We start from the raw sequence: 144,179 nt of genomic DNA, 5'->3' as shown, positions 1-144,179 counted from the left end.
GGCCCAGGCCAGCCTAGATGGGGGGGGGGGGGCGACTCTGTTTGCACGTGTCCACAGAAAGGGCTCTGAGTGCCACCTCTGGCACCCGTGCCATAGGTTCGCCACCACTGGTATAGGCTGCCCCAGCTCTGCCAAATGCCCTGCTGAAGGGAAACTGGTCCTTGCAGGGCCAGAAAAGGTCAAGTTAACCATTTTTCGTCCTCGATGGGTGTCCTGACATATTGTCCTTTTCTTATTCCCAGTTCTGATATGGGTGAATGGTAAGCATTATTTTTGCATGGAATGCACTGAAATGGTACAATGAGCTGAGTTAACTGATACGCTGGGAGATCTGCCCCTAGGAAGCCTTTGACTTCTCTCCACTACTTAGTCCCCAAAGGGAGGTGGTTCATTTCAGCATAGAGTAGGAGCCACTGAGTTTGCCCCTATTTTTATAGGCCTCCTTTTTATCTGCATAGTCCCATGGTGGTTTTCATTTCTTGGTCATCGATTTAATTCATTGATACTCCATCTTTCTCAGCATTAGGGGCCCAAAGTGGCTTACCTTATTCTCCTCTTCTCCATTTTATCCTCACAACAATCCTATGAGGTAGGTTAGGCTGAGAGAATGAAACTGGCGCAAGGTTACTCAGCAAGCCTCCATGGCATGAGTGGGGATTTGAACATGAGTTTTCCAGTTATTAGTCTGCCACTCTTAACCACTACACTGCACTGGTTATGTAAATTAGAATGGAATGGCATCCAGGAATTGGCATATTTAACATATATGATGCATAGTTTGGAAGAAGCAGCAGCAGAGCTGGAAAAAGAGCCATTGCTGAAATAGTAGAGGCTGGAAAATTAGGATGGATGGGAATAATTTATTGAGAAGCTTACTGTTCTAGGTTCACAGTAAGGGAACAATACAAATGTCAATAACTCACTGATCTCCATCCCACTTAATCTTTCTTCTGTTGGTGGAAGGAGCTGATTTCTTAGTGCACTTCTCTCTGCTTATTTGCAAATGGTGTGTCTCTCACTCAGCTTCCCATCGCACACATTTAATGTGCAACATGTGCTCTATTCACAACTTTACATGCCAACAGCAGCTGCTTGCCAAGGGGAGGTAACAGCACCCTGCCACGGTAACTAAACAAACCTTTGTACACAGTGGAGTTCTTATGATGTCAGCTCAGCAAACAAGACAATGCTTTTAGCATGGGGATGGGTGGCCTCATAAATTCATGATTAAGGTATGTGAGTTCAGCCAGGGTCATTCTACCCTCAGCCTTGCTTTCACAACAGTTTGATCTCTTACTGAAAAGAAGAGGTGCTCTTGTAAATCCTCCATCCTAGTATGCACCTTTATGTTCACCCATCCCTCCTTGCTAGGAGCACACAGGCCAGATCCTGTACTCACACTGAGTGCAACGTAAATTTCTCCAGATGGATGTTTTTCTCTTTCATTCCTTATTTCTGCGCTAGCAGGTGCACAGCCTAAATGCTCTAAGCCATTGCTCAACTACCAAAAACATTCCTGAATTGCCATTTGTGTTCTCATTGGCTCTTGCAGTCTCCTACATGTAAGAATGCTAATGTAAAGAATGGGAAATGAAATTGTTCACTGTGCCTTTTGTGCAGGTGCACATGGGACTACACAGGCACAGACCAGCCATCAGAGAACCATTTTTAAGCTTTCTAGAAGATTCCTTAATCTAGGTGTGTTCCCCCTCCCCTCTGTCTCCTGCCAGTGTTTCCCACCCAAACCTGCACATGATGGAGGTGAGGAGAGCACTCACCCCTCATTTCTCTCTTTGCCACTATGAAGAGAGTCAAAGAGGATTGGTGTGAGAATCTTTTCCAGAATCCCCGAGCTAACTCTTCAGTTACAGAGATCATCCTCTTCAGGCATAGAGCACATTCTTCTCCTATGGATAAGGAAGGCAGAAAATTAGATATCATAGGCAGGAAGAAGAAGAGTTTGGATTTATACCCACCCCCCTTCTCTCCTTTAAGGAGACTTAAGGGGCTTACAAACTCCTTTCCCTTCCTTTCCCCACAACAGACCCCTTGTGAGGTAGGTGGGGCTGAGAGTGTTCTGAACAAACTGTGACTAGCCCAAGATCACCCAACTGGAATGTAGGAATGGAGAAACAAATCTAATTCACTAGATAAGACGATGGCATTCATGTGGAGGAGTGGGGAATCAAACCTGATTCTCCAGATTAGAGTCCACCTTGTCTTAACCACTACACCACACAGTATCTGCACATCCAGGGCACTAGGCCTCAAGATGTTCAATTTCACTGTGGTCATGGGATGTTACCAAATGATCCTGTTGGACAAAATGACACAAACTATGGTGTTTCTCCCAGAGGACAAAAGGCTCCTACTAAAGTTTTACTCACTGACGGTCACAAGCTAGGATAACAGCAGCTTAATGCAGCCAACCATGTCACTGATTGTTGTGGTAGGGTCATGTCTCGGCATAGTCCTGAGAAGGCACTCTTAGTTTAGGTTGTCAGCACTTCTAATGGACACAAGATCTAAAATTTAAGATCCCTCATTTGAGGGGAAAGATCTTTTCAGTGTCCAAACAGATGCTGTCCTTGACAGGATTCATAAAAACAAGCCAACAGTGAGGTCGCTTAGGCCACTCCTTTTAAACAGAGGCATTTCTCAAGGCACTACTCATACCATTACCAGCCAGGAAAGCTATATAGACATCATGATTATAGTTATCAGGCCTCCCAGTTTCAATAGCAGCAGTTTAGATCTGCCCATGGGCAGCAAATGAGAGCCAGCATGGCTAAGATGTCGAACTAAGGCCTTGGAAACAGGTTCAAATCCTCAGGTTCAAACAAGCAGGTTCAAACAAAAAAAAGGGCTCCATGCGAATCGTGTACAGCCCACTGCACTCTGATTGGCTGGAAGGCTCCATGTCACTCCCAATGGCGGGAAAACAAACCTACATTCAACCCATGAACCTCCCCACCAACAAAATTTTATTTTCTCTGCTTCAGTGAGCCCAAGGCAAAGCAGCATCTTCTCAAACACTATCCAGATGAGTAGCATCAACAATGAAACTAGCTTACACCAAAGTGGATGTGGAATGTCATTTCTAGTATTTCCGTTAGGTGACATCTGCAAAGCTGAGACCTAGGCCACCCCCTTGACATTCTTCAAGCACTGATCCATTGACAGACTTCAGAAATGAGGTGGCTGTGAGAGAACCAGTGATGGAGTAATTTTTTCACTGATCAGCCCATGCCCACCTCCTTGGTAAGTGAGCTTGTTACTTTCCCATATAGGACTGCACAGAAGCCACAACAATTACAACAAGGTTGCACTTACCTGTAACTGTTCTCAAGTGGCCTTGTCTACGACGTCAGTAAACTCATAAGAACATAAGAACATAAGAACAAGCCAGCTGGATCAGACCAGAGTCCATCTAGTCCAGCTCTCTGCTACTCGCAGTGGCCCACCAGGTGCCTTTGGGAGCTCACATGCAGGATGTGAAAGCAATGGCCTTCTGCGGCTGTTGCTCCCGAGCACCTGGTCTGTTAAGGCATTTGCAATCTCAGATCAAAGAGGATCAAGATTGGTAGCCATAAATCGACTTCTCCTCCATAAATCTGTCCAAGCCCCTTTTAAAGCTATCCAGGTTATCTCACACTTCCCTTTTTCCTTTCTCTGCTGTGAGCCGTCCTCCTCTATTTTGACTTCCACATAATGGCAAAGGGAGATCTGACTTCCATGGAGGTAAAAAAACCCAACGCAACCTAATCAAAGGAAATGGAAATGCATTTTAAACCACCACCCCACCCCCTGTATTTCATAAGACACATCTGCAGCCTCTATTAGTGAAATCCGATGCCCTGAGGAATACATTCAGCTGGGACATGGCAGATGATCTAACAAGGGGCCAGTGGAAAGACACAGGCACGATGGAAATGAAACTGCATTTCTCTGAAGAGATATTTGGCCTGGACAATAAGACCATGATGAAGAGTCTGTGCTGAGCCCAACAAGCAAGCCAGGACTGAATTGAAGCCAGGGGTCTGGAAGGTTTGGCCTTAGAACCAATTTCCAGTGCCAGCATGCATTGAAAAGTTCAACTGACAAATATGTGTAACCTCTTTCTGTGGGTTCTGTGGGGCAGTACTTGGAAGGAGTTGCAAAGAACTAAATTTAAAACAAAACAGTTTACTTCTCTTAACAAATAACACTCTTAAAACATTTAATATTTACACTTTACAGTTTTGTTAAGTTTGCATTTTCAAGTCCTAATATTTACAGTCTACTGATATTGCCAAGTCCAATTCTTCTTTGCTGGTGGTTGGTTTTTGAAGACTTCAGAGGCTTGGTGAACGGGATTCAAGATGATGAAGGTTCCCAGAAAACTCTCACCATTTACATACACAAAAACCCTGAAACAATAAATTCTAACATTTACAATATAGCAAAAAAATAAACTCCCTTCCCACTAGTTCCCAACAACATTGCAAGCCAAGATGAGTTATAAGAGAAAAATTGAGGATTATTTTAATAATAACAACATGAGGCAGGTGTGGCAGGGGATTCAACAAATTACCAATCATAAACCAACCAATGACATTTCTGTAGATGGGGATTCTTCTCTGGCTGAGGAGCTAAATCACTTTTTTGCCCGCTTTGAAACAGGTCTATCAGAAGGAGATGACACACAGCCACTAGGTGATTGCAGCTCACACCTCACTGTGGAGGAACATGAGGTGAGGCAAGTTTTGAGGGCTGTGAATCCAAGGAAGGCTGCTGGACCGGATGGTATTCCCGGTCGGGTGTTAAAGGAATGCGCTAACCAACTGGCTGGTGTTTTTACTGGGATCTTTAATTGATCTTTATCCCAGTCCACCATCCCATCTTGTTTGAAAGCTTCCACCATTGTTCCACTACCAAAGAGATTTCCTGCTGACAATCTTCAGGATTATAGACCAGTGGCACTCACCCCCATCATCATGAAGTGTTTTGAAAAACTGGTCCATAGGCATATTAGTTCTTGCCTTCCAGATACATTTGATAAACATCAGTTCGCATATCGGACTAATAGATCTATGGAGGACGCCATTGCCATTAGCCTCCACACTGCTTTGACGCATCTGGAACATCAGGGGAATTATGTGCGAATGCTCTTTGCGGACTTTAGTTCCGCATTTAATACAATCTCGCCACAAAGACTGGTGACGAAACTTGTGGATCTTGGACTCTCACATTCAATCTGTTTGTGGATTTTTGTCTGGACGTTCCCAGAGGGTTAGACTGGGAAATCGGGTTTCCTCAGTTCTTACTCTAAATATGGGAACGCCACAGGGCTGTGTGTTGAGTCCTTTATTGTTCACCCTTTATACATATGACTGTACTCCTGTCTATCATAGTAACACCATTATCAAATTTGCTGATGACACAACGGTGGTGGGGCTCATCTCTGGAGGGGATGAGTCTGCCTATCGGAATGAAGTGGACCGACTGCTCTCATGGTGCAGGGAAAATAACTTGGTTCTTAATACTAACAAGACAAAGGAGCTCATAGTGGACTATAGAAGGAATAGCTCAGAAATTCAGCCCTTGACTATAAATGGAGATCAAGTGGAGCGGGTGGCTAGTTTTAAATTTCTGGGTGTTATGATTAAAGAGGACTTGACCTGGGGCGTACAGACTGCTGCGGTGGTTAAGAAAGCCCAGCAAAGACTGTACTTTCTGAGACTTTTAAGGAAGCAACAACTAGATGGAAAACTTCTGGTGTCCTTTTACCGCTGTGCTATAGAGAGTGTCCTAACCTACTGCATCTGTGTATGGTTCTCCAATTGCACAGTGGCGAATAGGAAGGCGCTCCAAAGGGTGATCACTACTGCACAAAGGATTATCGGCTGCCCTCTTCCCTCCTTGGAAGAAATCTATAATTCCCGAAGCCTAAATAAAGCCCAAAATATTCTGAGGGACCCGTCTCATCCAGCACACTCTTTTTAAACTGTTACCATCTGGCAGACGATACAGGGCCCTCAGAACTAGGACAAAGAGGCTTAGAGACAGCTTCTACTCTAGAGCTGTGGCTATGCTAAACTCCGCTGCTTCATATTGATGTATTTGGGGCTGTGTAGGGATGGGTGGAGGAAGGGGAAAGTGAGGATGATGTATGAGTCTGAAATTGTGTGCATCGAGGAATGCTGCTGTAAATTTCGTTGTGCATGCACAATGACAATAAAATGCTTATGCTTATGCTTATGCTTATGCAGTTACCTTAAACAAGGTGTTAAGGGCTTAATAAAATCAATCAAGGTCCCAGCCTGGTAGCCTTGCTTCTTCCAACCTCATGAGTTCTGCAGCATTCTGCTTCTTTTCAGACTCCACCCTTTCTGGGTCATCCCATTCTTACACAGGGGTTACATATGCACATTGTCTTTTCTTATCACCGAGGAAAACTTCACACATCTGATATTAGAATATGGTCCAGAAATGGGAAACAGGTTGTTTTTAGCTTGCCCATGAATTGCTGCCAGAGTGCCAGTGTGGGACTGATCTCATCTTTGTAGGCAACCTTGGACAACCTAGAGCTGCAAAATGTTGTTGATAGGCATGACTTAACAAGAGCAACACTAACATTAATGTACAGAATACCATACATCATAGGTACATCTGTTTTTGGATCACAGCCTTTAGGCTACATCACATATTCCATGGTTCCTCTGTGCAGTTCTGTGTAGGTTCCTCTGGGAACTGGAGGAAACATGAACCGCCTGTGAACACAGTTATATTACACATGGGAAGTACTCCATGTACATGCACTGGGGCTGCAGTTGGCTGTGTATGTACTCAAGTAAACAAGATCATCTGTGTGATATGCAGCATAATTTGTTTCACAATAATTTCTGCATAAGAGTGCTTGTGTGCAGAACTTTAGTAACATATGAAAGAGACCCTCTGACAGGAATCTTATATTTAGGATCTGATCGTCCCGAAATTATGGAAACCTCTGTTTTGGCCATTTTGGAGATGCTTTTCTACCTCCAGTTACCAAAATGTGTTAGTCCACCATGACCAGTTGAAGTTTAGTCTGTGGGAGCTAATGATGCAGAAGTCCTTTGGGTAGCTGGGAATTTCTCCAGTCTTTTGGATATGGGCAATACTTATCAGAATTTAGAAACCTGCCATTCTCTGGCTAGTGGAAGGGATCAGCAAAACAAGATGGAGTCAATTTGCAGTCTGGATTTGGGAGGCATTAGAAATGGTCAGTGAGAGGTGTCAGTTGGCTGAGTTGCTTTCTTTGGGGGCCTGGTGCAGGATTAGCAGCTGTGCTGCCTGCTCCACTGTGCTCAGCCTGTAACATTTGTAAATAAAGGCACCTTAGGTTTCCAGTGTATTTTCAGCCCTGGAGCATTACCCACTTAGACTGTCTCACCACACAGGGAAGCGGGACAAGAAAGTACATTATTTTAAAGACACTCAGGGAAACAGAAGCTTTGTAGCAGTGCTGCTTCCTTCCAATCACCCAACTCCTTCCCTAATCCACAAAATACCACATGAGAGAGGGTGCGTTGGTTTCCTGTTTCTCTGTGTATCTGCCACAGTTTTCCCAATTCTTTTCCCACAACAGGGACTCTGCTACTCCTTAGTTTTTTCCCCCTGACATGATGTTTTTGGCCTTGCTTTCCAGGTCTGTGGTTCAGAGCGGTAAGTGCAGAACTGCACGCAAAGCTTTGCTCATGACTAAGGTGACCAGCTGTCCCGCTTTTGGCGGGACACTCACGCTTTTCCGCAATGTGTCCCACGTCCCGTGGGGTTTTAAAATTGTCCCAATTAGGCAATGCGCTCCTGCGGCCGCGTGCGCCTCCTGCGCGGCCGCACTGCCTTCTGGGGCGCTTCCCTGTTTCCCGGCCTGTGACAGGGCGGGAAACCGGGGAGCACCGCAAAAGGCAATGTGCTCCTGCAGCCGCGTGCGCGCTCCCACGCTGCCACACTGCCTTCTGGGGCGCTTTCCTGTTTCCTGACCGGGGAGCGCCACAAAAGGCAGTGGGGAGCGCCGCAAAAGGCAGTGCGCTCCTGCGGCCGCGTCTGCGTCTCCTGCGCTGCCGCACTGCCTTCTGGGGCGCTTCCCTGTTTCCTGACCGGGGAGCGCTGCAAAAGGCAGTGTGCTCCTGCGGCTGCGCGAGTGCGCACATGCGCGTGCCCCCCGCGTTACAGGAGTAAAAATCTGATCACCTTACTCATGACCTGAGTTTGAAAGTCAGTTTCAGGTAGCCGTCTCAGTAAACTGAGTACCCAGCTTATTGGGGTAAAGTGTAGATGGCTGGAGAAGACAATGGCAAACCACCCCATAAGCATAGTCTGCCTAGTAAATGTCATACTTGCATAGGAAACTTCCTTTACCTTTTTAAAAAGTCACCTAAGCACTGTTTCTCTTCTTTGACTTTGTTCCTATATTAATCATTCCCATATTCTGTAAAGCATGTGCCTTGCTCATATTGCTTTCAGCCTCCGTTGGCACACACAGGGAAAAATTATTCCCCCATTCAATTCTTGCCTCATGTCTCGAGTAAGTGAGTAAATTTTTAGAGCTGTCACACTTAATAATGTGGCCCTAGTCGGCTGCTTTCCCCCTTCTGTGCTCACTTGAGCTGGGTTTCAGTTCAGCTGTTGCCATGGCATTCTGAGTGGTCACGGCAACAGCCACGCTCTGCTCCCGGATTTGCTACCATCTTCACAGCCACCTATAGTCTTGGTTCTCTTTCAGCATATAGAAAGAAGGGAGGAGGGAGGCAAACCTGCCTTGTTCACACGGAAACTGTTCCAGTGCTGTCATTCAAAAGCCGCTTGCTTTCCAAGTAGGGGGATTAATTTGGCTAGATACAGGAGAATCTGGCATGCAGGCTGACGCTAAAGGGAGGGGGAAAGAGGGGTTGCAATACGCTGAACACTCACTGGCTAGCCTGGTTGCTAGGTGCTGGAGGCGATGGGCGTCAGAGATTCCACAGTGTTCACTGACTGGGCCCATGTGCAGCCAGTTGGCCAGGTTGCTAAGCAGTTTTCACAGGATCTGATGAAAAAGCAGTTCTTTGTGCTGTATCAGCTACTTTTCATGCTTCTCTCCTTGTTGCATTGTATAGGGGTAGGGGGAAAGTATGGAGGGAGGGAAGAAGGGGGGGTGGGGGAACCACTTTTTCCTTTCAGTTTGGAATCCAGATTCTTGGGCAAACAGCCAGCAAATGCTCCTTGCTGGGGACTATAAATATAACCTGTTGTTAGGGTTTCCAGATTAACACTGGAGAAACACATGGGAGCTTTAGTCTGCTCAACTGAGCTGTTTGGGAAACTGGATAAGGGGCATCTATTGTGTTCTGTGGATTTGTGTTGTTTTGAAATTGGGGCATTTTCTTGGGAAAAGGGATATTGGTAGTGTGCCCACCTTTGGAAAATGGAAATTGGGACACCCTAATTTCTGTATTTATCTTATGCAAATGTATGCCCATTTTAAAGAGCATGGTACCCATTTTGTAACCAGATGCTTTAGAAGAAACATTTTTTCTCTTTTCTTTTTAGGTGGTCCCAGTGCCAGGACTGTTTCTTGACCCAATCAAGTGGGCAAATGCTGCAACAAGGCAGGCAGTTGCTGGCACAGTTTGTCTGGACAACTTAACTGACAAGAGGAAGCAAGGGAAAAGAAGGGAACAGTGGCTGGTTGTCCAAGCTGAGCAGATGAGTGCTGTTGTCTTTGTTGAAGGATAAGAGAAGAAGCTTTTTGGTTTGTCTGGGCCAGGGGTAGGGAACCTTTAACACTCAAAGAGCCATTTGGACCCGTTTTCCATGGGAAAAGAAAACACTTGGAGCCGCAAATAATTTTTGACATTTAAAATAAAGATAACACTATATATATAGGGTTTTTTTTACCTTTTACTCTGCTCATTCTGAGAAGCGCATGGATGCGCCCGCCCTGCTGCCTGCAGGGCGGGCAAGGATGAAGCCGGCGGCTCGGCTCGTGGAGCCACAGTGCAAGGACAGAAGAGCCGCATGCGGCTCTCGAGCCGCAGGTTCCCTACCCCTGGTCTGGGCAAAACGAGAAGCCCCGCTACCTGTGCCATATCCTAAAGATTCCCAATCTTGTACCTTCTTTATGTTCATGAATCGCATCTTGATATGTTGTTTGACCAACCATGATCTAGGAGACAAATCACAACAAGAACGTGCTTATTTCTCTTCCTCACATACAAGTATATCACTTGTTCAAGTCTCTAGGAGATGTTGCTGCTGCTTAGGATTTAACATCAAGGGCCTGAGAGCTGGTTCTGAAAAAGTCAGCTACTCACACAAGTGACCTACTTGTTGGAGTAAGGCGAACCAAAGTCACACAAAAACCATACATACAACTGTGTACAAACAAGTGGGCCCTTCCATCACAGTATTTGTTGCTCCGGACTGCCAAGTGGTAAATCATGTGTGCCAGTATTTTCCATTTCATTCACATGCAACTATTTAAAATAAAGTTTGATTCATTAGCTCCTTGCCTAATATGTTTTGCTAGTATATTAGTCACTTTATGGCAACTTTGTGGGTTTTTTTCTCCCCGCACCCCCTACAAAACTCTGTGCCCTTTGACTTGGGTCAGGAGTATGAAAAATATCTACCAAGTAAAAATAGGGTCATACTCCCTTGCAGAAGCAAGCACAGACTCTTACTCTTGATTGTGTTGTAAGTCTTTTTCTCCATACTGACTTCCTCTGCTAACCGCTTAGTCCAACTCGGATCTCCTTTCCCCATTTTAGTTTCTACTTTGATCACTTTAGCCTGAGGAAGAAATTAATATAACACAAATGGTCAGTTTTAAGCTCTCTTTTACATCAGCAAACAAATTGGCCCAATTAAGGAAGTTGGTTTTGCTTTCTCTATTTATTCTCAAGGGATGCTAAACAAAACTTAAAATTTCCTGAGCATCATTCCTGACTTCTTTTGCATAGGCTAATAAAATTTAATCTGTGATCAGCATGTCTGTTTCATTGGAATTAACAACATAAGAAACTGAAACATTGCTATAATGGTATGGTGTGTATCAATGAAGTTCTTATCCATCCTTTGCATCAAACTGTTTCTGCAGTGGCTGCTCTATGAGGCTCCCATTCTACAAAACAACAAGCATTACAGATATTCAGCTTGTAGTAACAAATATTACAGTGGAGGGGCTGGTACTTACCCAGCACTATGGCTGTGCTCTTTATGGTTTCCCTAATTGGGCATGAGTGTGTTACACTGTTATGCCATTGTGCAGACAGAATTATGGTAAACTGCTAGTATATTTACAAGGGCGTAAGGTTGCTGAGGCAACACACAGGGTACAGTGTCAAGTTTCCCATTTGGAGTCTATGTGCCAAGGGGAAATACTTGAAAATGTTCTGAACAAAGCAGGAATACAAATATGCTACAACAATATATATTCTCTTCCTTGAATGTCTAAGCAAAGGGCTGTTTCTCTAGGGTTATTTTCTACATGTGTTTGACATGAGACCAGAGAGACTTGGGACCCATGCCATGCACCCCATCACCTAACACAAGAGTGGCATTGCTGGTGTTTTTATATTACTCCACAGAGTATCAATTGGCTGCAGGATTAAATGATCACCTGTTCTGTACCATGATTTTGAAAGGCAGAAGGATACTAGATTGTTAGGGTTGATTTTTTTCCTCATTCTCTATGATTTCTATGGGATTTTTTTTTTACAGTTTCATCATGGTTGTCACTAGTGTAACATCATCTCTATTTGATGTATGTATAAATGTTGATAAAGTTCTTCCCCCTCCAAACTGGACTATTTAAAAAGAATAATCCTATCATAAATGTAATTTGCACAGTTCCACACTGAATGCTGAGAATGTAAAAAGGCTTATTGTCGTAAAATTTTGACTCTTGGCGAAGGAACTCTTTTCATGGAACTTATCTTGAATAAATAAGATAATTTGAAGCAGTAATTATGATCAGCATCAATTCAAGAGGAGCAATTTAGGAGAAGGAGAAGACTTGCTGAATGAGACCAAAAGTCTACCTGGTCAAGCATCCTGTTTTCAACCACTGGCCAATTGGATGCTTGCAGAACACACAAAAGCTACCCAAATGCACACATACAAATGGTTCAAGAGCTATGCAAGATTCACGTGTATGAGTTCTGCTGCTGAGCTTGTGTATATTTCCCAGTCTGCATTATGTTTGAAGCAGTTAAAGAATTTTAGAGAATCACTTGCTAGTTAGCGAATTAAATGTTAAAAATCAGTGTAGAGGCAAAACTTCAATACAAGTATCTTCTTGAGAGATTGAAGAGTATGTGAGATAATTTAAATATTGTTTCATTGCTTTGTACACTACAGTGTATCCTAAAAAACAAACTTTGACCTTCATTGATTCAAACTGGCGTCCATCAACTAATCAGCTAATCTGCATATTAAACATATTAAACTAATTTGCATGTTAAACCATTAAAGCTTTGATACCAGGCAAACCAATAGTCAGATGGGGGGCATTTCTGCTGGGAGCAGCTACAGTGTGCTACCAGTCACAATCTTGATATCATGTATAGCCCAGTGTCATGGAGGAGAGCAAGAAGAAGAAGAGTTGGATTTATATCCCCCCTTTCTCTCCTGTAAGGAGACTCAAAGGGGCTTACAATGTCCTTTCCCTCCCCCCAATAACAAACACCCTAAAGTGGGTGGGGCTGAGAGAGCTCGAAGAACTGTGACTAGCCCAAGGTCATCCAACTGGCATGCGTTGGAGTGCACAAGCAAATCTCTTTCACCAGATAAGTCTCCACAGCTCAAGTGGCAGAGTGGGGACTCAAATCCAGTTCTCCAGATTTGAGTGCACCTGCACTGAACCACTACACCACGCTGGCTGGTAAAATGGATACCAGTTTCAAGGGTTTGATATCAAGAGGGTCTGCCTGACACATGACATCATTCCTTCCCCTCCCAAATTAAGAATGCAGAGCTTCAGACAATGCCCCTCCTGGTTCACAACCAAGATGATTAGGGCAGGCATCCCCAACACGGATCCTGAGGGCAGCATGCCACTCAGACACTTTTCCTGGTGTTGGCCAAGTGCTTTAAAAAGTGGGCTGGGCTAAGTGGGTCTTTTGCCCAGTAGGGATTCTGATTACTTCTTTACACAGTGAGTAATTACATCCTCTGGAAGTGAACTGCACATTTTATTGATGGCTACAGACACTGTCATCTTTAAAAGTGGACTAGACAGATTCAAGAAGGATAGGTCGATCAGTGGCTACAAGCCATGATGACCAAAAGGAACCTACACATTGACAGACAGCATCTGATTCCCTGTGCCAGAAGGCAATATTAGGGAAAGTCCTTAGCCTCTATGCCTTGTTCTTGGACCTCCAGAGGAACTGGTTGGCCACTGTGTGAGGCAGCATGCTGGATTAGATGGACCACTGGTTTGATTCAGCAAGGCTGTTCTTATTCCTTTAAATGTTTTCAGAAAAAATATGAGAGAGGGAGTTATTAGGGAGCTGGGTTAGCTCTGAAAGAATTAGGTTTGCCATTATTCCATCACGTCCTACAGTTTGATCCTGTATATGTTTATCTAGAAGTTCCACAGTCTTCAGAGCACAGTCTTCAAAGCACATTCGTGGTCATGTTAGTCTGTTCCAGCATAAATAAAAGTGAGTCTTATGGTACTTTAAAGACTAACTAATTTATTGTAGGAGAAGCTTTCATGGACTAGAGCCCACTTCATCAGATATATGAAGTGCCCTCAGTTGGCAGACTCAAGGACATAGAGGGGAAAAATTTATAAACAGTGGGGACCAGAAGGCAATTAAACACTAGATGTACAGACTGTGATATCTCACGGATTCGTATACAGGATTACAGCCTTGGTCTACTGCATAAAGTTGAGCAGGTGAAAATTATCCATGGCTGTTTGGGAGAGAGGAGGTGTGTGTGTGTGTGTCTTTGTGATGGCATGTAAGGTCTAGTCAACAATTCTTTCCACAGATTCAAAAACTTGGTTGTTTTACTAGTGGAATTGTGTGTACAGGCAGACATTTTGGCCTGTGCCCAGTCATAGCTGTTCCTTTTGGATTCATTTGTGTCCCACTTTTCTTCAAAGCTTGGTGGCACTCTGTCAACTGGGACTGAAATTTAGCTTCTTTCCCTAACCAACCGCTTTGTTTGTTATTATGGTGGAAACAACAGGCAGTTGGTTAGAACAGCATGATGTGATTCTGTTCTAACATACAACAGAACAGAATATACATACAAAAAAGTATGTTTTGATGTATGGCCTTAATAGCATTTGGGGAGCTGTGGCCTATGATTGTTGTAAAATCACAACATCCTCCTTCATCCTTAACAATTGTCAGCTTGGAGCAGTAGTCAGTTGTCATAGCTCACCTGAATGTCAAACTGTGGACCAATATGTGAATTTCAGCCTGCCTTTCTACTGCCTTGGCTAGCCACGCACTGCTACCTACCAGCCTCTGCAGTTCTCTTGCATAGACACCATCTATTCAAGAGCATAAATACTTCCTGCAGCAAAGAGCAGCATCAGATGCTTTATCTCAATGTTTTCTGTTTGCCTTTTTGTCCCTTTATCTTCCAGTCTTCTTGACTTAGTTTTCCCACAGTCCCCTGATGATTTCAAAAAAGCAACTTTCTGTTACTGCATTTGTATGAAGTTTTTTCCCCTCAAACCAACTTTTCATTTTTCTCACAGGAGCTGCTACTTTCTATGCCAGAATTATATGTCAAACCCTTCCCACTCAGCAACAAAATTGTCATCAACATGAAAACAATAAGGTTTCTCTGCAGTAGCAATAGCACCTATCATATAGATTTTCTCCTCTAGGCCTTAGGATCTTCAGACATTACAGCTACTCAACTATCCTGTTTGCAAACCATAGAGGCTATTGTTGATTTGTAGTGACCCTATAAATTATGCTCCTGACCTTGATGGCCTAGGCTAGCCCAACCTAATCAGATCTTAGAAGCTAAGCAGGGTTAGCCCTGGTTAGTACTTGAATGGGAGCCCACCAAGGAAGTCCAAGGTTACTCTGCAGTCAGACAATGGCAAGCAACCACTGAACATGTAACCTTGAAAACCCTACTGGGTTGCCATACGTCAGCTCCAACTTGACTGCCCTTTTCACAACCATCTATACACGGCTTCATAGGGGGAAGGATAAAGCCATCTCATCTGTGACACCAAACATTTCAGGGTCATTTTTGACAGCACCCCCAGAAGGAGACATTAGGGCAGCCTAGAGCTTTTTGTGTTTGCTAGGCCTCTCTCTCTCTCTCTCTCTCTCTCTCATGTACTGTTTACCCTGCACACTTCAAGTCTGACAATTTCTTATTAAGCTGATTTCAATTCAGTATCGTTGCAGCAAGCTCTTAATTACTTGCACTTTCATTTGTGCCCACGGATGGGAATGGGGATGTCAGGATGGGCCTTTATTTGCATATATTGATTAGAACTAACCAAAGCTCTATTGTCTCTGCCCATCATGTTTAGGAAATGTTAATTCTCTGCCTGCCGAGGCTGCTGCCCAGATTTTGATAAAGGAACAGCAGCTGCTTCAGTGAGAGGGGGTTCTTACCAGTGGACAGAGAGGTAGACGTCTTTCTTCTGAGGAAGAATGGATTGAATGCCACATGCTCTCAGTTTAGGAAAAGGACCATGTTCTTCTCATTCTAAATATCTTTCAGTGTCCTAAGGTGTCTATTTATTGAGATTTATATACCACCCCTCCCTATACAGACTGTATCATTTCTGAACCTAGTTATCCATAGGGTTGATGTGAGGTGAGGCCAGAGGTATCAGAGTGAGACCTCAAGGTTGAATAGCTGGGCCATGTGCTGCAGTCAGGGCTTCAGCCTCCCACCCCCCAATGACATTGAGAGGGCATTGGACTGAATGATGAACTAGAACACAAAGGAGAACAGCACCGATGGTACTGACCCATTTTGTCATCTGTTGGCTGTTCTAAGGATTCCAATCTCTTTGTGGCAGCTTTTGAGGATGACTTCTTTCCCGAAGGGGCTCAAGAAGCTCTTGTTGAAGGACCAGCTAAGGATACTGAAGGTCCCTCAGAAACTGAGGAATCCCAAAGTCTCTTAGAAGATCAACTGACCTTCACCAGGGGGGGTGGTGGTGGTGGTGGTGGTGGTGGTCTAGTGCCAAAGACTTTTCATAACATGAAGCCCTGATTGTATGAGCCCAAGGAGGAAGAAAAACACATGTCTTGCATGAAGCAGGAATATGGCCTTCTCCTAAACAGAGGAGGCATTCCAAATGCTTATCATTCTTGGCCATTATGGCCTCACAAGTAGAACATTTTTTTAAAAGGCCCCTCACAGCTCCATGCTACTGAAGAAGAGTGATAGAAGAGCTAATGAAGACAGCTACGCCAATCAAAAACTCAGGGAGAAGGTAAGGAATATCCTCAAATTGCTGTGGCAAAAATAAAACTGTGGGGAAGGCTCCTTCCTCCCAGGTGGTACTGCCCACGGGGACAGAGGGGTCAAATAACCCCGAGTGCACCAGCACCCCCCCCCCGCAAAATCACCCCATTCCCCTCCTCCCCCACTCTGACTGGGGGAGTCATTTAACCCCCCGTCCCCGTGGGCGGTACGCGGTGCCCATCCAAGGGGCCTCCTTCCTTTCCCAGACCCTTGGGGGTGGGGCTCGGAGGCAGAGACGGCTTAGATGGTCACCACAGTGGCAGGCTGCCTGCCACATTGTCTTACCCACCGCCTCCCTGCAGGCCGTCTTCTGCAGGAGGGCGGCTCTGACAGGCACCGCAGCAGAAGGCTGGGCCAGAAGCTGGCCTGCTGCAGGGGTGCCTGTCTGAGCCGCCCTGGCCCCCAATCGGGACGGGGGGTGCCTGGAGCAGGGGTTGTCCCTGGGCACCTTTTCCCCCCAATATGCCTCTGCGCCCTCCTACTTTACCCCCTAACCTTGGGAGAACAGGGGTGCTTGTTGTTCAGCTTGCTGGCCAGGTGCTGCTGCTTGTGAATGCTACTCCAAAATAAATCTGTCCTCAACTGGGACTTGATCCTGGATAAAGGGACCAACCTGATATACATCACAGAGACATGGCTGGGTGAGCTGGGGGGCCCAGCACTTACCCAGCTCTGCCCCTTGGGTGCAGTTTAAGCTGGTGGGATGGGGTGGGAGAGCAGCTGTGGTCCGTAGAGATTCCATCACCCTCACCAGACAAACCGTCTGCCTTGTGGCTGGTGGAGAGAGTTTGTTCTTGATGCTCGGCCACAGTCAAGTTGGGACTGCTATTGGTGTACCGCTCACTGTGCTGCCCCGCTGCCTGAACTGGCAGAGGCAATCTTGGAAATGGTGTTGGAGACTCCCAGTACAGTGGTTCTTGAGGATTTCAACCTCCATTTTGAGGATACTTCTAATGGTTCAGTTTTGCTGATCTTGGGCTAGTTCCTGTAATTTCAGCTTAACCTAGCCCAGGGGTAGGGAACCTGCGGCTCTCCAGATGTTCAGGAACTACAATTCCCATCAGCCCCTACCAGCATGGCCAATTGGCCATGCTGACAGAGGCTGATGGGAATTGTAGTTCCTGAACATCTGGAGAGCCGCAGGTTCCCTACCCCTGACCTAGCCCATGGCAACATTGGGACTACCGGTGTTTAAGTTTGTTTCTGGCTCAACACACTCAGATGCACATGTTATCAACCTAATATTTGTGACAGGGTAGGTCGAAGGTGATCCGTTAGTTGAGGAACTCAAGATCTGTCCCTTGTTATTGCCTGGTGAAGTCTGGACTTCAGATGTCACTGCCCCACTGTAGGGGTGGGGGACCAATTAAGATGATCCATTCTGAAGGCAGATGGAATCACAAGGATTTCTGAGACCTCTGGGAAATTTTCCTGCCAAACAGCTGTGACAGAAAGTTCTTCCTAATGTTTAGGTGGAATCTCTTTTCCTGCACCTTGAATCCATTACTCTGTGTCCTTGTCTCTGAGGCAGCAGAAAACAAGCTTGCTTCCTCTTCGACATGGCATTCCTTCAAATGTTTAAACATAGCTATCATGTCCCCCATTAATCTTCACTTCTTCACACTAAACATCCCCAGCTCCCTAAACCTCTTCGTTAGGCATGGGTTCCAAACCTTTTACCATTTTGGTTGCTTTCCTCGAGACACATTCCAGCTTGTCAATATCCTTCTTAAATTGCGGTGCCCAGAACAGAACACAGTACTCTAGGTGAGGTCTGACCAATGTAGAGTAGATTGGTACAATTATCTCTGCTGACATTCATTTTGTTAGTTTCGGCCCAGCTCTCTAATCTATCCCGATCATTTGAAACCCTGCCCCTGTCCTCCAGGGTATTAGCTACCCCATCTAATTTGGTATCATGTGCATACATTTGCTTAACTTTATATGATCATTCAGTGTATGGATAGTGTAGTTCTAAATAGATACTACATGTTATTTCTCATCTTGTCAGTGATTATAGTTGGTGGATGTTTCTTAAAGGAAGTTTATAATACTTAAGGTTTGATATCTTCATTGTGATTTCTAAGCCAGTTCTTCCTCAAGTCACAGGATCCTGTAAGAGAAACATCTGTGTCTCTCCCCCACCCCTTGACTAATTAACACTGCCCTATAAAAGGCATCTTCATTTCTAGAAGCTTGAACTGTGCCATGGTCCTGGACTCACAGTTTGGATTCTGCAGTATATCATCTGTGCAAAGCTCTTGACTGGAAGTCTGATTTTGGTTCTAATGAAAAAAATAGCATTAGTTGTTTCAAATGTAGGAACTTTTTTCTTAATTCTTATTTATCTGAAAAAATGTATATGTTGCCTCTCCAAAGACCTGCTTGAAGCAGTTTGCAACTAAGGTGGTAAAGCCATTAAAACAAATGACTAAAAACAGGCTGCTGTTGTTATGCTTGACTTGTTTTAATGAATCTGGGGACCAGAGAAGAAAAGTAGTCTCAGATTCCTATTTGCAACTGACACAACTATAGCAGGGCAGGGGCGTGCAATTGTATTTCATGCAACAGCAAGCCCCTTTGCATCTCATTCTAATTTAAGGCTTTGAAACCTCCATCATCCACAGCAATGATGGTATTCAAACTTCATGCCTTTTGTTGGTGATACTATAAGGGGAAATATTCCAGTCCTGCAATTCCCAGTTCAATAACAAAATATTATTTAATTTTAATTTATTTAATTTTAAATCCTGCCATGCTCTATGGAAATTGTCTGCCCTTCAGTATCCTCAAAAAGTTTCTAATCTATGCTCAGGCTTCAGTTTCATACACATTTATTTAAACATAATCAATCAGTGAAGAACCAGATGATGGATCAACTCCATCTATAATTGTTTGACAACCCTTATTATTTACACTGTCATTCTTCTGCTATTACAGAAGCCTTTCTTGCCTTTTTGAAGCATTTTATTATTTAATCAAAACTGAAATTTCTTGCCAAGTGTTCCATGTTGACAAAACTGCCAAGAAAGACCAGAATCTTTTCACAAATAAAAGACCTTGAATAACTCCTGATCAGATGTTTACTAACACATGGCAGAAGCACAGGAAGGGAGAGAGATGGGATAAAATGGCATTTGCTGAATAACTAATAAAAAAGAAAAATTTCTATTACATTGTATCTATGGCATTTTATTGTGTGCGTGTGTGTGTGTGTGTTTCTTAAAAGGTAATATAAAAAAGTACTGGGGCCAGAGGGAATTTTATGGTTTCAAGTAACTTCCCATGTGATGTTGAATGGCTTAGCATGCAAATGTTTTTGATTTCTGCTCTAACAATGGCCCCTTCCCCACTTACCGTTTGCTGCGCGCTACTCTCCCCAAATAGTGTGGGGTCCTGCGGCGCTCCCCACGAGTCCGGGCGGCAACAACGCAGCTGCCCCGACTCTGCTGCTCTCGCGTCCCCTCAGCGCAAATGGTAAGTGGGGAAAGGGCCAATATGAGCAGGAAGGAAAACTTCACTATCAGTCCCATATCAGAAACTTAACCCAAATGGACAGGTGAAGCAATAGCATCCTTTCACATATGTGTAGTGATCAGGGGTAGAGATTATTCCAAATTCTAAAGTCCAAAATTAAAATAAATGATTGAAACAATTTATTCAATTGGACAGACTACCTTCTGCATGAATTATTTAAATAGTTACTTCGACTTTTCTTCCCATGCATAATTTGTTTGTTTTTGTATACCAGATATAATGCAGTTTGGAGGTATCTTCCCTTCAGGTTCTGACTCAATATACTCTTCTCTTCAGTTCACCTGCAAGTGCAGCAAAGTATAACTGTGTCTAATGCACAATAGAGATTTAATTTTGTTAAAAGACTAGCTGATGTCAAGCACAGATACTGGCTTTTTTCTTGCTTTACTTGTAAAACTGACCTAGTCACATCAAGCTAGTTAAGGGATGCTCTATGCCCCAGACCTATTAAACAGGGTACATAAATTTATATCCCAGTATATACCGGTAACGAGCAGACCACATCTTCTTAACAGGATTAAGGGTGGTCAGTTGAACTATGCCTAAGGTTGACAGGCTCAAGGACAGAAAACAGATCAAATGCTACTGGATGCAATAGTTAACTCAGGACTTGAAAGTCCCAGGTTCAAATTCCCACTGTCCCCTGAAACTCATTTGCTGACCTTGGGCCAGTTCCTGTAATTTCAGCTTAATCTAGCCCATCAGATTTTGTGAGGATCAAATGGGGGGGGGGGGGTACTGCATACACATAAGAAATGTCAGCCTGTGTACATTTTGTTAACATGTGAATGATATGTGAAGCCATTCGCCTGTATAGACTAGGGAAGCAGAAATTAGTTTAATCTTTTTAAACGGAATTTATGCCATCAGCTGTATACTCAAGTAAAAGAGAATCCACACCAACTGAAACACCCAATTGCATTTATGATATACATTGTTTAATAATGTCAACCATACGATTTTTATCCTGCCTGTCTTCCAAAGCATACACGACTCCCCCATCCTATCCTCACAACAAACCTTGGAGGTAGGTCAGGCTAAGAACCTGGTCCAAGGTCACCAAGTTCATTTCACAGCTGAAAGCAGGCCACACAAGCTCTAGTCCAACACTACAACTGAGCTGAAGTTACATCTGAAGGGTTTTATTAACTCAGTAAGATTTTTTAAACAATTGGTTATGTTCTTTGGTTTATTGTAATGCCCTTTGGTTATGTGCAATAAATGTTATCAAGTACTACCACAGCACTGCATTGGTAATGCCTACTTACACTTGCACTCAGTGAGAAGTGAGCAAACCAGACTGGGAAAACAATACACATGAAAACCTGAACACATAGGTCCTTTCCAGTGAGTTTTGTTGAAGACCCATCCATGCAATGTTTAACAAAAAGTATCACATAACTGTTATGAATAAATACCCCATGGACACTGCAGAAAGTGCTGACTAACCATAAAAGAAAAAAAAGTCCAAACTGTATTTTGTAACAAGAATTTAGCCCCAAATCACAGCAGATACTCTTCAGAAGCAACTCAACTGCTGTTCCAGAGTCAAGATCCTTTCGTATTTCATAATCTACCATACTGCAGGGTCCAACATTATATTGTTACTACAGGCAGCTGTGAGAAAGATGCATATCTAGAACTTTGTTCACAACACCAACATTTGATATTTGTTCCATGCATTATGTAGTGCAGCCTCAACTGAGGGGAAACCCTTATGTGGCTGACAGTGTTTGTGATGACTTCTTGAGCATAGAGGGAACCTATATTTGCTTCAAGGGTGGTGATAGGTCTAAGATTAGCAGGGATGTACACCTGCACCAACATTTGGAACTGCAGCTCAAAAATACCAGAATCTTCAAGTAGTTGTACTTCCATTAAAGTCACATGGCTGTTTCCAATTAAAATCAAAGAAAATCTCTGATAAAAGGTGCCCCATACCCCCTTGAAGTGTTTTGCAAACACTAAAGAACTGTCTGGCAAGAACACAGCAACAGCCACCGTTGTCAGACAGCTGTGTGCAGACGTGGCAATGACTTCAATCTGGGCATTTAGAAAGCATTGGGCATGGCAGTGGAACAGAATATAGCAGCAGTTGGAAGAAGGGACAGGGGAGAAGCTGAAGCCTGACATGTCCTGTTTTATAAGTAGAGATTGTAGAGTATGCTGCTTAATCCAACGCAGAGAATCCTAGCAATATATGTCAGTCCTAAATCTTATCAAATATTTATATAGACTAAGGGGTAGAGCAGCAATCAAATATACACAAAGGGAGAACTGTTTCAGTGTGCAGAGCATTAAACAGCAAGCAGTTAAAGGAGAGCAAGGAAATTATAAAGCAAATATGCCCACCTTTCAACTAGAAAAGACCAGTCTAAGTAGGGCTGTCTGTGGCTGCTTCAGGATTCCACCGTGTAGAGAGGAACACAAGGATAGCCTTGCTATCACCCCAGGCAATACTAATTATGGGACAATGTCACCAGTATTTGCTTTACTCTCCTGTCCTGGGCAGCCTAGCCTGCATTGTATTGGTACCAATGAGATTCCAGGTATCTGGAATTATGCTAAATATTCAGAATTACAAAAATTTGATTAAGATACATTCAAAATTTCCAATTAATTGTTGAGTTCAGAATATTTCCAGAGCTCTAAAATTCAGTGTGGTTTTTCTGAAGACCAGCACTGTTGGAATTACAGCTGTGAGATACAACAATGACACTATGTGCCTCAGCAGGAGAAGACAAAGGAGAACAAGGTGCAAGGGGGACAGTTTGTTCACTACGTGTTTCACAATTTGGTTCACCAGGCAATCTTCTATAGAAATGTCTCAGTTCTAACCTTGAACAACCATCCCCTAAAACACAGCAGTAGTAACTGAAATAAGAATTCACCTAGAATTTTGCATTTCATCCTCTGGGCGACCCAGCTTGCCAACTGGGACTTTAATACAACAATGGCTTTGGTACTAAAAAATACTGTTTTAGAAATTCAACAGTTTTTTGGCAGTTGAAGTAACATATTTTTCTTGAAATTGACCCTGAATAAAATAATTTCATAGTTTTTAAGCAGACCACACATTTTTGTCACCACACCATACCGACAATGATGCATTTCTGGATTTATTAGAAACAGCTGTCCATACATCCTTTTAAAACATTACATGTAAATGTGCTTTATTGCAATCTTTTATTGCATTTTTATTCTAAAGCAAAGTAGGCCAGAATGCTTAGTGTCTGGGATTCCAAAGCTCAACCATCTATTTTAAAAAACAGAAACATACAGTAAGATCATAGCACATATGGTGACAAGTACAATGTTGCATTACTCATCTAGAAACAAACTACAATATGACTAACATAACTGTTTGTCTCATGAAGCAGTTTCTTTTTAAAAGTTAAACTACATGAATCTGACTACACCATGAAATGACAGAACAGGTTTTACATACCAACAAGACTACCAAAGTTACATGCTGGAATTCATATTAAAAGAACAAAACAATCCCATTGCTTCTTGAGAAGCAAATCTTTGACAAATAGCATCCCTTAAAAGGAAAACCAAAATGGATTTCAAGAATGTGAAGTACATGTGTGGGATGTACAAAGGAGTGCACAGTCTTGGCATGCCTCAATATAAATGAGGCAGCCCACTCATTCTTACATGGATACAAATATTATATATATATAAAAATGAGTCCAGACACAGTGATTAATTCTACTCCTCTCCTTTGCACGTTACTTCTATTGGGGGGGAGGGGGGTTCACTTGTTGGAAAAAACTGCACCTACTGTATCTCAAAGAAAAATTGGCTTCTCAAAAAAAGTAACAACTTAGTTTAAAATAAACTAACACTTTATAATGGAAAAATATGTAAAAAGCTAAAAAAGAATTTTAAAAGCACATCAAGTGATGAACCCCTCATTTTTGAGCAAGATGAGTGTTGGGGGGAACAATCCTAGCTTTTAAACTGTAGGGCATGTAGAACAAGTGCAAATTGTGAATTTGGACTTTCAGGGGGCAGTGCCACTTATGGCTAATGCATATACATGTGCATGTGAATTATTTTTTCATAGATCTATATACATACAGTACATATACACACATACACACACAGAAAGGTTGCAGAGCAGTACAATCTCCAGGTGCTGTAAACTGGCAAAACTTACAAAATTATTAACAGATTCAGTCTAATTTCTTCATGGTCAGTCACCCGAACACCTAACACTCTGCACTTCAAAAGACAACACACAGATTTATTTGCACAGCTGGCTGGCATAAGGGAGGGCTCAACTTCATGGAAAGCAAGAGACCTATAATGAAGTGGGATAGAGGGCACAGAAACCCCTGAAAAAAATGTTTTGATAGCTCTTTCCTTATGGGTACTGCAAACTACTGCTTGCCTTTTCTTTTCATGCTTCTTTAAAAGTGACGTGAGGTGCTGATTGAGGAAAGTGCAATGCTGCCATGGATATAGGCATGACATGATATCAAGCAGTGTGAAATACCAGAGTGTACTTCAAACAAGAGCCTCTACTATACACGATGTTCACTGAATCAGTGAGACTAGTTCTCTGATCAACCCCAGAGATACATCTGTGCCATTCACTGCATAAAACTCTTCAAGTTAAATTCCAAGCGAACAGAAATATCTGCTCTACCTCTGAAGGATGGTGACAACTAGAAAGTCTGCATTAAAACTATGGAGCCAGCCCAGGATGCCAGTGCTTTAAACATTTTACTGTCTAAAAAAATTAGACCAATTAGACCAAAAATTAGACCACATGCTTTTTAGAACAAAATAGGCACAAATGTTTTCTAAGAGTTTCCTCCCTTCTAATTTTTTCTGCCTGCAGATCAGATTTTCAAAACTCTGGCTGTCTTTTGTCTGTTAGTATTCAGCCAAAGCCTATTCCTACCAAAGTCATTAGCACAGTGCTACTTCCCAAACCTTTTTTTTGCTGAGCTTCACTAGGACTTTTCTGTCTTTGACGAAGTGGGTCTAAAAAGGACATTTGCTTGTACATTTCTTTCAAGTTAGAAAGGGACATTCTGTATGTAAACTTCAAGGTAGCTTTGCATGACACAACTGCCACAGTGTATTGTATATACTGCCTTCCCACCTATACCAAACATTCCTTCTAGTGGCTTGTGACAACATGGGAAACAAACCATAGGGTAAGATCTAATCCACTTGGCAAACAGATACACATAAAACTGCCTCTCATGGTGGTATGCTCCATACAGTAGCTGAATTGTGTCATAGGGCTCATACCGTACCAATTCAAAGTTTCTAGAAGTCACTCTAGCACAGGGGTCTGCAACTTGCGGCTCTCCAGATGTTCATGGACTACAAATCCCATCAGCCCCTGCCAACATGGCCAATTGGCCATGCTGGCAGGGGCTGATGGGAATTGTAGACCATGAACATCTGGAGAGCCGCAAGTTGCAGACCCCTGCAAGATACCCGTACTGCCCCCCCCCCAATTGAGTATACCCACCCCACCATGACATGAATAAATGGGGTGGCTGCTGCTACTTCCTTGCCATCAGCTGCTTCCTCCTACCTGGTGTACCATGGGATAACAGCAAGTAGAGAATGTATGCGACTGAGGCCAGGAGGCAGTGGCTGGCTTGGCCAAGATATTTTAACCTGACTGCAGTAGTACAGTCAATAACAAAGGGGTAGAGCAGAAAGCACTGCCCCAGATGCAATAGCAACAGATGCATGGTGACAAGAATTGATTTGCTTGTATGGTGTTTATGGCCCCAGGTTGCTGCCCATTTGGACAAGACAGGGAGAATCGTCCCTGTTGCTTTGGTAACAGAAAGTGCTCTCAACTCATGGTAAGACGGATGACTCATTTGAGGCTGTGATGGGAGGTGGGGAACACCTAAATGTCTCCAAGACTCTTGAGTAGGAAGGTCCAAAAGGGGAGAGTAAGTGGGGAGGTGGTGACAGCCAGGAGCAGCAGCAGCAGCAACAGCAGCAGGGAACTCCATCTGGCAGTGAGAACTCAGCCAATATAATGCTCCCCCAGGGTACAAGTCACTAATGTCCACATTTTAAATTTTAATTTTGCCTCCTACCCGAAACATGCCTTAGAACATGTTTTAGCAATATTATTTTTTCCAAATGAAGAGATTCAGGAAATCAAAATTGAAAATCTTTTTGCTTAAACTGAAAATGTCTCCATGAGCAAGCAGCAACTAACCCCCGCCCCCCCATCCATGGATGTTTAGCCTACTGAAATTTCACTAGCCATAGTGAAGATATTTATAAATTCATTTTAACAAAAAATTGGTACAATAAAAATCAAAATTAGAATATTTAAAAGAATCTTGCAAACAGACTATAGTGTGTTCTCAAAACTGCACTGTAACTTCCTTTCACAAAAAAGTTCTGCTTTATGTATGCATACGTATGATACTAACACTTCTGATTTTTATTCTCCATTAGTGTGCACATTCAAACAGAACAAAAATTGTTCAAGTAACAAAAAGGGCTTTTGTAGATATGGAAATATGATAGCAAAACAGGAAACTTACTAGCCACAACATTACGTCACTGGACATATTGTCATGGTTTCTGTACAGAGAACAAGTGACAGTATAATCGCAGAACCAAGACACCCTTGACATAGCACTGAATGAGGCCAACATTGCTTCCACAGTCTGCCTGCCCTTAAAGAAAGCCAATTCATCGTTCCAGTTTCTTTACCTGGGGCATGTGTATGTTGGCATTTGTGGGTGCTCTCATGTATGCCCAGTTATTTTAAAACTTCAATGAAAAAATATTGGATTGACTGGAATGATTCTGCAATGCTAATTCTTTGTAGCTGGATTTGGTTGGGGGAGGGGGAGTTGTAAATTTAAGTTTGGTAAGGAAGCCAATATTTTAAGCCACCGTCTTGAGGTCTGCATGATAAGCATGACATACATACCAGCTTTTCTCTTCTCTAACAGCAGTCTCTCAGCGCTTGGCCAATCCCCTTTTAAAGTTCTCAGAAGCGGTTTCTGATTCAGTGGAAGAAGCTGCTGTTAGGCAGAAGAGAAGCTCTATCATGTACATAGGCAATGGTTCCTCTCTACAATAGCTCACTGGCTCATAGGATTAAATGATAAGGGAACCCACTGATGCATATTTATTCTTGTTCTGCTGAGCAGTAGGTTCAGATTCTGCTTTGTACAACATGGGTGCGGAGGGGAAACATGCTGTGCCTTCAATCACAGTATTAAACTGATCTTCCTGAAACTTCTTTAACATGTATATTTGTTCTTAAGGAGTGTGATTGGCAAGAAACTATTCAGCAGAAGTACTGGCAGTTCAATTACTTTTCATTCTTGGCTAATCTGTTGTGCATCACAAATATTATTGTAACTCCAGAAAGAGATGAAGTTTCCTACTTCTGAGGAAATAAAATACTGAATTATCCCTAGTCCCTGCAAATACACTTCAGATAAACTGAATATTAGAAAACACTATTTCTCCTCACCCTGTGTACTGCTTAACACTGTGCAAAAAAAAAGTCTATGTAAGTGGGTCACTGAGATCAATACCAATCCAACTGCTATCAAGTAAAAAAAGCATATTCTACTGAAACAAGCCTATTACATTGGCCTTTTCTTAAAAAGGCCGCATAAAACTTTTCTGCACTTAGGCCAAACACATTCAAATACTTAACTTCTGCCATTTTTCTCTTATGCCTTTGTTTGAGCTCATAAACAGAACAGACTATGCTACTGAACAAAGGTAAGAATTAGGAATGCTGCCACCTGATGTCAGTTACATTTCACTCATGCAACAATGACTATGGGCCAAAGCAGAAGAAAAGTTGATGGATGCTGGATGAGGAATGTTATAGAACATACTTGCTACATATTTCAGCTGGCTTCCAATCATTTATTTTGCTGGTCATGGGTTTTTTTTTAAGTCTAAGGTGAAGGCAAATGAAAACCAGATAGGCAACACCAGCAGCCAGTACACATTTATGTGATCAAAACCAAAGAGGCAAGCTAAAGGATATCAGATATCTAGGCGTAGTTTACATGTAGTCCTGATCAAAATGTGTTAGAACATGTAGAATTTAATGGGAACTGCAAAATGACTTTTTGGGATAGATTGATGTAACAGAAGATCACTATATTAATAGAAGAAATGTAAAAACAAGCATGTGGTCAAACCAAAAATAGAATCCAGAAACTTTACATGAGTTAACACAGATTAATGCTGCAGGTTGTCTCTAATATTGTTCCTATATTGTCAATTACTTCATTTAATGGATTGGTTCCAATTCCCCTAGCAAAATTCAAGATTTATCATAGATGGCAAAATCCCACCAAAGTCTCTTCTGAGAGTCGGGAAATAATCTGTAACCTAGGCTGGATTGTATGTCGAGGAGTGTTTGGCAACATGTAGGTACTTAGTTAGAATGTGCAAGCAAGAAGGGACAGAATTTCTCTCTGAAGACTAGAGGAATCCAGAGCTATGCTTTAAAAAAAAGTATATTGCTGGTGATGGGGAAGGGGTGGAGGTTGAAGGGCAACATTAAGTCATTATTATCTCACCAATTTAAAATGACTACAGGGAAGCTGGGGGGGAGGGGAGAGAGGCAACCATCATTCCATTTTTAGAAGATGATGTTTCAGCTGGTTAGCCAGCACTTAGCTTAAGCGGCAGTAGATTAGTGCAAAACAGAAGTGCTTTTGGGACACATCAAGCAATCTAGTTTGGCCTCTCTGGCTGCTGATTAGTGCTCAAGATTTATCATTTTCCTGTTCAGCAATTTCATATTCTGCATAATACTTCAATGCTTCTTTATAGTGCATTCTGCTTCGTGTAAACATGATAGTCTAACAGTCAGGGGGTTCAAGGTGGCACTGAAGTTGGGGTGCAGCCAGAAAAGATCCAGATGTCCCAACTCCTTGGCATGCACTTCAAATACTACACAGAGAAAGGAAAGACCTCATGCTGAATCTATTTTTCCTTGCTGCCTAACAAGAGTGCTAGCTCAAGTATAATGTTTAGAAATGGCAATAAAGAATCAAGGGCATAACGCAGTGACAAAAAAGTCAAATACATAATTTTAGGAGCACATAAGTTCTCACAGTCTTGAATATCCAGTTCTCTCTATTTGCTACAATTTCTTACTGATGCTATGTATAATCCAGATGAATCTGACCTGGCAGAACATTAAGAAAAGCTGTTGGTGTACTGATAGATTCTACCATTCCATATCTTGTAAAGTTTCACTGAATTCAGCTGCCCAATTATCTGCTTTTATGATAGGCTCACAATGAATTCTAAGGGCAAGTACACAACCAGTGCAATGGAATTAACAATGTAGGATGAAATCCAAATGTGTCACTAGCTTTGTAGCTTGTATCAATAGAATGTAGACTACACCCCTAATTTTTGGTTTAGCAAGCCATTGAGAAAAAACCCATTGCACTTTTTTCCCAAAAAAACAAATGTTTTCAAATAGAATATTTCATTGTTTAGCATCTCACAAACATGCCAAATGCCAGCTTCATTCTGGTTTACATTCCAAAGCTTAGTGTCTTTTAAAAACAAATTATCTGACATCCTTGGAAGAAAGAAAACGTGTTTTTAAAAAAGTAACAAAGGGAAAATGGTGCAGTTATGTCAGGTCAGGTTAGAGTTTTGAGAAGTACATAAAGTTTTAGCTTTTATTGTTTTTCCTCTTCAAGTTTTGGCAAGTGTGCAGTTGCAAAATGCAATCTTTCCCCATACGTGCTCAGTCCAGCAATGAGCGGGTTTTGGTGGCTTCAATTTGGTTTCTTTAATATGAAGACCTGTAGTGCTGTTGAAACCAAAACTTTGTTATTGTTGGTAAAATATAAAGCAATATTTCTTTGATGATTTTTCTTTTAAATAAGAACCTGAAACTCTCCCCGTAATTCCTTTGGTCTCCTTTCACCAAAATCCCATGCTACATCAAGATAAGCCCTCATTTGAAAGTTTGTCTAACTTGCAGCAAAGCTGCTAAAATTAATAGGGAGGGGGAAAAAAGCTTCTGTAGCAGAGACTATTCCCCCATTTTCCTGGAGCTTAAGACTGAAAGACATTAGCAATACCTCAGAACATCAAAATCCAAGTAGACGTTCCGCTGACGATGCCTGGCAAAATGTCCCTCTCCATGGTTTTGTCCTAGGTTTTTGTATGGGCATTTTTAGAGAGTTTACTTGTTCCCTGGAGGAATACAAGAGAGTCTTCATATATAAAAACACAGCTGATCTTCAGGTAGCACCAGGGCACCTATCCCAAAGCTGATACTTTGTTGCTGCGAAGTCTCCAATTCACATTCATCAAATCACTTCTTGTGCAAAACAAGCAGTCTAAGGAGAAAGAATGCCCTCTGGGTTCTAATAAAAATTGTAAAAAATAAATCCAAGATAACCAACATTTCTCCCTCCTAGTTTATCTACAGAGTGAGGGCATCTGTGCATAGACAGGGGAAGTGAGCCTGACATTGAGGGAGTCGTTGTGTTGGACGAGGGAGGTATGCTGGTAATGAAGGACTAATTCTTTAAGGGAGCTATATAGATTGTATGGTTCTGCAAACCCATAACCTCTTGGAGTGCTGTAGATCACACAGTGTTTAACTTCCCCATCAGCTCTGTAAAGGAAAGAATAAAACATTTAACATAATGATCAACTTCTTAGAAGATGATAAGCAATGCAATATTGAAGAATCATGCAATATTGAAGCATCATGGGATTGAGGGGATAGCATGGGATTGAGGGGATTGAGGATGGCAGGATAACCACTGTCCCCTTATGGCTTAACCCTTTTAATATCAGTGGGAAAATAGCAAGCATATTGGCAATTTAGGAATTCCTTCATCCTCCCTACATGTCAGTCTATTTTTTATTATCTCCACATTCGCTTCAATTCCCACAACATGCACATTAGTACATCTTTGGAAGAAACCAATGCAACAGAATTAACCAAGCCATGCAACTCAATCCTGTATATTCTTATTCTGAAATAAGGTTCATTAAGTTTAACAGGGTTTACGCCTGTGACTTCACATAGGTTTAATCTTCAAGGAAATTCAGATAATCACAACTTACACCACAGAACAGGCATAACAGCCTTTCTTGCTACTTTCACGAATTAAGAATGATCCATCAGGTTTCCCACCAAGCAAATCTTCTGCTTGAACACGATTCATATCTCCAACAAACCAAGTTTTTTCATCGTAATGTGGCAGATTTTCATCTTCCTCATTTGTAAAATATGTACTAGAAGGAAACAAACATTATTTTCTTAATGCAAGAACATATCTGTACTAAACAATGGAAGAGGCCTTTATGCAATGGCAGCATGTTAACACTGCCACTGTTAAGAACCAGCACAGCATAGTGGTTAAAGTTCCGGACTGGACTTTAGTCAAGTCATTACTGCTTAATATAACCTACCTCACATGATTTATGTGAGGATAAAATGGAGGAGTGAAGAACAGTGTGACTATGAGCTCCTTGGAGGAAAGACAAGAAAAAAAATGACATACATAGAAAATAATTTAATTTAAGATACAGATCAAGGCTTGGAGTGATTATTAGCAGTTCTGTGGTACTGTTGTTTAAATGTTATCTAGTGTATCATACACAACATTGATTACAACTATTTATATACTTTTTCTGATACTAATTCCTTCAATGCAACACTATTACTGTGACAGATAGATAATTATCCTGAATAATTCAGCAAAATGTTCCCACCCCTGCCTATATTATTTGGACAGGCATGTAGAAATTAATTTTATGACATGGTCATCAGATAAAGAGAAGTAAACATGTTCATTCTGGAACAACAGACATATACATTAATGCAGAATTATAGGTTCTTGGGTTGCAATTTCTCCATGCAGTTTGGGCATTTATAGTGTTAAAACAATCATAACCGTTGTAGGACACTTACTCATCAATATTTTCATTTTTGATTCCCAGCCAGTCATTTATTCGCTTCTGCCTCACTCCTTTGTGATTAAGCCAGCTGCCAATTGGATACAACATATGTAATTAATTAGTGCTAGGAAAAAAGTTGCTCAAATATCCACAAAATACCTGAGCTAAAAAAGGAACATGCCTAAGGGCACATCTTCTCCAAGCATGCTGCCTGGCATTCTAATCTTACTGGTCAACCTTGAAATAGAAAAAGATGCACAGCTTCCATACACATTGCCTCCCCCTCCCTCATCAACATGTGGGCACAGCAAGAGGAGTTGCATATTGTCATCCTCCTGATCAGCAATACTTCAGTTGCATTTTAGCAGGCAGGTAGTTGTAGCACTGCTTTAGAAAGGCAATATGCCCCATAAAGGTCTTGTTTAATTATTTGCACTGAATCTGATCATCAGACAGCATGGACTTAGGATAGGATATTGTTCACTTCAAAGATAAAGGGGATATTTTGCTGGAGTCAGAACTGCACTAGACCAAGCATGCTCTATATCACATTAATAAGCCATGCAGTTATTATATGATTGCTGAAAAGGCTAGCCATCCATTGAAGTCCTTCCACATCAAGGGGCTACGCTTCCCCTCCATTAATATACTTGCAGTCAATATAGAAGTTAAAGTTGCAGTTAAAGAAGAGCTCATTTACAGTGCAGAAATATAATGTTGGCTTCTTAGCTAACTATTAACATCTCAGCCCATGCCTACTTACACAAGGTACTGATCTCTGATTTTGCGCAGTTGGATAAGATCAGGTTTGATACTGTTCATTTTCTTATCAATTTCCCGGTTGTCTAAGGCTTGCTTCTTCAAATCTTGTTCCAATCGCAGCTTGCTATCGTGAATCTCACCCAGACGTGATTTCAATTTTTCATAATTCATCATAATACTGTAAGAAATATTTCAACTTTACATACTTCACACAAGAATATCAGGCTATTGTAAGAAAGGGCACAGTGTTCACATATTCTAATACTACACAACTAGTGCAACAGGCACTGCGGTAAACACAGGACACTCCCTGTTCAGAAGACTTTCAACCTAAAACCATATGTGAGCTTCTTACTTCTCCACTTCAACACTAAACCATGAGTGCAAAATAATCACCATGGAAAACAAGTATATGATACAGCACAAGAGAATTCAGCAGCAAACAGAGCATCAGGGATAGTCCAGACTACCCAGATATTGCAGCTGCAATATAGATGGGTCATGTGGACTTTGGTAACAGTGTTCCTTCATTAAGCAGATATGATCACATAATGCTGCACTTCTAATTAGGCTGCCAGGGAAGCCTCCTTCCTTTGAATAATGAATAGCTAGTGGAAGTATACTTCACTGGACATCTAACTAAATCTACCAAAAGTGGGAAGAATGAATTTGTTCTACTTTCTCTCATCAAAATTGAACCTCTGCAATCTCAAATCTAGCAGTGAGAATCAGTGTGCAAACACTACACAAGGTTATACAAGAAGGGACTTTCATATTTTAGCTGTGATCTTTCTAAGAAAAATACCTGCTAGGTGACTTCTACAGTAATCGATGGCACACTTTTAAGCACCCCATTAATGGCACCTCTGTAAGCCCACTGCCACTAACTGTATTTAGAATTACAATGTACAGTAAACTTTCACACTAGTGTTTGAGATATTTTCCTTTTTGAGATGGAGCCTTCTGGAGCTCTTCAGCCTGCTTGAGACTGTATTATCCTACACAATGTAGCACCTCATGTTACATCCTTTAAACTAGTAAATAACTGCTGTATTCAGAATCTGATAAGGAGATGAACTGCTAACTTCATTCAAAAGAATATCAGAAAATGTGCAGTCAGGTTTCTTTGTGTGATTCATAAATTGAATAGAAACATAAGAACATAAGAAAGAGCCTGCTGGATCAGACCAGAGTCCATCTAGTCCAGCACTCTGCCCACCAGGTGCCTTTGGGAGCTTTAAAACTTTACTTTCATTGCAATAGCCTTGATTATTCACTATTGATACAATTGATTACCACTAAATATTATTTGAAAAAATATTATTTTGGAGCTAGATGGCAGCAGGTATAATTACAGAGGTGTCCAGTAATGATACAGGAACAGAACGGTCAACAAGTATGAAATCTGGGCAGACCTTACCGTTCAATTTCTTTTTCATTCCCTTCTCTTCGAAATCTTTCAATGTATTCTTTACTATACCGCTCTTGGGTGTGATACTGCTCTTCAAATATTTTAATTGTTTCATTAAAAGCTTCTATTGCTGTTCTCTTCATCTGGATTTCCTGCACAGAAAAATCAATTTCAGACACCACTATTAATCACTGGAAGCACAAAACGTCTGAACAGCATGCTGCGTTTTATCCCAAATTCCCTTTCAGCTTGAGATTCTGATTCTAGATTGTAAAATTGGAGCTACAACATTATGCCTACAACAGCCAGAGGGCTAACTAGGTTTGCTTTTCTCTCAAGGCAGCCATTTAAGTACATTGAGTGTGCAGAATTGAGTGGAGTTAGTCCCAGTCATCACAATTATATACAGTGCATGTTTTGCCTTTATGCGCCAGCAGGTATCTTTAACAATATCACTAAAAGCAGTTAGATGTGCGGAACAACTTATTCTGAAGTGCAAGGCTTAAGGTTTAAGTGCTAGCATCCAAAACTGCACATTCAGATTGATATCTGAAATCCATAACGATGCCATCCAACAAAAAGTCTGCTCAAACTATATATCTGGTGACAGAAACATGACTCCCAGTCTTACGTTGACTTCCAATGTACAAACTGGCGGCACAATTTGATAAATGATTGGCAGGCAAGTCCTGTGATTAAACCCTTTTCCCAGCTGTTTTTCTTCTGTGCCTCTCCCAGCTTCTTACACTGAAGAAACCAGGTTTCCAGTAAAATATAGCAAATAAAATAGTGGACACAGAAAGGAATTCTCTGCTATGTTTTTATGACATCATCTTCCTTTGTATGTTGAAAGCAAGCAGGTCTGGTGCCAGATGCCCAATTCTGGTCTTTATGACCTTGGGAACAAAATATAATACCAACTGACCTGTGAGGTTCTGGTATATTCTTCATATAACCTGTCATATTCTTTACTTTTCTCTTGATATTGAGTGTGGTATTCCTGCAGCTTTTTGCCCACGGCATCAATATTATCTTCTTTTACCAACTGGTCCTGCATATGTCAAAAGAAGAAAACAGGAAAACTTTTCAACAATAACAAAGATACTGAGCAGCCTGAAAAACTACCATCATGAAACAGTACATATTAAGCTAACCTTCTTAGAATGAACAACAAATCCTCCCTACCTGTATACTTATTCGTTTCCTCTGGGAACATCCATCTGCCAACACAATTTTTATCCAACTTTGAACACTGACTACAATTACTCAGAAAACATACATAAATATTTGAGAATCACATTTGAATCTTTGTGTAAACTAGCATCTACAACTGGATGCCCAACATTAACCTCAATATCAGTATCAGCAAGATTTCTTTTACAGAGTATGTTAACCTGTCAATCCTATAATGCTTCTCCTAAGAAAATATTTGTATTCCATAGACGCTACAGATAATGCACATATTTTTAAACTTAGTCTAACTTGTTCCAACAAGTTAAACAGACTAGAAAACTGATAGTCAATATTTTTTGCCTAAATGTACCACATCCCACATCAACTTCTGAAAATGTGCTGGCAAATGGGAGAACATTGGACTTCAGGACAGAGAACTAGCTCTGAACGTTGAGAAAAATGGTTTGATGTGCTACTGTTGGGCATGCATGCCAGGAGTTACCTATCTTATGTCTAGAAGACTGTACAAAAAGTAGGTTTTCAGTAAATTGTTGGCACCCCCCCCCCCCACCCCACTGTGTAAAGATCCTTCTTTATACTGCAGTTACACATTTTCTGCATTGCACAGAATCATGAAACTGGTGTTTTAGTGATAAGAATAATGTTAAGGGGTAAAGAAGTTTATGGTTCTCTGAGCAGTTGTCTTCTTGAAAGCATTTCACTTCAGACAAGAAGATATTCATATACAATCGCTAGAACAAGACATTGTTTAAAAATCTATAAAAGGACTTGCATTTAATAATTGAATGGGGTTCTCACCTGCTGGTATCTGGACACAGGATACATCAGCTTCACATCCAGCTTAGGGTTATACTGAGCAAGAGACTCATGGCGATAGTGGTTAATCAGCTCCACAACAGAACTAAATGTCAGTGGATCAGAAAAACCATATTTTCCATCCCGATGATAAACTTTTATCAATTTATTGTTGCCACCCTTTCTGCAAGGGAGAGGTAGAATAGACTACATTAATCATACGTGCAACTGTGTATACAACAAATATAAAACACGTTAACTACACTAAAACTCCAAAGTGCTGCACAATTAGTCTGTACTATCGAGAAGCTATATTGTTTTTTGTATTTTCAATCAGACTATACTCTACGTGTAGTTTCCTCATTACTCTAGGTACATTAATCTGACTAGAAGTTCTTTCACGAAGAGTAAGAATGACTCTTTTCTGATGGTATCTATCATCTTTTAGCACATTCGTGTCATCCAGTTACCTTGACATTCCTCACGTTTCCTCAGAATCTCATGCTAAATAATAATGAAATTGTCTTCTAATCCCAAGATCACATTGCATATTGCATTTATGACACAGAAGAACAAACTTATTGCATTTCCAGATTTAATTGCACAAGAATATACTTTGCTTGCAGAACCAACACTTCTAGAAAGAACACACATTGGGAAAATTTTCCACACTTTTTAAAATCTATGGGTCTTGCACTTTTAAGTACAGAACAAGTGAGAACAAATAAGGGACTGTGCAAGCCATAAATTATCTCCGGATCTCTTTCAAGTAGAGGTGTATGGATGAAGTATTGTCTAAACAAGTATCTTGAACATCCAATTTGAAGATCAAACATTTTTTGCATGAACTGCTGTGTAACTGCAACAGTATCAGTTTTCTCAATGGTACATGATAGAAAAACCTATTTATATAAAGCCTGTTTTATATAATGATCTAATACTTTCAACATGCATTCATATGCTGTGCAACCAAGACACAGACTCAAGGATGGAGATGGAATGACAGTTCTTAACGACTAGAGTTATCAAGAACAGGGAGCATATTTAGCCCCTATACCAATGGGTTTTCCTTTTACTTTCTCGTGTATATGAATGTTGCAATTTATCCCTAAAGCACTGCAATTGCAGAAAGCGTTGTGCTATTAAAAACATTATCAACTATCCCTGAGACTTCATGACACCGTTGGCAAGGCAGCTCCAACACTGTAGGGGAGGGTCATTGTGCTTGATACTGTCTCCTACTTCCCATGAGGAGCTGGTTTTAAACTGACAAGGTGCAAGCAAAACATATTCCCTTTCCTCGTCTGGAACCCTGCCAGAATGGATAGCAACTTGCTTTACACAGAGAAAGCCAATTATTCTCAGAATTGGTTTGTTTTGATGCAGAACATTGGCCCCTTCTGCACATGCAGAATAATACACTTTCAATCCACTTCCAATGCACTTTGCAGCTGGATTTTAGTGTGCGGAATAACAAAATCCACTTGCAAACAATTATGAAAGTAGATTGGAAGTGCAATGCTAATGCTCACTCTTAATATGGCATGTCAAGGCCAAGTCAGAAACTCTTAGCAAGTTCTAGCACTACAGAGACCTCACCTGTGGCTTGTGTGAATACGATCATTCAAATCTACAACAATACCTACAACTAGCAAATGCTACCCCTAATTGGGGCAGGACCAAAAAGGGAAATTCCTAATTATTTACCGCAATGTCAGAGTATAGTCTCCCTGCTTCTTTGTTGATGCATCTCGCACAAGGAATGTTCCATCTGGCATATCTCGTAGTTTATCATTTACTTCTTCCCTGTAACAATAAAAAGTTGTAAAGCAGATGACGTAATGACAAAACATACCCTCATTCACAACAGCACTATTAATTCCTAAGATGTATAATAGACCATTCCATCTTGCTTTTAAAATAACTGTATTTTCTCTTTAAACTGTATCTCTGAAACACATAAATTGTGGTGAAGTTTCAGTGTTTCCTGAGATAGGTTTGAACTTTCTAAATATGGCTGCTTGAAGTTTACATTTCAAATAGACTTTTTTCTAAACTGTGTCTAAACTGTGATGAGCAGTTGTTGTGAGGGAGGAGGCTGGCACTCCAAGCTTTATAGCTTTTAGAGGCTCTGCTTGAGATCCCATGTGTGATACACAGAGACCACAAAGAAGAGGGATCTGTTCCAATCTTTTTGTTTTGCGCACAAAACATTCCTTCAGTTTAGGTTCGTGTTGATCTCAGTTATCTGGATTATAATCCTGCAAGTTAGCAAAACTTTAGCAAATTATTTCTATTGGACAATTACTGAAGAAGCATCTGAGGTGGAATGAAAAGTACAAGTACTTTCCAAACACAAATTTACGTTTGTAGTGCACGTATGATCGTATGATCATTATAGGAACGTATGATCATTAACACACACAAACAGTGGAAGAGAATGATTTGGAATGCAAATATTCAATTCACGTTACAAACTGAATCAAGAACAAGCTATTTAGACTGGTTTTTGCATCACTGAGTTAACTAGCCACAAATATTAGTCTACTTTAAATCATGGCTGAAACTAATTTTCCAGTTTTGTGATTCATGTATTTTCTGGGGTGAAAAGTGTACTAATTGCTGTGTGAACAATTAAAATATAATTATTTGTGACTGAGCCTTTATCTAGTTCCACAATCCAAACTGTCAACTACAGAAATTTTTATCTGTTTAGAAACAAGAAACCAGTTATGATATTAAAGACTGGTGTTTGGATCTCTGCACAGTTGCAGACATTTATATTTTTTCCCAGAAGGAATGCCTGCTAATCACTGGACAGGAGTAGCTTCCCATGCTCGGTTCAAAGAGTAAATATTCATAATTTGCACAACAAATATAATAGATGGCTTAATTTTTGTATCTGTAATGCTTGATTTCAAAATATCGTTTATTAGTTATGGGTCACTCACGCTTTAACTAAATGCATTTGTGAGAGGTTCATGGATTTAATTTTAAGAGATTATTCCCAGAGACTTCAAGAGAAGAGAGAGAAGAGTTTTGGATTTATACCCTACGTTTCTCTCCTGTAAGGAGACTCAAGGTGGCTTACAAACTCCTTTCCCTTCCCACAATAGACACCTGGTGAGGTAGGTGGGGCTGAGAGAGTTCTGGAGAACTGTGACTAACCCAAGATCACCCAGCAGGAATGTAAGAGTGCAGAAACACATCTGGTTCAACAGATAAGCCTCAGCCACTCAGGTGAAGGAGTGGGGAATCAAACCAGGTTCTCCAGATTAGAATTCACCAGCTCTTAACCATTACACCACACTGGCTCTCAACATGATTGCATACCAGATCATTAGACACACTTTAAAAGTAAAAAATCTGATTTAGTATAAAAATTAACTTTTATCCACTCCTTTTATTTTATTGAAATCTAACTAATTTTGTCTTTACCATTTAGTAACAATCAGAGCATTTCATGGTTCTGAAAGGTTTTTTGCTCAAAGTATAACGAAAATATGCATGTAAGTAAGATACAGGAGTTACATGTTACTTGCTAAATAAATATTATTTACCTTGAAATGTCTCCCCAATACCATTCTGCATCCTGAAGTGAAGAACTACAATTGTCCTTTATGCTGTTTGTATTTACTGGAGTCACTGGTTTGGAGGGCTTTGGAGGAAGAGCTGGAAGAGAAATTTTGCTTGTTAACGTTTCGAAGTTTCACAATAAAAGTGGCAAAGTAAAATTTAGGAAACCAACCAAGTAACTTCACATTAAGTTTAAACAATGCATACTATGCTTAAGACATCAGTCTGAGTGGAGGAGAAATCTTAAGGCATATTTTATTTCTCTAGCAAGTATTAAGATTATTCATAAAACCTAGACTCATAAATATCTAGTTGTGTCAAGAGATTAGAGTTCAAGTAAGCTATAATATGCTATAAAGAATGCAGCTATTATGTATGGAGGTAGGTGCTAAATCTTTCTACACTTCATTAGTGCTAGTTCACAGCCCTGCACCACCTTCAGGGTGTCCAGAAGCTTCTGCTCACTGTTCGAACAATAAGAAAGCTTCTGCCAGCCTCCACCATTTACTTATCCCAATGCCTTTCTGGCAGTGCCTGAATTCCTTCTCTCTTCTTTCCATAGCCTGAATAAGTTCACCACTGCATCTTAATAGATGCTTGTGGAAGAATCAGAACAGGGTTCTCTGGATTCAGAATTTAGTGCCGTACTAGGGACTCTGCAAAGCAGTTCTAAACCAGCCAGCAAGAAATCCAGCATAATAAAGGGTGTTGTCTTCCTCTTATGGCTGAATAAGTATACTGGGGGTCTCTACATTTGTAGCTTGCACCTTTGAGAATTAAGGGAGGGGCACAGTTCAATGGTAGAACATATGCTCTGTATGCAAAACAAGAGTCTCAAGTTCAACATGTTGCTTCTCGAGTAGAAAAAGTGAAAACAGGTAAAAACTGAAAAGAACTGCCAGACAAAGTATACAGTACTGGCTTAGATAAACCAGTATCCTGTGTAACTTTGTGAAGGGCAGTTATATATATTCAAAAGCAGGAAAATTAAATATTGGAAAAGATCGGTTATATGGATATACCCAAGTAACAGACTGAGGAGAATGAATTGGAAGCCCAATGATACAGGTCCTGGGGAATAAGGGTCTCACAACTTTGGGTCCTAGTTCCTTCCCACTGCTGTTGCTAGCAATGCAATACAGCACCAGGATTTCTTTCAACAGGCAATATCACCAAAGAAGAAATCAGAATGCAGCAAACTATCATGCCAGGCACAATACCATAACAGTCTTTACAAAGAGGCTAGGATTGCCAAAGGATTATGAAGACCCTTCTGATACTTTGATTGAACAAAGGTTGAGAAAGAGAACAAGTAAAATAATTTCCCTTGTATCCAATACCGCAGGTGTCAGAAGCCAGTTCATTCACACTTTTGTTTCTAGCATACATGACAGATTAATCAGCTGTGAAAAGTTTATGTGCTTCCAACACATCTACAACATTAAAAGTTCAAATGATGCACCAACTAAAAATAAAGTGGAAATAAGAAATGATCTATTATTTATGGAAATAATTGATGATGAAAAAATAGATATACAATATAGAAATATGTATAAAACGTTGATTAGAGCAATAAAAGCAGTGAAAGCGTTTGGATGGAAAGATAAGAAAAAATGGATGATTCAGAAATGGTTGGAATATATATGGGAACAAGTGACATTAGACATTTTTGAAATATTATCAAAGAATAAAACATGGCAAGAAAAACAGAATGAAATAATGAAGATATGGACAAGTTATGAGAATTGGATGAAGGAGATGTCACACCAATCTTTAAAGAAAGGATCTAGGGGGGACCTGGGAAATTACAGGCCAGTCAGTTTGACACCTGTTCCTGGTAAATTAGTAAAATCTATCATTAAAGATAAAATTATAAAACATGTAGAAAAGCAAGACCTGCTGAGAAAGAGTCAGCATGGCTTTTGCAGAGGCAAATCCAGTCTTACAAACTTACTAGAGTTCTTTGAGGGTGTAAACAGGCATGTGGACAGGGGTGAACCGGTGGACATTGTCTACTTGGATTTCCAAAAGGCTTTTGACAAGAAAACTCAGCAATGAAGGAATAAGAGGGGAAGTCCTCCTATGGATTAAAAACTGGTTGAGAAATAGGAAACAAAGAGTGGGTGTAAATGGGAAATTCTCACAATGGAGAGATGTCGGGAGTGGTGTCCCCCAAGGATCCGTTTTGGGACCAGTGCTCTTTAACCTATTCATAAATGACCTGGAAGTAGGGGTGGGTAGCGCAGGCCAAGTTTGCAGATGATACCAAATTATGTAGGGTGGTGAGAACCACAAAGGATTGCGAAGAGCTCCAAGCGGACCTTGATAAATTAGGTGAGTGGGCTCAGAAATGGCAAATGCAGTTCAATGTAACAAAATGTAAAGTGATGCACATAGGGGCAAAAAATCCAAACTTCACATACACGCTACAGGGGTCAGTGCTATCAGTCACAGACCAGGAAAAGGGATTTAGGCGTCTTAGTGGACAGTTCCATGGGAATGTCAACTCAATGCATGGCAGCTGTAAAAAAAGGCAAACTCTATGCTGGGGATCATTAGGAAAGGAATTGATAATAAAACTGCAAAGATTGTCATGCCCCTATATAGCAGTGGTGCAGCATCAGACTTGGAGTAATTGTGTCCCGCTCTGGTCAGCCGTGATCTCAAAAAAGGATATTGAGGGAGATAGAAAAAAGTGCAGAGAAGGGCAACAAGGATGATTGAGGGACTGGAGCACCTTCCCTATGAGGAGAGGCTGCAGCGCTTGGGACCTCCTTTTAGTTTGGAGGAGGCGGCTGAGGGGGGGATATGATTGAAAGCTACAAAATTATGCATGGGTAGAGTTGCCGGACAGAGAGACATTTTTCTCTCTTTCACAATACTAGAACCAGGGGCATACATTGAAAATGCTGGGGAAGAATTAGAACTAATAAAAGGAAACACTTCTTCACGCAACATGTGATTGGTGTTTGGAATATGCTGCCACAGGAGGTGGTGATGGCCACTAACCTGGATAGCTTTAAAGGGGCTTGGACAGATTTATGGAGGAGAAGTCGATTTATGGCTACCAATCTTGATCCTCCTTGATCTGAGATTGCAAATGCCTTAACATACCAGGTGCTCGGGAGCAACAGCCGCAGAAGGCCATTGCGTTCACATCCTACATGTGAGAGCTCCCAAAGGCACCTGGTGGGCCACTGCGAGTAGCAGAGAGCTGGACTAGATGGACTTTGGTCTGATCCAGCTGGCTTGTTCTTATGTTCTTATGTTTTTATGAGATGGGAGTCAAAGAAGACATATGGATAAGAAGACAACAATGAATGAACTTACTGCGGTTTGGTTAAAGAAAAGTCAAACATAATATTAGGGGAGGGTGGGAGGAAAAAAAGGGAAAATATATTGTTTGGAAATTATATCAGAAAGATGTAAATAGAACGATTATTTCAACCTATACAATAAAAATATTTTTAAAAAATGATGCACCAACTTAAGTTTCAAATGCTCCTGTTTAATACCTCAATACAGCAGTTAACTGTTCTCCTAACCAGCAAATGCTGGATCAAGCCAATTTAAAAGATCCTGAACTTCAACCTAGACATTCACACATTGGGCTGCTGATCAAACATCAGATTCAGGTAGCAACATTCATTCTGTGGTAGAGCAGTTAGATTTCAGGATATAGGGTTTTTGGAGGGTCTGTTCAAAATACACAGGTGCAATGATACTCAGGGCCAATGTCAACACACCAATCAAAACAACTAGAATATTACATGCTTTTGGAATGCAGATTATATTAAATCAGAACTGAATGTGTAAAATAGAAGTCCCTCCACCAAAAGTCGGTTCTGGGAATGGGCCATCTATTAAATGTATCTACGACACTGGGTAGGCAAATGAATTATGCAGCCTGTTGCCAGTCATCACACTCCCTTTACTTACAATACAACCGAGTATCCCATTAGCCCTGTTCTCATTGCTCAGAAAATTCAAAAACCCACTTTTTAGCAGTGTGTATGGTGCCATATCAATTGATTAAAAAAAAACAGAAGTGACATAGGGTGGCTCTAATTTTACCACAGAGTTTCCTAGAGCTACCCATGTCACTTCTGTTTTTTTTTAGCAGTGTTGTAGCACTGTGATTGGCATTATGCCCTCCATAGCTACACCCACATTTCTTTCCCCAGTTGCCAAGAAACTCTACATTGAGCTGAGGGTAGGGAGATCAGAACATAGCTGGCTGAAAGCAGCATACTCTGAATTTTAACAACAATTTTTGAAATTGACTTTTTAAATGTCTGAAAAGGAGACAGATTTTTTGAGCAACTACAACATGCTTGTACATCCAGATGAGGACAGTTTCATAAAAGAGTGAATAATCCAAGATCCCATCTGGACCCAAACGTGTCCAAGTTCCTATTTATAGTATACAGAATATTATGTTATATATTATACATACTATACCAAAACCTAATCAAGCCTATGCTTACAAAAGTACATTCCCCCTAAATCAACAAACTACGCTTCTGTAACTGCCCCAGCAAGCCATGATGCATGGTATTTTCAAGGAGGAAAAATTCACATGTATAGCTCAAGGAAACTACTCCAGCAATCACATGTCCTGGATATATGCTGGAAAAGTATTATAGTCTCTGTGAAGTAACATGAACTGTTAATGTCAAGTAACAAAAATTGACAGTAAGTCTACACCCAGATTTTCATCTATAAAGCAAAAATATGGATGGGACGGAAGAACTTCACATGAAGGGTAGGGAAGCATAAACCTGTGACATGGTCCCAATTTCTTAACCATGACTGAGAGACCTGGATTTCTCATTTATAATAGATCAAAACCAAAAATTACTATGGATATAACCTAGTGAGAGCATCCTTTAAACTGTGTTTCTATGACCATGAGGTCAACATTTATGCAGAGTTGATTTCAATGAGCTTAGACTGTAGTAAAAGTGAGTTATAAAAACAGTATTTTTTTAAAAAAATCTTTCTAATTTGAGGAGAGAAGAACATCCTGATGGCTTGGGTACTCTTCATTCCCATACTTGGAGGCAGGACATTAGGTCATTCTTTCTGCCCCTGAGGAGAGAAATACCTTCCTTCTTCAGTTCTTTTCCTGCCTCCTCTGCAAGTACAAGCTTTCAGAGAAGCTCCAAGTGCATTCTGTTTTTTCTTCTATGGAAGGGGTCTGATGAGTTTTTCTTCTATCAGCAGGGGCTGGTGGGAATTGTAGTCCATGAACATCTGGAGAGCCGCAGGTTGCAGACCCCTATTCTATGGCATTGCTAGGTCTACTTTCTCTCCCCTGGTGCCCTTTATTATATTTTTCTGCTGTCTCTGTATTATTTTAAAATTAGCTTTGCATGTGTTCTTCCTGCTCATCTTCCACATGAACGACCCAAACATAGCCACAGCAACAGCGGAGTTAAAGGCTGCCTTAACTCTGGAAGAAGACTTGGGGGCCATTATGCTTGGCAACAGAGGGCTGCTGAAACAAAGATGGAGGAAGAAGCCAGGGGATAGGAGTGATGCTACAGAGAAACAGGCAGACACCGTGGCCTGGGCTCCAGCCTTGAGGAAGACTCCTTCTGTTTCTGACAGAAGGGGACATTGTGGACCCTCCCATGTCTAAGTGATTCTGGCTGCTTATGTGGGATTTTGAGCCCTTTAATCCCATAAGCTTTATCCTGACCACTATATTATTGTACAGTTTTTGTTAAAAAAATTTTCCTGCAATGGATGGTGACACTCAGCCTTGCCTCTTAGTTCATCTTTTCTCAGGTAAAGTTCTATTGGCTGCAGTGAACAATGGCATACTTGAAAGCTCTGGAAGGAGCTTAACTGAAGGGGTAAATGGAAACTTCCCAAAATGGGCTATCAGTGAGAAGCACTGAACTGGTTACAAGTGTCAGCACCATCTCAGGTGCTAGCAAGAGTTCATATGGGATTCCATTAATAATAACTACTCAAGGGAATTAATTGTTACAAAATAGGGCTAAGAACCACAGACTCTTATGCATTTCATGAAGCTGATCTTCAAAGCAATTAGTAGTCCTTGTGATTATAAAAACAAACTTGGAAAAGCAATAGCATATTCAACCATAACAGTTCTGAATTATGCAATTTTATGCAGAAATTTATATACTTGCAATTTGGAGTAAGCACCAAATTAGTTATCACCTCCATCACAACATGAGAACTGTCCTCACTTCTCAGTTAAGACTTTCAGGTGCTTAAGATGCCATCCTTGAGTCCTCTGCAATTCAGAGAGAACCCAGGAGAGGGGATCCATGTGCTGCTCAGTATCTTTGCCAGAGGATCAAATCGCTTTAATACAGGTAAATGAATTTGAAGCAATAGGAAACCCTCAAGAGTACAGCAACGATTTTCAACACTGTCCCTTGGAATTAACCATCTACTGAGTATACAAGCAAAATACCAGACAACCTAGGCTGTTTGTGTATTTTTCATATGCTCAGGAACAGGAGTAAATTCTTGTTACCTTGCAGAACTCAATGTATCAGATAGTGGGATAGGAAGTCTTGGCCAGGCTGCAGGTGGCTGCTGTGTGTTCATTTCTGCTTTTGAAAGCAGCAGAAGCTCTGCTGCCACTTTTAAGATTTTAGGATATGGGGTGTCTCTATGATCTAGCTTTTGATTTCCTGCACTGAGCCAGAGGCTGGACTAGATGAATAAGAAGGATATTTTAAACCAGTGATTCCCAAACTTTTTTGAACTACCGCTGTCCCCTTGGCTCCCAGGCCACATCCCTAGTGCCCCCCTTCCCAATATCTCTATCTTGGTATTAAGTCTTCTGTAAATTCAAAACAACTTCTTAAACAGTAAATACATGTACATATTTCTCAAATAAAACATGACCTGGTAAAAGTAAACCAATTTATTGAGCTGTTTTAGCAATACGAAAGGGTATATTGGCATCTCACTTGTTATGTCTTCACAGTTCTAATGGGATGGATGTGTTTGGTGCAGGTATATAAGCTTCTCAACATCAGGCTGCAAGGAACTAAGAAGTCTTCTTAGATGCCCACATTCAATAATTTTCAGTCTGTTTCTCTGCTTGGCAAGAAGCTGGGTATGTGCACTGAAGCCCCGCTCTACTACCCTGTTTCCCCTAATATAAGACATCCCCGAAAAATAAGACATAGTAGAGGTTTTGCTGAAGTGCGAAATATAAGGCATCCCCCGAAAGTAAGACATAGCAAAGTTTTTGTTTGGAAGCATGCCCGACGAACAGAACACAGGAAAAATAAGACATCCCCTGAAAATAAGACATAGCGCATCTTTGGGAGCGGACCATTGGATACTCACCGGGAAGGGTCCTTCTCCTGGGGGCCGTAAGCCATCTTGGATTGGGTGGTTTCGCACCTCGGTCTCTGGGAGGCAGGAAGTTGTATTTTGATTTCCGTCTGGTCGCCGCCTCCCCTTCTGATCCAGTATTTTCAACTAAGTGAACTATAACCATTTAACTTTAACAAACAACATGTAACTTGTCAAACAGGTAAGGAAGATTATGCAACAGGAGGGAAAGAGATATTTTATCCAACTATTCAGGTCCCGTATCCATCATGTGTATACCAGGTGTGGCTGCAGGGTTGTAGAAGTTCACATCTGGATGAAATGCCTAGGGGAGGCCAAGATATGACATCCCCGTGAAGGACCCTCCCGGTGAGTATCCAATGGTCCGGTTTCTCCTGCCAGCCCATCTTGGATTAGCCTCCTAGAGCAGTGTCCTCCAAGATGGGAGGGAGCTAGGCATCGGCCCTCCAGAATGTGTCTGAAAATTCGGGCCACAATGTTAGTCTCTCGGCCGCCATCCATGAATTCAGCCTGTAGTGTTTTACGAACGTGGATGGCGTGGACCAAGTAGCTGCCCTGCAGATACTCTCTATTGAGACGTTTTTTCTAAACGCAGCGCTTGTAGCTGCACTCTCTGAGTGAATGTGCCGTGGATGCCGGATGGGACTGGAATGCTACGCCTTGTGTGCCTCAAATGATGGAGGCCTTGGAGTGTGGGAACTAATGGGAGCTCACTGACATCTGTGTACCTACATTAGGAGAGGATATGTTAATAAAGATGAAGTCTGTCTTACGCATACCCTCGGTCCTGATGATGAACTTTCAAGGCTCTTCTAGCGTCCAGGTTATGCCACGACCTCTCAGTAGGATAAGATGGTTTAGGATGAAAACTGGGAATGACGATGTCTTGTGTATTGTGGAAAGTCAAACCTGCCTTTGATTTGAAGGAAGGGTCTGTTCTTAGGATCACCCGGTCTGGGTGGAATACGCACAAGTTCGGGTTAACTGATAAGGCCCTGAGTTCAGAAACTCTCCTGGCCGATGTGATTGCCACTAGGAACAGGGTCTTCATACGTAACCATTTGAGATGTATAGTTTGTACCGGTTCAAAAGGAGATTTGGACAAGGCGGACAGAACCGTATGGAGACGCCAGGAGGGGAACCTATGCACGGTTGTAGGTTGGGTTTGTCTAACCCTAATGAACAATGAAGCGCACCAATGCCTGCGGTCGGAGATGCCGGAATGCCCTGGAAGGAGGGCCAGACTGTGGACAGTGCTGCCACCTGCCTTCTAAGAGTGGCACTCTTCAGACCCTGCTCAAACCCCTTCTGCAGGAATTCTAATACGCATGCAATGGAAGGAGCTGTGGGGTCAAATCCTTTGGGTCTGGACCAGGTGACAAAGGATTTCCATGTGGCGTTGTATATAATGTGGGTTGTGGCCGTCTCCTTTGAGGCCACTTCAAGGTGTTGGTGACTTGATTGAGTACCCCTTTTGTCTTTTTTAGGATTGCCTCTCAACCGCCACGCGGTCAAAATGGAACCATTCGGGGCGCGGGTGAAGGATTGGGCCCTGACTGAGGAGATCTCTTCTGTTTGGCAGATGAAAAGGTGGAAGGATGGCCAGTTCCTGAATTACCGAAAACCAGGGGCGTCTGGGCCAGAAGGGAGCTATCAGTATCACGTCTGCCCGGGTTGCCATGACTTTGCGAAGGAACTTCGGTATTACTGGTATCGGTGGGAAGGCATAAAGTAATCCCTGTGGCCAAGGAGCCGTCAGTGCGTCTGTACCGTAAGCGTTCCTGGTCCGGAACCGAGACATGAAGGCAGTCACCTGATTGTTCTCTGCTGTGGCGAACAAGTCTAGAACTGGATGTCCGAGTCTCCTGGTCACCATCTGGAATATTGATCTGTTCAGCATCCATTCCGCGTCCTGTATCTTTTGTCTGCTCAGCCAATCCGCACCGACGTTCAACTTGCCCTGGATATGTTCCGCTTGGATCGACAGGAGATTCCTTTCTGCCCGTGGTAGAATTTCATGGGCTTCTCTGTGGAGTTCGGACACGATCTGCCCCCCCCCCCCCGATTGTTTATGTATGCCTTGGTGGCAATGTTGTCAGTCCTTATCAGTATGTGTTGCTGAAAGACTTCCTGTTGGAAATGTTGAAGTGCTAGGAATACGGCCCGGATCTCTAAGAGGTTGATGGGCAGCTGGGATTCGTTTTGGGACCAGGTCCCTTGAACAAACTTTTCCTCCAGGGTGGCGCCCCACCCGGCCAGGCTTGCGCCTTGTGAATATTTGAGGCCTGTTTGGTGTCAGATGGTGTCTGTTTGTCCACCACAGTAGTTCTGTCTTCAGGTGATTGGGAATGGTTAGTGAGTATATGTATAATGTCCATCTGGAAGGGTCTCAGAAATTGCTGTAACGGACGCGCATGCATCCTTCCCCATTGTAAGAGGTCGAAGGTTGCGACAAAGAGACCCAAGAGGCTGGTCAGCTGGAAGAGTTGGTGGCACGACGCCAGCGCACGCTAATCAGCCGCTACAGTTCTCTGGGATCTTCAGGATTTTAGTCGCTGGGTAGATACAGGTGATTGCTGGAGGTGGGAAATCAGGGCCCCAGATGTTCCATTTTCTTGCTCGCGTCAGGGAGCTCTTCTGTAAGTTGATGACTAATCCGCGGATTCTGGAGCACCGACATGACTACTTAGGTCCTGTGGAGCTTGCCCTTTGGTCTTGGATTCCACTTGTGGATATCGCCTAGATATAGTGTAAAATGATCCCGTTGTCCGATCTGGACTTCATCAGCCAGGAGTACCTTGAAGACTCGGGGCCGTACAAACCAAATGGTAAAGCCCGTACTGGTAGTGTAGGCCCCTTGACCGGAACCGAGAAATTTTCGTGAGCCGGTGGGATCATGATGTGCAGATATGCTTCTGTGAGATCCAGTGAGGATAGGAGATTGTGTTGTCTGAGGGCTTCTGAGATGGTTCTCAGTGTTTCCATTCTGAACTTGCGTAGCCTGATGTGACTATTGACGTGACGTAGGTTCAGGATGGCTCTCCAGTCTCCGTTTTTCTTGGGGACTATGAAGAAGTGGGAGTAGACCCCCAGCTTCTTCTCGCTGTCCGGTACCGGTTCTATGGCTCTGATGCTTATGAGGTGATGAATGGCTTCTATGGTTTTGCGGGCCTTCACCTGTTGCTTTGAGAGAGGGGATACAAGGAATCTGTTTTTGGGGAAGTGGTCGAATTCGATAGAGTATCCCTGGGAGACTACTTCCTGAGTCCATTCGTCTACGTGATCGCCTGACCACTTGTGTTGAAAGTGGTACAGGCGGCCCCCGATGGGAAGAGTGGCATAGTCAGGTTCTGGGGGGGCTTGTCTGCCGTCGGGAACTTTCCTCCTCTGTGGTATGGTCGAAAGGAAGGTTTTCCCCGAAAGGACTGGTTGTTCTGCCATGGGATGCTTGTCTCCCCACAGCGGTCTTCTGTTATCCTTTGTTGAATCTGGGAGTGTAACAATGCTAGTGTACGTAAAGGAGGTTCTGGGAGAACGCTAGTGAAGAAGCCTTGACTGTTTTGGGGAAGGCATTTCTTGTCCTTACCCTCTATTAAGATTTTGTCTATAGGTCTTTTCCAAAACAGCATCTTTCCATGGAAGTCAAATCCAGATACCACTCTAATCTTTGGAGGGTCTGACGACTCATGGTCTGAGCTTGTATGCTATGCCTGGCCAATGCACTCATCGCTAAGCTGTAGCTTTGGATGAGAAGGACATGGAGTCAGCAGGAGGCTGCTGCGAACGCATTGGCCTCTTTAATAATGGTTCTAACCTTCCTTGATGCCAATTTGTTCGGTAGTAGCATGTCGATGAGCCGCTTGATCCAGACGCATGGAGGTCGGCCATGATGGACGGCGGGATCAGAAGCCTTGATGGAGTTGGCCAGCCACCATAAAGGCCGTATACAAGCGCTCTTCTGATCTTTTATCCAAGGGAATCTCGTGGTGACCCCTCTCCTCCTTGGATACCGCCTCCATATTGTGGTTTACCATGGTGGAGTCAATTCAGTGGGGCCGTAAGATGTCAAGAAGTATTCTTGGCAACACGAAAGTTTCTTTTGCCACAGCTGGGATTCCTTTGCTGGCTGGGGACTAGTCCAGTCCGCGGCGCATTCTGGATTCAACATCTCAGGTACTGAAAACAAGAAGAACGCTCCTGTTCTGTCCGAAGTAGTCCTTGTTTCCCTTGGGTCGACTTTGATGGGTTGACTGGTGGATGGTTCTGTTCCAGGAGGTTCGAGCGCGTCCTCTGTATCCTGGAGTTCCAGAGCTGAGATGGCTTTGATTAACAGTGGAGGTAGGTCTTCAGCCTGGAACAGTCTGAAAGATTTATCTTGGTTGTCTGTCTTGGGTTCTTCCTCGTCCGAGAAGTGCTCTTGGAACTCCATCACTTCCTCTTCACTGAAGGATTCATCTCCTGCAAAAAGCAGGGGTTGCCTATTTTCACTTTGTCCACTGGAGGGCAGAGCTACTGGGGAAAGAGATCTGGTTCTATGAAGCCTTTGTCTTCTTAAAGGAGATCTTGAACGGCCACTAGATGGTGCTGGCGTTCTGCTTTTATTTCCCTCCATGGCTGTTTGGAGTGATTTAGTGAGGAGCTGGGCAAAGTCCAGGGGGGGAGAGGTCTTTCCACCCCCCCGGCCCCGTCTCCTGCGCGACTGGTGCAGATGCTGGAGGGGGAACCCGCCTCCCTTCGCTAGGCCGGGTTGTTGCTGCCTGGGCTTCCGCTGGGAAGCGATGTTTGGCTTCCTTTCTCTGGCTGAAGAGGGCTTCAGAAGAGCCGGGCGTTGTCCGCTGGGGCCGGCGATCCGCTTGGAATCCTCTTCTCCCTCATTAGTGCTCCCCTCATCGTAGAAGGGCCATGGAGCCGCGGAATCGGGCGGCGGGTCGCTAACACCGCCGCTGGCGTCCCTGCGCTGGGCGCCTCTTGTCACTTCTTCCCCTTGCCGCCTGATGAAGTTTGGTCTCGTCTTCGGGCTCCGTCCCTCAGAAACTGACCGGTTTTGGGGACGGGCACTGCCGCTTCAACTCACAGCCGTCTAACGGGCTGCCCGAGTGGGAAGGGGGGGGGGTTTTCTTGATGATCTGGTCCCCCCCAAGGGGTGGACCTTTTGCAAAGGACTCCCTCGAGGGGAGAAGGAGCGCAGTCAGCCATTTTAAGCGGTGGGTTTTGGGGCCAAAAATTGTAGTGCGTAAGCCCCCCCACTCTTACTAATCTAACTAAGCTAAACTTAATATGGGATGGGGGGGAAGGAAGGGGAATACACACAAAAGGGGAAGACAACTAAGAAGACCAGACAAGAAGGCTATACACAGCACTTGCAAAAACTCTCTGAGGAGCTCTTCAAGGTCCTTGCACTCCCGTTCTGAGGCAGGAAAATACTGGATCAGAAGGGGGTGCTACCTACCAGACAGGAAATCAAAAATACAACTTCCTGCCTCCCAGAGACCGAGGTGCGAAACCACCCAATCCAAGATGGCTTACGCCTCCAGGGGAACAAAAATTAATATAAGACACTGTCTTATATTCGGGGAAACACGGTAAATATGATGTTGGGGAGGCAATAACTTACATCATGACTTTGTCCCACAGTGCAGGGTGATGGTCAGGAAGATCTTTTTGTAGCCAAAATTCTTGATATGATTTTTTGAACCTTGTCTCAGCTTAACATAATTTTGGAGTGAAAGAAGTTCTCTCTCCACCATTCCTCCCTCCTCACTGCCAATATCTATGAATGGATCAATTATCCAGTCTGGTATTTTAAGCAAAAAAGATCCTGAAATCTGTCAGGCATGCCTCTATGCAGTTCATTCAGGTGTGCACAATTCACTTGAAGGTCATCATCTGGTTTGCTCTTCTCGTTCTCTAATTCAGAGAGACTCGGAAACTGGAAGAATTCATGATGAGCTATATTGTGTTTGAATAACTGTAACTGTCATCATTCTCAATGCAAAGCTGATGAAACAGTCACCAGTTAAGAGCATGTGCCTTGATTTTATTTACCACTGTGATGACTGTGTTCAATGATTGGTGAAGTCAGTCACTCAAGGTTTTGGGGGGGGGGGGCAGATGTTGCCTGCAAACACATCAGATACAGTGTTTCCCAAAAAACCGATAAAGGCACAACGACGACCTTCAATGGTGCCCCACCTGTTGCACAAGCAGGAATGTTGCTAGGAGGGATGCCTTTCTCTTTGGAAAAAATCCTTAAGAACCAAACCACTGATTTCTCTTTTGTATCTGTTTCTACTTCTCTAGCAGATAATAGCTCTTGAACCAAACTTTCATCTTTGATTAAATGAACTTAAGCAAGAAGCAAAGCTTCATTGCCTGGCAGAGTAGACTCATCTAATTGTAAGCTAAATTCTGTTCCCTAAGCATGTCTTTGATGTTTTCAGCCATTTCATCCACTTTTCTTTGAGCAGAGTTATTCCTGAGAGGAACAGTTTTGATAACTGGTTTAGGTGACTTGTGCAAAACTGTGTGCCGCACCTCTCTCATTCCTTGCAGAATAAGCTCTTCACAGATATAAATCCAAACTGATATAAATCCACACTTCAGATATTCCACACTATACTGCCTGCTTTTCTTCTTGGTTTGTTGTGCTGCTGCCATATTTTATTCTGGAACAAAAATTATACGTTTCTTGTAAAAGTCATTTGTGAAAGCCACTCGGGTTCAAGGAAGGATGGATTCAGATTTCCAGATTTTGGAAAGCATCAAATTGACCAGTCCTTTCAAATAGCTTCAGTCTCTGCACCTAGACATTCCCTTCATTGTGTTAAAAAGCCATCTGTTCTCCAAGGAACCAAAAAAGATAGCATCTTACAAAAACATCTGCTCATAGAACATGCATAGACAGCACAGAGTTACATTGTCCGTAATGAGGCAAGACACAACTGGGGAGCGGGAGGGGGTTTAAGCTGGGAAATAGTCCTGGAAGAGTCAATCCACCCTCCTGGGATCAGGGTTCTGATCCAGTGCAGAACCTTTACTGCAGATGTCCTGCCATTCCAAATACTTGCACCCTTCACCCGTTCAACTCAGTACCTGCTGCAGCCTTGTACAAATAGTAAATTCAAGTTTAGGCTGAACCACTTTGTGGGGCCTTGTGTAATCATAAATGCTCCCTCCTTTACTCCCCTCTCCTCTAAAAAACAAAACCCGGAACACAGGGGAAAACCCTGAAAAACTAGCTTGTTACAGTCCTGCATTCTTAAGTTCAAGCATGCGTTTTTACCCATGTGAGAACTAGAATGGTGTTCATTAGCACTGCAGTACGTGTCTAAATGAGCCTACTCATGAGTAACTCCCACCACAATCAACTTTACTCCCTGGGGTCTTTCTTTATTCTTTATTCTTTATTAACCTTTAATAGGCATAAATAGATCAAGATTTACACAGACACATTCTTCAGTCTCAAGTATAGTTCAGCAGCAAGAAAACAGATCACATAACCTGACGGTTGACCCTAAGTGGGCTCAAATCACTTCAGATTCCTTTTAAAAGAAGCTGTTGTGAGCAAACAACAACAAAATAATTCCCTACACATCAATGCAAAATAATCCAATATAAAATTGCAATAAAAATAGATCTGATTAGCAAGTTAAAAGCAATGATACAGCAATAGGCATCCCACTATGCAGATTAGATTAGATTGGAGACGTACACCATCTTTTATAGGAAGTTCGACGCTTATTTTATGTATCGCATTTTATATTTAAAATTTGATTCTGTGCTAAATAATAAAAAAACCAATTTGGTTTTAGTACTGGTATAATATATATATATTTTAAAAAAAATACAGTTAAAAGTAATAAAATGGGAATAAATTAGCACTTTAAAATGGTTGTCAGGTATAGAGCTACCATAATGGTTGTATGAGCATTGTAGTAATCTCCAAGAAGAAACGCATGGCGTCATAGGTTAGAAATTTTCCCTACCACTAGTAAAGGGTGAATTAATCTGAGATCGCCAAGATTCATTGCATTTCTTCATTTGACACCTAGGAGGACATGGGTAAGAGAGTCAATGGAGCCACAAACGACAGCAAGTCTCTTTGTTGGTTTTGGAATTTGCGATAATTCCTCCGGCTGGTAGAGGCTGAAGGAAGACTGTTGAATCTACAACATAAATGTCTCACTTGTAAGTAAACCGGGTAAAGTAGCTGCTAGGGTAATTGGCTAAAGCTCCATACTCTTGGGAAGGATGCCCAAAGCCCAGGAGAGCCCAGACTGGAATTTTGACGAATAGAAAGTTCATGCTCATGGTCTTTCAGTCTGTCTCTTGATTTGGCAGAAGATAAAGTTCTCATTGGTTGTTTTGAAGGACAGTTAGATCTATTCCAATGCTCCTAATTTTGTTGGTACTGTCTTTGGACCATTTGAGACGTGAATTATTCTTAAGTAGGTGTACGGTAAATGCTCATCCCTGATCTAAAGTGGATCTTGAGCCAGAATTTTATTGTGAAAATCCAAGCTAGGGTTTCGACTGTGGATAGTCCACATTCAAGACACAGAGTAGTGAAGGTGATACTATTGGGGTCTTTAAGATTACAGCCCTAGCTTGGTATTCTGTGGCAGAGACAGCTGATCCCAACTTTGCTTACTGTACAATCTGCTCCAAAGAACTTTTTCTTCAGTATTGCAAAACCACCTATTTTGAGACACAGTGGGACCTTCCGCACTTACTGTGTTGTACCGGTTTCTACTCAGGTTCAACTCAGTGTATCCGCACTACAACCGAGCTCGACGTTGTCTTGTCTCTGTTCCCCGGCTGAACTCACACATCCCTGTCGCGAGTTATGAACTCATGCGACTTCGCTGGTGGAACAAGGTCGATATCGCCGCTTCCCGAACGCGGACGATCGAAGCGACACCGTGATCCATTCAACCAATCAGGAGCAGCCGTTCACATCGCAGAATGGGAGAGTCGTGGACGGGCAGAGAGCGCTGCTTTTTATACAGTTTCCCTCTCGGGCTACGATATCGAGATCGCTTCAAAGTGACGAGGGAGAAATCACTGACTGGAAAAATTTTACGCCAGAAGCTTCAGGAATTGACTGGCGCTGGAAGTAGTTCAGCGGTGTCAATGCTACGTGAGCCATGGTAATGCATCGAAACTGTAAAAAACAAAGAACGTTCCCATTTCCCGCCGTAACACAAGCGCCAATCACGATCGAGGAGCGAAACAGGTACCCACCCACTTAGCTCGGTTCCAGGGGGCCAAGGAAGTTGCTGTGCGGACAGCCAGGAATCGCCCCCCGTTGAAGGGAACCGAGTCGACCTTCACTCCCTTTTGTAGTGCGGAAACACCCAGTGAGGGGGAAAGGCAGCCGATGCGCAACAGGTTTCCCTACAAAGCTGCGGTGCGTTTCTGTGCCTTCTCTTTGGGCTCCTGGGAAACGCTCTTCCCACCCTGACTCAAGCCGTCTTGCAAACTCTTTTCCCTGTGCAGTTTGTATAGTCCACACAAAAGACATAATGGTCCCTGAGCACACAATTTTGCACGTGTCAAGCTCATGTTCTTACAAGGCACAAAAGCCAACATATTTTTTGTTGTTGCTCTGCCTGCTCCATGCACGACAGTAAGGGGGATGAGAATGCTCCCAAGCTCTGCTCTTCTCTCTCTTTACACTTCCTGGCACGGCCCACAGCAACTGGACCTCTGCCCTCCGCCGGTGCGATCTCAAACCTGTACCCCACCTCTTTTGGCTCTGCAAAAAACCTCACATACATCCCTAGCCAGCCCCAAATTTACTCAGTCCCACACCAACCCCATCCTCACTGGTTGCTCTCTGTGCCTCAGAATGTTGGAGTTGGCCATAGGGCATGGCATGCCACTGAGTCTGGTGCACTACACACCTGCTTACCCACCAGGCTGCAGAGTAATGCTGCTGCTCCTAGTAGCGGAAGCTGCATACTGGCTTCCTGCTTGTCTGCCCAACACAAAGGCCATTTTGACTGCTTTCCTGGCCTGTGGGTGGGGGGAGGGGCCAGGTGGCCAAATGCTTCCACCTCTGCAACCACACTGCACAAAATGTCATGGTGCTGCAGAACACACACGCAAACCTTGTAATTGCTTGCTAGGAATCCCTGTTCTGCCTACCTATTGCCCAAAATATCTTTGCTGCCCCTCAACTGCCTCAAAATTTTTCACTGCCACCCTTAATGTCTCCAGCGCCCCCACGGAGGCAGTACTGCCTATTTTGGGAATCCCAGTTTTAAACTGCATAATGTATTGTTATGTTTTAGGTTAAAATTATGTTTTGATCTAGTTTTAACGTATGATGAATAAACGTGTGAAGAAATATACACTATCAGTGGTGGCGAACCTTTGGCACTCCAGATGTCATGGACTACAATTCCCATCAGCCCCTGCCAGCACGGCCAATTGGCTATGCTGGCAGGGGCTGATGGGAATTGTAGTCCATGACATCTGGAGTGCCAAAGGTTCGCCACCACGGCACTAGATAATAGGATCTCTTATTATCATGTTTCAGAATACAATATAAGAGCAATCTAATCTTATGCAAATATCGAAAGATGCATGCTCCTGAATGTTCTTTTCTGGTCACTGAAGGAGAGAATCCTTGAAATATCAGCTTTTTCAAAAATGGTGTTGAAAGTTTAATGAGAAATATTTCCAGCATGATTCTGTATTGAAGCAAATTGCCCACCTCCTGAATTAGCTAAAATTATCTCCCTACCGCCCACCCACATCAGAAACCAGTCCTTTAGTCCCCAGCAATTAGGCTGTCAAACCTCAAAACAAAAACAAAATCTTAGATTTCATTTGTCAAAAGTAGCTAATTGTAAGGAATTCCAAAGAGCAGAAATAAAAAGGCTTTTGATTATAAGTCCGTTTATTCAGACATCCTGGAAAGCACACACACACGACATGGCAGGAATGAGCAACCCCGCTCAAACAACAGGTTATAACGCTGACTAACCCATCCCCCCTGCCCCGTTCTCATGAGAACGGAATTCTACTATGCAAAAGCGAGATAAGCATTCTCACAAGGTTGGTGCAGGTTTTGGCCGGACGCCCAGCCAAAAGAATCTCCGTCAAGGCCAGGTTAGGCTGTAAGGGAAACAAGAACGACTGAGATCCTTACACTCTGCCTCTCCTAAAAGAAATCTCCTCTTTTCCCTCCCGGTTTGTCCGGAAAAGCTTGGTGAAATGCAGCAATTAAAGAGGGGGCATCGATATTCTCCTTATACACCCATTGATTATGGCCAGAAGAATAGCCAACCCATGACACCAGATATTGTAAACGCTTTCATGAAGAAGCGAGAGTCCAGGATAGCATCTATTTCATAATGCTTATGTCCATCAATTATAACTGGCGGGTAGTGTCTCCGAGGGTCGTGCTGCCAGGCATCTGAAGCGGAGCCTCCTTGAGCAAGCTAGAATGAAAGACGGGATGAATGTTACTTAGTGAATTAGGCAGATCTAAGCGAAAGCAGTAACATCATTGATCACTTTTGTAATCTAGAAAGGGACCCACAAATTTCTTGCCAAGTTTTGAGTATTTATGCAACGCCTGGAAGGTTTTAGTGGATAATAAACCCAAGCCCCAACATCGTAAGGGGAACTCTGAGCGGTGTTTATCTGCCTGAAACTTTTGGGCTTCTTGAGCCTGTTTTAAGGTAGACTGAACTGATTTCCAGCCTTCAGCTAGTGACAAAATCCATTGATTGAATTCTGGTGGCTGCAATACCTCCGCTTGGCAGCTGGGGCAACGGGAAGGATCGGCCAGAGACTATTTCGAATGGGGTTTTCAAGTGCATTACTGCTATGAATTGCATTACTGTAAAGCATACTCTGGCGAAGGGAAGCAATTCACACCAGTTGTCTTGATGGTAGTTTGTATAACAAGCGTGAAATATTGCTCTAGTGTTCTGGTTCGTCCGCTCACTTTGCCCGTCACTTTGAACGTGGTAGGGCGGCGACTGCTGGTGTGGTTCCCAACAACTCCAGGAATGCCTTCCAAAATCGAAATGAATTGAGGGAATAACGATCCGATACCACCTCTCTCAGGAGAGGAATGTAGGCGGTAGATGTGTTGAATGAACAACCGGCTAGTTTGGGAGCTGAAGGTATGGTGGTGCAAGGAATGAAATCGCTCTGTTTGGAAAGAGATCCACCACCACCCACAAAACAGTAAGTTCCCATGACTGTCCGGCAAGTCAGTGATAAAATCCATTGAAATAACCTGCCAGGGTCGGAGGCAACGTGGGATAGGTTTCAGTAATCCATGAGGCTTTCCGGTATTGACTTGGCCTCCACACATATGGAACACCCTTTAATGTAAGACTCAACGCCCTTGCGATAGAGCCACCAAAACTGGCAGCGGGCTAGATGAAGGGTTTTCACAAACCCGAAGTGCCCAGCCTGGACGAAAGCATCATGGCATGCTTGAAGAACCTGCTTCGAGGGGAGGAGGAACGGCACTCAACACCCTTTTCCAGACACCATCCTCCAAGCGTAGCTGTGCATCTTTTTCCTCTGTTGGCAGCTCGCGTAATCCCGCCTCCTTGAGTTCCTGGAGGAAGGGGGAGACGATGGCTGGAATGGGCGTGGGGGGGGGTGACGTAGAGGATTGTGAGCGGGTGACAGCCAATCCTAGCTGAGAGGGAGAGAGAATGGTGCGTGGAATATCCCGTAGGGATGCGTCTCCCCCCTCCCAGGGAAGCTGATCGCACTCCTGTTCCTGGAAAACTCTGGATAGGTCTTGATACGCCTTTGGGATTTCTACAGCAAGGGGAGCCGACAGTACATTGAAAGCTGTAGCGATGGTTGCTTCCCCCTCCCCTACCGATGGATCTTCCCTCCCATCCATGTGATCTCCGCAGGGGGGATCTGAGAATTGAAGGATTCGTTCCTTCCAAACGAAGGTTGGTTCGTGTAAAAGTAGCCATGGCATACCTAATACAATGGAGTGCTTTGCAACTGGAGCAAGAATGAAACTAATCTTCTCCCAATGATCGTTGCGTAAACGGAGAAGTACCGGGTTGGTTTTGAACCGGCCGGACCCTCACCACCCAGTGGGCTACCGTCCATTTGGGTGAAGGGAATGGCTTTCACCAAGGGAACTCGGTCTAAACCGAAGTTCCTCGCCACTTCTGCGGTCTCATAAGGCAGTGGGAGCAACCTGAGTCCACAAGTGCAGAGGCCAAAATTACGCTGCATGTTTACTGGGGTTGGCTAAGGAAGTCAAAATAGTAATGGGCGCTGCCTTCACTCACCGGATCAGGAGAAGGATTAAGATCCACGGGTGCTGCTGAAAGACTAAGCGCCAGTTTCTTCCTCTTCACATCCCTCATCAAAAGTAGCTTTGGACGATCCTTGAGTTGGCAGGCTGGATTTGCGCGGAGGCTTGGCAGACGGAGTCGCGGGCCCCGGGAGGGGAGGCTTCTGCTTCTTCGGCAGTTGGCAGCCAGGGTGGCCAGGCCCTCCGCAGTAGAGGCACAATCCAAACGGCACGGCGTTCGACGTGGTCTCAGCCGCTACGGCCGGGCTTGGTTTTCTAAGGCCGCGCCGGCGTTGGCTGGTTTCGGGCGTGGCGGCCTCCAGCTGGGCATAGGCATAGGCAAGACGGGCAGCAACCTGTGAGCCGAAGCTCGATCCAACTCATAGCGCTTATGGATCCGAATAAGGATCACTGTCTCAATGGGTTTAATATCCATTGCTTCAAAAAAAAATACCGTGCATTTCATGCGCTCGGGCCAGTCCGTGGGGAAGTTTACTGGCAGCTGCTGCTCGAATTCACGGGCAAAATCAGCAAAGGAGCGGTTGCCCTGTTGGATGGTTTTTACTGTAACGGATAGCATCGCTTTTCAGCATTGGGATCTTGGAACCGAATGCGCACGCTTGAGGTGAAGCCCGCCACCGCGGCGGGTATCGCCCCTGCAATTCATAAAGAGTAACAAACCACTCAGCTGGCAATTACCCCATCCAACACCGGAACCCAATGTCTCGTATTTTTTTCAAGGCTCAGAACGATATAGATCATGAAATTCTTGCATATGAGCATCGAGTTGCAGGATAAAGTAAGGAAGTTTGGACGCGGTACCATCAAAGCGAGCTGGGATGGGGGTCTGTAGAACCCTCTTTCAATCAGCTCTAGGTGCGGTTAGTTGCTGCTGCTGCATGTAACCTGGTTGTTGTACTGGATAGGGTAGGGGCGCTGGAGGAGCAGGGGTTGAGGAGGTGCCCCAAGTTGAAAAGCTGGAATCGGGCGGCGAGGCCGCCTCCGGCAGGAGGGAGGGCTGCCGCGCGGGGTGAAGGTGTAGGCACCAACTGGGGCTCTAACCAACGCCCCACGCTGCCGTCAGAGAGTTTTGCTCCCGCTCAGCTAATTCCCTTTCCTTGCGTGTTCCAGGCATCTTGGTGCGGCGTGCAAAGCTGCCCTCTCTCGATCCAATTTGGCTCTTTCGCCTCGCTGAACGGCTAAAGTCAGTTCATTCTGGGTTTGGATGGCTTTGATGTTTTCGCTGGCTTCGTAAATCCAGTTTGGACTGATCCAGCACTTTGTCATGAATCGCTAGATTCTGTTGATACTGTTGGACGCAACGCTTCTCTTTCACGGTCCAACTCCATTTGGATTTCCTTTGCGTTGCTTTTCACGGTCCGTTGCAGACTTTCACGGTCCCGTTGCAGATTTTCAGCTCCTCTTTCCCACAGTCAAGGCCATTCCCAGGCAAGTTTGGCATCCGCAGCATGGCCACACCGCGACGTCCCAATTTCTTTTCGAGGGCATGGGTAACGGTTCGGGATTGGGATCCAGTTCCTCCTCTGATGGTTTTTCCTCCACGCTTCCAACTGCTCCACCGGATTTTCACCCATTCGCCGTTTCCGCTTCCCCGGTTTGGTACTGCCGAGGTGGTGTGGAACCCTCTTCCGATCATCGATCCAACCTCGTCATCACCCCTGCTTCCGCTGTAACTTTGGGACGAAGCTCCGGGTGCTATGCCACTGCTGATCTTTGGGAATATCCTCGGGCATTTGTCCAGGAACCTTTCAATGGATTCTTGGGTGTCAGCATGAATGGTAGACAATCCAAACTCCTCAGGGACTGGCTGCATCTGGGGTTTTGTAATCCACACGCTGCTGGGTGGAAATGAACCGGGTCAACAGGCCGATCCATAGATAAGCGCCCCAAAATTCTCATGCATCTCCACACGATCTGAACCATGTCGATCGTCCTAAGGGAAGAGAGGCAGACTCGAACTGGACCGAGGTCGGAGAGAGTCACCAGCTAAACCGGATCATCCCCGGATCCTCGAGTCTGGAAGGAAGGAAGGCTCAAAACCCTCTATGGGGGCTATCGTGCCTTCCACATGGTCAAGAGTACTCAATCTCTGCATGTTAGAACACCAGAGATCCAAACACAGTCAAGAGAGAAAAATTGAGTTAGATTCCTGCCATAATGTAAGGAATTCCAAAGAGCAGAAATAAAAAGGCTTTTGATTATAAGTCCGTTTATTCAGACATCCTGGAAAGCACACACACACGACATGGCAGGGATGGGCAACCCCGCCAAAACAACAGGCTATAACGCAGAGTAGCCGATCCCCCCTGCCCCGTTCTCATGAGAACGGAATTCTACTATGCAAAAGCGAGATAAGCATTCTCACAAGGTTGGTGCAGGTTTTGGCCGGACGCCCAGCCAAAAGAATCTCCGTCAAGGCCAGGTTAGGCTGTAAGGGAAACAAGAACGACTGAGATCCTTACACTAATGATATTAAACTTTTTGGGTTAAATCAGAATGGCTGCTCATTTGACAAAATATTTCTTCTGCGTGTGCATAAACATGATCAGATCCAGACTTCAATTAACAGCTGGTATGCACTACTACGTTAGACAACTCCTTACAAAAGCAAAGATCAACACAATTTCTCACAGTGGAATGATTTCTCGAAAGCCTGCTTATTAGTAACTCTACTCCCACTCCTTAGGCAGCATCACCAACCAACCTGCATTACTCTGAAAGGAAACAGCGCTTCCACCAATGATAGCACTGGACAAGATCATACGTTGCTGACGTTAGTACATAGACTGTATCTGTGGAAGTTTCAGCAGTTAGCTTTAGTATAGCTGTTCTGCTTCTGCAAATATGATCTGCCTTTTCTGTGTGCGCAATTGGGCTTCACAAAATCCCAAACCTCTCTTTATATGAAAAAAATGTAATGCCTCAATACACAAACAGAAGCTTCAGAGTTCTGTTTAAGACAATGAAAGGGAACAGTCAGGCAGTCTAAGTTCTAAGAAGAGCAGAGCCATCGACTACTACTAACTACCAGATACTGGAAGCTACCAGGTCACATTCCAAAGAAATTTATCTCCAGATATACAACAGGAATTTATATTTGAACAATTGCTTTTGGAACCTCAAAAGACTAGTAACAATTCACTTAAATATGTTTTTTTTTTTAAAAAGCTAACCACTGAATGTGATTTAAATGTGGATTCTTTTCAGTCTGAAAACTTTCATTTGTCCAGTATAGTCAGTATCTGCACTATATGCTGTTTATCCTTTGTTTAGCTAGCAATTCTGGCTACAGTATTTGAATATAACATAGAAGACTTTCAGTTAGTTAAACCTTAATGCATGCGTTTGAGACAATAGTTACTTAAGCTTCACATATGTATTTTGCCCAATGCAGTTATTAAATATTTCCTAAGCAAGCCTCCCCAGGTCAAATAAAAATTAGCTTTCCTTAGCTTTAAATTAAAAGGCATGGGTAAAGTGCGTCTAAAACAGTGCGTTACATCCATGTGACATTGCATTAGTACCTGACATTTTCTGTATGCAGTGCATTCTCCTAGTATCCCCCCTCTTCTTGCCATCTCAAACAGCACTGGTTTTAGATTTCCATATCTCCTGCCTTACATGTTGAGAAACAGGGTCCAAAAGGCTCAAACTACACAACTCAATGGAGTTGCAAAAAATCCAGGACAGAAAAAAAATTGATACTGGTATACAGCAACATCCAGGATGGATTACAATTAACATTTTATACGCGAGGCTTCCTTTGAAGAGTAGGAACCAGTAAAAGATTCCAGAATATCAGTTGAAATTGAGTGTGCAGAACACCCAAAGGGTACTCATCAAGAAGGCTCTTTCTCAGTGAGTATCTGATGGTCATTCATTCTCTCCTGAGCAGGGGGACATCTTGGGATCTCCTAGAGCAGTGTCCCTAATTTTGGGTTTTGAAACTCTTCAATAAATTGCAGCACCCTGATACCAAATGCTGCATCAGCAGAGCTGTAAGCGCTGATGTTACAGTGCCAAATGAAAGTTGAGATGGAAAACGAGGCTGCAGCTCTGCAAATTTCTTCTATGGATGCATTTTTAGAGGAGGAGACATTTGTGGCCATGGATCTAACAGAATGAGCTTTGATGCCCCATGGTATGGGTAATTACTGGATCTTGTATGCCTCAGCAATGCAATCTCTAAAGCATTTGCTAATGGTGTCGATGGAAATCTTGGTCCTCAACTTGGGACAAGAAATGGCAATGAACAATTTTATTTATTAAATTTATTTCCCAGCTGGGCCAGGCTCAGGGGGAGTGGATACATATTTAAAAACAATGTATAAAATCAAATGTATAAAACAATGTATAAAATCAAACCATTAGCGACTCACCAGAAAACAGATGGCGAATCAACCTAAACCTATCAGAACCACCCAACTAATTTCAATCAGAACCTGGGGAAAATTTAGCAAAGGGGGCGACACCAGCAGATAGAAATGGAACAGACGCATGGCCTAAACCAAAGGTCCAGTGGAACATCTCCATCTTTACAGACCCTGTGGAACTGTTTAAGGTCCACTGCCACAGCGTACCACCAGACTGGAACCAGGGCAGAAAAAGCCCTGGCTCTGGTTGAGGCCAACAGCACATCCTTGGGACCAGGAACCATCAGCAGATTTTTATCAGCAGATCAGAGTGTTCTCCACAGGCACTATGAAGTGATGTGGTCTCACAGATACGAAGGGCCCTGACCGCCCAGGGCCTTAAAGATTAGAACCAAAACCTTGAACCTGATTCAGGTTCACTGGCAACCAGTGCAGCTCTTGCAGCCTGGTGTTGTGTGCTCTCTCACTGATACTCTGGTGAGAAGTCTCATAGCTACATTCTGGACCAGTGTCAACTTCAATGTCAGTCTGAGTAGAGCAATTTACAATAGCCTAACCCGGAGGTGACCGTCACATAGATTACTTTGGCTGATCAGGGAAGAATAAGTAGAGGGTCAACTACTTAGCCTGTTGAAGGTGGTAAAAGGTTCCGTTCTTCTATAATACAAAGTTCTCACAATAAAGGATTTGAGACACCTTCTAATATCCAGAGTGTGCCAAAAGATCTCCTCATTTGAAGGACTGGGGCAAAGAAACAAAGTTGATCCCCTGTTGCCGGTGGTATTTACAATTTATTTTGGGAATAAATGACAGGTCTGTTCTGAGGACTACCTTGTCTTTATGGAATGTACACAAAGATGGGTTAATTCATGATGCACTCAATTCAGATATGCATCTGGCAGAGGTCACTGCCACCAGCTATAAGTAGTTTAAGGAAATGTATTTAATTGGCTTGAAAGGTTGCTTTGTCAATGCACTCATTGTATTTAACCTCCATGTAGTGAATTGGTGCACCTGCAGTCTGCCTTTAAGAGTAGTCCCCTTGAGGAATCTATGGATATGGGGATATTTTTGAGGTATCTTATCATTCCAAGGAAGGAATGTCAGGGACGATAGCTGCCACTTGTCTCTTGAGAATAGCTGATCTCAGACCAGACTTGATGCCATCCTGAAGAATTGCCAAGATATTTCTGGTGCCAGGAGTGAGTAGGTCAAGTTTCTTCCTTCTGCGCCATCTCACAAAGGCTTGCCATGTAACATTGTAAATTCTGGAGGTGGACACTTGCCTAGATGCCACGATAGTGTCTGTCACCTCCAAACTGTTGCCCTGTTGTGCTAACAATCTTGTCTCAATCTCCAAGCTGTCAGCTGCCACTGCTCTGGACTGGGATGCCAAATCGGTCCCTGAAAAAGGAGATCTCTTTTGAGATGGAAGCCAAAGAGGGGTTCTGCGGCATCAGAAATAGGGTGGTGAACCATGCACATCTGGGCCAGTAAAGCGCCACCAGGATTACGTCTGCTTATTGATCTCTCATCTTCCTTAGAAGTCTGGGAATCACAGGAAGAGGAGGGAAGGAATACAACAATCCATGGGCCATTCTGTAGACAGGGCATCCATAGCTTCCACTCTTAAAGGACCCTCCAGGGGGAAAGGAACAAGTCAAACCTGGCACTAAGTCAAAACACAAGGGAGATTTTTTTCCTTAGCAATAGTTAAAAGGTTTTTCCCCTTCCACAAGTCCCAATCCACTTCCAGCCGTGTGTCTCAGTGTCAAGAAAGAGTCAACACCCCCACTGACTAAGCACCCTAAAGCCTACTTCCAAAAGCAAATTATTGCTGCTAGATCAGAGCAGGTGTGTTAGACAAAAAGACATTCACACAAGAAAACTGGCTTGAGTTCTTTCCAATTCCAAAGGTGAGAGGCCAACAATGTTAGAGTTTCTACCACCATCAAGAAAAGTGCCAAAGAATATCAGGACACCTTGCTCAGTATTAGTATTTGAACAAGAGGGTCAAATCTCAGGAAGCAAGATATAAACTGACAAAGCCAAACTGGCAATCCTTATTATGGCATTACTATTTTCAACTTGAATATTAAGCTGACAAACTAGACTTAAACTAGTGCCTCCATTTATTGTCCTGTTCTTCTGAAACAGAGGAACCCATTTTTCTCTTCTCAATGCTTTTCTTTGCCAACTGAAATAGTATAAAGGGGATAATTCTAGTACATTTTTATTGGGAGAGACCATTACCCTACCCTAGCACAGAAAATGCCCCAAGGCCAATCAGTAGTTAGTGATAATGATGAAGAAGGTTGATAATTGCCATTAGTTCTCCTTCAGTACTTCCTGGTAGAAAATAAACCTAAGTTCCATTAGGTTAGCCAATTTTTTTAAAGACATCATCTACTCTGGGTATCAATTAGAATATACTCTGTTCACCTCCATCTCTACTGAGCTATGCTATAATTTGTTTTCATCCAAAACAGAAAGTCCTCAGAGGATGAGGAAGAGGAGATACCAAAGTATCTAGAATATTACTAATTAGTCTCCACTGCCTGGTTATCTCCCAGGACCAGATATTAGATGAAGCCCTGAACCTATAGCTTAAACTACAATTCATAAGCATGCTATGCCAACTGAACACAACTGGATCTCTCAATGTTTCCCACCTCCACCCCACCCTGACTGTAGCCATGAAGAACGGGGGTTTACCAATTCGATTGCAACTGTGGTGAGAGGAGACTGAAGAGTTTTTCCTGAAGGGAAAGCCCATCTTGGTAGGGGCGGGTAGAAATTAAACCAGGAAAAGTGCATAGGGCATACTATGACTGCAAACAAATTGGCACCCCTCCTATCAATATAATGAAATGAAAAGATAACATGTGTAACATATAGTTAAGGACCAAACTATGTACGCCTGCACACAATTTAAGTGGGACCTCACTCACTTCTTTTTAAACCAAATTTATAGCCTTCTTTGAAAAGTAGAACTCAGGAATCCCTTTCCAGCTCCACAGTAGTGCCTCACGTTGGAAAAAAACCCTGATGCTCGTAAAACAACATTCCTCAAATAAATGTATAAATAGATGATCAAACACCTTTATAACCCCCAAGGTCCATATAAAGAAGGGGGAGCAGAGGTGAAAACACAACAATGTAGAGTTGAGGTCGCAAGTCATTAGCAAGGATCCTGGGCAGAGGGAAAGCATAGTACAGAAAGAATCAAATGAGTTGCTTCTAGATATATCTTGATGCACCACTGATTTCTCAGGTGGAAAATATGGCCAATACCTCATGCGTATGTAGAAAAGGTCTCTATTTGGCAATTGTACTACATATATCACCAGTGTACATAATAGTAGGTCAATTGTAAGTTGTACTAAGCAAATCTGCGTTGGATTGCAAGTCATGATTGCATATACTGAAGCTTCATTGCAAGTACCACCAAATTGCATGAATTTGTGGTTTGTACAGTTACCAAAGAAATTGGCACAGACACAAACACTATTCTCCTTCCTTTAAGTAACAATTTACAAACATTAGAATAAGCAGAAAAACAACTACAACACTGCTCTATAAAAGCATAGTAATAAGGCCAAAGAAACACTGATCTTTTTGAACTGAAAAGCATACCCCAAGAAAGCAATTGAAGTGGGCTTGTTAGTTGGTGATTACTTAGAATTCCTTCATTCTTTATCTCTATTGATTCTGAAAGTCATTAATAAAGCCTCTTTCTAAAAATTCTAGAATAGCAATTTTGCAACATTTTTGCTTCATGCTCTTTGGAAAAATGGAATAGTGGTACAGCATCATCACTGCTTCAACTCACATCTGGCAAAAATAGCTACAACAGTATAGTACTTTTTCTGGTCAGACCTACTTACTTTCTGGCCAACAGAAGTACAAAGTCCCATCTGTTTAGAATAGAGATATTAATGTCATTGTGCATACTTCCTCTTCCTTCTCTCAGCTATCCTTCCCCCACTCAGTTGACATAAGCAGAGAACAGCACTACTGCATTATTTCCTGAATATGCAAGAGAAATACCACAATACTATTAGAGTTGCTCGCCTTGCTTCAGAAAGCCAAGACAGGGAAAAGGCTAACTGGGAAGACCTACACAAATAACTGACTTGCTAACTGCACATCTGCACTATAATAGTACAAGAAAGGCAGCCTCTCCTCTGCTTCATCACACACTTTGATGACCAGCAGCATGGTTTTTGCATGCATGGCACTCATACAATACTACTAACTTTATTTCTCATTAGAAGACCAGATCATCCCTTAGGCTGTGAATATGAGACTCCCCTGGTATTTCTCCAACAGAGGGGCTTGCTATTATCAGAAAAGGACAAAGGAGCTTTGTAGCATGTGTTACAGTTGAGTAACAATTACTTTCTTCTGTCTAATTGTGATCTGTTACCCCAAACTAGGCACTAGCAATGAGCTAAAGCCAATGCAGAAGCACTGAAAAGGATTGTTCAGTTCTGAAAACAAACCTATATTTTCTTTGTATCCCAGCACAAACCAACAGAAACTTACTTGAAATTGTAAATGTGACTTCCAGTGTAATTCCAGAGCAGCAAATGTTTAATTCACAGATGCTGGAGCAACGATACTTTTTTCCTTTAATCCAATTCCTACAAGCTGACAGATATCATCAAGAGATGAAACAGTACACATAGTACACCAAGAGCTAATATGACATGCAAAGTTTTGCCTTGTATATATAGAGCTTTTATCAGGATAGTCTCACAGCAAACAAAAGGAAAATTTTAAAACAGAAGGCCATGGGCATCAAAAGCCAACCCGGTCTAGTATTAGTTCTTGACAATCACAATAACCTTTATTGGCATAAATATTAGTTCTTGAGCTTTTGCTATTCTTCTCTAAAGAAGAGGAACACATTTAACAAGTTTACCCTTCAAATCTGAAGTTATCACCAAAACAGATGATACTACAGGACTGTCTTCATACATTGAAATGTGTTATTTTAAAGAATATTATATATTTGCATATATATAACTATGAAGACAGTCCTGTAGTATCATCTGTTTTGGTATAACTTCAGGTTTGATCCACAAAAACTATTGTAAGCTATTCACTTATACAATGCAAATGCATATAGCAGCTTAGGACATAGTTCTGATTAATCTACCACTGAGAGCTGTAAATGAAAAACTGACACTCTAAGATCCATCCACAGAGTGGTGAGCTCTCTCTAGTGCCTTATTACACCTGATTTTATATCAAGGGGTACAATAAATTTTGCCTTACTAAGACGACAGATGCTCTGGACAACTACAAATAGAGACCTCATGGTGAATTTAATACCCATGCTGCCACAATGGCTGTCTTTACTAAGTCTAAGGGTTTTTTTTCATATTTTACTAAGCCCATTTTATATCACCACATTACAAGGTTCAAAATGACTCACAATAAAACCCAACAAATGCATTAAACAGACAATTCTAAATAAAAAGTTAAGTAGCAGCAGTAAAATCAATACAGAAAAGTTAGAAGGAAAAAACCATGGTTTAAGAGTCTGTACTACTGCATCTGAAGTAACTACACATTCATTTTACCACACATAAATGGTAAAGATAAGTGGGCAGCTGCAGTTCTTTGCCACATAAATACTTGGTTGAATAGACATTCACCGTTATCTCAAACACAAGTGTAAACAATGTACCCTTTGTATGCTAAAATCTGTACCCTGCAGCTATGGAATTACATACCTTGCTTGAGAGTGCAAGGCACTTTTCAGAAACTTTATCAAACTGGGATGAAACATGATCTTATAAGATGTACACCATTCCTTTTATATTGTTCAACTACTTATTAGCCTGCTTTGTTTTAATCTTATTTTCACTCCCTTAAATCACCTTGAGCCTAGTGAAATATAGTAGGGTACAACTCTTCAACAGAACCATTCCAGAATATAGAGCAACAATCCAAGTTTCAATATTTATCTTTGAATATGGAGGCTAATGGATTAAACTAACTTGACTGACCTATACATCTGTCACTTTCAAATCAGAAAATATTATCTTCCCCTGATTTTTAAAGCACAATCTGTGGAAAGAACTCCAGGAGGAAATGAAATATTCACTTATGACTGGGCTTGCATGAGTGCAAAAATGTAGATCTGCTTAAGATCAAGTATACATTGATGTGCAACTGATCTAAGTGATCTTATCCTTCCTGATGTACAACTGAGCCAGGAGGCCCACAATGCAACACTGAATGTCTCTGCAATCATCAGCACATACATGATTTCACAGTGGTGTCTATGTTAGGCTGCCCCATGTGATGATATCCCCAATTCAAGAAGTACAGAATATTTAGTAAACCTTCCATCCACTTTTACAGCATCTAAGTGGTGTTGGCAAAATATGCAAATACCTCCCCTTAACACCATCCCTAATTCCAGACTACGAGGGAGATGCAGGTTCGATCAGGCATACCTCCATACTCTGTATCAATTCCTTGTTAAATAGTCTGTGAGATTAAGAGATGAAAACTGCATGTTATTCTCAGCACTGTACATGCCCTTCCATTACGTAAATGTATACCTCTGTCATTCATTTTAAGTGTTAAAGGGATACAACAATGTATGTGTTATTTCAATGCATTTTTCATGTATTGAATTGGTGCCCATCAGGCTCTGAAAGCAATTCTCACCAGGCCCCCCCCCCCCCCCCCAAAAAAAAAAAAACCACCCTTGATGCAAAAGGCCTTCAGATAGTCAGCCAGCAGACCACAAGTACTATCTGGCTCACTGAATTATTCTGAATGACTCCTGAGAGACTTTCCAAGGTAATATCTCTTCTCTCCTTCATGATGGAGCTTAGCATGATGGAGCTTGGAACTTTTACCCAAACATGGGCATTGACGGTGCCAGAGAAGAACAAGGACACAGTGATTAAAGGAAGAAAATAGGGAGTGAACAGTGGTTACTCAAGCAAGAGCAGCGAAGTACACAGGGGCCATTCCTTGTGTTCCAAGATCATGTTATGCTTGAGGTGGGGAAAACACATTTTCTTCACCCCAAATATGATAGATTCCTGAAAAAAAAGGTAATCTGCATCTACAGCATGTCTAAGATTTGTTCCTTGTTTTTGTATTGCAAGTCCTTCATCATTGCCCTTTTATATCCCATCTTCAGTCTCGGATTGTTCAGAGTAGATGGCCTTCTACAACAAAACAGTTTTACAAGGAAAAGCCATCCTTTTACACAATGCCTTCAGGTCAATGGCGTAAGCTGAATTGATATATGAAAGCTGTCTGCATACATATACATTTTTGCTTCTTTTGCTTCTCTTGTGGTATTTTCACTGTTATTTGCTTACATAAGCATCCATACAAACTGCCTCATGTTCAGTCTTTCAAAAAACGCTTTCTAACCCACAGGAAGGAAACTGACCAGTGTGCATGTGGAGGAGGGAGGTAGAGAAAAAATGGTCTTCAGTGGAATCAAACTATATAGTTAGACTGTGTTGTCTTGGAAGAGCTGGATCATGCAACACAGTATACGTTCATATGCCTGCATGTATTTGTTTTTTTGATTACATTTGGACAGCTATAATAAAATGTTGATGTCACAAGGTAGCCATTTGTTCTAAAACTCTGTAATTTTCTAGCTGGGTAGAAAGAGAGAGAAGAAAGAGTTTGGATTTACACCCTGCTTTTCTTAGCTGTAAAGAGTCTCAAAGTGACTTACAAATTCCTTCCCTTTCTTTCCCAACAACAGACACCTTGTGAGGTAGGTGGTTCCGAAGAACTGTGACTAGCCCAAGGTCACCCAGCAGGAATGTAGAAGTGGGAAAACGAATCTGATTCACTAGATAAGAGTCTGCCGCTCATGTGGAGGAATAGAGAATCAAACCTGGTTCTCCAGATTGGAGTTATCATGATTCTCTGAAAACCTTAGATCTCAGCTGCCCTCCAGTTCTGAAAATGAGGGCTCAGGCCCATATTCTAAATTCAGGGATACAGGCAGAGTTTTGTCTTGCCTCAGAATTATCCATCAAATGACAGCTCTGTGGAGAGAGGCAGTGATAAGATTTAATTCTGATAAAAGTTTGACATTATTCATTGATTACTCGTTGCTGTTTTATTTAACAAGACAATAGTCAGAATGGCTAGCCTCCAAATCAGAATGGCTAGCTTTCAAATAATCATTCTTCAGTAATTACGAAATTTTTGTAAAATCTATCTTATAACATAGGTTTTCCTCATTCTGAAGACATCTAAGCTTTAATACAAGATTGATGAAAAGTAACATGAAATAAGATCTATACACCAATCTATTTCCAAATCAAGATAGTCCACCAATTTCTACTGCATCTTTAGAGGCCGTTCAAGAACTTGAAATCAGTGCAATACTTCTGCTTAAAATATTATATTATTGCTAAAAGTCAATTCACTTCAAAGTTTGAACAGCCAAGTGTATAATGAAAGCAACACAGAACATTTAAGCAACGCAGTACATCAATAGCTTGGTAACATTCCTAAGCAAAACATTTTATTGGATAGAAAAAAACTGGAAATTGTGGCTGTTAATTATCAATAAATGCTTTAAAAATACTGTTAACTACAGTTACTGCTTTATTTTACACAACTGCTTGGCAAATGTTAAGTTACTAAAAATGTTGTCTACCAGGGTTTTTTTTTTACATAAACTCTTATTTAGTACTGTCACTTATAATGGGTAATATCTTTCCAATTTACTTAACTGCAAGCTACTGAACATCCCACAATTGTGCCTCAGTACCATGGGAGATGATGTAATCTACCTGCATGACTAGCACGCACAGCTACAAACCACATTAATATCTCTAACATATTAAGGCTGTAATTTGTTTTATTGAATGCTACCAAGCCATGATGAGATGGTCTTGGACACAATTCTTTATTACATATACAACATAGCACAGGACCTTCCCAGAGAAAGAACAGCATCTATCTCTAATTGTGGCAGCAAAGGAAAAGAACTTATAGGTGAATTACCCAGAAAATATTCAGACTTGCAGAAGTGAACTGTAATACACCAAAAATTATCTTGGCATTATTTTCTTTATATTTATTGCAAAACTACATATAATTCAAACACATTCTATAGAAATCTGACTTTTAACCATCATGCTGGGAACAAAACCATACTTTTATTATGTTACCAAATATTTACTGTAATATTATTTCTAGATATATGCACTTAAGTAGAAATTCACTTAGATGGCTATTTAGATTATTAATACCTCATTTCCATATTCTGCCCCAGAACTACACTATGCTATAGTAATGGCACCTCTGACTACTATTATCAAGCCTCTTACACGACCAAAGGAAATGGAGCTATTCTGGTTAGAGGGATATAAGTAGTGCCAAACCTGTAAGTGTTAAGTTACTTGTATATTCCAGTGAGTTAATTCTCTTTCATACACGGAGGTTTGTTTTAACAAGGGGTATTCTCTCCTATAAGAAATTCTGTTATCAGGCCTGTGTAGTCTCAGTGCAACCTTCCATAATCAAGGTTGTTCTGCAGAGTAATTCTATACAACCAACATTATAATAAGCTTTCTGCTAGAAATAAATGAAATTCAACTATATGTCACAATGAGGTCCACAACCTTGGACCTTAAAAGGTATAATCTTTTTTTAAAAAAGGATTTGCAACAGACCATAATAATCAAGTTCCTCTTTAACTTCCACTTAGTTCTGATATAATAGATGTTCTCGATTCAGGTAAAAGTCACTTTGGAAAAAAATGTCAGGATCGTCTTTACTTTTCATGGATTTGCCCTTGCCCAATGTATTACCCAAGTAAGCACCACCACAATATAATTAAGAGATCAAGGAAGTGCCTGGTAAACTTTCAAATGTAAATGTAAAGTTTCTGTCTGGGTCAAATTGGGAGAATCCAAATAATTGATATAACAAGGGGTTTTTTTGGGGGGGAGGGAAAACTGTAAAACAGAACATGGCATTCTGGAATATAATAAAATCTCTGGATCAATAATCATTTTTAGAGTATCCCAGAAACACTGCTCACATGAACATGACCCCAAAAGCTTTAAAATCTCTGGATCAATAATCATCTTTAGAGTACCCCAGAAATACTGCTCACATGAACACAATCATAACAGGAAATTAGTGTAAAAGGACACATTAACACAGGTATTCACAATAAAAACATGAGCAAAAGCACTGCTACATGATAGTTAGTAACTTAAAAGTAATTATATAAATTGATATGGCCATATGTCACCAAGTAATCCAGACAGATTATCAAATTTGAATTGATAACCTATGCATCATGGTAAGGAATACATTTTTACACATCTCAGGACCATTGCGTAAGGATTAAAATGCAAACAATGTCAACCAGGGGGTGGGAGCATTATGAATCAAGTTCCCAGTTCTCAAGATTATACAGGGGTAGAAAAATCAACTGGTTTTCATATACACACTATCCAGCTAGAAAATCAACCTCAGTAGGGATTAGCAGGCCACTACAGCCCTTTACTTGTGGCTACTGTTACCCACTCCCACAGCCCGCTATTTATAACCAGCATTCATTTTAGTCTTACCTGTCATTCTCTCTTTCCACATTCCCCCATCTCAGTATTTTCCAAGCTATATAAATCCTCTGAAAATAACCCTGGGAGTACAGCTCTCCAAGTAGACTTCTACAAGCTTACTTTATTTGCATAAATTATTCTCTGCACTATTTACCCCCACTTTTGGGATGCACGGAATCCATAGCCCAGATCACTTCTTATTAAAGAATTCATTAGATGTGATCGACACTTGGGGTATATGTTTGGATTACCATGTCTAATTAAAAGTTTACCAGAGAAATGAACTTTTATTTTAAAAATGGCACATTTTTAAACACAAGTTGAAATTGTTTAAAAATGAGAAGCAAGATTTTAAATATAAATCTCAACTGTTAAAGAGTATTTATATCTGTTACAAAGAATTACAAATACTCTATACATTTAGAGAAGAACAGATGACCACTGTAGAAACATTATCACACTTAAGAGATAGAGAAGGAATATGATGGCAGTTTAAGCAGTTTAAGTACCCAAAATACCTTAAGAGAAACAGCAAGCAGGTTTTACATGCATCAGAGGAAAGATCAAATTTCAAAGAAGAGTTTAAACCATAGCTTAAAAGATTTTTGCTATCAGAAAATTCAATGAGCTTTCAGCAATGACAAAGAACTTTTAAGACATTGTACAGTGGCCTTCTCTGGAGATTTAAATAACTATAAATGAGCATCATAGAAATGGTAAAAATCTAAGGAATCATGTTTGGGGTCGATGATTTCTGAAGTTAGTTTCATGATTGAGCTAGAACAGTCTAATACTTGAGGTTACATATTTATAGGACAACCAGCAGTTTGAGAGCAGGTTTTCCCCTAATTTTTTTAAAAATAGAGATCTTAATTTTCAACTTTTAACACAAAATATAATTATGTTTTCCATATTAAAGCTGTTTCAGGAATCCCAGGTCAGAAGTGTTTAAAGACTCACAACCATAACTGTGATATGATAATTCTGCTAACTTCTGGCTCTTCTCTCAATCTAATCCTCCCCCTCCACACACACACACACCAAAGCAAAGCAAGAACAATACACTTCAAGAACTAAGAATACTATAAATCTACATTCAATCTTACAACATACTTTAATATTTAGGATATTAAGCAGCAATGCCATGCATATTTACTTGGGAGTAAGCTTCATTTGAACTCAGAGAAATTTAGGAACTTATCTGCAAGTATACACATCCAGGATAGGGCTGCAAGAGTTCCCCCAGAGTTAATACGCCATTGAAAGCCATTATAGAACGAAGAGCTAAAACAAAGGTATTCTCAAACATTACACTGCATGCATATTATAACCCCTCTCCCCCACCCCTCCCAATAACAAAAACCTAAGTTACGACTGGGAAGAAAAAAGTTGAATGTAAGTAGATTCACAACATAGAACTTCAAGTAATATGAAAAAGTATGTTCCACACTTTGCAGCCTAAAAGGAAGTCGTTTTCTAATCTTTACAAAAACGAGGTATTTAAACACATGGCTTAAACAGACAAAAGAACCGAGTAACACCAACATCGACACTTTAAAGTACAGTTATTTGCCTCTTCAGTAACCAATACGAACGAGGCCTCTGTCCCACTAAAACAACTAACTGTGAATAGTCGACCCCCGTTTTTAGCATAAGCTTCCAACAATGTCGAATACAGCCCGCGCCTTACCTGGAGGGTCCATTTCAATGTAGAATATCAACTCGGTGGAATAGGGCATCATCATCTCCCTCCAGTCAGTGTCATCACGATCCATGTCCCAAACGGTATTGTACATTGTGGCAAACCGGCAGGCGAGCGATCCCTGGGATCCCTCTTTGTCAGTTTCTCTCCTTCTCCCCCCCTTTAATAACTAGTATGGCAGAGAATTTAAAAAAAAAGGGAAAAAAGAGGGCGGCTCAGCCGCCCGTCGCACGCACAAAAATCGAGGGAAGAAACTTTCCCGATGGTTTCCTCAAGGAAAACCACTCCCCTCTCAGGAAGCGAGAGGGAGCAAAAGAAACGCGTCTATGAATCCCCTCCTTGCTTGCGAGGACAGGAATCACTCAGTCCAGGCGTCCTCCTCGCCAAATTCGCTTTTAAGAGGAAGGGAAGGGTGAAAGCAAGTATTTGTTTCAGAGGATACGAGCAAATATAGGTGTACATATAATGCGTGAGCGTGGAGGCTTTATCAAAAAAAGCATCAAAACAGATTTGGGGAAATGTAGCAATTGTTCAAAGCGATCCTTCTGGCTTCCCCCAAGGTGAGGACGCAGCCATGGAGCCTGGAGGGGGGATGCTGCTGGCCTCGTTCCTCCAACGCCTCAGGACTGAGCCGCCCCGCGCTGACTCCGCCGCCAACCCAGCGGCGACCCTGCCTCGCGCTCGGCGCTCGCTGCTCCCCACGCTGGCCCCCCGCGCGCGCTCTGGTGCTCGGCGACTCCCGACCCCGCACGGTTTCATTTTAAAGAGGCTCTGAGGGCCCCAACCGTCACCAACCGCCTCTACGCCGGGATCAGACTCCGCCCACTTGAGGGGAAACGCGAGAGGGAGGGACGGACGGAGCGGAAGCGACGCTCCGCCCCCGGTTAACCCTCCAGTGCTCGGACTAGTGGAATTTCCCTTCCCTACCAAACATGCGAATGAACAAAAGACTCGAGGGGTAACTTCAAAATTCCAGGCTAATGTAGGGCTGTCTTTTCAGAGTTTGCACCTACTGTGGGTGGTACAGTGATGGCAGCAGCGTTTTAAGATACATACCTCCAGCAAGCGATGGAGGCACCGTGCAAACATAGAAGCCCCCCCCCCCCCTCACTCTGCTCAGAGGTAGATCTGCTAGCATCAGTGTTCTCTTCGGTGTTTCCCTCCTCTTTTCCTCCCAGACGGCACACAGAAGATGATGCAAAAGATAGTATGTATCTTATGTTACTGGTATTACATAGGAGATATGTTACTTCTGGACACATACCTCTTACATGTTCATGGCAATAATCCCTGGTAATGTGTGTAGTGACTCTGGGTGACAGGGTGGTGTGGTTACGCATTTTACTCCTGAATAAATATGCTGCATGTGGAAGAGACTGGCAGAATCTGCACGATGGCATAGTAGTTTCATGCATGCAATGTTACATTGCGTGCATAACTGCGGCTGAAGTCATAATTAACCATTTACCTACTACAGGACAATGCCAGTGTTTCCAGAGGGGTTACTGAAAATTAAATGGAATTTGGAGATGTGATTTGGTAAATGGATAGCCTTGAATACTCCGGTTGCGGAGGTGAGATACATGGTCAGGATGGATAACAGCCATAACTAGAAGTTGTGTTTGCAGGAAGTCTTGTACCAGGGGATTATAAAAGGTAGTTCATCATAATCGAAGCAGGAATTGGCACATTCTCTTCTGGCTCTCTCTAATAAAAGTAAATCCCACTGCCATGTATAGAAGTTGGATTGGTGTGCAGAAAGGAAGGGATAACAACAGTAAGGAAAACTTTTGCATACTCCGGATAAATGGATTTGGAACATATACAGGCTTTAGTATTTAGGAAGTGTGTGTGTGACAAACAGTGTATCAGCTAAATTTATTTGTGTCCTTTATATGGTGGAAGCTGGGCAAAAATATCGTTCACACTTAGTTATGGATCACAGCGTTTCTTTATACGTGAGTAGAAATCCTTTTTTTTCCAGGTTAGTCCTATCAATCAATGTGATTGCTAGATCTCTGGGTTACAGTTTCTCTGACTTACCCGTATTATAGTTTTCTGTCTGTGTTTAATGAGCGGTGATTATGTGCAACCAGGTGAAAGTTTGTAGTATGCAGCCTAGTTCAGCCATATTTACTTGATAGTAGGTCCCACTTTGCTCAATGGATCTTACTCCCAAGTAAAAGGCCATTGCTGCTTTCATTATGGCACACTGTTCTGTTTGCTGTAAGAGACTCATCAATATGAACATTGTGTACATTACAAGATGGTGTGATTGTTATTGTGTTTTTACTGTGCTGCAGATAGAGATAAGTTATTTAACTAGTAATTTAAGTGCCAACGCAGATAACTGAATTAGATTTGGGATATGTGTCTGAACTTCCGAAGGTTTGTCTTGAGAGCTTTTGATTGAAATGACAGCAGATGCGAAAAGTTACGTGGCTCACTTTTTAGCATCTGTGTATAAATTTCTGGGCAGTTCTCCCCCTTTATTTTAAGAAGCTAAGTTATATGTTCACTCTTTGGCTAACAGCCAGGATGCACGCCTGCTGGATGGGCGGGGGGCGGATTAGTTAGCCCAGTTTGTGAGAGCCGCTTTGCTTGTCTTTTGTCTGAAAGCATCGAGTTTGAGGATTGGCTGAAGAGCCCCCTGCTTAAATAGCCAATAGGAAGACGAAGAAGCAGGCCGGCTGGATGGAGATTGGCTGGGAACCCCAGTTACTAAGCGGGACAAAGAAAGGAGAGAGAGGGGAGGAGGAAAGGGGAACGAAAGAGCTTGTTGTATCCAGCCTCTCTTTTCCTTCCCAGTCAGTCCTCCTCCTCCCGTTTTACCTACTGCTGCTTCGCAACCCCGAACAATAGTCACACGTGAGGAGTTACGCGAAGATCAACTGCGAGATCTGGGTCGGTTGTAGAGATCTTCAAGTCTACGCGTCCCGCATTTGATTATAGCCAAAAAAATAAATAAATCATGGGCCGTGTTCTCAAACCCTGACGAGATGGAAATGCCTGCAATTTCCTCCGATCCTCTCTTACCCCACGGCCTTTTAGTTTTGGCCCTCAGCCCAGTATCCCTAGTGCCCCTTACAGCTGCTTGAGAGATGGAGGTGACCAGGAATTTAACACTTTACTCTTAAATTCAAGGATTTCGAGTGAACTTTTTTTAAAAAAAGAATGCTGTTCTAGGGAGATACTTTTAAAGCTACCTGTAACTAAATCTGGTGTGCAACAACTTTAAGCATATAAATACTGCTCCTAGCTATTTATCATGCAGTTATCTACAGATGCATGAGGAACAGTGGTGAGAGAACAGTAAATGTGAGTTGCCCAAATAGTATGACTTGAGGTTGAATTTTTTTAATAGTGTGTGCATGTTGCGTTTAAGCAATATGCAGAAGTAAGTCCCACTGAATTCAATTAGACTTATTCTTTAGCACAGGAGTCCCCAGTCTTTTTAAGCCTGTGAGTACCTTTGGGATTCTGACACACCGTGGTGAGCACAACAGTAAAATGGCCACCACAGGAGGCGGAGATAACCTGCAAAAAGTCCATATGCAGGGGAGAAGAGTGTTAATTAAAAATACACTGGAAAAGAGGGATGGGAAAGAATAAAGAGAGAGCCCCATGCACTTTAAAAACACTTTGTGGGCAGCAAGAAAGGTGTTATCAGGCACCATGGTGCCCACAGGCACCCCATTGGGAGCTCCTGCCTTACCATGTGTTTAGAATAGCTTTCCTCTGTATGTGTTTGTTGTGTGTTACTTTAATTTGCACTCCCCTAAAATCAGTTCTCTTATGTTGGGCTTCAGTTATCCAGTGGGTTAGGTCACACCCCCAATAGTTCAGGCAGGGCTGTGCAAATTCTTGCACCCTCTCCTGGCTGACATCATAAGAAGGAGGAGGAGGAGGAGGAGGAGGAGGAGGAGTTTGGATTTATATCCCCCCTTTCTCTCCTACAGGAGACTCAAAGGAGGTTAAGAGCTCGTGTATCTGATCTGGAGGAACCGGGTTTGATTCCCAGCTCTGCCGCCTGAGCTGTGGAGGCTTATCTGGGGAATTCAGATTAGCCTGTACACTCCCACACATGCCAGCTGGGTGACCTTGGGCTAGTCACAGCTTCTTGGAGCTCTCTCAGCCCCACCTACCTCACAGGGTGTTTGTTGTGAGGGGGGAAGGGCAAGGAGATTGTAAGCCCCTTTGAGTCTCCTGCAGGAGAGAAAGGGGGGATATAAATGCAAACTCCTCCTCCTCCTCCTCTTCTTCTTCTTCTTCACAACAAACACCCTGTGAGGTAGGTGGGGCTGAGAGAGCTCCAAGAAGCTGTGACTAGCCCAAGGTCACCCAGCTGGCATGTGTGGGAGTGTACAGGCTAATCTGAATTCCCCAGGTAAGCCTCCGCAGCTCAGGCGGCAGAGCTGGGAATCACACCCGGTTCCTCCAGATTAGATACACAAGCTCTTAACCTCCTACGCCACTGCTGCTCAATAATGTATAAAGCTTCAGGAAAAGCTTCAAATTCATCTTCTTCCTTGAAGAAAAAGGACAAGGAGAAATCTGTGACTTTCCCAAAGGAGTATGCTAACTTCCCAGGGGACAAGGCTGGCAACCAGGAGCTACAAGGGGGTGGGGTGTGTGCGTTGCATCGGGCGTGTGCCTGGGGTGCACGAAAATCACACCCTTTCCACCTCGCCCCCTTCCCCCCTCGCCTGGCCTGGCCCTGCCCCACCAGCCTGGCCCGTTTTCAGCCGGCAGAAAGCTGTGTTCTGCCAGCTGGAAAAGGTAAGTGTGGGGGGCTGCGGGGGGAGGGGACAGGTTGCAGTGGGGATGGAAAACACAGAAGTGCGCCCTGGGCGCACTCCTGCCCAGCTATACTTCTGCAACCAGCAAAAGCTGGTGAGGACCAGGCATCTGCCGCTTCTGGAATCCTCAAAGGATGGGCCAGGTGGCACACTGATTCCCTCTGGTGTGACCGCGGAGCCCGCATTGTCTGGAAGTTCCACAGAGGCCTCCAGAATCTTATTTCCAGACAGTGGAGAATCATCCTCATTGCTCCCCTGAGGTTTCCCAGCCAAGGGAATGACTGGGGTGTGGGGAAGGTCACCTGGCCACCATCTTGTTTGTCTCCTCATGCAGACCTGGGTAGACTTAACATGGCTTCCGCACCTTTTTTCTCAGTTTTCCACAAGGACACGGAAGTGGCTGGGCCTAGCAAGCATAATGGGGCTTGGCATGGCAGCAAGCTGCCTTGGTGGTGGAGTTAGGAAACCCTTGGATTGACTACTGAGGGTGAAGGTCAGCAGCAAGATTGATCTCCCAGCGGCACAACAGAGAGCAGAGCAACGTGTCCCTGCACCTCTAATTATGCCCTGGCCGATAGCTCACTGTCAGATTAGGAGCCACCTCCCAATAGGAGAAGGGGACAGAGAGACTTTAAGTACAACAGAACATCTTCCTGCAGACCTTGTTATCAGGAAGGGGGGGCATACTGTAAGCAGGACAAGACTCAGCCCAACAAGGCCCCTAGCAAGTTTGTGACTGCCTGCTGCAATCTGACAACATCTGGAGCCAATCTTGCTCTGATTCGTGGTTCATCAATGTTGTGCAGCAAGGCTATAAAGTCACCCCCTTCCATTGTTTTTCCTGTGCTGACTTCTCCTCACTAAGGCCAAATCCTAAGGGAGGTAATGACTCACTTCATATACAGTGGGGCCATAGAAGAAGTGCCCAAGGAGTGGAGATTCAAGGGAGCTTATTGTACACTCTTCATGATTCCCAAGAAGTTGGGAGAGTGGAGAGCAAACTTAAACTTTCAGGGGACAAACTGTAGGGTCAAAAAGGAAATGTTCAAGATGGTGTTGCTGTGATTCATCTTGCAGGCACTGAAGCAGGGAGACTACCTCACATCCTCGGACCTGAAGGAGGCATACTTACACATCCCCTTCCACCCAGTTTTTAGACATTTCCTTTGCTTCTGTATTGGGAAGGGCCACTATAAGTACTGGCCTTACCCTCTGATCAGTTGTTGGCCAGAGGGCATTTACAAAGGTTCTAAGGCCACTTATGGCCGACTTGGGACTTTGGGGGATTCATGTGTATCCCTCTCTGGGTGACATTTTGACCAGGGCAGTGTCCAGGGATACCCAAATGTATTCTTTGTTTGTTGTTTGTTACCTCAATTTGCACTCCCCTACAGTCAGTTCCTCTATGTTTATTAACAAATGCCCCACAGAGCTAAATCTCAGTGGAATTTACTTCCTAGAAAGTATGCATAGGACAATTTGCAGTATTCGTGCAACACTTAATAGGGATCTAGCATACTTGTTGCAGATAACCCAGAGCTAGAAGTAATGTGATGCAGCATTACATTGCAAGCTGAGCTAGCAGTGCAGTTTGCCATGGTTTTTCAATTAGATGTGTGAAACTACCCTTAGCAAGTGTAATAGATGGGCCTGAGTGAAGCTCAGTTGCAGAAATAAAAGCGACATCTCTTTAACTAAGGGGACAAGTGTCTTCTGGAAATTTCCAAACAATGACAGAGGTCACAAGAGCATGAATTGAAGGACACTTTCTATTCTGGTGGTAGAATCAATCTGATGTCATACTGAGAAGCTGTTTGTGATGTTAGATGATGTTATGATATTAGAGTCATAAATTTAAAGATATATGCTGGAAGACTTATACAAGCTACATATGGGAACAGTTATGTGTATTTTAAAAGAAAAAATAAACCTTGCTTATGAAATTACACTGATTGTTCTGACTGACTTTCGGTTTTGTTAACATTCATGTTTGCTGCAAAATGAACATTCATAATGCAGCTTTCCTTATCTGATGTCTTGAAACGCTGAGCTTAATTAAGACCCAGGACTTAAAACGTAACATCAGAATCAGATATGAAAGAGACAACACTACTTCTTTAACTATATTATTCCTACAGAAACAAGCAATTAATAGTTTCTCTGTCCAGAGAGCTTCTGATGATACAGAATGTGTGTCAATTAACCAAACCCTTTGCTAAACACAGAGCTGTGGGTTTTGGTACATGATGGATGCAAATAAAAATGGTGCTGCATACTTTACAGAAGGATGGCAACAGAGAATTTAAAGTTTACCCCGACTGCTTGAATAATCTGTGTAACACATAATTAAAAGAAAACTGCTATTACAGTAACCAAACTCCTTGAAGAAGAGATAGCTGTATAAAAGCCTTTCATTCAAGTCAGGACTTTCATTCAAGTAATTCTGTGTAGATAAATTAATTTTATATCCCTATTCACTCTTTGATTAATCTGTATAAGCATATGCTTTCTTTTTCATATTTTAAATAACATTTCTTAGGAGATTGTTACAGTATGTCTCAGTTTAGCATCCATTGATTGTGTACCCTTTAATGCCAGAGCACTGGCAATCAGCAGATATATGTGCAGTTTTCATGTATCATGCTTACAGTGCCACTGTAAAATCTGTTCTGTTACGCTGTCACAGCTGTACTGTACATCACAGTAATTGGAACAAGTCCTTACTTAAACCTTCCCTTTTCACTCAACAAAGAAGACAAGTAGATGTATTTATTATATTAGTATATTCTAACTTGGGTAATTGTGTCAGGGCAGAAGCAGGGGATGCAAATTTTTCTAAGGTACTTAATTTACAATAAGAATATGACCCTGGTATTCTCTTCCACCCATACATTTCTGTATATATATGGTGTTCAGGAACCATATTGCTTTTTCTCAAAGCTGATGGGATGGGTAACCATTATTCCCTCCTAAAGGCCAGAATAACCATTTGTTACAAAAAGGTGGGGATTCAGTTACAGATTATACAGTTGAATTCCATGTACCTAAAGGATTCATCTGTGAAAGATCAATTATCTTGATTTAATCCTGTGCTACTCTTTTCACAATTGGTTAGTTGGTATGCCTTTGATGGCATTGATTTTTTCCTCAGTAAATAAGCTTTGCTATAAGCATAATGCATTCAATTTAATAGACAGAATAAATATATAACTAGTAGAATTTCATAGATGGAAAGCTGAGAATGGTTTGAGACATCATCATTTTAACTTTTAACTCCCTCCGCTGATGCTGTTCTCCCTGTGCTAGCTGCAGACCTCTGCAGACCCCAGACTACTGTAACTGCTGATTTTTAACTTTATTATTAAAATTAACATTTTATTTGCATTTAAAAGCTTTAATAAATATGAAATCGCTGTTGCTTCTTATGGAAGAAGAGACTGTTTTTGTACCAAGCCATTGGTGACCCTATACTGTGAACATACCACAACGTAACCCCACCCTGCGCTAGCCCCAGACATCTCATAAAGCCGCCATATTCTAAATTAGACCATTGGTCCATTAAGGTCAGTATTGTCTATGCCATAGGTGTCAAACTCGCAGCCCTCCAGATGTAGTCCATAACATCTGGAGGGCTGCGAGTTTGACACTTGTGGTCTACACAGACTGTCAGTGACTCTCCAGGATCTTTGGTTACAGTCTTTCACATCATCTGGCCCGGCTGATTTTTTTAACTGAAGATACTGGGGATTGAACCTGGGATCTTCTGCATGCTAAGCAGATGCTCTTCTGTTGAGCCACGGTCTTTCCTCAATTGCAGTTAGGTCAGGTTCACCTTCTGGTATCATTAGGTATCATCACATTCGCTGCATGTAAGTTAGAACTATATTGTCTGTAACAGCAGTAAACTTCATTAGTTACTTCTGTATCTTTTAAATCATTTACATTTTGTGGCTGCAAGTTCAAAGAATTCCTTTAGAAGATAAAAGATTCTGTAACGCAATTTGCTATATGGGAAGAGCCCTTTCTTTATATAAGGCTTCAGCTGATGCACCACACATTTTTTTAAAAAGTGTCATATGTATTCTGGTTACAACTAAAGTGAGTTGAAATATATCCCACCTAACTATTCAAAGTGATCAAATATAGTGTTTCTTCTGTGGTCCAAGTATGCCGTATTCCTTCTTAGTCTAAATATTGTCTTCCTGCTGCAAGATCCATGATCTCTGTTCCCATATAATAAAGATATCAATGATGAGGATGATGTTGATAGTAAAAGAGTAGAAGCAACACTCTTTGTGCACTGTGATGCAACAAAGGTTCCCCTTGTCAACTGCTATCTACTCTTTTTCATTTCCTTGAAACTGACAATTTATACTTTGAGGCGAGATTAAATATTAAAGGCCTGAGTGTTTTCATGTGTTTTGGAAAATGCCAGAAGGACTTCCAGCAGAATGTGCTGAACATGGAAAAGCCATTTGAGCCAATCTGCTGGGTTTCTTCTGGGCAATGCCGCAAAAAGTGTAATAATCAGCAACCTGCTTTAGACATTGAGATTCAGTCACCCATCCCTGATGTTAGAATGGCAGGATGATGGAAGGCATGAGTTGTAGCTCCTCTTCTGTATCTAATACCAAGGGCCATCTTGTTCCTAATGAAGCTATTGAAGAAGAATAACCTGGCCTGCATATCCAGGCACCAGTATTCTCTGCAACCTAAGCGGATGGCCACTGAAGGCCCTATAATCAGTTATATTTATGAATATGCCTTTAGTCCTGCCTAGGGGACCCACAGTTATGTGGGCCCTATTTATAACTTATGATAAGGATATCTGACCCTAATCATAGAATTAGGTTCTGGATAGCTTTCAACCTGTTTATGGATGTTGTGGTTAATAAAACATAATTTTCAGTCCAGTGGTACTGGAGGGGTACTCCTTTTCCCTTGGCACCCTTTATTTACTGCCAGCAGTGTCATTTCTAAGCTATGGAAGCAGCAAGGTGCCTTGTGGGCACAGAAGACTAAAATTATATTGGAAAGGTATCAAAATGTGGAACTATATGCAATAAACCCAATGTGTAATAGCTTGATTGGCCTTGGTTGACTCATCCTTAGCAAGAGTCAGCTCATGATCTATCCACATCTTTTTCCCCGCCTTCCTGTTTTCTGAAAAACTCCAGGATAAACGATGTCAGACACACTTCGTCTGTGATCCAGATAGACAAATTATTTCATATGCCTGAGAAAAGCAAGCAGGTAAACAAAAATCCACACCAGTATATCTGATAAATTTCCTTCCTGTTTACAAATATGGTTTCCAGATCCCTGAATATGACAGTAAACTTGACTGTCAAACATCTCCAGTGGAAAAGGATATTTATTTATATTATTTGCATGGGGATGTGTGGAGACTCGTTCCATCAAAGTCACTGACACATACTTGTTGGAAAAGAAATCGGCCGCAGCCCAAATTTATTCACATATAACAAAACTTTGAAGCTGGGCGAGCATAACAGAGCACATCCTGGCCCCCAGGCAGCAAACCGCTGACCTGGTTATAGGGCAGCCCCAGCTGACCCCTTAGGCCCTTCGGACAGAACCCCTGTCCGGCACATCCCCCGAGGAAACCGGAACAGGAAGTTACTAGATGCCACATGGACGCAAACCCAATTTGTGACACCCCTCCCTGCCGGGCAGCGAGCTCTTGGCACGGCCCCCAGGCTTGTCTTCAAGAGCTCTATCGCCACCACGGACCTCATATGGAGGCCCCCGTGGGAAGGTCCGGCATGCAAGCTACTGCCTTCCCACAATAGGATGTGCTCTTATGCCCAAACCCCCACCGAGCTGGTAAACCAACAGCTCCCGCCCCAGCTTCAGCAGCCCAGAGTCACACAGCTCAGTGCGTGCCGCAAAGCCACTGCAACAGAGCAAATCAGACGTCATTTTGCTCAGTGCGTGCCGTGAAGCAACTGCAATAGAGCAGCTCAGTTTCGCTCAGTGCATGCCGCGAAGTCACTGCAACAGAGCAGCTCAGTGCATGCAGAGCATTTCAGAGCATAACCGACATCATTTCGCCAGATGTCCTGACGTCAATCTGATAAGTGTACTCTATCGGGCAAAGTCAGCCTCGGCGCATAGGATATATCACTATTGGGGAATAACATCCCCTCCCATATCCTGTACAACCCGGGCTGCGGACCGACAAGCCTTAACCTTGGCTTCATTTCCCTGGCGGAAGCAACTGCATCCCTCCAATTCCTCTGTTCCAGTAAGCGCGACTCGACAGCTTGGTCGTTGACGTCTTACGATGCAGCAAGCTCAGGTCAGGCTCCATGAGGGTCCTTCCAAGTCCTCCGTTCTAGTAAGCACAACCAAACAGCTTGGTTTTTTGGCATCATACAACGCAGCAAGCTCAAGTCAGTTTCCATGAGGATCTGCAAGGCCACTCCCGTCAAGCCAGCAATGCCATTCTCTCCCACTTGTAGCACAACTCCACCTGGGAAGCCGAATCGAAGGATGGAATCCCGCAACCAGGGGAGTAGGGAACACCACCTCATGGACTTCGCTGCGTAACGACCATCCCAGGACACAACGTTGTGGTCCACCAGCCAAACTCAGTAACGACGCGCCGCCAGAACTATAAAGAGAACAGAGTTACAACAAAAGGTGAGGCCAGACGTACACACGGTAGCCAGAGACTTCCAGCAGCCTCCAGCCTGAGCGGTCTGTAGCCTGAGTCTAGTCTGCGTGATGGCCCTCATGAGAGGCCAAGATTGCTGCTCCCACCCAGAAGAAGTGGGAACCAAACTGTCCAGCAGGAAGACCCAGAAATCTCAAACAACGCCGCAGAACAGCTATGAATTGATATCTGGACCCTGTTAACGAAGTCATGTGAGTACCGGGTTGGCTCCAAATGCTGCCTGCATGGATGAATGCAAATGCAAAAAAACGGGAAAGCGGGACTGTAACCCGCTATGATTTGGTGAACGGGGCAACAAGTTCACTGCACCAGAAAAGCCATAAAAGGCCAAAGTAAATACGGCTTGGAATAGCGTAGCTTCATAAGGAGAGTTACCAACTGCGTCTGTGGCATTGAGCAGCGTTCTTAGGAGCCCCTTTTGTAATGGGCTGCCTATGGTCTTGTGGCCTAGGGGAATACCGCTGCCAACCGACCATGGCCCTTCGGGCTTCAGTAGTGGGCATGGTCAGTGATTCCTAGGGGCTGACAAGTGTTTGGCCAATTGAATCCCGTCCCTGTCCCAGTTTACGGCTATTGACTGAAAGCTCGGGCCTTCCCTGCTTAGCCCAGACACCTAGCGGATCCCGCCAGAGTGCACTTTTGTGCTTAGGGTCTCCCAACTGTACTAGGGGCTGAAAAGCAAACTCCACCATGAGTAAGCCTCTTATAGGCATAACCATATTTTTTGGCCAATGGAGCTGCCCGGATGCAGCTGTAAACAACTAACCTGACAACCAATGCCCTTCTGAACAGGATAGACGCATTCCATTAGCTTTCGTGGAGCCCTGGCCCAGCCCGGTGGACCACATTGAGCAGCGGTGGCAAAAGCGTAACGTCCCCGATCACCAACCGTGCATCGACGCTGCCCGAGATCCGAGCTGAAGCTTAACGATGCGGGAATCCCCTAACGAGGTTCCACTTCATCTGGATGCGATGTAAGGAGCCAAATAACCAACCAGCCTGAGCGATTCCCCACTCCAGTTGGCTGGCATTTGATAAAGATCTTTTCAGGTAAAGAAAATGGAGAGAATTGAGGCAGACCTTTCACCTTGTCAGCTAACTTTATACCCTGCTCTGGTGGTGACTGTCCTCTGCCCTGCCCCAGGAGCCCTTATGCATGTGAGGGAACCCAGTCGAAAAAAAAGGCCCGGTGATAAGAATTCCAAGCCAACACTAAGAGTAAAAGCACAGAACCAATCTGACCAGGATCGAACTTAAGTACTTAAAGCAGGACTCAATACCTATTATCCTGGAGTTCCTTTGGGTACTTTAAACAGCCGGTGCTGTTGAAGTGTAAAGAAGGTCAGAAAAGATTGGTGTTCTGGCACTTTTCTCATTTGAATAAGAGGCGATTAGCGTAATGCAATAAAAATAAAACAAAAATCTACCATATAAATAGGGGAGACCCATCCCTGGTGAAATTGCTCCTTGAAATAGCTGGCCACTGAGCTGGGACCACCAGCGTCTGCCTCATTGACTGGGCATGAAGACCCTGTGGTGTGGTTTTAACCCATGTCCCCTGTAGATTCAGGTCAGCGTCTTCACCTCGGTTTGCCCCTGCCAGCCATCGTGTCACCCTGGTCCTCTTAAGCGGGGAGTTTCATAGTGTGTGACTGGCTCCAGGGTCACCTTTCAGCAAGCTTCCCTGGTGCCAGTGGGGGGTTTCCATGTGGTAATCCCAGGTCTTAGCCCCATACCCTGAAACCCCTTGAACCATACTGGGCAGTTTGGAACCAGCCAGCCAGATCACCAGGATTGTTGTCACCAATCATTGTAACAAATCGGGCAAAATACATGGCCTGTGGCACTTCACTCTTTTTTTTTAAAGGTGCTACACTCCCATTATGATGGAACAGGGGAGATGGAAGACTGAACCACTACGTCCAGTAATCAAGTACTAAAGCGGGAGAGACCTGAAGGAGTCCCCTGGGACTGCCACAAAAGGCCTCCTGGCCAAGCTAAGATCAAGAGCCCCCCGGGGATGGGGTACAGGTATATCCAAGTTGCAGAAAATAAAATAAATAAATAAAATTAAATCGCCCACCAATACATGGTATTGATGCTGAAAATGCCTCTGGCTACTGCTGCCTTAGGGATGCTGGGAACAATCCATTCTGGTGACGAATTAAACTGTTTTGCGTAATATCCATGTTGATACCTGGAAAAAACCAGCCTTAAAAAGCAAAATGCCAATTTTAGTTCCCACTTAACACCACCACTCCTGGGCTAAAAGCCAACCCCAAATTACCAAAGTGGCTGGATTGTCTGACCGAAACGTCCATGCGCCAAGCTAGGCTCTGACGGTGTTATTATATTGCAGGAATTTGCCATAGTGAACACTGATGGTCGAAAGTCGTATGGTTTTCCACCCTTGAGATTTTGCAAAGCTGGGCCTGAAGCGCCCTTTAAAGTGCGTTACAAAACCCTGCTGACAAGTTAGAAGGTGTTCCCTAACGGGAAAGCGCCTCCATGACAGCTTTGAATTCAAGCCCACATAAAACAACACTTGTCCTATAAATCCAAGACCTGCATAAAATCCAGTGAAAACACATTTCCTCACAACTTTGTTATAAACCTAGAGTGTCGCTTAGTAGGCACAGAGGGGAATGATCACCTTCCAATGGATTTCTGCATGGTATATAAAAGCCTACATTGAACCATATATAATTGACTTTAAACAGCAAGGAATCCTGCCCAACCAGAGTCAGCCCCAGTTAACTTCCGAGGGAAAGCTCCTGACAAGCCAGCTTTGCAGCTTAAATGAATCCACTTTCCTGAATTTCCGCAAGTAGCCAGAATCTCCCAACGCTCGCCACATCAAATTGCACGCAGGAGGTCCTTTTGCTCACCACCAGTTATAAAACAAATAAACAACAACAAACAACGCTGCTGAATTACAGTCCCTTTATCATAACTCTCTCTACTCTGCTGCGGCATAGTGAAGCAGTTTGCTCTGCTGCTGCATATCCAAAGGAAGAGACTTACCTACCTTTGGTGCAGTGACAGGTAGAAAAGAAGTGGGCAAAGGGGCAATCAACTGCTAAGGAACTCCTTTTATCACTCTCCGTAGGATGCTTAGAAAGGTTTTGAGATGCTAACTACTTTTCGTAAAGGTATGGTCATGATGCGCATGAAAAGCTTGCCCTATATGCATTTCAAAACCTAAAATGACTAAACCCCTACAAATCCTGCTTCGTTTACATTACCAGGATTTCCTTCCAAAGTGTTGGGGGGGGGTGATAGGGTTTGCCATCTCTCAGGTTGGAAAAATTCCTGTAATTTTAAGAGTTGGGGAGAGGAGAGGATGAAATGCGTTCTAATGCACATAGCATCCACTCTCCAAAGCAGCTGCTCTACTCTATAGGCGTAGAGATCAGCTGTAAATTCCTGAGAAGCTCCAGGCCATAGCTTAGGACTACAGCTTTTTTGTGGGAAGGAGAGTGGAGGCCTCGATTTCCAGTACATGAAAGCATTATTTAAGCCTCCCCAGCTCTCAAGCAGAGCAGGAATCAAACCCGGTTCCTCCCAATTACCGTGCACTTTACCACTACACCACGCTGGATCTTTTCCATCTTTTTAAGTGGAATCCAGGGTCATCCAGGGAAATTACAGTGCACCTGCTCTTAACCACTACACCCTGCTGGGTCTCTCCATCCGTTATTTCCAGAAACTGGATCATCCAGAAAATTACAGTGCACCCTGCTCTTAACCACTACCCCATGCTGGATCTCTCCATCTGTTATTTTGAATCTAGATAACTTGTAAGTGCTAAAGAAGCGAGGATGCTAAGCAAGGCCCCCGGCCCCTTCTATCCCTCAGGGCAGCAATACTGGGCTTCTATGACGGTTTCGCGCAGAAATTAGTAGCGCCCGGCTAAAAAACTGCGGTAGCGCGCAATTGACTAGCCGATTGTGCCGCCCGAGAGCGCCGCGAATACAACCGGCCCAGAATCAAAGTGCGTATCCCCGGGTCACCAGGTGTCCAACCGACCGCAGCGCTGAGGCCAGAAGAAGCGGAGGGGGTGACATTAGCCCGTGCAAGCTCTGCGGCATTGCAATAAAAGCGTGGCACCGACCCTCCAGCAGATGAACGATGAAAGCGCCTCTGAAGCCCGAAGGCTGAAGAGCCGCATCCTGCCAAGGTAGAGTGGCGGTGGCCAGAGATTTTCCTCAGCCCCAGCCATCGAAGCCTTTAGCTTCTGCTGGCGGCCCTCCTTTTCCCTGCTTCCTGCTTTCGGAGAAGCTTCTCCTGTTTAACCTCTTGTCGCAGAGCTCTCCCGAACCCTGGAACACCTCTCCTCGGATGAAACACTGTGCAGGGGCTTAGGCACCGGGTCAGGCTAAGAAGGAGGTGCCGCTGGGCCGAATGGGGAGGGCGTCGCAACCGCGGCCCTCCTAGGAGCCTAACTTCAGCTGGCGAATCTTGCCCAGCTCCGCTTAATACAACGCCGGAACCAACGCTCCATCCTGCAAGGGTCCCAGCAAAGCCGAAGACCCGCTCTTTCAGGCCAACAAGGGAGCCTGTAATAATCGGTCTGCGTCTTCTAAAGCTGCTGGCCGACAACCCCCAACAGAAGGTAAGTTTCGGCCGGATTTTTTCGAACAATTCTCGCTCCGGTGCGGTGCCCTCACTGACGCCGGGCCGTAATCAACACCTGGATTTTGGCTTCGTCTCAAAATCAGGACCGGCTGGGGGGGGAGTGAAGTCACAAAGGCAACTGCTGCCTTCGTGAGGGAGAGAGGAAAGAAAAGCCCCCAAAAGTCCCGGCAAAGGCCGAGTCATGCTCCGCGAGGGAGAGAGGAATGAAACCTCCTCCCTTTGAAAGCCGCCGGCCTTGAAGAGGCCGGTCCCCGCCGACGCAGCCCTTTATAGGCTGCTCAAGGCCCCTGTCACGTGCCGGCACCCGGCCACGTGACAGCCTCAGTCGGCCGGCGGGGAAGGAGGCTTCCACTCGTTCCTCCCCCCTTGCAATGGCGCCTCCAGGCTGAAGCCTGGGGCGCGATTTATAGTTTGCCTTTCTTTGAGTCTCATACAGATTACATAGTGTGAGTCAAATATAATCAATAGGGTGGGAAGGCCCTGTTCAGATGAGTGAAGCTGTAATGGCAAAGCACAGGGAGAGAGGCAGTCCTGGAGATATGATGAATCGAAGTCATGAAATGCTTTGTATGTGCTAGCCAATAACTTTGGGCAGCCAATAGTGAGACTAGTGGAGTACGTTCCACCCAGCTCCTAATAAGAACTGAATGGCAGTATTCTGTACCAACTGCAGGTTTGGAGTAGGCTATTTTCATTTCTTTTATCCTATCTTCATGTGGGGAATCTATTATGTACATTTGTGTACATGCAATGAAGTTGCTGACTAATGTAGCCCCTTTTTCCAAGAGACAGCCCTTGTCTTTAAACATTATCTCTGATAACAGACAGAGACATACTATAGAACACACTTGCCGCATTTATTCTTTTGAAATAGCAGAGCTACATAGAAGAGATGGTCCTATTGTGAAGGTTCTTTGTTTTCAATTGGTCTATAAATGAATGGTCAATGGAAAATGGAAGTATTTTAGAAGTTTACTCACTTTTGAGCTGTTCTATTGAGCTGGTTAGTAAATATGTGTCTGAGAACAACCACTTATTTGAGGGGTTCAACTTTAAAAACTCTAACAGATCCAACTACTCATTTTGAGATGTATGAGCTTTCATGGGTCTTCCTTTAAAGCCTACATATACTTGTCATTTTATGGAAGAATAAACCCATAGAATACTGACCATAGCTCTTGCTTTGACCCCCGTTGTTCCTTCCATTCCTCATCTTGTGTCCTCTTTTTTTTAAACTAGTCATACTTTCTTCCTGTGTCTGATTGTATTTGGAAAGCTTCTGACTTTTAGCATGTGTCCCTGATTTGTTAATTCAGCAATGAAGATCTTTATTCAGCTAAATGTCTTCTAATCCAGAAATATCAGGACAGGCAAAAAGTACAGCAATAATAAAACAAAAACATGGTTGCATAACTGTGATACAGATAGAAACTGAAACCAGCTTTATTCTGTTCTCATCGGGTGGGCACCAACTTTAGTACTTCAGCAATAAATGCTTAAAAGGACTCCCGCCTTCTTCATCCCGCCTATCTTCCTGTTAGGAAATCTTCTCATTTTAGAACACACCTATTCTAGAACAGACTTTATGTTTTGTACAAGAGATTTGGCATCTGCTGTTTACAAAATGGCAATTCAGTGTATGAAGCCACTCACAGAAGGGCAGGTTGTAAAATGACAGCCTCCTGGAGCAATCTCCCACCTCAGATTGTAACTAGCTCTGCAGAGGAAAACCATACAGTTATTTCTGTTTACCCGGGAAGAAAATAAACAGTGTTGATGCCAGGGAATAGAATCAATATCATGCTCCTTCCTTATCCCAAGTGAGGGTCTGTATGTGCATGGATGAAGGAGGAGGAAGAAAGGCAGGTGGGAGAGGGTGGGAGTGCTATCATTTTCACATCCAGGACTAAGGTGCATATCTGTGCCTCTTTCTTTCCTTTGCACAAAAGAGAAAGAGGAGAGAAGCTGCTGTGGTAGCTTTAAAGACAAGGATAAGAAAGCGATCACAGCAGTGCTGAAAGGGGAGAGGAGAGCTAGTTTTAATTCCTTAGAGAGCGACTGGTCACTCCCGAATGACATTCTGCCTACCTTTGTTCTAGATGAAAGAGGGTTAGATGCGCCAGCTTTTCTACCCAGTCTTACTCAGTTCCCCTTCTTACTTCAGCCTGCAAAATATGACTTTGTCCAGGCAGGCCCCGTGGTACCTAGCCATGTTTTTGGGTGGTCTCTGAGGATCCCTCATTCCTTTTTCAGCTGCAGACCCTACCCAATCATTGCAGTTCTATGAATATTTTCTCAGGTATAAGCCCCATCAACTACAGCTGAGTGGGTTTCTGAGTTGCCCCCTCCCCCTTTTAGGATTGTTCTCTAATAAAGGCACAAACCTAATTTCTGCATGCACTTCCCTTTCAAACCTTCCAAAGTCATCCTCCCCGCAACTTCAACAGTCAGTATAGCTTATATATAAGAAAGTTGATTTAATTGTTTATTTATGTATTTAATGGATATTTCTAGAAGGGCAGAAATTTCTTTGTTTACCCTGTTCTAGGTGTATACTCCCTATTTGTGCTTGATTTTTGAGGGCAGATTTTAGGGCTCGAGATGCAAAATGCCTCTTTCGCATTAGGATGATATGGGCCCACCATTATAATGTACTTCAAAATTCCATGATTATGAAACCATAGTGAATTCTCAGTTAAAACAAACTTATTTTTCTATGGCTTCATGGGAGATGTTTTCAGGCTGTATTCCCTTCCCCCACCTGGATTAGGAATGCTGTTAAGGCAGTTCTATTTGCCGCAGAGGTTTAGGAGCAGGGGAGCACCAGGCAGATCCCATTGGCAGAGCTGGAATCCTGTCGTCCTCACCCACAAGGAGAGAACCTGCCTATGATCCAAGGCTTTTGGTTGGACAGAGGAGTGTGATTGCAGAGTTGAGAAAGGGAAAGAGAAGGCCTGAGGGCATGAAAAATTTAAAAAGGCAACATTATTTCTTAATAAGTTGAACAAAATAGTCAAAGGCAGACACCAGAAACAAATCTTTGTTGGGGGGTATCATTTAGCCTACAGTTGTACAGCACAGATGCAATTTGTGCTGCTGAAATGACCTATTTTACCATACCGTGTGGCTGATTGGCTACATTTACTCTTTTATGTTTTGTCAGATGGAAACATGTTTGCTTGGAAGGTGCTGCTTTTCTGGCTTCCTTTTCCTAACAGGTACCCATGGTACCCATGGTACAACAGTACCATCTTTTCAGACAGAAGCTTCTGATGCTATAGGGAGTTTTATTTGCTTTATTCAGAAGAAAATAAATGAACATATGATCCCACCTTAAAGGTAATCCACTGGAGGGTAAAAGATAGAGTTAAATGTAACATGAAGCAAAGTTCACCAGGAAGAGTGACTCTGAGCAAGTGTAGAGTGTCTTTTATTTATCATTGGATAGCTACAATTACTCATCTGGAGGTAGGTTTAGAGACATCCAGTTCAGAGGGTGAACTCCTTCCTCTTTTCAGATGTGAAAATGTGAGCACTGGCTACTTCAAGCAGTCCTTGCAGATTTGTGCCCAGTTATTCAAATTAAAATCTCATCTATTCTGTATGAAGCAACACAATGGCTGATTGCTCACAAAGTCTTTGCTGCGTAGTAGACGGCAGTGTTTGCTGCAGCACGATTTTCTGTACAGATGTACTTTTTGGAGCCATACTTTCACTTTCCACTCTCTTTGCGGCAAGCAAAACCACCTATACCATGATTTAAATCTTGTTTCGCCACCAGAGCAGGACAGATTTGCCGGTGGGCACAGCTTTGCCATGGACATCTTCCCTCCGCCCACGATCACCCCTCCCATTCCCTTGCAGTGCTTTTTACTCCTTCCCTCTCACCTCCCTTATCCTGCTTCTCTATGTGCATGGATCAAGAGATCGAGAGATCAATCTCTCATATGTATAGTGGCGGTGGAAGGGGGGGAGGGTGAACCACCCATCTCTTTCTAATGTTTGTGTTCAGTCTCTCCTCTACCAGCACAGCACAGCCTCTGTTGCCAGGTGTCCTGGAGCCTTCCCCTTCCCCATGCTGCTGCTCCTTCCTGCTTCTGCCCTCCCCGATGACCAAGAGGGATTTTAAAACCTTATTTCAGGCAAGACTCTGTTTTAAACCAAGTCTCTTCTCTTCTCTTCTCTTCTCTTCTCTTCTCTTCTCTTCTCTTCTCTTCTCTTCTCTTCTCTTCTCTTCTCTTCTCTTCTCTTCTCTTCTCTTCTCTTCTCTTCTCTTGCGACAGTAGCAGAGATACATGGAGAGAGATTGTGTATGTGTGTGTGGAAGGGATGGAAGTGGGGGAGAGAATATCAGCTCGGTGCCTTTAAGGCTTTTGATGGACAGAGTTAAGAAAACCAGGAGAAGCAGAGGCCCAGCAGAGTTCTGCAGACAAACTACTCTGCAGGCTGTGGACTACCTCCTCGCATGTAAACAGAGAAATGTGAGGACAACCCACTATGAGCCCACTGCACGAGAATAGGCTCAAAGTAAGTGTTCCATGCATTATGGGCCAATGGCTACTTATATACTGCCTTTGCTAATGGAACCTGTCTCTCTGAAACCTAGGGATTACACAAAAGCATGTTGTATTCAGTGTTGTGTAACAAGCATTGTTACTCATCCAAAAAATCCTTTTGTGATTCCAACAGACCCTCACTCAGAGTTTCTGCTTGATGTATGTTAATACTATGAACGTGATACCTCCCAAAGTCAGTGGGTGGCATGTGGTGTGGGTTTCAGTGAATATCTGAGTCTCCAGCACTGAGCTCTGCTGGAGAGGAAGGGGGAGGTGACTCCTTTATTAGCGGACACTGGAAGACAACAATAGACCTGCTGGGGGTCTATGCTACTAGGTGGCTAATGAAACTTGGTGTGAGTATAGGCCAGGGGTCTGCAACCTGTGGCTCTCCAGATGTTCATGGACTACAATTCCCATCAGCCCCTGCCAGCATGGCCATGAACATCTGGAGAGACGCAGGTTGCAGACCCCTGGTATAGGCTGATTATTTTACTTTCTGGAATTCACCAGCCCACCCAGCAGTCTTTTCTAAACAAGGTGAAGTTGTGGAAAGAGAAAGATCTGCCTGCCTGCTATCCACTCTCTTCTTGTGACTTGTCAGAAGAACAGAGTGTATTTCAAAAGTTTTTTTCTCAACAAATCTGTTACTGTTACAAGAGCCTGAACCAAGTTTAATTTGATGGCTTAGCCCCATGATCTGTTTTTTTTTTAGAAGTGCATCTGATCACATAAATGGTATGTTTTCTGTTCCACTTAATGAGCACAACTAGGCCTCAGGGTTTCCTGATTACAATGCATTGTTCAGGGATTAGGGTTTCTGGATTACAGAATATTGCTTTTATGTCAACAGACTAGAACCTGGTCATTTTTCAGTTTGGAAACTTGCTAGAATTGTTTAGAATGCTGGATTTAAATAGGAGATATAGGCCCTTTGTGCACTCACTGTCTGCCACGCAGCTTTCTGTTTTGCAGTGCTGTCTCCTTGCATTTTCTCACACACATGCAAGGATGCATCCCACTGCTTCTCCCATTCCAAGCTGCAATTTTCCTTGGCCCCTTGTTTTCAGGTCAGGAATTTGTTCACCGCCTCTTTTATTTTCTTTTAAGACCACACAGTGGTCCTTCACAAAAAAGGAGGCCCCACTGATCTCTTGGAAATGCCTGGGGAAATGCTCCTGCATGGCCAGGGGAAGACGTGGAAAAGCCAAGCAGAGCAAAATGCATACTGATATGCTCCACTTTCACTGAGCAAGCTGGGAAAAGATTGTGCTTTCCCCACTTCTGGAAATTGTGGGAATTCTCTGATCTGTGGTACAGTGAGATCTAAAGAGGAGGAAAACCATGCACAATTGACAATCTGGCCTGAAGATAATGTTCACTTGACCCTAAGAGACTAAGCGCATGCAAACACCCACAGTTTCAGGTACCAGGCTCATTTGGATCTCCCAGGTTCATTCAAGCAAGAGCTTACACACATGATGCCTCTGGCTGTTCCAGCCATTCCTCCAACTCTCCAACCCCTAGGACCTTCATCATACTGGGGAACAGGCCATCCAAATTGTTTACCACCAGCAGAGAAATGCACAATTGTACACATCCCTGCAAATCTTCAAAATTTGGTTATCCATTGGTCAGGACTCAACCAGGCTTCAAACTCATAGTAAATGCTTTAGATTATCAATTTTTACCATGAACAAGAGTGGGAAAAGGTCACTTCTAGCAGAGAACACATATGCACAATGGAGAAGCTCTTACCTTTCTTAGCAACTGTTGGCACTTGAAGTAGAAAGTCCTGCCTCATGTTTTGTTATCTATGGTTTAGAGGATTATGAAATTGCAAAAAAGTTAGCTTTGGCTTTACAGTGCACTGAAAAGTCATGAGATATTTATTGACTGCAAGGGAAAGGCAAGGTAAATACTGCAGTGCTGATTAATGGACCAACATTCCAGTGCAGGGTTTAATAACAACAGTTTCTAGGCCAAGAACCTGCCATAAAACTGAAAACCTGTATTGTTCCTATGCAAATCACAGTGACTAGGTTAACATATCACTTCTCAACTCTTCTTGGAACAGTGAGAGCTCTGTATAAGCTGCCAGCTCCAGAAGAAACAACCTTCAGTATCCAGACTCCAAAACTCTTATCTAATCAAGAAACAATCCAAACTATGTATACATATTTTTAAATATGATAAAAGAGCTTCGGAGCAACCTGCTTTCCTAAATGTTTTCACGGGTTAAATTAATTGCACAGCTACAAAACAGCTCTAGGGAATTGTGGAACAAAGCAACAGGCACATGAAAGAGCCAGTGAAATTTAAAACAAAATTTGCAACCTGCATTAGAACTGTACATTTTACACATTCACAGGCCACAGTGAAATGAAACATGTTTTCAGAGGCATGCCAAGTGCCTGTGTTAAATACTTTTTTGGTTACAAAGTAACATGCCACTATAAACAGTGTTATGCCTGTAAGAGAACCTTGTATAACAAAAATCTGCTCATTCTCCTGGAGGCAGAAGGACATCTCCGTATGGGATTTCTTTTCCTCCCCGAAAATAAGCATATTAATTTTTGCTCCAAAAGATGCGCTAGGGCTTATTTTCAGGAGCTGTCTCCCCCCACCATGATTTTGTACCCCCCATGTGACCAGATCAGCTGCGCCGGGGAATCTGTAACTAGGGCTTATTTTTGGAATAGGGCTTATATTTCAAGCATCCTCCAAAAATCCCGAAAAATCACACTAGGTCTTATTTTTGGAGTAGTTCTTATAGTTAAGAGGTACTAAAGTGACAATAATCACAAGCTACAATGGTGGAATTGTTTGATGGGGCAACTAACTGTAGGAGTTGAAAGAAAGGGGTCTATGAAATTACCCAAGAGGGTAATTTTTAGAAATTAGTAAGAAACATTTTCACAAAAATACTTAAATATTAGTGTTTGAATCCACTGATAACATTCAGTTAAACACCACTGCTGTGCAAACTCAGCCCTTGGACCATCCTCAGAGCTATCAGCTGGTCAGGATAAGCATCCTGCAGAACCCTCGCTAGATTACCTCTTAAGTAGGATTTTTCCCTGCTCTGAATCTATAAGAAAACTGTAGAAAGAGTTCATTTTGACCCAGTAACAGAATTAATTTGTCTATGCAGAGTTGAATGGATTACTTGAATTGGATTGATTGACTCAAATATTAATTCTTAATAGGATTTTACATGACTCTTCTGCCTGTGAAGAACTATTCAGATCTCACGGCATTCTAATTAAGTTTTTGTGTACACTGTTCTATTTTTCTTGATGAGGTACTGAATAGTACATGATAATATGAACGATCAATGGGCTGTATCTTATGAAAGTTCAACTGATAGAAAAGTTGGGCAATCCACCGTAGCCCTCAGAACCCTATGGCATTGTATCTGGAAGGGTCCCGTGTGCCATGGCAATTCCTTTTCAGGAGTTGTAAGAGGCTTCTGCCAGTGGAACATCTGTATGATACAGTCCAATGGTCCTCATTCCAAACCATCTGACTGTTAGAAAGTCAATATGTCTGGCATTTGCAAACTTTAACTCAGACTTAACAAAGTCTCCTCATCACAAGATGGTTGTGATGCTGATGCTGAAGATGGTTAAGGTTAGGGGGGAATATGATAGCCAGCCTCGTAGAACAGGACCTGCCCAGGATGTATTTGTTTTATTTCAAATGGATTACTTGAATGACATTGTTTCATCCCATTCTCTTAGGAGTAAAGCAGCATAGGAGTGTCTATGTAAAATAATGGAACCAGGGAATTTTCAGTGTCCCAAAATCTTCGATATGCCATGACTCTGCTTAATATAATTACAATAAAGGAAGAAAAGCAAGAACTGCTGGGCTGGAGTTCTACCTGCCACAAGAGCTCCAGCTCTTAGAGTTAGCTAAAAGGCTCATGAATGCTTCATGTAACTGCTCTAGGCTCAACATTAGTAGACTTCAGATGGCACAAATAAATACATGAAAATCAAGGATTTTCCAGAGTCAGGGCCCTCGTCACCAGGTCAGAGCATTCAGCAACAGCAGTGCAGAATGCGAATAAAATATGTGTGACAGGGAAAATACACATTCATTAACTGGATTAATGTTTGGCAACTCCAAACTTAATCCAGCTAATGAGTGTGTTAATGTCAGTGCTAGCACTACAGTTAATTCCTTTAGAGCAGCTTAGATCAAAGTTATCTTCTTTGTTTCATATGGGGATCAAGAGCAGAAAAGGGACAAGTAGCTTTTTTCATGTTTGAAGTAAAAGCCCAGAAGCTAGGTAATACATTACCAGGCTCTACAGTGAGACCACCTGGTTGAAATGATTCTTTCTTTTTGACCTCAGCAACTTTTGTAACCTGGAGACATTACTGTTTCTGTATCATGGCTAGAGTCAGGATACTTCATGTGGAAATTTTAGGGGCAGAGATAAAATCTGAAAGTTCATTGAATGCAAAAAATATCCTTATTTGAAGTTCTACATATGCTTTCTTAAGGCAATGAAAATTGTACAAATATGTACTAGAAAGTTCATAGCTCATATGCTGCCATTGTTCTCCAGCAACAACTGGCTAATATTCTGTAATAGGATGCCCAGGTAGGCCTTTTTGGGCTGCAATTGGCTTAACTGCTCTGAAGGATTATCATTGTAATCATAGATGAATTTTTGACCCTATTAATGTTTTTCTACCTGGAAATTGCAGATATCTGATCAATTCAATGCACATAACTATATTAAAATAACTTCAGATTGTAATGTGGAACCACCAGGAATTGGAGAAAGACTGCTAGGTAGCAACTTCTCGGCACACATCTTGGGGTATAGTCTTTAATTACATAAATGGAATGCAACCATTTCTCAAATAATGCAGTGCCTCCTGTGACTTTATCCTTCAGGATAAGAGATACATGAACAGTCAGTAGGGATAGTCTGGAAATTCAAAATTAATTATTATAAGCATTAAGGGCCCATTCTTTTGGGAAGTTTGCTTATTAATGTCCCCATTCAAATGTTACCATGCTCTTGTGCTGCTCCTGACTGTAAGCATGTAGGCTTGTGCAGGAGAACTTCCTGGGAGGTTGAGTCATTCTGACAAAGGGAGCTTTGACTTTCAAAATCTTGTATTGGAAATCTTCGGAGGAGGCCCTGCTGGAAATCCCCAGCCCAAAAAAGATCCAGCTGGCCTCTACAAGGGCCAGGGCTTTTACAGCCTTGGCCCCTACCTGGTGGAACAGGCTCCCTAAGGAGACCCGGGCCCTGCGGGACCTTCAAAGTTTCTGCAGAGCCTGCAAAACAGCTTTTGGCCAGCCGGGATGACCATCAGACCCTCATGTCATCTAGGCCTCCCGTGGGCGGAGTTGGGGTTAGGGTTGGGAGGGTAAAGTCGCCATACTGGTTGTTTTAACTGTGAAATGTAAATTATTGTTTTATGGGTTTTTATTGTATTATTAACTGTTGTACACCGCCCTGAGCCTTTTGGGGAGGGTGGTCTATAAACAAACAAACAAACAAATAAATAAAATCTGGTTGGTCTTTAAGGTGCTTCTGGACCTCAGAGGTGTAGCTGGGCCAGAGTGCACCTGGTGCGCTCTGGCTTTTTCCCTGGGAAATGTAGTTCCCACCAGAACAGGCAGGCCTGTTCTCCAGCTGGCTTGGTTTGCTAAAGTAAGTGTGGTGGGGGCGCCGTGAGGGGAAGGGGCACCCCGGGGGGGGGGGGGGCTGGGGAAGGGGGAGGGGCCGGGGGGAATTTTGTGCCCCCACGTGACCCAAATCTGTGCGCCCGGTACGTGGCGCACCCCCCATCCCCTGGTAGCTTTGCCGCTGCTGGGCCTCAGTTATGCTTGAAGAAAAACAAGTGAAAATCTACGAGGGTGGATCATTGAAACCAACCGCTCACTCCTGCAAATCATTAGCGCTACGTTCACCTCATAAGAACATAAGAACATAAGAACTAGCCTGCTGGATCAGACCAGAGTCCATCTAGTCCAGCATTCTGCTACTCGCAGTGGCCCACCAGGTGCCTTTGGGAGCTCACATGCAGGATGTGAAAGCAATGGCCTTCTGCTGCTGCTGCTCCTGAGCACCTGGTCTGCTAAGGCATTAGCAATCTGAGATCAAGGAGGATCAAGATTGGTAGCCATAGATTGACTTCTCCTCCATAAATCTGTCCAAGCCCTTTTTAAAGCTATCCAGGTTAGTGGCCATCACCACCTCCCAGGGTAGCATATCTCCAAACACCAATCACACGCTATGAAGAAGGCATTTCCTTTATTAGTCCTGTAATCTTTCCCCCCCCCCAGCACATTTCAATGAATGCCCCCTGGTTCTAGTATTGTGAGAAAGAGAGAAAAAATTTCTCTCACAACATTTTCACCCATGCATAATTTTATAGACTTCAATCATATCCCCTCAGAGACGCCTCTCTCCAAACCAAGAGTCCCAAACGCCAGTAAGTTTTCCTCATAAGGAAGGTGTCTAATCCTTCAATCATCCTCGTCTCTTCTGCACTTTTCTATCTCTTCGATATCCTTTTTTGAGATGTGGCTTACCAGAACTGAACACAGTGTACTCCAGCGCGGTCGCATCTCACTGCTTTTATATAAGGGCATGACAATCTTTGCAGTTTTATTCTCACCTTTCCTAATTATCCCCAGCATAGAGCTTGCTCTTTTTCACCGCTGCCATGCATTGAGTTGACATTCCCATGGAACTATCAACTAAGACGCTTCAAATCCCTTCTCTTCCTGGTCTGTGACTGATAAAGACTGACCCCTGTAGCTGTAATATGTGAAGTTTGATTTTGCCCTCACGCAGCATCACTTTACATTTCTCGCCACATTGAACTGCATTACTTCTAGCCCACTACCTAATTTATCAAGGTCCGCTGAGCTCTTTCAGGCATCCTTTGTGGTTCTTACTACACCCTACATACTTGTATCATCTGCAAACTTGGCCACCACACTACCCACCCTCTACTTCCAGGTCATTTATGAATAAGTTAAAGAGCACTGGTCCTGATCCTTGGGGGGACAATTCACTCCTCACATCTCCACATTGTGAGAACTTCCCATTTATACCCACCCTTTGTTTCCTGTTCCTCAACCAGTTTTTAATCCATAGGAGGACTTCCCCTCTTATTCCTTCATTGCTGAGTTTTCTCAACAGTCTCTGGTGAGGAACTTTGTCAAAAGCCTTTTGGAAATCCAAGTAGACAATGTCCACTGGTTCCCCCTTATCCACATGTCTGTTTACACCCTCAAAGAACTCTAGTAAGTTTGTAAGACAGGACTTGCCTCTACAAAAGCCATGCTGACTCTTCCTCAGCAGGTCTTGCTTTTCTACATGTTTAATAATTTTATCTTTAATGATAGATTCTATTTGGACACAGAAGTGGTCGTACTATTTGGCTTAAGGGAATTCCCAGTCCTTGAGCCAGTTCCTCCCCAGTAATTCAGAGCAAAAAAAAAAAAGTCTCCTGTATGTCTATTATACCTGTTTGGAAAACTTATGGGCCCTCATATTTTCCCAACTAGGGTAAAAGCAGGCTGGAAATGATACTATTCAAATGCAAAAAAAAGCACTGAGGAAAGCATTGTACTGTTTACCAAAGTTCCACTTAAGGGCACAGCCTCTAACACTGCAATCTGTTTTTTAAAACCCTGAAAAATAATCACAGAACTAAGTGTAATGTATATTTGATACTTATGGCCATTGCCTATGACATTATTTACTTTTAAGGAAGTCTACCTAAATTCTTGAGACTGGGCTGGCTGGGATGTTGGAGATAAATTCCACCGCTGTGATTTTTTTTAAAAAAAACACAACTAATTATAGTCTACATGACAGCCTTGTAAAAGTGGATTAGACTTACTATTGCCAACATTACTTGATTATTATTTCTGGTGACTGGGCAATGCCCATAATTCCATCCTCTTGTGGCTGCTAATATGTGCATATTCTGCGTGATGTCAGGTGGTTGTACACAGTGGCCAGTGTTTATGTACATTTTTTATTCGAATTACATTAATCCCAGTAGTTATATAAAAGGCTATATAAGAATTGTTTGCTGAGTAATTTTTATGTAAAACACCCCCCCCCCCCCCAATATGCAACTAATGCATTGTTTTTTGACTGGCACAAGCAGTCAAAAACTGAAAGACGGTTTATTATGACTTTTTTGTTTCAATAAAGAACCTTGCTAGTAAACATTATTTTCAAAGAAGGACTCATTTAACATTCCCTGTCTAATTTGAGATAGTCATGATTCTCTTGGCTTGACTGGAAATGGGCGTGACAAACTAATTTAGGCTTAATTCAACATGGATCTGAATGAACTCCTTTAAAGCTTGAACCCCATTCAGATTGTAACAGACTTCCCTCTGTGATACACCTCTGAAGATGCCAGCCACAGATGCAGGCGAAACGTTAGGAACAAGATCCACCAGACCACGGCCACACAGCCCGGAAAACCCACCACAACCACTTCAGCGGATTGCTTCATTTCTCCAGGAATGGAGTCAGCAAGTGTGGTGCAGGGATCAGACTTCCTAGAGATGCCCCCTCCATTGAGGTGTGCCTCAGGGGGTGTTGTTATCTTGGCTGTTGTTTAACATCTATATGTGACGCCTTGCTCACCTGGTGTGGAGTTTTGGGCTGACCTGTCATCAATATGCTGATGTCAGCTCATTCTGTTGAGGTGGGGGGGGGGGCGGCCTCTGCTTCTGCGACTCTACAGCATTGTTTGGAGGCGGTAGCTGGTTGGTTGAAGCAGAGCAGGTTAAAACTTAATCCATTGAAGACAGAGGTCCTCTGGCAGGATTGCGGGGAGGGGACTGAGGATTTTCAGCCACTGGTGTTGGAAGGGGTCTCTTTGACACCGACCTCTTCGGCTCGCAACCTGGGTGTCCACCTTGATTTGTCTCTTTCAATGGAGACCCAGGTGGCGCATGTTACCCAGGTTGCTTTTTCCCGTCTTTGCCAGGCCTGGCGGCTGGCACGCTACCTTTCCCAGGCTGACGTGGCCACAGTTACCTCTAGGTTACCTCTAGGTTAGACTATTGTAACTAGCTCTACCCAGGCCTTCCCTTGCAGCTGATCCGGAAAATGAAGCTGGTCCAACATGTGGCAGCCTGTCTCCTCATGGGGCCTCTGTTAGAGATCATATCTCCTCCGTGTTGCGCTGCTTGCATTGGCTCCCAGTGGAATTCCAGATCGTCTTCAAGGTATTGGTGTTGACCTTTAAGGCCCTTCATGGCCTGGGGCCCTCATACATTCGAGACCGCCTTACTCCATATGTCCCAGTTCAACCCCTGCGTTTGACAGAGGTGAACTTACTGATGGCTCCCTGCCCCTCTATGATGCGTCTGGCCTCTACCTGGGCCAGGGCTTTTATGGCCCTGGCCCCAGCCTGGTGGAATGCTCTCCCTACAGCAGTTAGGGCCCTCCGGGACCTTGGTGAGTTCCGTAGGGTCTGCAAAACTGAGCTGTTCCACCGGGCCTTTGGGGAGGCTGGCCGTGGATTGTCAGCCCTCTCTTGATGCCCCCATCTGGTTATGCTATTTTTGACAACTTGTTGGTCCCCTCCCGGGAGTAGGACCAGATGCTGTCACATAAATATATATGGGGTATTGTTGCTACTGGGTTTTTACTGAATTTTAATGGATTTTAATGTATTATTTGATTATGTTGTTTTATGCTTGTTATACACTGTTCAAAGCTCTTCGGGGGTAGAGCAGTATACCAAATCAAATAAATCATCATCATCATTGGAAGAGATCTGCAAAGCGACCACATGGTCATCATTTGGCATTTTAAGATAGATGCATATCGTTCAGCAGATGCAGCATTTGGTTGAAGAGTTCTACAGCATGTTGAAGAGTTTCAAGACAGTGACCCACCCAAGTAATGGGAACACTGCTCTGGGAGGTCCCACAAGATGTTTTCCATCTCAGAGGAAGAAGGGCCATTGGTACTTACCCATGAAGTGTCCTTCTCTACTGAGCACAAAGAGAAGATCTTGCCTCCTTGATTGGACACTGGGAAACACTCACAAGATGTCCTTCTTGTGCTCAGAGGAGAAGGACCCTTCATGGCTAAGTACCAATGGCCGGTTTCCTGTTTTCATGAGAGGATGCAAACCTTAATCTGAAGCCTTTGTCGCCTTTGTAGCTGTGAGGGCTTCCAATACTATCCCCCCCCAAAAAAAAAGTATATTTGGGAAGAGGGGGCTTATGGAAGGAATGCTTGAATGTAAGTGAATTTGGTGCTAAGTTGTAGAGTTTGGATCTGATGTTTAAGGGGCATCTCTTTGTGTTCGCCATCCCCAGTTATGAAACTTACCACCTCCAATTACACTCTCAGCACTTCCCGCAGCTGCAGATTGAACATTTAGTGTAGATGAAAGGAATAATGGAATTTGCCATTCTTTTACAGAGGGAAAGCAGGGCAGGAGAACAGAAATATATGCTTATAGTGCATCAAAGCACTGTGTGTGTATGTTAAGTGCCATCAATTCCCTTCTGACGTACAGTGACCTTATGAATTAATGTCCTGTTGTTGACAGCCTTGTTCAAGTCTTGCAGACTAAGAGAAGTGACTTCCTTAATTGAATTGATGCTCCCCTTGTTGGGTTTTCCTTATTCCCTGCTGCCTTCAGCTTTCCTATGGTTATTGTCATTTCCAGTGACTCTTGTCTTCTCATAATGTAACCAAATTATGATAGTGTTAGTATAGTCATTTTAGCACTACTGGCATACAAAATTTTTTAAATTAAAACAATTGTTAAACTAATAAATGTCAACTCCAAAGTCAAGAATTATATGCTTATAACCTACTTAATTTGTATAGTACATACAGAGGCTGCCATAGAGGGGATATTTCTGTGTATCATATGTCTACACATGAGATCACTGCATTCCTGATGTCAGATAATTGAAAGCATTGGCTGTAGCCTAATATCAGTCTTTCTGGTGTAAGATAAAACGAGGATTCCCTTGTGCTATCCATGATACTATTGATCAGCTATCTTTAAATCTCCATGGGCCTTCTATCTGGCATTCAGTGTTCTCTGATATGTTAACTCCTGTCCCCCTGGATAATTTTTTCTGCTTAATTTTGACAGTAGTGCAGCTTTTATTAAAATATCCCTCCAAATTCGCTTTAACCCTATGTGGTGACTTCTAGTTAAGAGGTACAAAATTTATAAACTTAATTGGTCCAAGTTAACCTTCGCTGTTGGGTCTGGAAGAGGTATGAAAGAGGTATGAAGATATGATAGGCTAGCTTTTACACTTAAATTTGATCTCTACTATCTGTCAATACACAATGAGAGGAAATCCCCAAAGCAGGGAATGGAGAGAATCTAGCAACAGCACCCCTAAGGTGTGTCTAGAATTAGGAGTACTTTAGAAGATTGCATGTTTTCACTTTTTCTTTATAAACTTTCTCAGTGTGATGTTTGTGCAGATTGTGTTTGCTTTTTATTTATTTAATGCTCATATAACTTGAAGGCTTCAAGACTGATCTCTGTGCCCATATCTTGCCTGATTCAGTCATACTTTTCAAACAGCGGTAAGAGGGAGTGGCTGCAAGTGAGTGTGCCATCTCCAAAGTGTGAAGTTGTGGAAGTGTGATAGACTGTCCCTGTGTTGGCTAGTGAAAGCAAAACAGAAAACTTAGCAAACAAGTAACTCTTCAAGAAAAAAGAAAGGACTCTTTAGTTTCCATTATGTGCAGTTTACTGTAATATGTAGTTGTTAGTGAAAGGAAAAGAGGAGCTGAACCCATGGTGGGGGCATGTTGTGGAGGCCTTGCACAGAGGTGTACCAGTCAAAAATGGCACTAAAGGCATGACTGGCTCCCCACGCCACCCCTGCCCAGCTCCCCATCCCCCCACCTGGCTCCCCGTGCCCCCCATGCCCAACTAACAGCAGCCAGCAGGGAGGCCGGGGAGGGAAGGGCTTGGTGGTGGGCGCCATGGCGGCAGGCTGGCTCCTGTTCTTCCCGGCTCCCTGGGGATGGCAGGAGTCGGCCTGCGGCCACATCATTCACCTCAGCCGGCTCTGCTCACCCTGGCACTGATGAGTGAGTGGGGAGGGGGTGATTGGCCTCCAGGAGGGGCCCCAATGCCACCACACTCCACACCACAGGCCGCTGCTGCCCAGCCGCCCACCAAGACCCCTCCCCTCCTGCAGCTCATTACAGCAGCCTGAGGGAGGCTGAGGCCTGAGGGAGACCAGGAAGACACCTGATGATTGGGGAAGGCTGCGGCCACAGGAGGCCCATGTCCCATGTCCACGCCGATGGACGACCTGGCTGCGGGGGCCTTGGCAGTAGTCGACACACAGGTGGGTGACTGGGGTAGGTGCAGCAGGGGGGAAGGAGGAGGGCGTGCCTCCCACATGACTGAATGGGCTGTACCCGGGGACATGGAACATCCCATGTTCCTGTGGCTGGTACGCCCCTGGCCTTGCATTCATGAAGGGTGTACTACTGATGTTCTAAATTCTGATGTCTGAGAGTGACACTATGAAAACAGATCTGTACATGGTCCTACTTAAGGACTAATGTATCTTAGGCAAAGGGACTGTGTCGCCACAATTCATGAGAGTCATGATGTACACATGGTTTCAGTTCCTTGTTAATCCATGTGTGCCAGAAGATTTTGTGAACATGGCAAAAAAATTAAACTTAATTTTTGTGCCATAGGATAATTTGATCCCTTGTTCTGCACTTGTTTGATAAGATTTGATACAGCAATATATTAAGTCCCTTTTTTTCAAACAGGTCAAAACTCCCAAGTGAGTGAACCAACTCAGAGTACAGGTTAAGTCCAATGTGCATCATATGATCAAAAAGAAGTAAGGACCTAGATAGCAGGTGATGAAGTGGCTGTTTTAAGTCATGTGCTTGTTGATTGACTTGGTCCTTGCACATTCCACTAATACAGTTGCTTCCTGCCCACAGAATTCATTCTAAATATACACTAAATGCACACATCACTAACATTAGAAATAAACAGTTGCCACAGGAAAACTAAATTGCAGTGGAGAAATTGTTTTTCTTCTCTGTTTTAGAAATGCAAGGAAGGGAAGCCAACTCTATGTATTGCTACTTCCTGGCTAAAAAAGATTGGATAATTGTGCAATAAATGGGTGAAAGAGTTACAACTTGTGTATATGTTGAACACAGTGTGAATCCTGCTTCCTGGCTTTCTAGCATACTCTTCAGACATAAAAAAAAAATTCAGAGCAGCTGGACATTGAATCATTATACATTTTAGTCCCAGAGTCTAAATGATCTCAATTCACTAGTGAGGGGAAATAGTACAGATTCTCCTAAGGTTTCAGTATCCTAAAAACAAAATATAATCATAGTTGATTTCCAGCTCTGGATTCTCTCACCAGTCACAGAAGACAAGTGGCAATATTACACATGCTTTCACACCAACTTTCAGAGCTGGGGTTCTGGCATGAATTATTTCTTGGGCTAAGGACTCCAGCCCTCAGTGCAGAAAAAGTACTGCATTGGAGGTCTTGATGGCACCATTAATTATGGTCACTCATATCCCAGAAGAACCCACTTCACTCTATTGCCACATATTGTTGGGATCAGGGGACCAGTTCTAAAATCAGCACAGTGTTAACAATCCTTGGGGAGATTTCATGGAGAGCACATAGGGACACGGGAAACAGGGCCCAGTTGTTTTGGTGGGATATGGCTAGTTTTCCGCCTACAGTACTTCAAACAAGCCTCATAGATTTACAATAAATTGCAGCTGTGCTCTCTCAGTTTTGGCTGCCAACATAAAAAAATACTTGTTCTGCCTTAACAATTGCCAAGTGAGTCACATTGGCCTGGTTCCTAATCAGCATGTGGAGAAGAGAAGGGGTTAGCTTAAGAGACAGGACATCTAGACATTGCCCACACTTATAATTAATGCACCATGCCCCATCTCAGTTACCTTACCAAGAAGGACATAATATTTAGTCTTTTAATTTTAAAAAATGTCAACTGGGATACGTGTTATTTACTGGACTGAACTAGTGGCTTATCAGTATCTTAAGGAAGGAAACAAAAGATTGTGTAATATATAAAAAGTCTTTGGAAATAAACATCACACTGGGAAAAAAGAAAAGAAAAAAATCAGGTCTCACATATTCCCCAGCCCCCTTCCCAAATAGTTGTTCCACATTTGTCTATGGCAAGCTTGCTGACTGGCATTTGGAACGCCACACAGAAGTTGTATGAGAGCCAATTCACACTTTACATTTTAAACTCAAAGTCTCACAAGATTGGCTGTTTCTCCCACCAAGCCACCCAAGCAGCTGTTTGTGGTGGTACAATGAGACTGAAGAAAGCCACCAAGGTTGTGGTGGTAGTGTGGGTACCACAGGTCAAGAAGTCCATGGCGTAGGCAACAACACAATGGTTGTTTGCAGAATTAGGAGGGCTGCGCCACTGTGAGCCTGCTGCTGGTATGTTGATCCTAGAGAAGGCAGAAGGCATCATTTAGTCTTCTTATGGCTCTCTGAATATGCCTGATTCCATCACTGAAATGGCAGAGTCTGGCCATGCTATTCAGCTAGTCAGTGGCGTAGCATCAATAGGGTAATTGAGGCACAACGCCCTGGGTGTGTGCTGCGGCGGGGGTGTGGCAGTTTCCCCTTGCTCCGCCCCTACAGCTAGTGTGTGGCTTTAGGCAGGGGAATGTGGAGGATACAGGAGCCAATGTGACTGTGTACTGTGGGCTGACTCAGCTGCTATATCTATTGATGCTGAGAAAAATGTAGGACAAGTTGTCTGGTCATCACTGTTACTGCTGTGCTTCCCAGCCCCAGAGTACCCTGAGGATAATTGTTTGCTTTTTTGGAAATGGGGGAGGAAGCACTTCCCCAGACAACTTTTTTGAAATGCCACCTCTATGAAAAAAGATGTATGTGCCTGCCCACCCCATGTATTTATCTCTCTTCCTCCATAATCCCTCTGAAAGAACCTCAAAAAAGTACAGCCTTCTCAGTTGTGCTTATTAGAAAAACCCATTGCAATTCACATTGGGTGCATAGCACTCAGAGCCCAATAAATAAATAAATAAATAAAATCCCTTTTGTGTGGCTTTAATTTTCTTCCATTCTTTTAATGGATAGGTTAAAATTGGTTTCCCTGATCATAGGCCATATCATGTGCCTTTCCCTGCTGGTAAAATCTTGCCAGGATAAGGTAAAGGATATGTTGCTGAAAATTATTCGTGCTTCTCTATGAGAGAAGAACTTCCTCCAGCCTGTGGAAGAGACTGTAATTCACCTTTTGTTGAAGAAAACCTATCTTTATTGAGGTTATTATAGGCCAATTTCAAATCTGCTTTTCTTCTAGAAAGGGATTGAGAGGGTGGTAGCATAGCAACTCCAGCGGTTTCCCGACAACACCTCTTTGTGTTACTGTTTTTTATCTGGCTTCAAACCTAGCTATGGAACAGAGGTGGCCTAGGATCCTCTTATTTGTAGAGCAATAAAGATAACTCTCCTCTGGACTTGCTTGATCTCTGGCACTTTTGTGAAAATATTCACAACAAGGTTGTGAAAATATTATTGATGGAGGGTAGCCCAAAAGCCATGTGATACCTTTTATTAAGCACAACCAAAATAACACAATACAAGGTGCAGACTTTTGAGTTCTCCAGACTAAATATTGAAACCAAACAAGCAAGCAAGCAAAAAAAAAAGAAAAAAAAAGGAGGGGGGCGGGAGAGAGGAGAAAAAGCACATTTTTCATGCTGGCAGGGGCTGATGGGAATTGTAGTCCATAACATCTGGAGTAGGATATCTGTGGGTGGCTTAACTAACTGTGGCTAGCTGAGTGTGGCTAGCTGTTATCAGATGCTGGGAAGAAAAACTGAAAAACATCCAGTTTAAAATATAATAACCAAGGGTTAACCAAATGGAGACAACAAGAGCTGAATGAATATTTTGCATCATTTTTCTCTGCAGAGGATATTGGATAGATACCCACAGATGAGCCATGTGGGGTGTGTGTTTGTGTGGAGCATCTCTGAAGAAGGTCAGGTGAGGCATTTTAAACAATTAATTGGGCAATTAAAAAAACCAAAGTCAACAAGTATCCCTATTGAGTTCAAGTATCTATCACTTCATCTTGGAATAAAACTAGGAAATTTGTCCCTAAAATTAGCTTTCTTACGATAGTACTGGAAGGTACCTAATGTAACATCTGTTGTGAAAAAGAAATCCCAAAGAGAGACTGGAAATTAAAGGCCCATTAGCTTAACCTCTTTTCTTAGGTAAATTGGTACAGTGCTTTAAAAGAGAGGGTTATTAATCATATTGATGAACAAGACCTGTGGAGGAAAAATAGGGATGACTTCACAGTAAAGTCATTGGCACTTTAGAATCCTTGGAGGGTGTCAGTAAAGAAAAAGATAGACAAAGTGTCCAAGGAAGGGCTGTTCCTTTCAGTCTTTGCTTCTAGTCATTTGGGAAGCATTTTGCTGGCCACTGTTCAGAATTAAATGGATTTTATCAGATCCCACAGTGCAAGAAGAGCACTCTGCAAGTGCAAGTGCAAGAAGAGCACAGTGCAAGAAGAGCACAGTGCAAGAAGAGCATTCTTGCCAGCAACATGTCCATTCCTGTAAATTATGTGTACATTAACATAAATCTGTGGGTATAATGGTTGCTGAACATATGTTCATGTGCAAATGAAAAGTACATATGTTGTGTTATAAATAGGTGCAAATCCCATTATTGCCTTCACCATTACTGCACTAGAGCTGTCCTTGCCACATTAACTGGCTTTAAATCTGATAGCAACTGTATTTTGGAAAAGAGACTAGTTATAGAATGAAAGGAAAGGGAAGATCATATTTGCCAGAGGTCTAGATTTCTGTCTTAAAATTTATTAAATTCTGTAACTAAAAAGCCTGAACTCTGCCATGAATTGGTATCATGCAAGAGGGAAAATACTTTGGATTGTCCCCTTCCCGTCATGTGATCTCTTCCAAAAAATAATAAATAACTAAGTTCAGATTCAGACATTGGACTGATGTAAAAAAAAAACCTATGTGCTTATATAGTTCTGTTTCAGTTCAGTATCATTGAAGAGTTTAGGTGTAGAAAGTCAGCCTACTTACTCAAAATTTGACCCCCAGTATGTTTTTAAGGAATATCCATTACTCATTTATGTCAGGGTTTTTTTCCCACAAGGATCTTTCAGTCAGCTGCATCTTATTTGTAAGTGGTATTAAGAAAGGCTCCTGAGAAATAATGGCGATAGCTGTAATCTGTCTTCAAATGCACTGTGAAAAGCTGCTTGTGACCGATCAAATCAAGTTATTCTTCTACCTTTTGGAAGGGTATTTGTCACAAGGAGGGCACATCAGAGCTTTTACCAAGATGGCCTTTTTTGTTGTTACTGTATTGGATGCAGGACAGTCAGATTGATTAAACAGCAAAGGGTATTTAGTTGTGCCTTGTGGCTATGGACAGACTTTTTTACACTACTGTATTTTAAAACTGAAAACAGTCCATACATATTGCCGTGTGACTTTTGTAGTAGGAGTATAGCATTTTCCCAGCACTGAAAATACCAGATCTTATATTTGAGATCATGAAAGGTTTTCCCCAGGTAATGCATTTGTTCCCTTACAATTACCTAAGGAATCTATAAGGTGTTCCATTTAAGCCACACAATGCATGATGCATCCTTCATGTTGTCTGTATTACTGTTTCATATTTGAATGTAAAAAAAAAGAATTCTGCACTTTTGCAATCCAGTCACCTATGATTAACAGCACATCTTCTTTAGGTATGTGATCAATTCCTGGACACCTGCATAAAATATTTCAATGTCTTTCTCTTGAGGATCTGTATTTGGGACCGACCTGTCAAATAATTCTGAAGAGAGAACCACCCCCCCCCCCCCCCCCCGGCATAGTGCCCGCCCCTTTCCCTATTCCATGGCTTGTAATAAAAACAAAAGGCCACACTGCTAGAATACAGCCTAGAAAAGTACCTTTTATTGAGAGGGGAAAAACCACCATGGTGGGTTTATATAGATGGTTATCCCAGTTCTTGCCATGGGTTTCTAAGAACCCCAAGCCTGGTTTTATGAAAAGTTCTGACCGGAGAAATCTCCCAGCTTCACCCCAAGCCTGCGCAGGCAGTAGTGATCTTGGTGGCTGAAGCAGCTGATAATTTTATGGTATGCTCCTGGAGGGTAGGAAGGAAGCATTTTCTGGCATTTTTATTTGTCACAGAAATGTCCTGATCGTGTTACTTTTAAAAGTACCATGGCAACACATTTATTTCTAACTAATGTAGCTGATGTGAGTAGCATGCGCAAGAAAGGTGAGCTTAGTCTGATCTCATTGCTGGGCTGATCTAACCCATTGTTGAGATCAATCATGTTAGGAGGCCTCTGCAGATGACATTAGTAGAGTGGGGTTAGAGGTGTTCATTCAAAGCACTCAGTCCTTGCAAGCCACATAGAACCTGATCTGCAGCTTGCTATGGTTCAAATACAAAATCACTTTTTAAAAATTGGAGTGGTGTAATACTTTAAAAACAGCGTAGCATGAGTTTTCACAGGAAAACGCCTGTTTTTTTATATGTACTTAGTGCAGCATCAGCTGGATTCTATCCACTGCATTACATTCACTATGTGTTTTCTTTATTTCTTTTAATCGTTGCTCCCTTCTCATCAAATTGAGTTTTATTGTCACATTATCTTTTTAAAGTATGTGTGTGATACATTCTGGCCCAGCTGCCTATGTGTCATAAAACCCTTCTTCCACCTTTACCATTGTATATGATGTTTCTGATTCCCAGATTAGCACTTTTAACATTGTAAACTAGAGTCATCCAGTGTGAAACTGGGAAAACCATACCAACATTGCATTGGCCCTGCACTCCCAGTAATTGCTATTATAGGCAGGACAGATACGTAGATATAAGGGGCGCAGAAAATAGTTTGAGGATCATGGGGTAGAACCAGCAGTTGAAACTAAGCAGAGTTCAGCAGTAATGGGAGACTACCTGGGCACCATGTGGAAACCACTCAGAGAGCTCACTAAAAAGAAAGTAACTGTAACAAAAAAAAAAAAGTCAGTGCATAAATGCAGATGATCAAGAAGAACCGTTTGAGTCCAAATATAGGAAATATTGTATCTGAAGTTTTGTCAGTGTTTCCTGTGCATTTTTGCAATGCGGGGAACACATTAAGCACTTGATTTTCCTAACTTTTTCAATAAAGGAAGTCCTGGAATTTGCAGGATGGGAGAAAAATCCATTACTATCTGCATATTCAGTTTACCACCTACACAATGAGAAGCTCCTTTAATCTTTAGTCTGTTCTCCATGCTGAACTCTGGACAACCCAGAGATGGAGATCTCAGACTGACTGGCAGCAGCAGCCGGTCAAACTCAATGGTGCTGGCTGCTGATCCGGAGACACATTGTTTGGCCAAGATCATTTGCAGTGAGCTGAGCTTCCGTCCATTGTTTTAGGAGGGGATACAATGGGGAGTGTGACAGCAGAGAATCAGCTGAGTTACATATTAGCAGCATTCAGAGTGTTTAGTTGAAGTTTACCTTCAGACCCTGTGAAATTTTTCACCTGATCTGCTGGCTGGCGAATGAAATGCATCTTGAAATGCTGGACTGGATATCTTTTGCTTCTGTTGCATATATCTATGGTCAAAAGAATGGTTCGAGTCCCACTGAAGGGTTGCCAACTTCAGGTAGGGCCTGGAGATCTTGTGGAATTACAACTAACCTCCAGACTAAAGAGATCAGTTCCCCTGGAGAAAATGCCTGTTTTGGAGGGTGGACTGTAGGTCATTATACGCTGATGATTTCCTTCACCTCCCCAAATCCCACCCTTCCCTGACTCTACCCCCAAAATTTCAGGAATTTCCCAACCCAGAGTTGGCAACTGGCTATAGCTGTTTAATAGTGAGGGCAGTTCTCTGAACATGCTCAAAAGCACTGTATTCCGTGGCATATTATAGGACTATTTAGAAGCAGTGAAAATGGATTCTTGGGCCAAGTCCTGGGAGCCCTAGCACTGTACATGCAGCCCATATAGATTGGTGCAGGTTCACATTTGCTTCATGTGAATATAAGTTATCTAACAGGTGGAATGTGAAGTGCTTTTACGAAGTAGTTCCTGCCAAGGGCAATGGCTGCTAATTCATAACTGCATCATTTTAAAGACCTAGGTAAAGTGCCAGATGCTGCTTCAAAACTGGAGCAAGCCCTTGAAGAAAGTGAACCCTGCTTAAGAAACTCTGTCCTCCCTGCTCCACCCCCAAATCTCCAGGATTTTCCCAGTCCAGAGTTGGCGACCTAAAACCCAAGAACAGATGTTTTTTATCTTAACTTTGGTTCTTTACAAACAAACAAACAAAAAAGTAGGGTATATTTTTGCAAATCGTTTGCTGTCAGCACAGCGTATGCGTGTGAAGCCCCATCAAATCGCAGCTGACTTATGGCAACCCCTGCAAGGGGCTTTCTAGGTAAGTGAGATGCAAAAATGGTTTGCTGCTGCCTTCCTCTCCAGAGCTTTCCTTGGTGCTCTCCCTTTCAAATACCAACTCTACTTTGCTTCCACAAGATCAGGGTCTGCCATGTTGCCTTCCCTCCATCAGCACATTTTCTGTGCAGATTTTCTTTCTCAAACTTCTGGACTGAATATGAGGAGCCAGACCCTGATGGTTGGAAGCTGAGAGGAACAAGAGATGCTGCAACTGTAAATATTTGCTGTTCAGCCATGTTTTTAGAATGCGCATCACAAGTGAAATTATTTCTAAAGAACTGAATGTGTTTTTTCACTCTTTCACTGAACTTTTACTTTGTTCACAGCCCACATTCATCATAATGTGCAAATATATTAGAAGTTGTGGTTTGCCATGACTCAGTGCTACTGTTAGAAATGTGTTGCAGCCAAGAGCTGGAAAGCAATGGCTGGAAGCCATCTAATCAGGATTCTTATTCAGTGCAGAGTTTTCACTCAAACAAGTTATTGACCATCAAGACCTAAGAGGCACTTTACTAACCTCAGAATGGTAGTGGTAACAGCTAGCATCTTGGTCGATCTCTTCTAACGCCTGTGGCGAATCATTTGGAATTTGCTATATGGAATAACTCTAAAGCAGGGGTGGGCAATTATTTTTTCCATGGGGCCGCATAAGAAACAGAAAATATTGTGGAGGGCTGGGCCAAAAGGCGCGGGGGGGGGGGGGCGCTTTTGAAAGCCCCGCAGAAGCCGGCAGCCAAGGCAACCGACTTCTGCGGGGCTTTCAAAGACGCCTCGCTCCCCAGCACGGCAGGGGGGCCAGTTGAGAAACATATATCGTTTTTGTAACGAACAAAGCACCCCCTCTTCCGCAGGTATCTTTGGAAAATCCAGTTGCCAACCATTCGTCGCAGCATCAATATTCATACTTCTCCGCATATAGGAAAATCCTCCTTACGCTAGAGCCTACAAAATGGATCTAGCAGCATTTCTGGAATATAATGACTGGCAGACCATCTGGTCCTCATTAGCTGTGCTATTAGTTTGTACTAATGCAGAGGAGGTAGAATGTAAAGTCCTAAGCCACTCTAGCTAAATACCATCTAATGCACTCACTTCTTTGGCAATAAGGATCCAAAATTCTCCTCAAGGACCTACTCAAGCCACTGCATGTGACAACCAAACTATGTCAAGCATGCCATTGGTAATGACCACAGCAGCACTCAAGGAAATAAGATCTTGATAAGGCATGGTAAATTATGTTCACATGTAAATATTCTCAGCAAATACATGAAGCCCAGAAACCCACTGAAAGGAGGAACCTCACAAATCTCCAGTTTCTTCCACTGAAATCCTACCATCCAGTGATTCTATTCACACCCAGTATTGAAGTGTGTATTATACTGACAGGCTCTCCTTGCACTTTACAGCATCTTATATCTCACAGTTCCTTGATCTATTACCACTTTTACTCTTTCCTCTCTACAACTATGATACACAGAATCTGTTTGCTTTCTTTTAATAGAATCCAGTGATAGGTGTTTAAATTTATTGTTATATTTAACAGATTAATGTATCTATATTTCTATATTTTATTGCTTTAATTACTTTGAGTACTACTGAGACCATGAACAGGCAAGCAAAGTCTTTCTAAAACCTAAAAAAAGCCCCAGAGTTGTAGAAAAATCTGGTAGGAGCAATGCCTATTGATAGAAGCAATGCCTATTGCTTGAAAAATGATAGAAGCAATGCCTATTGCTTGAAAAAAAAAGATGCTCTGAGATGTCAGTGGCCACAGTGGTCATGAAGTTGTCAGGCAACTATCACAATATCACTTGCCTTCAAACCTTGGTTTCTGTCAGTGAAAGGCAGAGGGAGGAGGCAGCAGAGGTGTATCTAGGGTAGGTCAGCCAGGGGTGTACCCTGGATGCCCCTTAAAGAGGGGCACCTTCGGCTGCCTCCCCACCACTCTGGACACTCTGGTCCAGCTTTAAACTGTGGGCTTCACCTCCAAAGTCCACATGGAATTCAGAAGTGCAGCCTACAGTTCAAAACTGACCCCAGCCAGGCTGAGTTCATTGTTGAACTGTGGGTTTGGCCTGGCCGAGTCCAGCTTTATAGTGCTGGCTCTGCCCCCAAAGCTCCACCTATGAACTCATGTGGATTACAGAGGTGGAGCTAGCAGTATAAAACTGGATCTTGCCAGGCTGAGCCTGCAGTTGGACTTGTGCCCACAGTTTAAAGTTGGACCTGGCCAGGCTGAGCTCAATATGCTGCTGGTTTATACTGGGGATTTTGGCCCCCAAAGCTCCACCTCTAAAGTCCTTGTGGACTTTGGAAGTAGAGCCCACAGTATAAAGTTGGACCCAGCCAGGCTAAGCCTGTATTTGGATGCTGGGCGTGGCCTGGCAGGGTCCCACGTTTAAGCAATAAGAGAGTTTCAGTGTCAGCAAGGCATTAACAAAGGAACGTTCAGGCATATGGTCAGGGTGCAGCTGGTTTTGGGTCTGAGCAAGTTTGAGCCAGAGAATACCTTCAGGGTGGTGGGGGTGGTGGTGGTGGTGAGGGAATGGCAATTGAGACGCTTGCTGTGCATTCAAAGCTGACCACTTTCATATTACAAACTAAGAAATATATACCAAGCTCTGTGCTATTATGAAGTGCTTCACATTTGATCACATCTTTCATGTGATTTCTCCATTTCTTTTCACTCTGCTCGGCTTCCATCAGTTCTTATGTATCATGGGACTCTATCCCCTGTTGTGTCATATGAAAGGCAAGTCTTTCCAGAAATTGTGGTGAGGTCACAACTTAACCCTTTACATTGTTCAACTCTTGATATAACGATTATCTCACAAATTGAAAATTCTAAAGCCATTTTGGATTATGTGAATTTCTTTAGCTCAGCAAAACTGGCTTTATTATTTTTCATATTTACAATAATGAATTCTCTAAAAAGCAGCAGAACTACAGACTATTGCTAGGTATCTGCCCGCATTCTCTTTATAGTGGGTTCTCTTATGTATTCCACCCCTGCCCCCGCCCCCGCCCCAGGCCAAAGGGGGTTTTTTTGCTTTCAAGGTGGTGACCCCAGGCTCCTTACTGAAATTCAGGTTGCAATGTCTGCAATATGGCATCTCTCTCTCTCTCTCTCTCTCTCTCTCTCTCTCTCTCTCACTCACTCACACACACACACACACACACACACAGAGCCTCTAAGCAAGTAGAAAACTGATGGTCCAACCTGGCCTGATGACTCCCAGGGAAGCAAGAGCCTCACACAGGGGTCATCCAGCCAAGAAAGACCTGCTTCAAAGTTTAATCAGCATTTTGGCAGGACACGAAATACAGTTCAGAGTCTCGTTCTTCAGTAGCTGGCTGGCTGCAGTGCAGTTTTAGGAGCCCATTGTTCTGGGGCAGGGCAGGCTTGCCTATTTTCTCCTCTCTTGTATTTTCAACCTTGAGAATGCACCGATGTTCTCCTCCCCCCCCCCCCCCCCCCGGTTGAGGATGACGATTTCTCTTGACTCCATTCCAAGAATGTTGCCTTCTCTTTTATTGATGGGGATTGCGCTGTTCTTTCTTATCGGAGGAATAGGTTTCAGCGATGCATTTGCTCCATTAGCTCCGATATACCGTGGGGAATAAAGTTGCCCATCTCCTTCCCCGCGATTGCCGGCAACGGAGCGCTACCCCGGTTGCTGCCAATTCAATGATGTCATCTTCAACTGCAATGCGACCTCCCCTCCTGGCCCTGTGCAAAACTCCTTTAATGAGGCGTCTGTGCTCCTGGCTGCTTCCCTGTTGGTACTCGGGAAAGCAAAGGGCATGCTGCACAAATCCATCTTTGCAGGCATTCATCTTTATTGTTGTATACTGACCCAAAGTACCTCTCTCCCTTCGATGAGACTGATTGAAATTCAATAGGAGGGAAAAAAATGCCAGGAGAGCAATTTGTCCTTAACTAAACACAACCTTTTTCTTATTTTCCCTATTCTAACACTCCCCCCCACCCACCCCCACCCCAAAAATCTATGCAGGAGCCACTACTTCCAAGATTCTCCTTCTGGCAAGGAGAAAAGAGATCGGGTGGGAGCCTGAATTTCTAAACATAAACCAGATTTCATAGATGAAACACTGCCCCCCACCCCCTTCCGACACACAACACTTATAGTCAGGTGCAACAAACCAAAACAAGTTGCAAAAATGATCCTCAAGGAAAACGTGCTGTGATTTTTCCAACACAGGTATAGTTTATTTCTGGACAAAGACTGCATACAAGAAGAGAGAGCTTTAAAAAAAAAATTGGCAACTCTATCTGTTGTCGTATTTTACATGGCAGTTGAGATTAATAGTGCTGGATGGCAAGAAAATGCATGCATTCTCTCTGCGTGTGCTAGGGCAAGTGGGCCTATTGTCAGGACTTGCTCAATTGGTTAGGGGAAGTTACATCCATCTATCATAGTTGTAACCCATCCCCTCTTCAGATCGTTTAATGGGACTCTAATTCTGTCTTTACAACAATCTTGCAAGGTTAGGTAGGCTGCACTCTGTTCCACAGAGAGATGATAATATGGTCAGTTGAGGTGCAGTGGTTGAGAGAACCTTGAAAGAGTCTTAGAATATAGTGCTGAATGAATATGAGAATTATCATTCATTTTTATGTGCTGTCTTTATCAAAACCTTTATTCAACATGATACTTTGATAAAAGAGCGTTTATAGTTCATTGAACACTTTCAAACAGATGGGGGAAAGTCGAGCTAGGTAGGCACTAAAACCCAGGTGGATCATTCTACAACAAAGAATGTCTGGCATGCTTTGTTCTATGGCAGAAGAATATTCAACCCTACTATCATCTTTCTGTGGAACAGAGTATAGGACTTGACCTGGACCAGCCAGTGAACTTCATGCCTGACCAAGAATTTGAACCTGAATTTCCTACAACCTAATCTGAGAAAGAACCATTTCTTAAAGGTGTAATTCTAGTTCTTGGGAATGCATAAGTGTTTATGAAAATACTGCTTCAGAACTGGAGTATGTGTCTTTCTTAGAACAGTAGTATCTGTACAGCAAAACTCTGAGAGCAAGTTCCTACACATTACCCTCACCCTGTTCCAGATGTTATGATTTTTATTTTTTGAGAGTGCAACTATGCCTGTAAGCACAGGCACTTGCCTGGCATTTTCTCTGCCTTAAGTAACAAGTGGTAATTGACCCAAATGATGCTCCAAGTGTCAAAGCGCTGAAGGTCTGATTAGGTTATTGCTCCAGTCACTTGGAAGATTCCCTTAATTTGAACAGGTATTGGATTAGGGCTTTAATGCTGAGAAAATGGGTCTTTTTCTAGGGGAGGCGGATGAAACAGGAATAGCTTAATAAGCACTGGAAAATTGGAAGAGGGCTGAGGGCTCCTTCAATTAGACATGAGTAATATCATTTTTCAGCTGTGCAGAATTGATGTAAAAGCTTCACTTTTGCACCCCTAATTTGCCATTCCTGGGAGACGTTGGCTGCCAACAAAGAAGATAGTAGGAGAAGAAAACAATGCAAACCAGTGTGAAGGCAGCAGCCTCCTAACAATAATAGCACACAACTTCACAGTGTCATTGAAGGGCTTGTAATTTTAGTATCACATGACACCACAAAATCATAAGACCAGCTATGTGCACATTTGGACATCTATAGTGGTGTCACAATAGTGAGGCCTTATGACTGTCTAAATCAACGCATTAAAAAAATTACTTAAATAGTTCTTTTCTTCCTCCTCCTAATTAATAGCTAACTCCAGAGTTGTGCAGGGCAGATATACAGGACAGAGAAGTGTTACTCTCCCTGCCCAGAGGGCTTGTACTGGACAATCACTTACATCAGTTCAGGGACTGAGAAAGGTCAGGGATTGCTGAATGGATAGGGGGTGCTAGGAACAGATCTGCATCTGGGTGGCAGCTGTGCCATGGAGCGTCCTGAAAGAAAGGGCACCTTACTATAGTTTCTAACACTCAGAATAATGGATCTTTGTCCTTCAGGAGCATGACAAGTATGATAGAGACACATGATTCTCTGCAAGTCGGGCAGTGGTGTTAAAGGAATCTCAGTGTATTTACAAATGTAATTTATTTACAAGCATTTAAATACTGTTTAAAAACTCACTTTCAAATTGCATTCTCTTCTATTTGGTGTTATTAACCACAATCTCAAAGTGAGTTTGTACTGCAGTTTCTGATCTGATGGAACAGCAGTGGTCCATCCTGATCAATGAGGCTAGAAATGTTGGCAACACATTTTTAAAACAACACAACCATTCTTTAAAATTCTGCAGATTTTACAAGCTATTAATCTGGTGTATAATCTAGGTATAACTGATTGTGTGTAATTATTTTTGTATAGGAAACCTTTCTTTGTTTGTATTGTGCCAAACCCTAGGACCGTGGTGGCGAACCTTTGGCACTCCAGATGTTATGGACTACAATTCCCATCAGCCAATTGGCCATGCTGGCAGGGGCTGATGGGAATTGTAGTCCATAACATCTGGAGTGCCAAAGGTTCGCCACCACTGCCCTAGGATATTTGTGTGGGGAAATGTCCAGAAGATAGGGATGCCAGCATGCCTGAAGACAAATGTTCAGTCTTTTAAATAGAGGCTTAATATCTGAAAATGTGCAGTTGAAATTTTTCATGGTATGCTGGTAAAGGACTTTTTATCCAGGCAGTTGGCAGCTCTACCAGTAGAACAATGTAATGCTGTCCTAAAGTAGAGGCTGGTGAGATGGTGTGGCAGGTGGCATAAGCTATGGATGCTATGTAGCAACCAAAGAGGAGGCTCCACCACCACAGGGGGGATGCCCCCCCTACAGGCATAGAGGGGCAAGGTCAAAACACTGGTTAGCAGCCCACACAGGCTGCTAATGCCAGTGACCCATACCTTTGTATCTGCACAATGCTCATCTAGCTACCCTTTGCTTTTGACACTGGTGTCTGATATCTGCCAGTATAGCCTTGATGGGCTCCAATTTCTGATGGTCACAGCACAAAAGTGCTGACCATATGTGGACTATTGTACTGTAAGCGGCTGCTGTTGTTTTCCTGTCCTCTGCTAACATGGGATCCAACCAGACACACTGAAAGAACATGGGAACTTTAATCAGGATGTGGAGATGAGACTGAACTGCTTTCCCTGATATATATGCACACACCATCATCTATTTGCATAAACTATTAAGCAGCAAACTAAATAGATGTGGCCTAAATAGCACTGAGATGAGCTAAGCGCACAGCACTTACTGCTTCATGTAATCAATTCTAGTGCAGCACATTCATTATCATTGCCTTTTGCATGAATACTGTATCTCTCATAAAGAAAATGCTCCCATACTCCCCATGAACTCAGTCATTGGTTGACCACCCCTTGTCCTTTCTGATTGTTTAAAGACAGCTCTATTGATTGTCCCTGGTTCCATGGATCTCTATTACATCAACTATATGGTTTTCATTATAGCTATGGCTTTTCTTCAATGGCAGACATATTGGGGTGCTGAAATTAATGTCAGCACAATCTGGGTAGGGTGTATGAGCACCAGTGCCCCTCTTCTGAGTGGAGCATTTGGTTTGCTGCTAGCCAAAAGGGGGAGGAGCCTATGTTTTTGAATTTCAGAAGAATAAGAATCCATCTTTGCTTTTTCTTCCAACAAAGTGCCTCTTCACAAACTGTTTCTAGCAAGTACTTGTACTGCCCATACTAAAAAAAAGTTTGATATGGATGCATACCCCTGTTTGGCTGTGATTTTCTGTAATCTGTGTTGGGAAACTAGTAGCTGAATCTATGTCATAGGTGGCAATCCCAAAGCCATGCTACACATACAGATTTCTGTATCCAGTATTATCCATTGTGCATTTGACTTGCACAATCTGCATTGTGCCATGCACCAGCCCAGTATTCAACTGCATTGCAGACAGTTTTGGATGCAGGGTCAGTACATTTGGGAGTACTCAGGAGCAGTGTCAACTCATGTCTGTCACACACCATACCGTTCTTGCTCAAACAAGAACCATTTGTTGTATTCCTCATAGCTCCTGCTTCACATGATTAATATGATTCACTTCAAACATGGTCTGAGCAACAAATACATTCATTTGAGAACATTAACTAATGTTTTGGTCAATCAATCCAACAACTAAATCAACAATAGGGGATGATTTGAAGAATAGCTTTATGGAATCAGAGCTTTGTTGTGTGTAGATCGCTATACTAGCTGCAAAAAATTAGGTGCCCTATGCACAGTTCTAGTGCCTGGGTTGCTGAAGAGGGCAGAAAGCAGGCTACCCTTGTATTGTGTGCTATCAGTTCTGGTCTCTGCCTCATTTTAGGGCCACACTAAGCATGACTGGAACTGTAGAGGTGTAATTTCATGCAAAAAAGCAATCAAGGACAGCTCAATATGAACTGGGATAACAATGATGGAGAGGGGCACAATTTAACTTTTCCTCCCTTATACAATTTTCCTGTTAAAAGCCCCCCCCCCCCCAATGCCTTATGTCACAGTAAGGAAAACAATCAGGTAATTCATGTCCTTTCCTTCTGGAAGCATCATGGAAAGTAGTAGTAGGGAGGGGTGAAACTTATTTTGAAAAGCATGTGGAGGAAGAATAAACTCCTGTAGTGCTTTGACCCTGATCTATATCCGACCTTCCCCACGGTTGCTCTTTAGGGCCAAAGAACACATCTGGAGTTCCATTCATGAAATCACAGCATCACAGGAAGGTTGGGCCTTATGCTCTTTTGGATATTAGACCTGCTTACTTTTCAATTGTTTCTGGGCCTAAATTCCATCTAACTACATTCTCTCTCTCTCTCTCTCTCTCTCTCTCTCTCTCTCTCTCTCTCTCTCTCTCTCTCTCCCTCTCTCTCTCTCCCTCTCTCTCTCTTTCTCTCCCTCTCTCTTTCTCTCCCCCCCCTCTCTCTCTCTCACACACACACACATATACACAACACACACACACACATACTGCTTTGGTTCCCATGCATACTGCTTTGGTTTTTCCACATGCATTTTTGTGCTTTTTGTTTTCACACTTTTTTTGGTCCCTCCTGTTTTTTCTTTTACCCTAATCTTTTTCTGGAAACTGTTTCTGAGTTGGCTTGTTCTTTGTGCGTAATGTTTCTATGTGTTTTCTTTGTCCCATCCACCACCATCCTACTTTTAAATGATTGGACTGTCGTCATCATTAAACCACTCTCCTCCCCAACAAGTGATTTCAGGTTTTTGTTTTAAATGGCCCTAAAATATTGATATATCGATGTAGTATTATAATGATAGTTCAAGCAGGTTCTCTGAATTCCCCATTTTCATTTTTAAAAAATAGTATCTAGTTCTTTGTTTTAGGAGATATAAATGAAAAGGCATAATCTCATGATATTTTAGGACCATTTTTTAAAAATGAAGGAGTGCTGTGACACCACCGACAATGACTGATGACGACAGCACCCTCCCTTGAAAATGCTCATTGTTTAAGCTGAGTGTGGAAGGAAATAAACTGACTCTACAACTATAAAAATGCACAGGGAGGTCAGATGTGTGGAAGAACTCTGCCCAAACCAATTCCAGTGCTTGTGGATTGACTGCCAAGAAAATCAGGTAACTTGAGTACGCAGAAGAGATATCTGTCTGCCTGCCTGCCTGCCTGCCTGCCTGCCTGCCTGCCTGCCTGCCTGCCTGCCTGCCTGCCTGCCTGCCTGCCTGCCTGCCTGCCTGCCTGCCTGCCTGCCTGCCTGCCTGCCTGCCTGCCTGCCTGCCTGCCTGCCTGCCTGCCTGCCTGCCTGCGATAATGAGAACGGGGGAAAGTTGCTGCTTTTGTTATGAGAAAGCAGATAGTCTTGTTCAAAATTCTCTCTCCGTTGCTTTAAAAAAATTCTGTTCCTCCCATTCTGGTTCCTCCAGCACACACCTTCCCTGTTTCATCCACTCAGTTCTCTTCTCTGCTGTATCTCTATACCCTTTTGCACCCTTTTTTCTATGCCTGGTCCTCCTCTCATTCACCACTTTACTGGGGTCATTTGTGCACCGGTGGGTTGCCTTCACATCCCTTTGAGTTGGATTCTTTGATATGCACACATTTCCCCCTCTCCCAAACTCACTGCAGCTCAAATCAGAGAATCCCCATGGTTTCTGAAATCCCTGAAAGTGCCACCTTCCCTCTCCTTTCACATGGAGAGTGAAGGGAATCAAATGTATTTCACTTTCTTCAAGCTTTTTTTGCTCCTCCCAGCTTTCCCTGCCCATACAGCAGCATTTCCTCTTGCTCTTCTGGACTTCATATTGAGGATCTGTTGCTCAAGCATTTAGGTTAAGTGAAATTGACTTAAAACTTACATGGTCTAGCTAGACCAATAATGGCACCCTCTTCCCAAAAAGGCAGCAGACAACCTCCCCAGCTGGAGGTTGCATGGATAGAACAAGGAAGTAGGGGTGGGCAAAATGGAGAATTGGCTTGGTTTGTGATACTTTGCAGAAGGAGAATCCCCTGTTTAAACAGGGAAAAATCCACTGCAAAGCAAACAGCTGCAAGGTAAGTACTGCATGCAAAAATGGCCTGCTAGTTTTTACTGTCTGCACCTTGTTTTTGTTCTTTCTCTTACAAAGCCTTTTAGACCCTTTCTCTTTTTCATTTGATATTTTTGCCCAATTTCATTCTTTCCTTATTTTTGCTCTTTCCGTCCTATTTGCCTATCTTTCTCCATGGCCTCCCCTAGAAACAAGGCTCAATTTGGGTCAAGTCTTTTCAAAGTGCAGTTGAGAATTTCTAGCCTTTAGCTCTGGAAGATGTGCAATTGTCAAAATGTGAGGAGAGGCTCTGAGTAGCAATGCTTCTGAATTCCTCCCACCCAAGGTATTGTCCCCCCATGTTCCTTTCCAGTCCAAGTTGTCCAAGTCACACATATTCTTTTCACCCATTTTCAATAGGTGAGTCCCAGAGTTTTGGAGGAATATACATTGGATACAGATTTGAATAGGCATCTAGTTACCTATTACTTTTCTATGTAATACTTCAGTAAAACTTTGGAATCAGAATGGAACTGATAAAATTGACATTCGTTCAGTTCTCTGGGACTATGATTGCCAACTGAGCTTGAACTCTAGATCCTTTCAACATAACCAGGAAATAACAGCCAGTGCGGTACAGCCAGTGTGGTTAAAAAGGTTAGACTAATATCTGGGAAACCTGGGTTCAAATCTCCACTTGAGTCATTGAAGCTTGCTTGGTGACCTTGGGCCAGTTCCACATTCTCATCCTAACCTACCTCACAGGATTGTTGTGAGGATACAATGGGAGAGAAGAGATATAAGCTGTCTTGGGTCCCCACTGGGGAGAAAGAAATGAATAAAGTAAGTGAATAAAATATATAAGCTCCTGGAGGGGAAGCAGGGAGAGAGCAGAATGAACCAACAAGAACAACATCTCTGTTTTCATTTGATGCTCACATCCCTACAAATTGAAGACCATATCACCTGGACTACAATGTACCAGAGAAAACCAAAGCAATACTAAAAAAACTGCAATGTAGAGAACAAGCCTAGAAAAATAACTCTTGATATGTATAATTTATATACATTATAAAAGAAAACAGAAGCTCCAAATCACTAGTTATTCTATACCCCTTACAAAGTGGATTGAAAAGCAAAGTTGGTCTTTTTTAGCCTGCCTGTGAAAAAGTTTTTTTGCTCTCTGGTGAACACAGTGGTTGGGATTCAGATATTCCCTCTGCACAAATGCAAAGGTTTGCTTGCACTTGATGGGGCATCTCTCTCTCTCTCTCTCTCTCTCTCTCTCTCTCTCTCTCTCTCTCTCTTACAGCTATATTCTTTGTATAACATAGGAGAATAATTCTGCAATAGACAGAGTTCTGGAGGCAAGGACATATTTTTCTTTTAGTTTAAAAACTAATGAGTACAATGACTTTTTGAGATATATTTTTTAAAAGTTGAGTTTATTGAGGTCTGGAACTATTTTTTTTCTAATCAGTACCACCTATTGTGTTACAACTTCAGAATAATTAACTTGATAGAAGACCATTAGAATATCCATTAAACTCAGTTTAACCCCATTTGGGCCACCTTGACTGAATGAAGAAAGAAGTGGTAAAAATGTCTTGCAGTTAATCATTCCAAGAGCACAAGCAGCCATGATGGTCCATTAGAAGAATTTAAAAAAACAACAACACAAACCACAACAGCAGGGCAATATTGTTTATTATTAAGACCAAGACAAATGTCAAAAAGTAGCGAGCAAGCTTTCATGTGTGATGTAAGGATGAGAGTTTAATATGAAAAATAAAAGAGAAGACATTTCCAGGCAAATGGAAAAGCCACCAGTTTGCACATTCATTTATAAACACTATAAGATAGAACCCAGAATCCTCTTCCTGTTTTGATTCTGGGAACAGAGGTAGGATAGTATTTGGTCTGGATCAGAACTACATTCTTGGTAGTAAACATTTGGAGATGTTATGGCCACAGAAGTCAGGAAGTGGCCAATGGAAATTGTAGAAACAGTCTTAAAACACCTTATTCTCCCCATGGTTGACTGCACATTGACAAATAATAATTTTCTATGTATACTGATAAGTTGGACCTAAAACTGGCAGTGAATGGGCAGGAGTCCGAAAACTTGTCATTTAAAGCGAGGATTCTAGGAAGTGTCCATTTGAAGGATTACTGAGGGGATATGTTAGCCTCTGTCTCCTAACACTTATGACAAATAACTTAATCCAAATGGTTTATTTCTCAAATGCCTTACTAAGTCTTTGTGCTCTTCAGTTTCTAGCCAGCCAGCCTATGCAAAATGGCTATTGTTCTTTTCATTTTCCAATACCTAACGTGTTTGATGTCCATTTTCTCAGTCTAAAGAAATCAATGACTGTATCAGCAGATGAATATATTGGTTTTCCCTCTCCAAGGACAAGCCTTTCAAACAAGATGGTGTATTTTAGCTGGTTTTCTGAAGCCACGTCATTTTAATTAAAAAATATACCGAGAAGCTATTCATACTAGGGCACATGAAAGGTTTCCACAACATGCCCTGGAGCTGTTCAAGCTTAATAAACTCAAGGTGGACCTTGGAGGACACCAGGCTTGCTTTTGAGGAAGCCAAATAGATTTATAACATCTTCTTACAGCAAAGAGTTTTGTTCTTTGGTAAGAATATCAGGTGGGGGTTTGCTCTTGATTTACAAGGCACTGAGAATGATGTTGGGAGGCAGGGAAGCCTTTGTTGTTCTGTTCATTAGGCACCACAAAGGTGAGAGTGTGAGGAAGGCTTATTTCTGCATACCAAATAAACCAAGGGATACTCTAGTAAAAGCAGCTGGTCCTCCCCTGCTTTTGACTTACTTGGTGATGGCAGAGGGCAGAAGAAAGAGAGCGCATTTCATCTAGAAGATTATTTATGTATTCATTTGTAGAACTTGTATCCTTTCCTTCTCACTATTTCTGGTCTTCAAGATGACTAACAACTGTAAATTACAGCCTATTGACATATTGCTTGGTGGTTGAGGAAGTACTGTTGTAATTTTAACAACAATAGTTTTGATACCTCTGCCAAGTGAGTGAGGCCTCTTTTGTATGACATTTCATGCTTTTTATATGAAGTTAGGGAAACCTGTTATGTTTCAGCAGTCCTCTGATGAACCCCTTAATTAACAACCTGCACGGCACCAGTCAGAGAGGAATGAAGGCTCCAGGTGAGTCTCAAGGGAAAGGGCATTCCATAGGTAAGGTGCTGCAGCAAAAAAGCCTTGTGTCCAGTCATCACCTATGTCATTTTTGAAGGTGGGGGTAAGGCACATCCACATTTCCCTACCATATGATTTTTTTTAACCTGTACTCAGACACCAAATTCAGAATTTCTTACACACACACTCTAGCCTCAGCTATTAGGATAAACAAAAATACAACTCTGAATGGGAAATGTTTAGATTTTAGTATCTGTTAATTTCCAGATTTTAAGCTAAAACTAATTTTACAGGTAGGCAAAAAGTTGCACGGCAAGTTTTTCTATCTAGCTTTCAGTCTACCAGGATAAAAGGCTGCCAGTTTGTATTTTAATGGTGATAGTGAACAGAAAAAATAACTTTCTCTGTGGCATCAGGAACTTTATTTAATCAAAGAAATCTCAGGAACTTTCTGAAGCTTGGTGACTTGTAATTTTTTTATCAGATAGGATGGTGTGCTTATATGCAGAGGAGGGATTCAGGGGGTTCCGAAGTTTCTGTAGAACCTGTTGTTAAAATTTAAAATATCACTTTTTAAATACTTGAAATATTTTTTATTAAGCATTAATATTTTTAATACTTAAAATTTAAAAAGTGATATTAAAATATATTTTAAATACTTTTTAACAGTCATTATTTGAATCCCACCACCATTGGAACCTGTTGTTAAAATGGAGTAGCTTATACATCACCTCTGAAAGCTGAAGTTAACAGCAAGCTGTGCAGGTCAACCCAAATACGAGTCATTGATAACATCTATATGTGCACAGAGGAGAGAGCAGTGGCATCCCGATTGCAGCAGGCTACAACTGCAAGCCAAGCATCCAATGGAACATGCCTGATGTATGAGAACAGGGTGAGGAACTGAAGATAAGGGGGGTGGGGGAAGTCAACATTCCTTTTTTTACTTCAGACAAAACAACTGAAAGGAGTGATGAAATCACCAGGTAGCATTATCATTCACATGTTCTGTCAAGCAACTTACCATCTTGTAGAATTCTTTTGAAATGTGCAGTAAACCAGAAGTACCGCATTGTGATTTCACCAAGTAACTGTCATATGCCAACAAACTTCACTACTTATTCCCTCTCTCTGTAAAAATGCATCTCAAGAGAATGATGATGAAGTGTTTGCTTTAAGATTCAGTAGAGAAGGTTCATTAAGAGCCCCATGGCACAGAGTGGTACTGCAGTTAAAGTTCTGCTTCCAACCCAAGTATGATCCCAATGGAAGTCGGTTTCAGGTAACCAGCTCATGGTTGATTCAGCCTTTTATCCTTCAAAGGTTGGTAAAATGAGTACCCAGCTTGCTGGGGGTAAAGTGTGAATGACTGGGAAAGGCAGTGGCAAACCACACTGTAAACAGTCTGCCTAATAAATGTTCTGATGTGATGACACCTCATGGGTCAGAAATGACTTGGTGCTTGTACCTTTACCATTAAAGAAGATTCAGAGTAGAGACTAGGGAGAAAAAACTATCTGTCAAGATAATTGAACAGAATTTATTGTCCAGGGAAGATAAATGTACTGTATGAGTTAAAGTATTAGACCAGAACCAAAAGATTAGGGTTCAAATTTTCACTCATCCAAGTAACTTGCCAGGTGACCTTGGTTTAGTCACTATTCTGAACCTCCAATAGTTTTTTATGAGCATAAAATGGAGAAGGGTGGAAACTGCCCTGAACTACTTGGTGGAAGAATGAGATGAAAGGGCAGCTGCATCTTTTACTCCAGGGTATCCTGTCAAAACAGGCTGTTGGACTGAGAGCACAATTCAGAATCACTCCTGTCAAAACTAGAACTGCCAACAGCATGGCAGTAGCTTAATAGGCTGTTATTTACCTGGTGACGTTATTTGCCTTGATGTCATGAAAATTGCTCATTTTCACACACTAAGCTTCTATTAAAAGGACAGGAGATTTTTTTCCCCCTCAGGCTTTTTGCAACCCTAGTTTAGCTCTATGTTTATTTATTCACAAGATTTATATCCTGTCTTTCTGCCCACACAAGGACCATCAAGGTGGCTAACAAATTAAATCATACATGATAAAATCAAGTTTTAAACTCATTAACCCTTTAAATATACGTAATTAAAATAAAGCAATGTTAAAACATATACCAAGACATGAAAACACTGGTCAGATAAGAACATAAGAACATAAGAACATAAGAACAAGCCAGCTGGATCAGACCAAAGTCCATCTAGTCCAGCTCTCTGCTACTCGCAGTGGCCCACCAGGTGCCTTTGGGAGCTCACATGTAGGATGTGAACGCAATGGCCTTCTGTGGCTGTTGCTCCCGATCACCTGGTCTGTTAAGGCATTTGCAATCTCAGATCAAAGAGGATCAAGATTGGTAGCCATAAATCGACTTCTCCTCCATAAAGATGGGAGGGATCACTGAAACGAAACAAAAAAAGTCTGTATGCGCTAGTAGAACATAGCAACTGAAGTAGATGGGCTAATTCCAGAAGTTTAGGACTATGACTGAGATGGCCCTTTCCTGGGTTGCCACCTGCTTAATCTCTTACATACAAACTGGTAAGTCTTTATTGGCATAAAAGTACAATCCAGTATAATAATTCAAAGGAGTTTTGTATTTAAAAACTATACAAAACATAGAAGAAACAACATTATAAAAATGCATATGTTATAATTTTATGGTACCTAAAATTGACACTTGTTCCTAACAAGGCAAAGGTTTATAGCTTCCTGTAGGAAACTGGCTACCCTCTCACACAGACCCGCAGAAGGGCTATTTAATAAGGACATCAAAGCTGCAACAGAAGAGTTGGTTCTCAGTGCTAGAATTGGGGTTAAGAACTTGGTCCGAATCTCAGCATAGAATGAGCAGAAAAATAAAATACATTGTACTGTTTCAATAGTTGCTGAATCACAAGGGCAGACTCGTTCTGTATATGGTACTCTTTGGAATCATAGCGTTAAAGCGAGTGAGAGCGTAACCTCTGTGCTGCCTCAGATTTTGTAAGAGAGAAAGGTAACCAATTGGTTTGCTTGAGATTCCCAGAGTCAATGGGAAGCATGTCTTAGAAGCAGCACAAATAAGGTTTTGAGCCTCTATTTCCAAAAAAATCTGTGTTTTATGCTTCTATAAACATTAGAAGCAGAACAGGAATGAAAGGACTCAATAGATAGACCAATGGAGATTATCTTCTTCTTGACTGTAACTAGCCAACTAGATAAATGTGATTCAGTACACCTGCTTAATCTCAGAAAGCAGGGCACAAGACCAAGGCCCTCCTAATATGACTGTAGGGGTCAGGTGGCTTCATAAGTGAGCAGGCATGTTGGTCTGAAACAACAGTCCCTCTAACTGTGGTAAGGAACTGTGAGGAAGTTTCTTACCTTGGCACAGAAATGAGCTGCCTTCCGGAACTCCCCCTACCAGTGGCAATCTAAGCGTCACAGGACCAATACAGTGTCCAATTACAGGACCAATACAGGGGGGACCCGGGAAATTACAGGCCAGTCAGTTTGACATCTGTTCCTGGTAGATTAGTAGAATCTATCATTAAAGATAAAATTATAAAACATGTAGAAAAGCAAGACCTGCTGAGAAAGAGTCAGCATGGCTTTTGCAGAGGCAAATCCTGTCTTACAAACTTACTAGAGTTCTTTGAGGGTGTAAACAGGCATGTGGACAGGGGTGAACTGGTGGACATTGTCTACTTGGATTTCCAAAAGGCTTTTGACAAAGTTCCTCACCAGAGACTGTTGAGAAAACTCAGCAATGAAGGAAGAAGAGGGGAAGTCCTCCTATGGATTAAAAACTGGTTGAGAAACAGGCAACAAAGAGTGGGTGTAAATGGGAAGTTCTCACAATGGAGAGATGTCGGGAGTGGTGTCCCCCAAGGATCCGTTTTGGGACCAGTGCTCTTTAACCTATTCATAAATGACCTGGAAGTAGGGGTGGGTAGCGTGGTGGCCAAGTTTGCAGATGATACCAAATTATGTAGGGTGGTGAGAACCACAAAGGATTGCGAAGAGCTCCAAGCGGACCTTGATAAATTAGGTGAGTGGGCTCAGAAATGGCAAATGCAGTTCAATGTAGCAAAATGTAAAGTGATGCACATAGGGGCAAAAAATCCAAACTTCACATACACACTACAGGGGTCAGTGCTATCAGTCACAGACCAGGAAAGGGATTTAGGCATCTTAGTTGATAGTTCCATGGGAATGTCAACTCAATGCATGGCAGCTGTGAAAAAGGCAAACTCTATGCTGGGGATCATTAGAAAAGGAATTGATAATAAAACTGCAAAGATTGTCATGCCCTTTTTGAGATGCGACCGCACTTGGAGTACTGTGTCCAGTTCTGGTCGCCGCATCTCAAAAAGGATATTGAGGAGATAGAAAAAGTGCAGAGAAGGGCAACAAGGATGATTGAGGGACTGGAGCACCTTCCCTATGAGGAGAGGCTGCAGCGATTGGGACTCTTTAGTTTGGAGAGGAGGCGTCTGAGGGGGGATATGATTGAAATCTACAAAATTGTGCATGGGGTAGAAAATGTTGACAGAGAGAAATTTTTCTCTCTTTCTCACAATACTAGAACCAGGGGGCATTCATTGAAAATGCAGGGGGGGGGGGGGAGAATTAGGACTAATAAAAGGAAACACTTCTTCACGCAACGTGTGATTGGTGTTTGGAATATGCTGCCACAGGAGGTGGTGATGGCCACTAACCTGGATAGCTTTAAAAGGGGCTTAGACAGATTTATGGAGGAGAAGTCGATTTATGGCTACCAATCTTGATCCTCTTTGATCTGAGATTGCAAATGCCTTAACAGACCAGGTGATCGGGAGCAACAGCCACAGAAGGCCATTGCGTTCACATCCTACATGTGAGCTCCCAAAGGCACCTGGTGGGCCACTGCGAGTAGCAGAGAGCTGGACTAGATGGACTTTGGTCTGATCCAGCTGGCTTGTTCTTATGTTCTTATGTTCTTTAGTGTCTGTGCAGTTTGCAGGGAGCATTTCAATGTCAATAGGCTAATTTACCTTCATTATAAGACTGTATTACCTTTATTATGAGGCTCAATATAATGCTCAAGGGAGGGAGGGTGGCATACAAGGGAGGGGAGGGAAGGGGAGGGGGCTCAGCATCTGGACCTGCCCACCCACTCTAGTGGAGGGAGGGGGAAGGGAAGGTGGGGTGGCATATAAGGGGAGGGAAGTGAGGGAGGGGAGGGAAGTGAGGGGTGGCATGCAAGGAAGGGGAGGGAACCATCTAGACCTTTGAAGGCCAAGACTGGAACCTTGAATTGTGCCTAGAAACAAATGGGGAGCAAGTGGAGATAGGTCAAAACTGGAGTTTTCTACAATCCACTCCAGTCAACATCCTGGTTGCAGCATTCTGAAACAATTGCCGTTTCTGAACATTTCCCAAGAGCTGGCCCACATGAAGTGCACTGCAATAATCATATCTAGATGTAACAAGGGCATGCACAATCTTCATTGCTCAGGAAAGACCTCAGCCAGTCAAAACTAGAAAAAGGGCTTTCTGGTTGCAGCTGCCACCTGCTTATCCAGAATCAAGCTTCAGTCCAAAAGCACCCCCAGACTATGGACCTGTTCCTCAAAGAAGAGTTCAACCCCATCCAGAATGGATGACACCTTCAATCCTGGGTCAGACTTTCTGGCCACCAGTAGCACTTCCATCTAATCAGGATTGAGCTTGTTTTTTTCAGTCTGCATCTACATCAAAACTATGTTGAGGCACTGTTTCAAGGTTTCTACAGCCTCCCTAGGATCTGCTGAAGAATGAGATAGACCTGAGTATCATCTGCATATTGGTATCATCTGAGTATCATCTGTCCAGCCCGAATCTCCAGATAACCACACCCAGCAAGTAGATGTTGAAGATCATAGGGGAGACGATTAGGAAAGCGCCTCCCAATCTCAGCCCAGATAAGTAGTCTAGAATGATACCATTAAGGATAGTGTGGGTTCTGGAGATCTCCGGGAATTAGCACTGATCTCCAGACTTCAGAGATCAACTGCCCTGGAGAAAATGACTGCTTTGGGGGGATGGACTGTATGGCATTACACCTAGTTGAGGCTCCTGCCCTCCCCAAACACCACCTCCAAATTGCCAGGAATTTTCCAATCTGGAGTTGGCAACTTTACCTGTATGAAAACAAGTTTTTTTGTACAGACCATGTGTAGGGTGATCTGCAAAAACAGTGGGCTCATAATGGAGCAATTCTGCACAGACTTTCACTGTAAATGATCTTTGAAGTACTCCAGCCGAATACTGTAATTTTGTAGCACAGAACTAGCCGTCAGAGCTGTGTCACAGGTGGTCATGATTTTGAGGGTTGACTACCAATGTTTAAATGAAAAAGAAATACCAGTCTCTCTTACAAATGGGGCAGATTAAAACAGCAAGCAGTTGCTGTAGGAATAAGCTCAATTATCTGGCATATTAATCCCAGGGAGACTGATTAGGGAGCTAGTAGAAATAATTGATCACTCGGTGCAGCAACTGATGACTTAATGCTGTAGTTTATCATAGCTTTCACAGCCATCTGTAAATCTCCAGTCTTTCATTTCAGGTGTTAGAAATAGCGGTAGTGACTCATTATAGAAGCAAGTACATTCTGTGCATGCTCAGAGACACTCTACCCAGAGGCATATGGTGGGAAAATGGCACCTGGAGACAGCGGTCTCCGGGGGGGGGGGCCCTGCTGCACCAGGGGGTGGGCTCAGGGGGTGGGGTCCCACCCCTGAGCCCCGCCCCCAGGCCTCACCCCCCTCCCAGGTCCCAGCTGGCAGCAGGCAGTCTCTTCTGCCCTCCCCTCTTCTGCCCTTCCCTCAGCTCCTTTGCTTTTATAAGCATGGGAGTGGGCAAATTTCCAAGCAACATACAAAATGCTTGCATATTTGCCACAACCAAATAAGTAGCAGATCTACAGGGCAGTTTCAGGTTAAGAAGGAAATTATTGGAGATTCTTCCTCCAGTGTCTTTACAGATGCCATCTTGATCTGAACTGGGGCTCTGTGCAGTTCCTATTTAGAAAGGGGGGGACCACTTGGGAAGTCTGTTCAGAATACTGACAGTCTCACATATATCTCAATCCTAAAGGAAGCATACTTGGGTGCCTAACCAGTCCTTTCTGGCATTAGAATATGTTGGATAATTAATGGATGATTTAAGCTTTTTTCCTACCTGATTCTAACATGGAAAGAACTCGATTAAAAAAAAGAAAAAGCACAAGTAATTTGTGAAATTTGCTTCTGACTGTTTGCTTCAGCAACATCAAATTCTTCATGAATTCACTATTTTTGAAAGGGCTTGCCTTGTCTTATTTCTTGCCTTCTCCATCTAGTTCTGTCCCTCAACATCAAGCTGTCCAGGTTTTACAAAACAGAATCCAATCCATCAATGAATAACTTGCCACTACGCATTCATTCAGCACATGATGTCACCTGCAGTTTGCACAGTTGATTGGAATTCTCAGCAGAACTGCACTTGGCAAATGCAGCTTGTGGGTGCACAGCAGAGGAGAATATGACACTGCGTGGATAAAGAAAGATGCATTGTATGCCTGGAGCACCAGCACATTTCAGAGGGCTGTACTCACACCCCAACCTAGGGGAAGGTTTTGCAAATACCTATCTGATGGCAAGGTGTCTATTCAATTAATACACTCTCCAGCCATGACTCAAGACTCCCTCATGCTCTGGGTATAAGTCCTCTAGCTTGCCTACTGATGGATGCAAGTGAGTGAAGCTAAAATGTCTTCATTAGTATTTTGCCACAGCTATAATTGAGAGTTGCTATTTAAAGATGTTCCTTGTGGGACATGTAGAACTCATGGGAAGTGTACAAAAAGAAGTGGAATTTTCATAGACTTCACTTCATTAATACTCTTCACTAAATGCACTGGGGACACAGAAAGTGCTTGACTGAGAATCCCATGAGACTACACCAGCATGATTTAATGATTAAGAGTGGTGGACTCTAATCTGGAGAACTGGGTTTCATTCCCCACTCCTCCACATGAGTGGCAGACACTTATCTGGTGAACTGAATTTGTTTCCCCACTCCTACAAATGAAGTGCTGGGCAACGTTGGGCTAGTCACAGCTCGTTCAGAACTCTCTCAGCCCCACCTACCTCACAAGGTGTCTGTTGTGGGGAGAGGAAGGGAAGGAGTTTGTAAGCCAATTTGAGACTCCTTATCGAACAGAAAGGTGGGGTATAAATCTAAATGCTTCTTCTTCTCCTCCTCCTCCTCTTGTTCAAACTGGACATTACATACAATGTCCATGATCAGGTCCCAGGATTTTCTTAAAGACTTCAGCAGAAGGGCAAAAGAGAACTAGATCAGAGCTGCCATGCTGGGGAAGTCCTTTCCCTTTATACCCATTCCCCAACTCCCTTTCCCAAACTGCAGTTAGCTATAATGGGTGAAAAGACGACAGGTAATTTCCCACCAGGCCCAGGCAATGCAGGCAGGCTTCTTCTCTGGGATGTTCCATTCCTAAAAGTAAGTGGGGGGTGCACTGTGTGTGGGGGGTGCTCCGTGGGGTGGCAGGGGAACACCGCGGAAGGGGGGGCGGGGGATTTTCCACCCCCACGTGACCAGAATCGGTGTGCCCGGTGCGTTGCGCACCCCCCGTCCCCTGGTGGCTTCGCCACTGCTTAATTGTTATCCATTCTAAAACAGATGAAAAAAAGATAAGAAAAAAAAAAGTAAATAACTGCTTGCTCCTACGGAGACTGGTTTCTCAACAGAGCTCAGGAGGGCTCTCCAGGTGAATGTTTTTTGCAGAAATGGAAATGTACTTCACAAGTAGGATTGCAACCTGAAGAGCTCCAAAATAACAAACACAATTTAAGGCTAGAAGAAAGTGACATTGTACATGTGCCAGAACATAATTAGTACTTGATCAAAATATACCATCCTCGCAATATATTAAATTTAAATTGCTTTTTGCAGTTAGGTGCATTTTTTCTTTTCCCATTAGTACTTCTATTACTATGAAGTAAAGAACAGTTAAATAAAATAATGTCCATACATACACAGGGGACCTGTAGTAGGAATGCAGGATCAGTCTTTTGTGCTATAATGTATGGTGGGGTCTGCAACTAACATAAGACGCTCTTTTCAATTTATTTATTTATTTATGACATATGTTACAGGGTTTGGCCAAAGAAGCTGTTTGGAGACTGGCCTGAAGTGGTGTGCAACCCAAACAAAGGAGACATCGTATGCTGTCCTCTTCCCACCACATGCAAAGTTCTGTCATTGCATGGCCAGTTCAAAAAAACCTGGGGACTTCATGGATGAAGTGCAAGCCTGGAAGGACTTGTAATATCCTTACTTGTAGACATGTAACAAAAAAGATCACAAATCTGGATTTCTATTCCGCTGCACCTTTACCAAGGCCTAGTCTGCACATACAATAGATGAATCTTTTTCTGGCAATGCTGTTCCAGATGACAAGTGAGGGTTATCATGATCAAAGCCTCCTCCAAAATATAAATATTCCCTACACGTGGAAAACTGGCAAGGCAGAGAGAACAGCTACCACCCTCCTGGAGTTGGGCTGTGGTAATGGTTGAGTAACATCCATTCAGAGAACACCTCACCTTCACAACTCAGAAGCAGGTTTGTTCCATATCTACTGTGGATTATAACTAGCCTAAGGACAACACAGAGACCATCAAAAAACAATAGATTCTACATCATGGTCTATTAAGTGAATTATATGCTGTAGAGTCGCTTCAGCAGTCTGCAGTCTGTTGTCCCAATTCTCTGCTGTGACAAGCACTTTCAAACCTGCTGCAGTAGGAACATGATGCTGCTGGACTGAGGTGGGCTGATCCAATCATCTGTCAGCAGGGAATGCATGCAAAGGAGGTCTGGCAGGCACTGTTTTTCATCCTGTTTCAGAGAGTGACATTAATAATGGGAGGAATGGCTGCCTTTCATAACAAGAGAAATGGAAATCTCTCCCCCTGCCCCAGTTTTGGGAAATGTATTTTTGTAAGTTTTAGGAAAACATGTTCTGCATTCGGTTTCATTGCCAATTCTTAGAACTGTTGGAATGTAGAAGCAACCTGGAGAGGGCCTCAAAATTGAACAATTCTGTAAGATTGTTGAAGGCTTTCACGGCCAGATTCAACTGGTTCTTCTGGGTTTTCCGGGCTGTGTGGCTGTGGTCTGGTGGATCTTGTTCCTAATGTTTCACCTGCATCCGTGGCTGGCATCTTCAGAGGTGTTACACTATGTGTAACAGACTTCCCTCTGTGATACACCCCTGAAGATGCTAGCCACAGATGCAGGTGAAACATTAGGAACAAGATCCACCAGACCACGGCCACACAGCCTGGAAAACCCAGCAGAACCAATTCTGTAAGAGTCACAATAAATACAAATTACAAAAATAAATGTTTACTTAAAACATTGGTAAAAAACCTTGTGGAAAGCAGTTGAGTCTGAGCTGTTTGGCAAAGCTAGGATGGATGTCCTCAGGATAAATATCAGCGACATGAGAAACAAAGAGACCTTTCAGCCGCAATGGGTGCAGCACTAGGTGCCTTCAACCCTTCTGGACAGGAACAGGAGGAGTTTCCAACAACTTATAATCAAGTTAGAATCCTTGCCCACCTCACCTGGGCTCCACTGCTCTCTGGAAACCATCTGTGTCAAGTAGAGTTGCCAGGTCCTCATTAGCCACTGCCAGGATGTGGGGCGTAGGGTTGCCAGATCCAGGTTGGAAAACTCCTGTAGATTTGCGAACAGAGTCTGGGGATGACAGGATCCTCAGTCATAATGTTGACCTTCCAAAGCATCCATTTTCTCCAGGGGAACTGATCTCTGTTATCTGGAGATGAGGTGTAGTTTTCAGTGGATTCACAGATCTCACCTGGAAGTGGGCATCCTAACGTCAAGCAATAAGGGCTGCAAATGCATGCTGGTACATACCAACATAGCAGTATCCAGACTTGACCTCTGGCATATTTGTCATAATAGTTACCCACTGTTGGGTGAATTTGACATTTCTTGAACAGCCACAGACCAATGACATTATGGCAACTTAACCCCTCTTCCACTTTTGACTCTTACCAATACTTCCAAGTATACTGGTGCTCTGGGCATTTTCATATTAAGTGCTACAATGAATAACAGAATTTCCCAAACAGTTCTTTAGACTATGAACACAAACTAGGTATTTTAGAGTTTTTAAACAGGAATACTGTGACCAGCTTTTTTCTGCCAACTGAAGTGACCCACTCAAGCCTCTTACGAGTTTCAGGAACAAGATTTGTTTTAAAATGCAAGCTTTCCCCTCAGTTGCAAAAATATTGTTAGTTTGCTGTTGTGAGCTAAGTTCTGTGGTGAGTAAAGAAATGGAGCTCACTGAGGCAGAAGTGGTATGTAAATAACAAAGATAACAAAACATTTACGGGTAATTTTAAAATATAGATCAGCACCACTGATGCCCTTTGGGAGGGCCCTATGGGCTCCTGCTCTGCTGTGTGACGCCTACCCTCCACAAGCAATAGAAGCAGCAGTAGGCTGGGCCCCTGCTTGCCTGACCAACATGAGGGCCACTCTGGCTGCCTTCTTGGCCAGCAGGGAGACAAGTGGGGGCAGGTGGCCAAATGCACCCCCGCATGACTCAGGTGAGTGGTGCCTGAGGAGAGAGCCCCCTCCCACCCCCACCCCCACCCCAAGATCTGCCTCTGCTTGCTGAGGCAGACCTGAACAATGACTGACCTTTCCCTAGGACAGTCCTGAACTAATTGCTGCTGTGCTTCCCTCCAAAAGATGATCCTTCTAAAAGTTGTTCAGATGTTGGTGCAGCATTCCCATAGGCTCAGGGATGAAACAGCTAATGTTTTTTTCTTTCAGGGGTAGAACAGCCTCCTGTCTGTCATAATACACACACAGAGAGAGATACACACACACCAAGGTTCAGAGTAGGTTTGTCAGCCTCCAGGTGAGGCCTCAAGATCTCTTGAAATTACAGGGATCAGTACCCTGGAGAAAATAGCTGCTTTTGGAACTGGACTCTATGGCCTTATGTCCCATTGAGCTCTCTCCACTCCCCTAACCCCACCCACTGCAAGCTCCCTCCTCCCAAATCTCTGGGAATTTCCCCAGCCCAGAGTTAGCATCCCTAATCTAGAAATATGTG

At 42.9% G+C, this 144,179-nt stretch overlaps 1 protein-coding gene and 1 long non-coding RNA gene across 4 annotated transcripts; one reads left to right on the top strand and one right to left on the bottom strand.

Moving 5' to 3' along the window:
- Nucleotides 1-23,108: 23,108 nt before the first annotated feature.
- Nucleotides 23,109-77,777, bottom strand: PIK3R3 (phosphoinositide-3-kinase regulatory subunit 3). Its single transcript, XM_048497737.1, has 10 exons — nt 77,000-77,777; nt 39,664-39,775; nt 37,811-37,909; nt 36,107-36,287; nt 35,040-35,165; nt 34,124-34,266; nt 32,705-32,881; nt 31,955-32,029; nt 31,105-31,275; nt 23,109-30,646 (listed from the first exon to the last, which is right to left on the bottom strand). The coding sequence occupies exons 1-10, from the start codon at nt 77,103-77,105 to the stop codon at nt 30,448-30,450; spliced, it is 1,389 nt and encodes a 462-aa protein (XP_048353694.1). The 5' UTR covers nt 77,106-77,777; the 3' UTR covers nt 23,109-30,447.
- Nucleotides 77,778-78,171: 394 nt separating this feature from the next.
- Nucleotides 78,172-141,294, top strand: LOC125433244. Of its 3 annotated transcripts, XR_007244619.1 has the most exons (4): nt 78,190-78,218; nt 113,704-113,778; nt 127,804-127,876; nt 141,175-141,294. It is a non-coding gene; the product is annotated as an uncharacterized LOC125433244 (long non-coding RNA). The 3 variants fall into 3 exon arrangements; XR_007244618.1 differs by lacking the exon at nt 113,704-113,778 and having other exon boundaries at nt 78,172-78,218; XR_007244617.1 differs by lacking the exon at nt 78,190-78,218 and having other exon boundaries at nt 112,480-113,778.
- The last annotated feature ends 2,885 nt before the right edge of the window (nt 141,295-144,179 follow it).

This window comes from Sphaerodactylus townsendi, linkage group LG05, assembly GCF_021028975.2.
Source record: "Sphaerodactylus townsendi isolate TG3544 linkage group LG05, MPM_Stown_v2.3, whole genome shotgun sequence".
In the NCBI taxonomy this organism is placed as follows: domain Eukaryota; kingdom Metazoa; phylum Chordata; class Lepidosauria; order Squamata; family Sphaerodactylidae; genus Sphaerodactylus; species Sphaerodactylus townsendi.
This window is presented reverse-complemented; position numbering and strand designations above follow the sequence as displayed.

Coding starts and splice junctions, on each gene's coding strand:
- PIK3R3 (XM_048497737.1), bottom strand. CDS start 77,105: ATGTACAATACCGTTTGGGACATGGATCGTGATGACACTGACTGGAGG. Junction 39,776..76,999: donor CATTGAAATGGACCCTCCAG/GTAAGGCGCGGG, acceptor TTTCTCTTCCAG/CTCTTCCTCCAAAGCCCTCC. Junction 35,166..36,106: donor CTGTGTCCAGATACCAGCAG/GTGAGAACCCCA, acceptor TGACATATGCAG/GACCAGTTGGTAAAAGAAGA.